This window comes from Silurus meridionalis, chromosome 10, assembly GCF_014805685.1.
Source record: "Silurus meridionalis isolate SWU-2019-XX chromosome 10, ASM1480568v1, whole genome shotgun sequence".
NCBI lineage: Eukaryota > Metazoa > Chordata > Actinopteri > Siluriformes > Siluridae > Silurus > Silurus meridionalis.
The window spans coordinates 3,524,421-3,649,515 of NC_060893.1; the positions used below are offsets into that span (position 1 = coordinate 3,524,421).

At 40.8% G+C, this 125,095-nt stretch overlaps 9 protein-coding genes across 13 annotated transcripts in view; 5 read left to right on the forward strand and 4 right to left on the reverse strand.

Annotated features, from left to right (window-relative positions):
- The window catches only part of dnajc2 (DnaJ (Hsp40) homolog, subfamily C, member 2), a 14,596-nt gene extending 3,636 nt beyond the window's left edge, over positions 1–10,960 (forward strand). Inside the window, exons 3-17 of the mRNA XM_046859891.1 lie at positions 586–661; positions 776–874; positions 971–1,112; positions 1,570–1,653; positions 2,826–2,891; positions 2,982–3,073; positions 3,549–3,670; positions 3,864–4,013; positions 7,481–7,569; positions 7,672–7,741; positions 9,025–9,203; positions 9,288–9,388; positions 9,474–9,584; positions 10,550–10,710; positions 10,780–10,960. Of these exons, the coding sequence (XP_046715847.1) occupies positions 586–661; positions 776–874; positions 971–1,112; positions 1,570–1,653; positions 2,826–2,891; positions 2,982–3,073; positions 3,549–3,670; positions 3,864–4,013; positions 7,481–7,569; positions 7,672–7,741; positions 9,025–9,203; positions 9,288–9,388; positions 9,474–9,584; positions 10,550–10,710; positions 10,780–10,848 (1,611 nt within the window). The 3' untranslated portion in view covers positions 10,849–10,960. The remainder of the gene's footprint in view (positions 1–585; positions 662–775; positions 875–970; positions 1,113–1,569; positions 1,654–2,825; positions 2,892–2,981; positions 3,074–3,548; positions 3,671–3,863; positions 4,014–7,480; positions 7,570–7,671; positions 7,742–9,024; positions 9,204–9,287; positions 9,389–9,473; positions 9,585–10,549; positions 10,711–10,779) is intronic.
- Positions 10,884–18,504, reverse strand: pmpcb (peptidase, mitochondrial processing subunit beta). The gene is made up of 13 exons (XM_046859892.1): positions 18,376–18,504; positions 17,346–17,471; positions 16,544–16,630; positions 15,363–15,492; positions 14,271–14,469; positions 14,094–14,173; positions 13,886–13,998; positions 13,034–13,177; positions 12,792–12,952; positions 12,629–12,714; positions 12,406–12,494; positions 12,238–12,313; positions 10,884–11,065 (listed from the first exon to the last, which is right to left on the reverse strand). Exons 1-13 carry the CDS (start codon positions 18,454–18,456, stop codon positions 11,001–11,003), a joined length of 1,437 nt encoding a protein of 478 aa, XP_046715848.1. The 5' UTR covers positions 18,457–18,504; the 3' UTR covers positions 10,884–11,000.
- Positions 18,505–21,148: 2,644 nt separating this feature from the next.
- On the reverse strand, positions 21,149–24,007 carry med21 (mediator complex subunit 21). The gene is made up of 4 exons (XM_046859605.1): positions 23,851–24,007; positions 22,157–22,271; positions 21,929–22,029; positions 21,149–21,809 (listed from the first exon to the last, which is right to left on the reverse strand). Exons 1-4 carry the CDS (start codon positions 23,890–23,892, stop codon positions 21,630–21,632), a joined length of 438 nt encoding a protein of 145 aa, XP_046715561.1. The 5' UTR covers positions 23,893–24,007; the 3' UTR covers positions 21,149–21,629.
- A 3,063-nt stretch (positions 24,008–27,070) lies between these two features.
- On the forward strand, positions 27,071–43,310 carry tm7sf3 (transmembrane 7 superfamily member 3). Its single transcript, XM_046859030.1, has 12 exons — positions 27,071–27,356; positions 33,986–34,140; positions 34,793–34,943; positions 35,226–35,346; positions 36,928–37,099; positions 37,289–37,466; positions 39,146–39,232; positions 39,903–39,995; positions 41,201–41,353; positions 41,437–41,534; positions 41,999–42,161; positions 42,660–43,310. The coding sequence occupies exons 1-12, from the start codon at positions 27,281–27,283 to the stop codon at positions 42,911–42,913; spliced, it is 1,701 nt and encodes a 566-aa protein (XP_046714986.1). The 5' UTR covers positions 27,071–27,280; the 3' UTR covers positions 42,914–43,310.
- Positions 43,311–44,693: 1,383 nt separating this feature from the next.
- On the reverse strand, positions 44,694–48,784 carry fgfr1op2 (FGFR1 oncogene partner 2). The gene is made up of 6 exons (XM_046859031.1): positions 48,641–48,784; positions 48,315–48,451; positions 47,493–47,610; positions 47,245–47,387; positions 46,800–46,913; positions 44,694–45,236 (listed from the first exon to the last, which is right to left on the reverse strand). Exons 2-6 carry the CDS (start codon positions 48,447–48,449, stop codon positions 45,090–45,092), a joined length of 657 nt encoding a protein of 218 aa, XP_046714987.1. The 5' UTR covers positions 48,450–48,451; positions 48,641–48,784; the 3' UTR covers positions 44,694–45,089.
- A 2,952-nt stretch (positions 48,785–51,736) lies between these two features.
- LOC124392595 (mucin-7-like) lies at positions 51,737–53,875 on the forward strand. The gene is made up of 3 exons (XM_046859739.1): positions 51,737–51,860; positions 52,309–52,894; positions 53,791–53,875. The coding sequence occupies exons 1-3, from the start codon at positions 51,737–51,739 to the stop codon at positions 53,873–53,875; spliced, it is 795 nt and encodes a 264-aa protein (XP_046715695.1).
- gas2l3 (growth arrest-specific 2 like 3) lies at positions 51,813–73,566 on the forward strand. Of its 2 annotated transcripts, none has more exons than XM_046859028.1 (9): positions 51,813–51,970; positions 59,126–59,181; positions 64,649–64,826; positions 67,027–67,145; positions 67,237–67,375; positions 68,066–68,129; positions 69,526–69,664; positions 69,904–70,008; positions 71,363–73,566. In XM_046859028.1, exons 2-9 carry the CDS (start codon positions 59,158–59,160, stop codon positions 72,548–72,550), a joined length of 1,956 nt encoding a protein of 651 aa, XP_046714984.1. In that variant the 5' UTR covers positions 51,813–51,970; positions 59,126–59,157; the 3' UTR covers positions 72,551–73,566. The 2 variants fall into 2 exon arrangements, with proteins under 2 accessions (XP_046714984.1, XP_046714985.1); XM_046859029.1 differs by lacking the exon at positions 51,813–51,970 and adding an exon at positions 58,056–58,233.
- Positions 73,567–80,293: 6,727 nt separating this feature from the next.
- Positions 80,294–105,187, forward strand: arid2 (AT rich interactive domain 2 (ARID, RFX-like)). Of its 4 annotated transcripts, none has more exons than XM_046859025.1 (22): positions 80,294–80,439; positions 81,802–81,995; positions 82,106–82,199; positions 82,945–83,042; positions 86,948–87,081; positions 90,670–90,888; positions 90,996–91,063; positions 91,144–91,213; positions 92,564–92,817; positions 92,956–93,052; positions 93,394–93,603; positions 93,776–93,940; positions 94,260–94,335; positions 95,418–95,552; positions 95,640–95,833; positions 95,916–98,320; positions 99,708–99,871; positions 100,663–100,801; positions 100,908–100,987; positions 102,713–102,839; positions 102,913–103,004; positions 103,531–105,187. In XM_046859025.1, exons 2-22 carry the CDS (start codon positions 81,904–81,906, stop codon positions 103,640–103,642), a joined length of 5,025 nt encoding a protein of 1,674 aa, XP_046714981.1. In that variant the 5' UTR covers positions 80,294–80,439; positions 81,802–81,903; the 3' UTR covers positions 103,643–105,187. The 4 variants fall into 4 exon arrangements, with proteins under 4 accessions (XP_046714981.1, XP_046714982.1, XP_046714983.1 ...); XM_046859026.1 differs by lacking the exon at positions 80,294–80,439 and adding an exon at positions 81,167–81,185; XM_046859027.1 differs by lacking the exon at positions 80,294–80,439 and adding an exon at positions 81,475–81,660 and having other exon boundaries at positions 99,711–99,871.
- Positions 105,188–105,516: 329 nt separating this feature from the next.
- On the reverse strand, positions 105,517–120,874 carry scaf11 (SR-related CTD-associated factor 11). The gene is given in 16 exon segments (XM_046859032.1): positions 105,517–106,097; positions 107,391–107,510; positions 107,599–107,754; positions 107,848–108,164; positions 110,056–112,206; positions 112,341–112,426; positions 112,510–112,635; positions 115,052–115,152; positions 115,516–115,539; positions 115,542–115,544; positions 115,639–115,705; positions 115,808–115,878; positions 116,020–116,097; positions 116,942–117,093; positions 117,945–118,007; positions 120,642–120,874. Coding segments are annotated over 15 exon segments (3,585 nt in total). The 5' UTR covers positions 117,967–118,007; positions 120,642–120,874; the 3' UTR covers positions 105,517–105,986.
- Between the last annotated feature and the right edge of the window lie 4,221 nt (positions 120,875–125,095).

Sequence of the window (125,095 nt, forward strand, 5' to 3'; positions counted from 1 at the left end):
AGGGCTCATGATACAAAGCATACTGTGCCTATCAAACATGGAGGCAGCGTAATGGCATGTGTGTGTTCAGCTGCCGGTGGAACTGGGTTACTGGTGTTTTTTAATGGTGTGACTGCTGATAGAAAAAAGCAGGATGAACACAAGTGCATACAGCGATCTCTGATCAGATTCAGTCAATTGCTGCAGAAATGATGTGCAAAAACAAAAGACGTGATCGTAAATGACAAGTCACTCACACTCGCTACAGTAAAGACCTGGTGGACATGGTGACATCACTGAGTTCCAGAGGACAGGAAGCATTTGTAAAGGATTTAAATTAAATCAAAATGTTCATATTTATAATTGTCAGTGTGTTCAATTAATTTTGAGCCTGTGGAAATGTGTTATGCATCAAATACTGCAATATTTGTTGTTAAAGCAAATAACAGCTGAATCTGAATCTATTGGTTTGTTGGTCAACCAGGCAAAATTATAGAAGCTGTCCAGATACTTATGGATTTGGCTGTGTTTATGTATTTGTATGTTTTTTTGTAGTAAATGTGGACACGTCCATGATCAGGTTTATTCTTTCTTCCTGTCTGACAGAATCAGGATCATTATGCTGTACTGGGTTTAGCTCATATGAGGTACAAGGCAACTCAGAAACAGATTAAAGCTGCTCGTAAGTTCTCACACAAACACGCACAATAATTCTCATCATTCTGAAGTTCTTTCTGCTGGTTTATGAAGTGAACGATTGTGTCCTGATGTACATGGTTGTTTTTTTTTGGACCAGATAAAGCGATGGTGCTGAAACATCACCCTGACAAGAGGAAAGCAGCTGGAGAGCAGATTGTGAAGGGAGATAACGATTATTTCACCTGCATAACTAAAGGTTGGTTTTCCACTCGCTCTTGTTCCGAACTGCTCCGCCTGTCATTGTGTTGCCATGGTAACGAGATTGTACATTGTTTTGTCGCTGTAATCGCAGCAATAGAGATTCTGTCGGATCCTGTGAAGAGACGAGCGTTCGACAGCGTGGACCCCACTTTCGACAACACCGTGCCCTCCAAGGCAGAAGGCAAAGAGAAGTTCTTTGAGGTGTTCGCTCCAGTGTTCGAACGCAACACCAGGTCTGTATCGTCTCCTCTCCTGTATAGAGCTAAAATACTAACGCTAGCAGGAGCATCTGATCTGATCGATATCGTGATCAATAATGTAACAACATGCTTTTAATCAGACATTGTTTATTACTGTACCGTTTGTTTGTCTGTCTGGCTGTATATCAGTCTGTCTATCTATTTGTGTCCGTCTGACTTTCTGTCTACCTATTTACATAACCAAATTTTTATTTTCTCGCTCTCTTTCTCTCTCTCTCTCTCTCTCTCTCTCTCTCTCTCTCTCTACACCTCTCAATTTATTTATTTTTACATTTTATTACAAATTGGCAAGAATTTTTGTGTTCTGGTGGGGGGAAAAAAGTTTTTTTTTATTAAAATTTTTTTTGCATTGTTATTTCTTTATTGTTTATAAATTAGTAAAAAAAAAAAAGTGCCCCTGGCAGGTTATTTATGTGATTGTGATTTACAGGTGGTCTGTCACTAAAAAGCACGTCCCCCACTTCGGGACCCTGGACTCGACTTTTGAGGAAGTGGATAATTTCTATTCATTTTGGTAAATCTTTTTTCTTTTTTCCTTCCCCTCCTGTATAGTGTCGAGACACTGCAGAATTGTTTATAAAAGATTACAAATAATTGAAAACAATTGATTTGGAATATTAATTTCAGCATCATAAATAAGTCCCTATAATATTGTACCTAATGAATGAGCCAGAAGTGGTGGGGGTGTGGGGGGCCCATCCTTATGATTTCCAAATGTAATCCTCCACAGCAACCTCATCTGTGGAACAATCTTCAGCTGCACCAAGTGGCCTGCAGTTACAGAGAACTATATATGTAGGGCATCAGGATAGAGTAGGCAGGTCAGGAGAGCAAAAAGAGACTAGATCAGTGGTATCTCAGGAGCATGTGTAGTCGAGGGAGATATGGATTTTTGGGTATCCTTAATCCTGTGTAACAGTATTTTGTGTAATATAAAATCATTTACAATTATATTAAAAATTTTTAGTGCTTTTTGATTAACGAATAACACGTGACCCCACCCCCACCCACCCAGAATGACAGAATGCAAAAATGTGCAAATCTCAACAAATATTTTATGCACAATAGAACATAAAAACAAATTAAATGTTTAAACTGAGGATTTTTCGTGCGTCTCAGAAGTAAAAATGGGCAGAGTTTCACCAATCTGTGACTGTGTCTACAAATCTGGGAACATTTTTTAGAATAATGTCCAACATAAAATTGCAGTTTAATATCTCATCATTTACAGTACATGATATATCAAAAGTTTCAAAGAATCTGGAGAAATCTCAAACGAACAATACAACAAAGAACACCCGGAACTGTCGAGGTGCTACAATCCTGTATCAGAAACATACGGGACGGCATTCCTCTCGCAAAACTTCCGCAACTGCTTTACTAAGCTCCCAGATGTATCCAGACCGAAGACGTGATGCTTCACAGTGGTACATATGGCACTGTCCCAACTTTTTGAGACGTGTTGAAGCCATCAAATTAAAAATGACCTTTTTTTATTTTTATGGTACATTATTCTAAGTTTAAATGCTAGATTTTTTTTATGTTCTATTTGGTGAAAATATGGGTTTTTTTTTTTTTTAAATTTTAGTAGTGTCTTAACTTTTTGGATTTGGGGCAGTACGTTAGGTTCTATTAAACACAGCTGACGTTGGCGCTGATGTCAATTTCTCATATTCTGTTCTTTAGGTACAACTTTGATTCCTGGAGAGAGTTTTCATACTTGGATGAAGAGGAGAAAGAAAAAGCTGAATGGTATTAAAAATTTTTTTTGCATTTCACAAGCTATAGATCTCGTAATGCAACGTGTTTAAGGACGTGTTTTTTTTTTTTTTTTTTAACCAGCCGAGATGAGCGCCGATGGATCGAGAAGCAGAACCGTGCGTCAAGAGCTCAAAGGAAGAAAGAAGAAATGAACAGGATACGAACCCTCGTAGGTACGACATTAAAATCCCCTGACAGGAAATCAGTAATTATCCAAAACATGAACTTCCTGAACAAATTGGCCATCACATGCCAATCAATTCCAGGGGGTGGAGTCTAATTTACACACATCCCCAGCACCTCATGAGCACTTACATGGATGGATAAAAAAAAAACTTGAAAGGATAAGATTACATCTGAATATCCTTCATGTCTCCGGCTCCATTATTACATCCTCAGTTGGAGTATGTGGTTTCCTTTCACTATTGTTTGTTTGAATTTAAACTTTGTCACATGATCACCTGAGAAGCCCCGCCCATTCTCACATGAGGATAAAGAGCCACTCGGCCAAGATGTGGATAGTTTATTTTTTTTTGCCACAGCGTCGCCATCATCATCATTGTGATCATATCAGCTCAGCCAAAACGCTCCTAACGTATTGATTACAGCGTCACTTACTGTTTATCGTTCTGATCGATGTTGTCGTAGATACGGCTTACAGCTGTGACCCAAGGATAAAAAAGTTTAAAGAGGAGGAGAAAGCCAGGAAGGAGTCGGAGAAGAAGGCCAAAGCTGAAGCCAAAATGAAGGAGCAGAAGGAAAAGGAACGGGTCAGTGAAAAACTTTTTTTTTTTTTTCATCAATCACATCTCAGGTGCCTAATTTAAAATCCATTGTTATGGTCTAAAGAGGCAAAAAAATCCTGTCCAAATACTTACGACTATATTATATTTATTATTCTAGATTATTAAAGATAATAATAAAAAAAGATTTATTTATTCATAAATATTTGCGTCACTGCAGGTTCGACAGGCGGAGATGGAAGCGGCTCGGTTGGCCAGAGAGAAGGAGGAAGAGGAGGCCAAACAGGTGGCGCAGCAGGCCAAGAAAGAGAAAGAGGCTCAGAAGAAAGCGATCAAGAAAGAGAGACAGAAACTCAGGACAACGTGCAAGGTTCGAGTCTGCACAAAAATCATGCTCAATCATTCAATAACTTGTCCTAATAAGCACCACAGATGCATTATTTGCTTTGAGAATGTTGATGAAGTATAGAGAAGGTCAGAAGGAGTTGCATTGTGTGTTTGTGGATTTAGAGAAAGCGTACGACAGGGTGGGGAGAGGAGTTGTGGTATTGTATGAGGAAGTCTGGTGTGTCAGAGAAGTATGTGAGGGTGGTGCAGGACATGTATGAGGACAGTGTGACAGCAGTGAAGTGTGCAGTAAGAATGACAGACTGGTTCAAGGTGGAGGTTGGACTGCATCAAGGATCGGCTCTGAGCCCTTTCCTGTTTGCAAAGGTGATGGACAGTTTGATTGATGAGGTCAGACAGGAGTCCTGTGGACAATGATGTTTGAGGATGATATTGTGATTAGTGGTGAGAGTAGTAAGCAGTTTGAGAAGAGCCTGGAGAGGTGGAGGTACATGCTGGAGAGAAGGGGAATGAAAGTCAGTAGGAGTAAGACAGAGTACATGTGTGTGAATGAGAGGGAGGGCAGTGGAGTGGTGGAGAAGGTGGAGGAGTTGAGGTACCTGGAGTAAACAGTGCAAAGTAATGGAGAGTGTGTTAGAGAAGTGAAGAAAAGAGAGCAGGCAGGGTGGAGTGGGTGGAGAAGAGTGACAGGAGTGATTTGTGATAGAAGAGTATCTGTGAGAGTGAAAGGGAAAGTTTATAGGACTGTGGTGAGACCTGAGATGTTGTATGGTTTAGAGACAGTGGCATTGAGAAAGACAGGAGGTGGAGCTGGAGGTAGCAGAGCTGAAGATGTTGAGGTTTTCGTTGGGAGTGATGAGGATGGACAGGATTTGAAATTAGTTTTTTAGAGGGACAGCCCATGTAGGACGTTTTGGAGACAAGGTAAGGGAGGCGAGATTGAGATGGTTTGGACATGTGCAGAACAGGTACATGGGGTATATCGGTAGGAGAATGCTGAGGATGGAGCCACCAGGCAGGAGGAAAAGAGGAAGGCCAAGGAGGAGGTTCATGGATGTGGTGAGGAAAGACATGCAGGTAGTTGGTTTGAAAGAGGCAGATGTAGAGGACAGGGGGGTAAGGAGACGGATGATCCGCTGTGGCGACCCCTAATCGGAGAAGCTTAAAGAAGATGATGGCGACGATCAATAAGTTGTCGTTTGTGATCAACATCAACAGTTTGAGTCCAAATAAATAAAAAAAAACCCCTCAAATTCCTGAAATTAAAGATTGGTTGGAAATTTGTTGTGTGGCCACACATGAGGGGTGGAGTTACAGTGAGGAAAATAAGTAATTAAACACCCTTCTATTCTGCAAGTTCTCCCACTTAGAAATCATGGAGGGGTCTGAAATTGTCATCGTAGGTGCATGTCCACTGTGAGAGACATAATCTAAAAAAAAAATCCAGAAATCACAATATATGATTTTTAAACTATTTATTTGTACGATACAGCTGCAAATAAGTATTTGAACACCTGTCTATCAGCTAGAATTCTGACCCTCAAAGACCTGTTAGTCTGCCTTTAAAATGTCCACCTCCACTACATTTATTATCCTAAATTAGATGCACCTGTTTGAGGTCGTTAGCTGCATAAAGACACCTGTCCACCCCATACAATCAGTAAGAATCCAACTACTAACATGGCCAAGACCAAAGAGCTGTCCAAAGACACTAGAGACAAAATTGTACACCTCCACAAGGCTGGAAAGGGCTACAGGAAATTGCCAAGCAGCTTGGTGAAAAAGGTCCACTGTTGGAGCAATCATTAGAAAATGGAAGAAGCTAAACATGACTGTCAATCTCCCTCGGACTGGGGCTCCATGCAAGATCTCACCTCGTGGGGTCTCAATGATCCTAAGGAAGGTGAGAAATCAGCCCAGAACTACAGGAGGAGCTGGTCAATGACCTGAAAAGAGCTGGGACCACCGTTTCCAAGGTTACTGTTGGTAATACACTAAGGCGTCATGGTTTGAAATCATGCATGGCACGGAAGGTTCCCCTGCTTAAACCAGCACATGTCCAGGCACGTCTTAAGTTTGCCAATGACCATTTGGATGATCCAGAGGAGTCATGGGAGAAAGTCATGTGGTCAGATGAGACCAAAATAGAACTTTTGGGTCATAATTCCACTAAGCGTGTTTGGAGGAAGAAGAATGATGAGTACCATCCAAGAACACCATCCCTACCGTGAAACATGGGGTGGTAACATCATGCTTTGGGGTGTTTTTCTGCACATGGGACAGGCGACTGCACTGTATTAAGGAGAGGATGACCGGGGCCATGTATTGCGAGATTTTGGGGAACAACCTCCTTCCCTCAGTTAGAGCATTGAAGATGGGTCGAGGCTGGGTCTTCCAACATGACAATGACCGAAGCACACAGCCAGGATAACCAAGGAGTGGCTCTGTAAGAAGCATATCAAGGTTCTGGCGTGGCCTAGCCAGTCTCAGACCTAAACCCAATAGAGAATCTTTGGAGGAGCTCAAACTCCGTGTTTCTCAGCGACAGGCCAGAAACCTGACTGATCTAGAGAAGATCTGTGTGGAGGAGTGGGCCAAAATCCCTCCTGCAGTGTGTGCAAACCTGGTGAAAAACTACAGGAAACGTTTGACCGCTGTAATTGCAAACAAAGGCTACTGTACCAAATATTAACATTGACTTTCTCAGGTGTTCAAATACTTATTTGCAGCTGTATCATACAAATAAATAGTTAAAAAATCATATATTGTGATTTCTGGAATTTTTTTTTTTTTTGATTGTCTCTCACAGTGGACATGCACCTACGATGACAATTTCAGACCCCTCCATGATTTCTAAGTGGGAGAACTTGCAAAATAGCAGGGTGTTCAAATACTTATTTTCCTCACTGTAAGTGTTAATCTGTTAATGGGTCTTTTGATGACCTGAATGCTGAAAAAATGTATTTCAAATGGCCTCCATCAACCAGGCATCTGACAGGCTGTATGAAATGTATAAAAAAAATCTTCTATACCATCGCCTTCAAAATAGTCCCCTTGTGCAGCAAAGCGGCGCTCCCAGCGTTCCTGCCACTTACAGAGCGCGTCAAGCAGCTTTTGCTATTCTCCGCAATGGTGTTAAAAGTGGCGACCTTTAGACTCAAAACCTTTTGATACCACCTTGTATATTGCATTCTCTTCATGAAATATGAGGCAAGTTCACTTGGAATCAGCCAGAAGAGGGCGCTGTTTAGGTTTTAGCACTTACAAGTCTTTACAGATTGTTTGCCCAAAACTATATAATTAAATTACAATCATTTACATAATATTTGTAACCCTACTTTCTAAAATCTTCCAGGAACTGTCTGAAGATTAAATTCTGTGTGCTGTATCACGATGCTATGTGACTGTGGTTATATCCACAAAAGGTGCTTGGACCCCTCAGATTGCCTCTTTATAGTAACATTACTGTGGGTTTTTTTTCCTTTCCAGAACTGTAACTACTTTGTGGATAGCGAGGTGGAAAGCGTGAAGATGATGGAAGACGTTGAGAAGTTATGCGATCGACTTGAACTTATAAGGTATCACTGCTTTCTAATATCGTATTATTGATGCAGAGCGTTTTTCTTTCATTCATAGTAAATGCACTGGTGATTTAAACAATGATGACTTTCTTTTTCTAGCTTACAGACATTAAATGAGCATTTAGCTTCGGGCAGTAAGGAGGAGAGCAGAGCCGCCATAGAAAAGCAGGTACGTGTGGAAACCCGAGGAGCAGCAACGCCGCAAGTGGCCTTTTAGAACCTTAAACAAAAAAAAGTTATGTAACATTAACGTTTCCGGGCAACTTTTCAGCATTATAGAAGATTTCAGACTGCACTCTGTGCTTCAGAGGCTGTGAATGTAAGAAAATTAATGGTGTGTGTTGATGCCTCAATGTCACCACTTCCACTTCCTAGTGTCGCCCTTGGGTTCAGTCGAACACGTCATTAATGATTAATGTGCATCTGTAACGCATCTGTAACACTGCAGTGTCTGTGCGGTTGTAAAATTGTTTCTATTTGCATACAGTTGTTTGTAGCAGTCGACCAATAGTGGATTTTATCGATGCTAATAGCCGGGTTGGATTGTACTTTCCATTAGCTGATAAATCCACCGGTAGTTTTTCAAATGGATACTGGATAAAAAAGAAAAGAAAAAACGAACACTCCATGTAAACTAGTACTAAGCTTTATTACAAAAATGAAAAATAATTGTAATTTTAATTTTCTGGTCTTTGGGAAGAGATTTAAAGAGGGCCATTTTAAGCATGACTGGATTTATGTGAAATGGTAACTCTTTAAAGTGAGTCCATTTGTAACATTAACTGAAGTTAATAAATGCTTTATATAATTTATGTATTGTTTGTTAATTGAAACATTTGCTAAAAAATTTGTTAACTTTAGTTAATGCACTATTAACTGACATGAATGAGGTACAGAGTTTCAAAACAATCAGCATCAGTGATTCGCCTCTAGAGGCCGCTCTCGTACTGTATAATGACAGTGAACCTCATCCATCACAAATGCAACCTGGAAAAACTATTGGTATTGTCTTTTATCGATAGTTCCATCAATCAAAATTAGTCTGCAAAACCGAAGAATCGGTCGACCTCTAATTGCTTAAAAATTGCTTTCAAATGAGAAGCTAGTGATGTGGTATCACTGCAAGAAGACACTGGCACAGTCTAAATACAAACGCACACAATCCAGCCACAAGTATACTGAAAAATCTGTTATATAAAATTGCCCAAACAAAAGCTTTTAGTCATGACATGAATTTCTGGAGTCATCCGGACTTTGGAGTTTATCAAAATGGATGTAAACCTTCACACAGCATTTCTGTGGTAACCGAAAGCTAAAACAAATCCATTTCTATGCCCTGATTGCCTTGTGTGGTAAAATGAAAGTACTTGTGGAAAAACTGAGATTGAACTTTGGCCGCAGCTCTACAGCTGCACGCGACTGGTGGTTTCATTTTAAATGTGTTTTGTGTAGGTGCAGGAAGTGAATGCGCAGCTGCAGCGCGAGCGAGAGGCTGAGGTCAAGACGCAGCAGGCGGCGCGCAGCTCGGAAAACAGCAACGCCGGAAGCGGTGTGAGCAAAGGCTGGAACGAGGAGGATCTGCAGCTACTTATCAAAGCCGTTAACCTGTTTCCTGCTGGAACCAACGCCAGGTTAGGTCCCACACACGCGCACACACAGGCACAGTCCCATTGTGATTGTGCTTCAGCTGAGTTCTGTCCTGTCTCCTTCTGTAGATGGGAAGTCATCGCCAACTACATGAACCTCCACTCAAGTAGTGGCATCAAAAGAACCGCCAAAGACGTCATCAATAAAGCCAAGACTTTACAAAAACTCGGTGAGTTCCTCTTCCACGAGTTGAAGTCTTCATTGTTTTGGAGAGCAGAACGTATTATCTGTAGGTTTCTTCTCTTTGCTTGTAGACCCTCACCAAAAGGAAGAAGTTAACAAGAAGGCTTTCGAGAAGTTTAAGAAGGAGCATTCTGCCGTTCCTCCGACTGTCGACAACGCAGTGCCTTCGGAGCGATTTGAAGGTCGGTTTCGTTCTTTTACACCATTTATTCAGAGCGATACGTGAGTGCATGCAAGTCTAGTAGGTTAGACTTGTGTGCATGATTCTGTCTATTAAAATGCATTTAAAATGATCACCAAAATGAAGATATGGGCCAGAAAATATATATTTATCATTAATCACACTAAAAGTGCTGTTTCTTTCCCTCTAAAAATCAGCACGAATCCAAATGCGATATCTATTTTAGAAATCGAAGTTAATATTAGACCCCACCAAAAAAAAAAAAAGCACTGTTTTGCAACATGATGGAGTTTCGTTCTTGAATGAATCACTCGTTTAAATGATTCGCAAATGACTCTTATTAACAGTGACTCAATTACTTAATTTCGCATTTAAAGAGTCATCTTTATTTAAAAGAAAATCTTAAATATTAGTATTCAACACTTCATCTTTAAAATATCAAAACATTATTAATGTGCTTGTAACTGCAGGTTAAACCATCACGTCCCTCTGAGCTTCAATAAACAGTGCGTTAATACATCTAAATGCAGCTTCTGTTCCCTCTGGATTGCACGGATGAATTTTTTTATTCTGATTTCATTTGCTTGGTTACAGTCAAAATGTCTCATTCTAATTGATTAAATTTAACAATTTGATTAAAATCATGACAAAAAATGGCTCTGTAAAGGAAAAAAAGGCCTATTAAGGTAAAAATTTAATTTACAATAATTGTTTCCAATAAGTTTGTCACTGATGTAAACTGACCACCACAAAGTATGAAGAGTAAAATATTTTGAGGCTGCTGTCCGTGGTCCTTAAGGTACCAACACAATAGCACACTGAGCAAAATATTGACTAAGTCTGTATCCAATCCAAAAACTTTTTTTGTCAATATTGCACACCCCTAAATCACACATCCACATCGCTCTTCACCACCTTCCTGTGCTGATGCGATTAAATCTAATCATCTTTTCTGGATCTGGTCAGGATCAGCAAGCGACACTAATCCTGCACCCTGGACTACGGAGGAGCAAAAGCTCCTGGAGCAGGCCCTGAAGACCTACCCCGTGAACACACCTGAGCGGTGGGACAAAATCGCTGCTACAGTACCTGGCCGTACCAAGAAAGACTGCATGAAGAGATATAAAGTAAGTGCTCCAGATCAGAGTGAGATAAAACTGTAAGCGCTCAAATCCTAACGATTCTGTCTTTCGTAGGAACTCGTGGAAATGATTAAAGCGAAGAAAGCAGCCCAGGAACAAGTTGCTGCTAAGAGTAAAAAATGACAAGCACAAAAAGAAGAAAAAAACAGAAAAACATGTCCATACTCAACCTCATGTTCTTTTAATGTTATTGTGTTCTTTATTTTATAATAAAAGAGAAAAAAAGAGCAAATCATCCTGGTTTGTGATTTTGCATGAACGTCTCCTTGTTTCGCTCAGGTCCTCATCCAGCACATCCCACTTCTGATCTGGTTGTAGTCTGCAAGCTGATCGATCGGCCCTGAAACGAATCAGATTGCGATATTAATGCAAGATTGATGCTATAAAAACATCTTCACCATGCTCTATATAGATCTCCTGCTATAGAGCTCTGATCTCAACACCAGCCAGAACATGACAAGCTGCAGTGTAAGTCGCACAAGGTACTATGTGGGGTCAAAAGTTTTAGGACACAATGCTCTCAAAACCGTTTGCGCAGCGGTGTAGGACGCCCTTGGATGTGGTAGCAAACCATGACTATGCCCCTGTGCACAAAGCCAGTTCCATGAAATCAGGAAAGATGGGAATAGTTGCTACCGTATTTTCCGGACTATAATCCTCTACTTATTTCCCCACACTTTGAACCCTGCAGCTTAAACAATGAAGAAGCTAATTTATGGATTTTTCCTGGGTTTTTTCCCGGTTTCACAATCTTTAAGCCAAAAAACTGAGCCGAATAACATTAGACCAATGAAATTGCTGAACGTTTTCAGGTGAACCAATGAAACTCTGTATATTAAATCAGATGCGTTCCCACTGAATCGGCCGCACCACATCATAAATATAGATGCGGTTTCTCTGACGTTTGATCTGCCGCTCACTCGGACTGTCTACAGGAAATGCGGATCATTCGTCACGCTGAAAACAACCGGGCATAAAAAAACGCACTTCACCTGTGTTCTGAGCTGCACGGCATCAGGAAAAAGCTTCACCGATGATGATTTTTAAACGCACGACGATGCCAAAAGATAAACTCCCGAGAAAAATAGTTGTGAAAGGAAGGAGGAAGACAGTGAACAATGACTTTCTTGGTAGGCTACTGTTTAGATACAAGCCGTGTAACAGTCACTGTCTTCATTAAAGCCTGTGTAAAGTTCATTAGTTTCAGTGTAGGCACCTGCAGCTTATAGACAGGTGCAGCGTGTTTATGTTCAAAATAAAAATCTTGTAAAATTCAGTGGGTGCAGCTTATATTTTGGTGCGCTTAATAGTCTGGAAAGTACGGTAAATAGCTTCATCACCCACGGTTCTCCAGCCAGATGTTTGTGGTGGAATTGTAGGAGACAAAAGCAGTGGAAGTGTCGATGATTGGCTAGCGTTAACTCTAGGTGCTCTGTGGAATCATTACGATTAGCGATTCATTGACAAAACACCAAGGGATAAAAAAAAAAAAAAAAAAACAGTGGTACGTACCGACAGCTGCGATAGCTGGAGCTTTGTTGTAAATGTATTTAGTACATACTTCTTTGATTGTGTCTGCGTTGATGGCCTTGGTGTAGAAACAAACACGGGTGAGACAAGTCATGTTTCCAGTTCAGAATTCTTTAACAGCAGTGTTTATTTGTATAAGTATTGACTTACGTCTATTCTGGCCTCTAGTTCATGCAACGGAATTCTGCGTCCGTAGCACAACATCTGCCTCCCGATGTCTTCACAAATGGGTGTGGAACCTGACGGGCACAAGAGGGGTTCAATTTTATAGTCAGGTGTGAATATTGAATTGTGATTGGCTGGTGGTTGTTCATGTGAGTAGTAAATTGTGATTGGCTCGAAAGCTTGTACATATGACCAGAAACAGATTTACCATCTAAATGAAGCAGCATGTTGGTCTTCAGGAGATTCTTTGCTCTCGCTACTTCACTCTCGGTCACACTCGTGCACAGGGACGTCCTGCCAACACACACACAATGTTTAAACAAAGGCTATTAATAATGCTTTAAATACACACTGTAGTAGGAGTCACGGACCACTCGAGCTGTGTAAAGTGCAGCATGTCGCTGACGGTGTTCGGCTCACACACGGTGTAGATTCCCCACAGCCCTGTGTCCGTGTAGCAGGTGTTAAACGACTGGAAGCTGTGGCACAGGTTCCCCTGACATGCCATCTGCGCTAGTCTGCTCGACAGGTTCTGGGAGAGAACATTAGATCCGTTGAGAGAAAATATATTACATTTTCTGAATCCCGAACATCGCCTGGTTGGAATACTGACCACTCCGCCGCCGAACGAGCGGTCCCAGTTCCCGATAAGCGTGTTGGCCACCATGAGAGGGATGGTGTCTGGGTGGGACCAACCCACCGCCTCCACCGCGATCGCTATGTGAGCCAGCGGCATCTTGTTATCCCGGACTCGGATCTGTTTACAATAAATCAAAAGAAATATTGTTTGTTCATCAAAAGTTTTATTATTTCATCAACACATCCTAGTGTTCTAATATATAATAATATAGTGTTCTAAGTCTTTCACAGAAACGTTACTGCGTATCGTTTTGTCACTCCGGCTAGTACATGTTTGATCGATAACTGATTAATCAACCGATAGTTTGAAAATGGATATTTGATGAAACAAACAACACTCCATGTAAGATAGTTTTATTAGCTTTATTATATAAAGTTAAAAAGTACTGAATCATGAAAATGTGCTAAATATGAATATATCAATTATTTAGGAAAATAAGACATTCATTCAAACTGAAAAAAAAAAATATATAAATATATATTTATAAAAAAACATTAAATAAACAGCACAGGTCAGGTCAGAGGTCAGTAATTCGCCTCTAGAGGCTGCTCTTGTGCTGATTAATGCAACCAGGAAAAACTATCGCCATGGATTAACTGGCTACTATATTATTTATTACTGCTGCTGGCGGCTGATTATTCGGTCAACCTCTAGTAGTTTCTACTGTTTACTCAATTTAGCTCTGTTAACTTTACATAATGGACTTTTTGGGGGGCGTCACCGAATGCACCAATTAGCTCTGCATGAGAATGCGAGTCAGAAGACAATATGCCATTTCTAACGTGATGCAAATCTTTAAGAAAATAGTTTTTATTTTCTAATTACCTCACTTCCTGTGAATCTGCACGGTGGTAATGCTGGAGCCTCGTCTCTGTACCTGGCTGGAAGCTTTCCAAAGTGATACGTAGCCAAATCAATGAGTTCAGTGTGGGACACTCCTAGTGGCAAAAAAGCACAAACAAATCTACTGTCTTTATTTATTTATTTATTTATTTTATAAATACCACACTGTGTGTGTGTGTGTGTGGTTTACCTCCAGCGGCTGCAAGCACAATCCTTGGCCCCTTGTAGTGAGTTGTAATATACTCCACTAGGTCAGCCCTGTTTATAGTTCTGTCTCACACACACATGCAAACACACACACGCTTTGAATGTTACACGTGAGGATTCAACTCTCTCTACAAAACGTGTCCATACGGAACATACATACCTGATGTTCTCTGCAGGTCCAAGAATGGTTCTTCCCAAAGCTGTGTCCTGGTACGCTGTAGCATGCAGATAGTCGAAGACCACTTCCTGTAGGTTGGTCTCCACTTCCTGCATCTCTCGAAGAATGACTCCACGCTCTCGCTCGATCTCCGCTTCGCCCAGCATGCTGTTCTGGATGATGTCGGCAAGAATCTCCACGGCTGTGGGTCAACACGGACAAATGTCGTGCAGAATTTCAATAAAACGATCAGTATTATGATGTATTATGTTTAATAATGATTATTAGGGGGAACAGGCAACCCATGGTAGGATCTACATTTTCTTCTACAACACAAAAAAAAAAATGTGTTTGGCACACTGATCGAGCAGCATCTAAGGAACATTCTGACCGAATTAATGCCAAGTGCTGTCAACTCTCTAGAGCCGTCTCTGGGTCAATTGTGGAAATACATTTATGGTGCTTTGGTAAGTTTCGATGCTTGTGTCCAAAATCTATTCCCATTTAGGATTTTGTCAAATTGTGTTTTTTTTCACTTCACCTTCTACAAACTTGCATCTTGATCATCATCATAATCCTGAGTAAACCTCACAAAAGAATAAAATAAAAAAAAAAAGCCAAAAGTGTAATGGGACAAGTGAGGCTGTATCTCAGCATGACTATTTATTAATCATAAGAGGTCGACCAATTTCTCCTTTTTGCTGATTAATATTCACTATTAGTTTTAGTTGGATCACTGGAACTATCAGCAAAAATCCATACTGATAGTTTTTCAGGGTTGCGCTATACAGTACAAGTGCGGCCTCTAGAGGCGAATCACTGACACCACCTGCTGTTTTGTTTTTACACAAGACTGCACGCTGCACAGAAAGCGATATATGATTTATATATTATATGATTTATATATTAATTTATTATTTATTCATTATTTAATTATGTTTATTAATTAACATTCATATTTATTCATTTGACACATCTTCATTATTAAGTAGGTTTTTTTTCCCTAATAAAGATCAGCGCTATAAAGTACGATCAAACCTAGCTATCGGTATCAGTCGACTTCTAATATTATTTACAATAAAATAATTAATATACCTCTGGGAAGATCTTTAGAAAAGGCTTTGGCGTAATACACTGTCTGCTCTCGGGAGGTGTAAGCATTCAAGTGCGCTCCCATGTTCTCGATCTCAAGCTCCAGGTCCAGCTGTGAACGCTTCCTCGTGCCCTAGAAAACAAAACAAAGCTAGAGACTTAAGCAGTGACAAATAACACACCTGAACTGAGCTGATCCTGGCTATTCTGCCTTCAGCTGAAGCTCCTGCTCTATGCATGTGCATCCTGATCACTCAGTGACAAATGTTTTATTTTACAGATGGATTTTAGTTCAAATCCCTGAGCTGTCACTTCGGATTAAACAGGGTACAACAGGGTACATGTATAAAGAATGCAGCAGGCTTGAGATATTTGCTGATTTTAAACTCCCACTCTCCAAGATCACACTCTTACACTATGTTTAAGGGATTTTCTGTACAGTGTCCAGGTGAGATTAAACCCAGGTGGACACCTGATTGGTGAAAATTGGTATATGCTTCTTTTTGAACATCCCATTTAAAATTTAGTTCCAATTTGCTCTTATATCCTCCACTTTTCTGGGAAGATGTTCCATTAGATTTTTTGTGGACATTCATTCAGCCATTAGGGTGTTGGTAAAGTCAGGTACTGATGTAGGTGAGGTGAGGAGGCCTGGAGAACTCTATAGCAGGAGATCGTCCAACAGGGTTTGTTGGTCTCCTGAAAATAAATTGGTGTATTTATCACCAGCTTTAAAAACATGCTTCAATTCCTGCTCTACGCTGCCACTGAGGAGGGACTTTCTGACCGCACTGTATAATAAATAAAAATATAAACATAAATTTTCTAAATACTTTAAAACCGCACTGTACCGAGTTTATGTTTTAGTTTCAAATAAACAGCCTGAATCTTCTCCACGCCCCATGCATACTGACTTTTAGAAGAGAAATGGCACTGCACATCATCGGAAAAACACCATACCGACAGTGAAGTTTAGAGGTGGGAACATCATAGTGTGGGGCTTATTTTCCCGCTGTGTGTGTATATATTTATATTTATATAAATTATTATTGTCCATCATGGTCTTCTCATGTGTCTCACGCAAATACGTGCAAATAAAACCCTAAATAAAATTAGCAGATTTCTCAAATTAAAACAACAAAAATATCAATTATAATTAAAACTCATTAAAAAGGTTTCCTCACCTTGAAGGCCATGTGCTCCAGGAAGTGGGCCGTGCCATTGTTCCTGTCGTTCTCGTACCGACTCCCAGCATCGATCCACAGACCGACCTGCAGCAACATTCAACACATTCAACATTCAAAAAAGTACAGCAGCAGCACATACGATATGTCAAAAGCAAACTTGTCGCACAGAATTTTACGTTTAAACTATGTTCTACCTCATGATTAAATCACAGACGTGGTAACGCACATAGTCGGATTAGCACTGGTTGCGCAGCTCCTGATCTATGCAGGACGATGTCTTTTGGCACACTGACTCAAAGTTCGGTGCTCCCTATGACTGTGCGTGCAGCCTTGTGCTGCCACCTGTTGGCATGTTACAAAACTATTCTCAAACCTTTCTTATACCACCTTGTAGATTGTCTCTGTATGCTATAGTACTATAATTTCCCTTCACTGGAGCAATGAGGATCAGTGTTCCAGCATGATGATGCAACACAAAGGGAGCTCCATGAAGACATGTTCAGTGAGGTTGAGGAGGAAAATTAGGTTCTTCTAATCCAACCTTTACACACCGTCTTAGGAATGAACTGGAACACCGACTGAACTCCAGACCTCATCACATACATTAGTGTCTGATCTTATTAATACTCTCAAAGGTGATTGATCACTAATCCCCACAAACACACCCCATAATTTAGTGGAAAGCCTCCACAGAAAAGTGGAGATTAATGTAAAAAGGGAATACATCTAGAGAGGGTAATGTGATGGTCATGTGTCCGCACATCCCATAATGAAACAGTGTTTGTGGTGCAGTGTTTACCGTGCAGGTTGGAAGTCCAGAATCCTCAGACGTCACTCGGAGGCCGTTGGACAGCGTGGTTAACTTTGTCTCCGGGACATTGAGCGCTACCTGAGCTGCAGCTTGTGAGGCCCGCTGGCGGAAATGCTAAAACAAGAGAGAAAGACTTCAAATTACAAACACCATTACACACATCAGCTGTTAACTGTTAAATCTATCACCACATGGTTTCCATTGAAATGTGTTCTTCCATCATTAAATCATCCTCATCCTCAAACCAAAGATGGATTCCTGCATGTGATCTACAAGCCACCCGAGGTGTTCTGCTGCTCCTTAATGGGAACGAGGTGGTATCCAAAACGTTTGAGACGAGTTTTGCAACACGCTAACAGATGGCAGCACAGGGCTGCACGCACAGTCACAGGGAGCACCGAGTCATTCATAAGAAAACGACTGATGCCACCTGCATTCATATCAACTAGTTTCTAACTGATTAATCATTTGATTGTAAATCATAAATATAATAATATATTGTGTCAATAGTCATTCATGTAATGGTAATAAAATCACGATCCTACTAAACTACTTTACTATAAGGTACAGTATTCAGTAAACAAATATTTATTTATCAATTATTGGATGCCTATTTAAAAGCTGCCAGCTGAACATTTTTTTTACCTTCACCACCTTCTACCATAAGGATCACTTTTCTGTTCTGATCTTAACAAGTCTGAACTAAATACTGAGTATGCACCAATCAGAGGTCGCATTTTTATGATGTCATCATGTAGATTTCATGTAGATAAAGCCATGTTTATCAACCCTATCAAATACAAAATTACCAAACTCCCATTATAACATTTACAAGGTGTGTAAGTGTTTAATGAAGCTGGTTTTCAGCATAGATAATGATGATGATGAAGGTGATGAGGATGAGAACATTTCAACCAGGAACATTTACAACAAATTTTATGTCGAATATACAGTGTCACCCCCCACTCCTCTCCTCCCCGTGTCCCACACTTGTCCTTCTCCCTTGTCCCAATGGTACCTGTGTAACTGGACCTGTCTTCAGCAGGTTCTTTAACAGATGTCCTCCCGCTACACCGAACAGCCGCACAGGCGCCGCCATTTTGTTTACATGTGTTCGTGCGTCATCGCCGCCGGAAATGACGTCGGAACAAATAGCGGAACTTGTAATTCACTTGTAATTTTCACGCAGGACAAATACAAAGAAAACACATCCTCACCTAGGAATTCCTATTTAGGAACTCCTGGTGGGTTTTTTTATTTATTTATTTATTTATTTATTTAATTTTGTTTATTTGACTTGTGGTGTGTACTATTTATTTTCCTTCTTTCTTAAATCGGGGTGGTTAATATTGATTTATTTATTCATTCGTTTGTTTATTTATGTGTTTGTTTGTTTGTTTGTTTGTTTGTTTGTTTGTTTAACTCGTGATGGTTATTATTTCTTTCTTTTTTTTCTTCTTAAACTATGATGGTTAACTTTTATTTATTTATTTATTTGTTTTCTTGTTTGTTATTTGTTACAAATTCAAATTTTAATTTAAACCATCCTGTTTTAAAAATGTGAACAAATTAATTCCAAATAAATGTATTTAGATAAATTTGGATAAATTTAAATAAACCAATCAATCAATAAAATAAATTGATGTTTTATTATTTATTCATTTGTCAGATTTGTGTTTGTTACTATTTATTTGTTTGTTTGTTTGATACATGGTGGTTACTGTTTCTTTCCTAATTAATTCCAGTTGGTTACTTATTTGTTTGTTTATTTGTTTTAAGCTCAGGATTTATTTATTTGATTGTTTGTTTGTTTGTTTAAATTGTGATGTTTACTATTTATTTATTAAACCAGGATGGTTAATTATTTATTTTTGTTTCTTTGCTTAACTTGTGATTGTTTATTTATTTATTAGTTTGACTTGTGGTAGTTACTATTATTTATTAAAGCGGGATGTTACTTCTTTATTTGTTTATTTGTTTATTTTGTTTTAGCTCAGGAATCTTTATTTGATTGTTTGTTTGTTTAACTCGTAATGGTCACTATTTATTTATTTCTTTCTTTGACTTATGATGGTCACTATTCCTTTCTTTCTTTCTTTCTTTCATTTTATGACTCGTGATGGTTACTATTCCTTTCTTTCTCTTCCATTCTTTCATTTTTTTGACTCGTGAAAGTTACTATTCCTTTCTTTCTTTATTTATTAAATCGTGACTAACTTTTATTTGTTTGTGTGTTTAACTCATGATGGTTACTCTTTCTTTCTCTTTTTAGTTTTTCATTAAATCGAGATGTTACCTTTTATTTGTTTGTTCATAACTGGGGCTAGATTTGTTTGTTTTTGTTAATAAATAGAAAACTCAGGACGATTTCTTCGACCCGAGTGTTTAGCAAAAGAGATGTTAAAATCCAAAAGGCGGCTCGCAGCACAGAGAAGAAACTCAGCAGCACTTTTAACTGTACATGAGTCTCTACTGTATACATGAGTATAAGATATCGATCTTGATGCAGCTGCAGGTGTATTTCATCTCTGCAGGTGGTGGGTTGTCTCTTATACCAGAGATCCCTCATGTCTGTGTTACCTCCTGGTTCTCCCTTTTAGTTATGCTGCTATAGCGAGTCTTGCCGGAGTCCAAACTGCACATACTTTTCATACACATACACATTAACTTTCATACAACAATAAGGACACTTAATAATCCATATCCTTCACTTCCTGTCACCCTCTTCTCTCTCTCTGTCAAGTTAAACATGCTCCTGAGGTTCCAGTGAACACTGTTCCTGCAGGATCCTTTTACCTTGTCCAGGCCTGCCTCTGGATAGTGTTCTCTTCGACTGGAGGCCACTCTGTGCAGCTGGAGACGGTTTCTCATCAACGCCTTGGGTACTTGAGTAAGAACGGGAGCTTTGAGGATGGATTTGGACTGTTGTTAATGTCAACAGTCTGCTGCACTGACTCAGGACTACAGTTTGCTTCTGATTACCATAACTGTATCCCACAACATTGTATATCTGCTATAAATGGACATTCGGTGCAACCCAGATAAGGATGGTGAAATCCCAGCCACACCAAGCTGCCACTCCTGGGCTCCTTAGTAAGGCCCATAGCTGCTAGATTGTATAAGTAAGAACAATTGTAACTCTGGATAATAAATTCTGCCAAATGCTGCAAATGTAAATCTTTTCTGAAAAGGTGTGCAACTTCAGGGCATGGTGTTCAACAACATGGTGGAGTTCATTCACAGAACATTGAAAGTAAACATATAAGGGTAGGAGCTCTTTAAAGCTCTGTGTTATTTGTAAAGAGGGCTCGGACCCCACTACAGCTCTGTTTTAGGGTTATATTTAGCAAAACTTATTGCAATTTAACAGTATAGCGGTGGTGCATAAGTGAGGTCCATAATTTCTTATGTTTTATGGAAATCTCAAATTTTTTTTTAATCACTTTTTTTTTTTTTTTTTAAAGTAAAACAAAATCTAACCTGCTGATGGAAAGTTCAGGAATTAAAAAGCTCAGATAAATACACACAATAATACCACATAGAGTACATTTAAATATCTACATACAAAACACATGTACAGAGAAGGTCTTCAACTGCAAAAAGAAAAAAAAAAAAACAATTGGAGAACCGCTGTTATAGTGAACAGAACAATGCACGTTTCAGAAGAAAGCCACCGGAAATATCAGAAATCAGAAACCTTCAGGTTATAGACTTCCTCTGTAAACCCAAAGCACTCACTATTTATAAAGCACAGGGTTTCTGGAGGTTCCACAAGGATTTTTTTTGGACCATTTTAAAACCATTAAGTATGAAATGTATTGTTTACATCACGACATCAAAAACACACAAATACCTTGTTAGCAATTTCCTAAACCAAGTGCTAAATTCGCTTTTTCAAACCAAGTAGCGGTAAACCTGCACTTCCACACAGCTGAAAAATAAAATCCATTTTTGGAGGAAATCCAAGCACTTATCCATCGTATTTAAGACTCCGAAGCTTGGACAACGATTCTGCAAACGATTTTTTTTTATTTTATGAAAACAAAAATGCACCATTTGTGACCTTTTTTTACATTTCTGAATATACATTATTAAAAAAAAAAAACACTTGCAACTTAACTTGGGAAAAAAAACGTCCAGAAGACATTAACACCTCAAAGTTCAGATTCAGATTAATCCATGTGGTGGTTTCCATACTGCGATCTCACACATGGAGCAGGAACGTCCCTGTTGTGAACTTCATTTTGTCTGTATCCATTTAAGTGCTGCAATTCAGGGTTCAGGGGCAGCCGGTTGGCTGGACGTCCCGCTGCGTGTGCGTAGTTGCGATTGCGCGATGTCGGCCAGAGCGCTCTGTATCTTCTCCAGCAGTAAATCTCCTCTGTACACCACCTCCTCCAGACGAGATGCGGCTTCATGGTTCTCCTCCTCCAGCTGCCTCAGACTAGCGGCCTGGTGAATGAACGGAGGAGGAAGACGCGGTTCAGTAAAGCTAACAGAAAACAGTCATTTGTTTCCCTGCATGTTAAATTAATTGTGATATGTTTACATGTGAAGTGTAAATGTGATACCTGCAGGGCGGCTGTGGATTCCTCACTGGGCAAAGAGTCGATCAAGACGTCGACATCTTTCGCCGTTCTTGCGATCAGTGCGGCGAAAAGCTGAGCGTACTCTGTAACACGAGACACGGTGCAACGTAGTTTTAACACAGAGGACATCCTCAATATGAATTAATATATACTGACACTGATGCCCTGCGGGGGGGTGATGGGGACCACATGAATCACAGGTGTGTTTACCTTCTGTGGGGTTTGACGGTTGGTCCTTGTTGATGACAGTCTGGATGTTGCTGAAGGAGGCGGGCGGGGCGCACTGCTGCAGCACTCCGATGGCATTACAGAACTGATCAGCCAACTACAATATACACATATACAACAGTACACACTCATTATAAAGCTTTATACAAGCATACGGACCGGGTATAACGCTATATACGGGCGTAGGGACCGGGTATAACGCCACATACGGGCGTAGGGACCGGGTATAACGCCACATACGGGCGTAGGGACCGGGTATAACGCTATATACGGGCGTAGGGACCGTAGGGACCGGGTATAACGCCACATACGGGCGCAGGGACCGGGTATAACGCTGTATACTGGCGCAGGGACCGGGTATAACGCTGTATACTGGTGTAGGGATCGGGTATAACGCTGTATACTGGCGCAGGGACCGGGTATAACGCCACATACGGGTGCAGGGACCGGGTATAACGCTATATACGGGCGTAGGGACCGGGTATAACGCCACATACGGGCGTAGGGACCGGGTATAACGCCACATACGGGCGTAGGGACCGGGTATAACGCCACATACGGGCGCAGGGACCGGGTATAACGCCACATCTGGCGTAGGGACCGGTATAACGCTATACTGGCGCAGGGACCGGGTATAACGCTATACTGGCGCAGGGACCGGGTATAACGCCACATACGGGCGCAGGGACCGGGTATAACGCTATATACAGGCGCAGGGACCGGGTATAACGCTATATACTGGCGCAGGGACCGGGTATAACGCTATATACAGGCGCAGGGACCGGGTATAACGCTATATACAGGTGTAGGGACCGGTATAACGCTATATACAGGTGCAGGGACCGGTATAACGCTATATACTGGTGCAGGGACCGGTATAACGCTATATACAGGCGTAGGGACCGGGTATAACGCTATATACTGGCGCACGGACCGGGTATAACGCTATATACTGGCGCACGGACCGGGTATAACGCTATATACTGGCGCAGGGACCGGGTATAACGCTATATACTGGTGTAGGGACCGGGTATAACGCTATATACTGGTGTAGGGACCGGGTATAACGCTATATACGGGTGTAGGGACCGGGTATAACGCTATATACTGGTGTAGGGACCGGGTATAACGCTATATACGGGCGTAGGGACCGGGTATAACGCTATATACAGGTGCAGGGACCGGGTATAACGCTATATACTGGTGCAGGGACCGGGTATAACGCTATATACTGGTGTAGGGACCGGGTATAACGCTATATACTGGTGTAGGGACCGGGTATAACGCTATATACGGGTGTAGGGACCGGGTATAACGCTATATACTGGTGTAGGGACCGGGTATAACGCTATATACGGGTGTAGGGACCGGGTATAACGCTATATACTGGTGTAGGGACCGGGTATAACGCTATATACGGGTGTAGGGACCGGGTATAACGCTATATACGGGTGTAGGGACCGGGTATAACGCTATATACAGTAACACATCCCGGTCATATCAGAGTCTCATTAGGAACCTATCACGTTTGTTTTGCCGGTAAAATTCGCCTCTGCTCGAATAAAACTCAGTTTAAAATAAATAAAATTTACAAAACTACTAAAACTTTAACTTTGTTCATCAAACCAGTTCCACTGAAACTGCATTCAACCATAAAATAGCATTTATTCTCTTACGGAGTTCACCGCGTCCTGCAGCTGCGTCAGCCTGTCCGCCATGTTGTCTTCATGTGCCGATCGCCCACGAGTCGACTCTCTGCTCTGGATCTTTTTGGAGTCGACTCATAATCCACATAGATAGAGTATAAGCAACCTTATCCTCAGTGTTATAGAGACAGAGGGTAACACAAATGGCTTTTGGGTGGCGTGGGGGTGTGATCGAGTGTATTTGGAGAGTAAATAAAAATGCAGTGCAGTTAAAGCATACATAAATCTACACACATGACTGTGTGACCACTTCCAACTCCACCTCCATTATCAAGTTTGCTGACGACACTGTCCTGATGGGCCTGATCGCCAACAACGACGAGATGGCCTACCTACTGAAAATGAAAAACCTGGACAGTTGGTGCCAGGAGAACAGTTTTCTCCTAAATGTCAGCAAAAGTAAGGAGTTAATAGTGGACTTCAGCACGAAGCATAAGTGGTCATACCAACCACTAAACATCAACGGACCTCAGTGGAGAGAGTGGACAGTTTTTGTTACCTAGGATGCTCATATCACCTTGGTGAAGAAGGCCCGGCAATGTCTGTACCATCTGAGACGACCCTTTTAGGTGCTAAAGACTTTTTATACCTGCACAAATAAGAGCGTCCTGATGGGTAGCATCACTTCCTGATTCTGGAACTGCACCATGCATGACCGATGAGGCCTCCAAAGAGTAGTGCAATCAGCTGAGCATCTACAGCAAGCGGTGCTGGACAAGGACCAAGAAGATTGTGAAGAACATCAGCAACTATTTTGTTATTGTTGTTGTGTTCAGGGAAGAACTTTTGCACCTAAAACACAGAGAGAGTATGAGGAGGAGCTTCTTCCAGCAGGCTATTCAGAGTTTAAACCAGGAGCACATAGCACTTAGACTTCTCTCTATGTCTCACTTTTTCTGGCACAGCACACCCGACCAGGCATAAATTAATAGACACTTATCAGATATAACATTATGGCCACCTGCCTAATATTGTGTTGGTCCCCTTTTTTGCTGCAAAAACAATTCTGACCCATCCAGCATTAACACCGTTAATTTCTTCAGCAGTTTGAGCTACAGGAGCTCGTCTGGTGTCTGGATGGACACATGGACCAGCTTTCGCTCCCGACGTGCATTGATGAGCCTCAGCTGCCCATGACACCGTCACTGGTTCACCACTATTCCTTTCTTGGAACACTTTTGATAGATACTGACTAATGCAGACCAAGAACAGCCCACAAGAGCTGCAGTTTTGGAGATGCTCTGAACCAGACGTCTAGACATCACAACTGTCCCTTTTCCTTACGCTTGCCTATTTTTCCTGCTTCGAACACATAAATTTTGAGTACAAAATGTTGACTTGCTGGCTAATATATCCACCCAGTAACAGGTGTCATGATGGAGAGATTCACGTCAACGCTCATAAAGTTTAAATGTCATAACGGTATGCATGATCGATGTGTGTATATATATATATATATATATATATATATATATATATATATATATATATATATATATATATATATATACAGTGGGGCAAAAAAGTATTTAGTCAGCCACCAATTGTGCAAGTTCTCCCACTTAAAAAGATGAGAGAGGCCTGTCATTATAGGTACAATTCAACTATGAGAGACAGAATGAGAAAAAAAAAATCACATTGATTTTTAATGTATTTATTTGCAAATTATGGTGGAAAATAAGTATTTGGTCAATAACAAAAGTTCATATCAATACTTTGTTATATACCTTTGTTGGCAATAACAGAGATTAAACTTTTTACACACTGTTGCTGGTAGTTTGGCCCATTCCTCCATGAAGATCTTCTCTAGAGCAGTGATGTTTTGGGCATGTCGCTGGGCAACACGGATGTTCAACTCCCTCCAAAGATTTTCTATGGGGTTGAGATATGGAGACTAGCTAGGCCATGCCAGGACCTTAAAATGCTTCTTACGAAGCCACTCCTTTGTTGGCCGGGTGGTGTGTTTGGGATCATTGTCATGCTGAAAGACCCAGCCACGTTTCATCTTCAATGCCCTTGCTGATGCAAGGAGGTTTTCACTCAAAATCTCACGATACATGGCCCCATTCATTCTTTCTTTTACACGGATCAGTCGTCTTGGTCCTTTGCAGAAAAACAGCCCCAAAGCATGATGTTTCCACCCCCATGCTTCACAGTAGGTATAGTGTTCTTTGGATGCAACTCATCATTCTTTCTCCTCCAAACTCGACAAGTTGTGATGCCTGGTGGCGTAGTGTGTTACTGATGGTAGCCTTTGTTACTTTGGTCCCAGCTCTTCTGTCCCCCGTGTGGTTCTGGGATTTTTGCTCACCGTTCTTGTGATCATTTTGACCCCACGGGGTGAGATCTTGCGTGGAGCCCCAGATCGAGGGAGATTATCAGTGGTCTTGTATGTCTTTCATTTTCTAATAATTGCTCCCACAGCTGATTTATTCACACCAAGCTGCAGATTCAGTCTTCCCAGCCTGGTGCAGGTCTACAATTTTGTTTCTGGTGTCCTTTGACAGCACTTTGCTCTTGGCCATAGTGGAGTTTGGAGTCTGACTGTTTGAGGTTGTGAAGTTCAAACAGATGCCATTATTACAGGTAACAAGTGGAGGACAGAGGAGCCTCTTAAAGAAGAAGTAACAGGTCTGTGAGAGCCAGACATTTAGCTTTTTTGTAGGTGGCCAAAAACTTATTTTCCACCATAATTTGCAAATAAATTCTTTAAAAATCAGACAATGTGATTTCCAGGATTTTTTCCCCCTCATTTTGTCTCTCATAGTTGAAGTGTACCTTTGATGAAAATAACAGGCCTCTCTCATCTGTTTAAGTGGGAGAACTGGAGAATTGGTGGCTAACTAAATACTTTTTTTGCCCCACTGTATATACTGCTCAGCAATTGCACATTTGCTGGGTGGTATTCAAGCTCATGGTATCAGTCCCCCTCCCAAAAAAGAGGAGTGAAAAGAAGAATAAATACACTACATGTAATGGTGCCCCCTCATATCCACTGAATATACTACATACCCATTTCTTCACATAGATAGAATTAGGGCAGAACAAAAGAAATCGGATCGAATGAGTAGATTTTTGGAGTCACACCGCCCCCTGTTGCCCGGGGATCAGTAACTACTCCTCACGTGATTCTTCGGGGCGGTGAGGCAAATGAAGTGACGTGAGAGCGCGAGGGTGATGTGCGCATGCGCGGTTCAGAGAGCGGCGCTGTGCTGTTGGCGGTTTGTGTGTGTGCGCGCGTGCGTGCGCGCGTGTGTGTGTGTGTGAGCGAGTGAGAGACCGCGCTGCAGCCGCGTGTGATGGCCGGGGTGTCAACAAATCAGTAGCGGTGTCTTGGTTACTACTTGGTCCGAATCTGTTCGGAGTTTAACACGTGAACACGTGAAGTGTTGGAGGAAAAATGTCTCGGCCCTGGATGCTTCATGTCGAGCTGCTGCTCGTGCTTTGGCTCGGGATGGTGCACGCGCAAAATGAAAGTAAGTTTGTTTTGTGTTTGTTTTGCAGGTTATTGAATATGTTTGAAGGTGTTCAGTAGAACACAAAAATCCATGACATGACACACAAATAAGGAAACACAATAAGAACCTGAACTTGCTTGGACAGTGTCCACCAGGATGTCTGTAAAGCATGCACGAGTGGATTTGTTTGTGTTTGTTTGTTTTTGTTTGTTTGTTTGTTTGTTTGTTTGTATTTGTTTGTGAACTAAAACAGTAGCTATTGTCCTTATTTTGTAAATCAGCAACCATTTGCTTTTGCTTTTTCACTCCCTGCATTTTAATATCTAGGTGGAACATCTGAAGAACCTTCTCAGTTGGTCTCACTTTTCTATCACACCTTGATTGAGAAGCACACATATCTTCACACAGTGCTGTAATTCTCACACACACATTGTTGTGGCTAGAAAAGCAAAGCATTATGCACACCGTTGGCAGCTCCAGCGAGGTGTCTCTCTCTCTCTCTCTCTCTCTCTCTCTCTCTCTCTCTCTCTCTCTTACTTTCATAGGGGATGTAGAAAGTCAAATGTTTTCTGATGGAAAAAAAAAAACTGCCAGAAGGTCTGAAGCCGTGATGCTTCTGGGATTTTTTCATGTCATGGCTCATACACCAACATTGCAGTGTTGGTCGATATATTGGTGAGATCATAAACCTGCTTTTTCAATTTAGTTTTGTTTTTCACGAATCAGATAAATCCCAGACTCGACGAATTCTTGAAATCCGAAGAACTAGTATTTCTAGATTATCTAGGTGTCCTCCATAAAAATATCCATGCTGCTTTGTTAGCCTGCAGACACCTGACCATAAATTGGTATGTTTCTTTTTTGAACGTCTCATAACATAAGCTCACTCTTAGATTAGATGTTCTACTAGGTTTTTTTGGAGATGCTTGCTCCTTCAAATACATGGATGTCAGGCACTGATCTCGGTGAGAAGGTGAGGAGCTCTAGAGCAGGAGATCTTCCACATCCTCCAACTTATGGAAAGCAGAGCTTCATGGAGTTGCACAGAGACATTGTAATGATGGAAAAGGTTTGGGTTCAAGTTTAAGGGAAAAACAATTGAAAGTTAAACCCGTTCCCTTGCAGGAAAGTGGAGAAACATGAGGAGTAACGTGAGAGAGAAAGCGTTCGTGTAGTTTTAACTAGAACACTACTTCTTCTTCTTTCGGCTTCTCCCATTATGGGTCACCACAGCGGATCATCCGTCTCCACACCCCCCTGACCTCTACATCTTTACATTCCCTCACCAGATCCATAAACCTTGGTTCCTCCTTCCTGGTGGCTCCATCCTCAGCATTCTCCTACCGATATACCCCATGTCCCTCCTCTGCACATGTCCAAACCATCTCAATCACACCTCCCTCACCTTGTCTCCAAAACGTCCTACATGCGCTGTCCCTCTAATAAACTCATTTCTAATCCTGTCCATCGTTGTCACTCCCAACTACAGCCTCAACATCTTCAGCTCTGCTACCTCCAGCTCCGCCTCCTGTCTTTTACTCAATGTCCAAGGTCCATTTTTCAAACAACGTGATTCTTCAGGTTTTAATGATTCTGTTCACACTGTAGCTCCAGGTGTCTGTTCAGGATTGGAACCCGAGTGAAATCTTTTCCCAGTGTGGATCTCGTCATTTTCTGTTTCATTTGTCTTGAGATTTTCTTTTTTTTTTGGCGTGTGTGTGTGTGTGTGTGTGTGTGTGTGTTATGCAAAAATCACGTGCACATTAAACACGTCATGTGTGAATACAGTCAGAGCTACAGGTAACCTTCGGACCACTGCGGCTACTAACCTCTAACCACACCGTTTGTACTTGAGTGGTTGCACACCGCTAGCCAGTGGACCATTACAATGAACAATGAACAGATTAGTGTCTGAAACATTGGAATACTGAGGCAAGTGAGCCTTCATTTCTATACTGAAATATGAGAGGACATCTTCCCTAAAGTTTCCCTAGAAGAAGGGGTCTTCACCCTGTGGTGCACCACAGACTATTTTTGGTTTGAAAATATTTTTGTCTGACTGAATGAATGTATGACTGACTGAATGATGGAGTTTGTGTGTGTGTGTGTGTGTTTGAGTGTGTGTGGTTAAAAGGGGTCATCCATCTCCATAACTGAGGCAGATGCGGTGCGAATCTCGATGCATAGCCAACGATATGATCAAAGATACATATAAAGCAGCTTCTTTGTATACTTTGTGTGTGTGTGTATATGTGTATATGTGTGTGTGTGTGTGTGTATATACTGTATGTATGTGTCTCAAATTGGTACTGGTACTGGGTCCCAGCTCTTTTTTTATTTTTTTTCCGTCTGCACTAAACGTTGTATTTATTGGAGTTGTATGTAGAATACATGGTTAATTTCCTTCCTATGAAGAACCTGAATAATTTGGCTTGAGGTTGATGGATAGGACTTTGTAAGAATTCTTGCATATTCAACGCATTCAGTCTTCAGCAGCTCTCGTAAAATACTACCGTTGTAAATTAACTGGGCGTGCGATAAGTCTATAGTTGAGTTAATAGTTATAAATAGTGCAGTGTGTAGCCCACAGTAGGGTCTGGTCATTTACAAGTTTCGTTACATGGCACATCAGCGACTGCGCAGTCGCTGCTCGCTTACGAGCTGCTAGTTTCAAGTTCCTGTTTTGCCTTTTTTTTTTTATTTTTAATAATCAAGGACTTGACTTTGAGGTAAGGTTGATCTCCCTTGCTACATCATGCACGGTTCTCAGTTTAGTCTGCAGAAATTGCAGTTAACACACAGATTCAGGGCTCCAATTGTTTTTTTTTTCCCCTACAAATAACGTACTTTCGCAATGTACAGAGTGGTTTAGTGAACTGTGCCAAGGAGATAAGCCACAGGAAGCTCAATATGAAGAACAGCTATGTGGTCATTGACCAAATTGAGGAAGCAGCTTCTGTTGTGTGAGACACGGCATATGATAAAGCTACAAGTATGCTAGGAGTGACAGCAGAACTTCAGGAATATTGAAAATGTCAGCACCTTACAGGATTATCATGAGTCATTGTTAAACCATAACAACCCTGTTTAGGAGCGGACATGACTCATCCAAAAATCAGTAATCCAGGAGCTCCTGCTGTAAATTTATAGGCTAGGGTCTTCCACCCTTCCAAATCAATGATCAGTTACCTTCCCTGTTCGTCATTAAAGGGGCGGGTTTATGTCCAAAGTGACCTGTGCTGATAATGATCCTGCATCTGAACCTCCGTCTTCAACTCCAGCCACTGGAACAGAAGTCTGGATCAGCGGTTTTAAACTTGCCATAGTATTCTTTTTTTTTTAAAACTTCAAACCTTGGACTTGAACCATATTTGGATGCTCGTCTATATCTAACTGTCCACCAAAGAACACTTTGGCCTCATGGTGAACTCGATCATTATTGTGGTTTGAGGGTAATAGGGGCACTCTTTGCCCAAAAGGTCATAAAGTAACATCAGCTAGCTTTGCTGAGAATATACTCCATTGAGAGGTTTCAACTGATGAACGTGCTGATGGTTTTTTCCCTGGTTGCAATAAATTTTGAGATACTGCTCTACAGCAACAAACACTACGATACTCCAAGAGCCTGGTCATTTATTCTTATACGCTTATGCAGGATGTGAAATGGTGCTCATTATCAAGAAGAAAAAAAAAGCAGGAAATCCACACTTCCTGCTGATGTGATGGTTAAATGACCGTGGTGACTTTTCTATATCCTTGTGAATCTTTGGTTATGTCCTTATCAGAGGTGTTAAGAGGACCTGAAAATCCTCCTTGAGTAAAAGTATAGCTTCCTTACTGTAAAACTTTGTTACCAATTCCGATATGGCTTCAGTAAAGTGATTTGAGTATCTGATTTGAGCAGTACTTGAGCATTTGACTCATGTGGACCCAAACATGCACTAATCCTCAACACTAAGACACGTGAGGTTTTACTTCCCAAAATACAAATCAGGTTGAACACCTCAACACTGCATTAACCATCAACTCGACGGCCTCTCCAACATGCCAGGATCGAACAAAGATCAAACAAAAAGACAAAGTAGTAAAGAGATCTTAAAAAAATGGATCTTCAAAAGATCAAAGATCAAACAAAAAGACAAAGTAGTAAAGAGATCTTAAAAAAAAAATGGATCTTCAATTAGCAAATTGAATGACAGTCATAAAGTAGAAGAACTATTAATATTCAATGAACAAATAAAATTAATCATTTTAGATAAAGTAAAACCACATATTCAGAGCTGATTGGGATTTGATGCACCGCTCGGTCTCAAATTTTTATTTATATTTATATATATTCTTTACTAACACCCTCGTAGATGAATGAATGGGACGTTTTGCCCGTATAGGGTATGAACTTAATCTTTCCTACTCAACTGAAGTTCTAAGTGAGCATTCAAGGAGATGCTTAACAGAAAAACCTTAAGCAGGTTGTGCATTTATTTCTGTATAAACACTTTCATTGTTTAGGAGAGAAAAACGGAGGAATACAGGAGTGCTCATGTTTAGTTAATGGACAGCTGTGAGTGTAAGAGAAAAAAATTCAGGTCTAATGTAATTGTCTTGGTGATTTAGGTCAAGAATCGTCTGGGTGGACAGATTTCCGTAATCCAGCACATTCTTGGACTGAGTTGAACTTCCTTTTAGCTTGCAAGAACATTTTGTTTTGTAATTGCGTGTCAACTTCGACCAAACGCCGATTGCAAAAAGCGAAATTCATTCGAGTTGTAAAAAACTACACTCCTGAACATCTGAAAAACGCTTTTGTCCCTGTACTGCGTGTGAGCAAAACTACTGATGGACGGTAAGGAAGTTATCGCAATTTGTGAAGTAGCTTTTTTCACGTAGCTGTACTTCACTGCAGTGTTTCTATTCGAGGAGACTTTTACTTCAAAACACTACATTTTAAAGTCAAATATCGTACTCGTTCGTTTGTTTTTTATTTACGAGCGAAAAAAAAAACGTAACTGGTCAATCACGCCGCAAACCACCAATCAGGTTCGAGCTCTGTTTTTAACTTGTTTTGATTGGCGCTTGGTGTATCTACTTATCACCAAAATACAGTTCAGCATCAGTTCAACTGCAAGCACAACATTTAGAGAGGAATCAATGTTGAAGAAACTCCTGACACACGTGACCTCATTTGCGCAAATGTTTTTTTTTGTAGTTGAAAATAAGGTTTTGTGCTCATGATAATTTGAATAGAAATCAGTGTTTGACTTATTAATCTCATTCTATCATTAGATCGTTGTGCTGAGAGTCACATTTGAGTCTTTTGACTAAATAAATTGAGTTGATTAAACATATTCTTGATAAATGATAATAGGGACGTTAATAGCCATAATAAATCATAGTACTTTGTTTATGTATTTTTCTGGCTCTTTGAAACATTGCGCCGATAACGGAAAACGCATCACCGTTGTTGTGGCAACGGCGTTTCCAAATGTATCCACATTGGAGAGCGTTTTCAGGAAGCAACGTTTTTGTTCGTTTCTCGGTGAACTGCACATGAACAATCCTTCTGTTGTTGTACGATTGAAGGTTTACAGTTTAATTACATTTATAAATGATTAACATTGCACTTGTTTTAGAACAATAATAATCAATAAAACGCCCTGCATTGAACGTGGTTTGGTGTAAATTTTTTATTTGACTATTAAAATTGATTTATTAGCGTTCCGATTCTGACATACATGAGAGATTTGTCATTTAGAATCATTATTTCAGATGTTAAATATGGTGGCATGTAACCCTGTTAATTTGTAAAGGTGTTCCTTTAATTAAAAACAACTCGTTCAAGATTTATATCCTCTTGCCCTTTTTGAACTACACCAGAAAACCCCCCCACCCCCCTCTGTTAAAAAAGTAGTACATTTGTGAATTTTTTAATTTTTACTTTAATATATTTTTAGACTGTTAACTTCACCTGTACTTAAATAAAATGTCATTCAAGTAACAGAACCTTTACTTAAATAGAATCTTTTATTACTCTTTTCACCTCTGCCTGAATGACAAGTCCGATAAGGAAATTCCCGACTCTACCGATAATCATCTCGAATCCCATGCCAGTGTAGATGATGCTATTAAAAAGTTTGGCACGTCCCATATGATATGGTCTAATCTGATTAGCCAGTCATGAGGCAGCATTAGAGTGCAGAAATTCATGCAGATAACAGGTCAAGCTCTTCAGTTAATGATCAAACTTTAGAATGAAGAGCAAGTGCGATCTTTAACCTGATTGTTTGTACCAGATGGTATAGTTTGCCATTTTTTTGAAAGATCTGATCTGGTGTCTATACATGAAACTATTATTTTTTTTATGTATTTAAAAAAAAAAAAGAGTTTACACACTGGTGCGAAAAACAAAAAACATTACAGAGTGATGGCTCTTTCGCCGTTGATGCGTGTTTTTCAAGCTGCCATTAAGTCTCTAATAAGGTAAATAATCACTCTTTACAACCGTGCTGAGCAGAAAAGCATCAACATGGCTTGACGAGGATTACCGACAGTGTTTGGGGAGACTCTGTATAAAGTGGTTCATAAATGTTTTTGAAACTTGTATATCATGATGATAAATATACTTAAGGTACATTATGTGCATTTCCTAGATCTAGTGGTGTTTACCCTGGGAACGTTCCAGAATGTAAGTATCCCTGTGAATGGAAGCGTGGAAGTGAACCTGTCCCGGATCCCAGCTGAAGTGGCCTTCGTCATACTTCAGTTTCACACTCAGCACCTCAATGCCACCATCTCATACACAAGAGTAAGAGGCTCTGTTTCACACACTAGCACCATTATTACGTACCATTATGTCCATGTAAACACAATGATTTTGTAGTTAGCTGATCACTGGAACACAACCGGAAACAAAATCCGCTATGACGCCCACATTTAAAACCGTCCGTGTGGAAACAGCAAAATTCTGTTCGATGTCGCTTTTACATAATTTAAAACGACATAATTACTTTAAAACGTTCACAAGAGTATTTTTAACGAGCTGCCCTGTCATCTGAAAATGTAAACAGGCTTGTCCGTCTCTTAAGTAATTGGGAACCTGGTATTTCTATTTTATTTATTTTTTTATTATTCCCATGTGTCTAATAGACATGAACAATTTCTTTGAAAAACATTTGTGACCTTTGAAATGTCAAGAGTTCATGCTCTATGTTGAGTTCGATTTGAGTAATAATGAACATAAATTTGCATAATGTGTCGTATTTGTCTATGCTAACGTTGATTAGAGGATTAAAAACTTAAAATGTATTATTTAAGGTACATTTAGAACAGGAAAAAAGCAATTGAGTTGCTATTAAATATTTTAATCGATTGACCACCCTAATGTGTGTGTGTGTGTGTGTGTGTGTGTGTGTGTGTGTGTGTGTGTGTGTGTGTGTGTGTGTGTGTATTTTGTTCAGGTTCCAGCATACGGAACTTCAGTCACCACCTCCGATTCTGGGCTGCTGTTTCCTCTGTTGCCATCTCAGTTGTCCCTCTCGTGCTTCCTGTTGGCTCCTAACGATGAATCCGTCGCGGGAATAGGCGTCATCCTGCCCTACTCACTCACTGGTATCTCATCATCATCATCAAATCTCATCTTCTTTCTGTTAGGGCATGCACAGAGCAGTGTGTTAACATCAAACGGCATTGTGTAACATTATGTAAGTGCCGGTTTCACAGCCTTGGGGGTGTGAATACTTCTGCAAACACAACCTTCATAGATGTATTTATCGCTACATCTGATTGCATGGGGGGGTGAATATTTATGCACACCACTGTGAATAGCAGTTTTTCAGCATATTAAAGTGTAAATGCTGATTAGTTTTGGATCTGAGGTGTTGTCTTGTGCAGATCCGGTCCCTGGGGCCTGCAATCAGGAGTTCCCACTGGAGATCGATCCAAACATCTACTTGCTCTACAACCTTTACGAGACCACCATTCGCTTTGCTCCGGCGAACATCGGATACGCAAGGTATCTTAGCTTGTTTTGTACATTTCTCCTAAAAGTTCACAAGATCTCATTGTACATTTTATAAACAATCCAGTTTTTATTTAAACCAATTACTGCTTCAATATTTTGCAAAAAATTTGTGGACACCTTTCCATTTTCTCTGGGATGATGTTCCACTAGATTGTGGAGTGCAGCGTTAACCCGAGAGTGTTTCAGGAATTTGCAAATAAAGCACAGGCTGTTCCACAAAAACCTCATGATGCACATACCAATTCAGCTTAAAAAAAAAAAAACTAGACCGGGCCTGTAAAAAAAAAAAAAAAAAAAAAAAAAATTATTTACACAATTTATAATTATAAATATTTGTCATCATCAACATTTGAACAGTTTACATTATTAAAACAGTTTCAAATAAAATGTCTGCTTAGTTAAATAATATATAAAATATTACTTTATAATATTTTATAAATATAGAATAAATCTAATTAATGAGACACTTTATTATATTGATTAAATTGAGTAATCAATTAAATTAGCACAAAATTTAATTGATTAAATAAAAAAATACATAAAAATAATGTACAGTAATATAAATAGTGTACAATTATTAGACCCAATTTCAGTAATTCAGGTGTGTGTGTGTGTGTGTTTTACATTTAATATTTAACATTTTCTAAAGATATGATCTTCTTAACTGTTCTACTTATTTCAGCATTTCCTTTAACAAATGTCTGAATTCCTTCCATCCTTCATTCATTCACTCTCTTCGATATGTGGATTTGTCAAGATTTTCTCTTTTTTTCCAGAAGCTGGACAACACGCAAAAGAATCAATAGCACTAGCGTTAGCTGCGAACCAGGAAGTGGCTAGGCCTATGGATTCAGGATTCAAGATTTTTTAATTTCACTACAAATTGTATTCTGCATATAACCATGTTTGTGACCAATAAAAAAAATCTTGAATCCATAGTGCTAGCGTTAGCCGCTAGCCACTTGCTGTTCAAGTAAAAACTATATATATATATATATATATATATATATATATATATATATATATATATATATATATATATATATATATATATATATATAGAGGAGAGAGATAGAGAGAGCATGAAGACAAAATATACTTGTAAATGTTTTAAAGTAATTGTGGTTTAAATTCCGTAAATCATCAGGACACCAAACAGAACTATTGCTTTGTTTCCACACGGACGGTTTTAATCGCTGGATTTGTGCATCATGGCGGTTTTTGGTGACTGATATCAGACTTGCCGACTCAGTAAAATGAATGTTTAGTGAATAAAAATTATTAGAATTTGCTTTTTTGTTTTCACATTTGAGTAAAGAAAAAGGGTGTCGTGAATAATTGTGAAAAATTGCCCCTTTTTATATTTATTAAAAATATTTTATGAAAATGGTCAAACAGAAATCCATCAGTCACGCGTTAATAAATTTAGTGGCATTAAAATGAAGTTGCGTTAACGTGTTATATGCGTTGTATGTATACAAATATAAAATGCCATCTGTTTCGCTCACATTTCTTCCTGTTCGTCCTGTTTTTTCTTCTCTACCTGATGTTATTGGCGCTTGCCGTTCTCAGAGGAACCTCTCCCCCGGCATGCGACGTGGAAACGGACCTGAGCAGCCGCTGGCGTTTAGAGTACGATGTGTATCAGTTCTTCCTTCCCGAGAGCGATCTTTCGGAGCGGATGATGATCAAAGGCATGGAGACTGTCGCCAGAGGGATGAACATGATGGAAAACGGTAGAAAGGTCAGCAGAGGAGAGAAACAAACGTTGTCACGTGCGCATGTCAGAAACGCTGTAAACGTCGAAATCTTTTTAGTTTCCACTGCAGTGATTATATATACACACACACACACACACACACATACATGTATAAAAAAAAAGTGTGATGATAAAATGTAGCTGTTTCCAAACTCTCTTCTCCCTGTCTCCTAGCTCATGACGTTGTCCTCCCAGGACAAAACTCTACTGTCCTTTAACTCCATCCCGGGACAGGGCGTGATCTACTCCATTATTGTGAGAGACCCTGTCTTCAACAGTTCATCCTCCTACGTCCCTGTGCACACGTACGCCTGCAGCTTCACCTCCGCTGTAGACGGCTGCACCACGCTAGGTCATTATTCATCAGCTATTATTTTTTTACTCTGTGATGTTTCTCATGCCGATTTACTGCTCCAGTAGGGGAAATGAATCTACGAAGAAGAAGAGCCTGATTTATATATGATGATGATGTGAGATCAGCACCGATAAATCACCTGTGTATATTTCATATATAAAATCTCTCTCTGTCTGGTTTCAGGGACAAACTGTTTAATGAACTTAAAGGAACTCCATCCTGATTGTTGTCATTAACTGAATCTGAAAAAACTATGAACATTAACAACATTTAAACTCATTATAGACTTTTCAGTAGAGTTCATCAAATACGCACTTTAACTGTGATACGTCTTTACTCACTACTGGTCTAGGGTAGCACAAGCCCACTTCCAAAAAAAAGTTGGGACGCTGTGTAAAATGTAGATAATGAAAGAACGCACTGATTTGCAAATCTCATAAACCCATATTTGATTCACAATAAAACATAACAAACATACCAAATGTTTAAACTGAGGAAATGCACCATTTTAGGGAAAATAATTGAATTTGATGGTTGCAACACATCTCAAAAATGTTCCTCAGCATCACCAACAAACTAATTAAACAGTTGGAGAAACAACTAATGAGATTAATTCACAGCAGGTCAGTAAGATGATTGGGTATAAATACGTGTCTCTTAGATGGGCAGAGTCTCTAAGAATGGAAGATGGGCAGAACTCGGTATTGGATAGCCGTGATCTTTGGTTCCTCAGGCAGCACCCAATTTACAAACACGATTCTGTGATGATAAATCAGTGTATGGGCTCGGAAACATCTCCAGAAATCATTGTCTGTAAACACAGTTTGCCATGTCATACACAAATGCAGGTTAAGTCTCTATTATGTGAAGAAGGCATGCGTGAACATGTTCCAGAAACGCTTCCATCCTCTCTGGGCTAAAGCTCATTTAAAATGTACTGAGGCAAAGAGGAAAACTGTTCTGTGGTCAAAAATTTAATTTCTTTTTTGAAACCTTTGGACAAAAGAGGAGAGGGACCATCTGGCATGACTTCGTATTGTAAGAGTCCAGGTGCTGAACTGGCCTGTCTGCTGTCTAGACCATTTACCTTTTGAAAATATTTGGTGCGTAATGAATAAATAAAATCATAAAACAACAAAAAACACAACAAAGAACACCCAGAACTACTGAGCAGCTAGAATTCTTCAGCAGACAAATATGGGACAACATTCCTCTCCTAAAACTTCAGCAACTGGTCCCCTCCTCTATCCACGTGTATATACGGATAAAACACGTGATGGTACACAGTGGGAAACATTCAAAATGACCTTATTTCTTCCTTAAAATGGTACATATTCTCAGTTTAAACTGAGGCTGTTTTCAGTTTTTTTGTGAATAAAATCTGGGTTTATGAGATTTGCAAATCATTGCGTTCTCTTTTTATTTACATTTTACTACTTTTCTTTTTTTTTTGCATGTTTGCTCGGTGTTGGTAGATTGAGTGGAAATTCATATATTTTTCCACATCACACAAAATCAGTCTTCATTGTTGCCGATATAAATTTGTAGATCGTACGTTTCTCCTTCGTTGGGTGTCGACCGGCAGACTGGAAACTTCTAACTGACTAAAATATATGCGGAATTTCCAATACACCAGCTTCATTGTAATGCATTTTCCTTTTTTTTTTCCCCTCCAGGGAGACCTTCAACCAAAGTTTTTTTCACAATCGCGGGTCTTGCAGGACTTCTTGTATGTTTCTTAGGGCATCGGTTTTTCAAATGTGGTAAGTGCAGACCTTAAATCAGTTACTGTAACTTTTTTTGGTCTCAATATCATTTGTGGATAAGTATCAATAGAGACACATAAAAACACAAATGCATATATCAAGGGTGGTGGAAGCTCATTGGTTAAGGCTCTGGGTTTGTGTTTTTAGAAGGTTGATGGTACCACTAATCTTCCACTGTTAGGCCTTTAAGTAGGGCCCTTCACCCTCTCTTCTCCAGGGGTGATCATATCTGACCCTGTGCTCTGACCCCAACTTCTTAACAAGCTAGGATATACAGTGGTGTGAAAAAGTGTTTGCCCCCTTCCTGATGTCTTATTTCTTTGCATGTTTGTCACACTTTAATGTTTCAGATGATCAAACTAATTTAAATATTAGTAAAAAATAACACAAGTGAACACAACATGCAGTTTTTAAATGAAGATTTTTTTCATGATTTATTTCTGAAAGTATGAAATGTTACAACCAAGAACTCTCCGTCTTAAGCCAGAAATAAAACTAGCTGGTTTGTGGTACACCATGACCTCTGTAATCATGTGGAACTTCCTTCACGCACATGTTCAGGAATCACATTTTTTATTGCATGGGAAAACTCTAACACTTGACCTAGAAGACTTAAATCTTAATGTGCTTGAATTATTGTTCCACCCCGTCTCTTTTTTTCTCTAAGAGCTCTTCTGTCTGGGCTTTGGATTTGGCGCTTTCTTCTTCTTTGTGCTGATCACGAGAACCACCACAGGAACCACCACGCTGGATTATGACCGTAAGTTCATGAAGTACGGCTTTGAGATTTCACATCGCTTTCTGGAAAGGTTTCGGTGTACATATCGGAATGAAGTTCCTGCTGTCCCTATATTTATGACTTTAAATCAATTCCTCACTTGAACTTTGTAGATTCTAATATTAAAAACAAGTTTGAACAACTATGTGGTTGTGTAAGCAGCTAATCATGTGCTGTGGTGACTGTGGGGAAAGTCGGCTATGTCTGCTATGAGCAGTGATTTATTTTTTGTGTGGAATGGGCACGGCTTCAATCACATGAGTGTGTGTGTGTGTGTGTGTGTGTGTGTGTGTGTGTGTGTGTGTGTGTGTGTGTGTGTGTGTGTGAGTGATTGAGGAAAAACAAAACACTCAAGTACTTTAAAATTCTATCTCCGTCCAAGAGAAAGGATTGCTTCTTCAAATATTATTGTAACTTTCCAATGAAATGAAAACTGAAACATTTCAGGTCCTGTATTTATTGTTTGCTGTTCTGTTTCCGTTCTGGAGTCAGTCGATTCATGAATCAGTCGAGTCATGAGTCAGATGAGTCACTCATTTCACAGGCATGAGTGCAGGTCAAAAAAGGTTGCTGATGTGTTATGTCCTGCTGCTTTCCTTTTTTCTTAAGAGGTGGTATCAAAAACGTATAAGACTAATGGTGTAACTGGTGATATTCTAATCACGTGCGTTACCACGTCTGCGATTTCATCTTGGACAGCAAGCTAGAACAAAGGGCCAATGTACAATTCAGTTTGAAACCGGACAAATCTGCCACAGAGACATGACATATGTTTGACATACGGCAACAATCGTTCGAGATGTTTTGAGTGGCACGTTTGCTACAACCTCAGAAAATTTTGAAAATCATTCAGCAACTTGTGCATGATGATCGTCGGAGAACAATCCACATTATCGCCCTTTTCCTGAAGGTGAAGATCCAGCTCAAAGGTCACCGTTTTTTTACACCATTGAGGCGATCCTATGCGAATCGCAGAAGGTGCTTGACACGTTTCTTTTTGCTATATGGTGACACAAGGGAGAGAAAGATGAACACGTGATGATCTACACAAATTGATACATTTACCTCCTGATATTTACATCCAGCAGGTTAAATGTTGGACTTCAGATCAGAGGTGATCCCCTGATGAAGTTTGTTGTACCCTTGATAGTATTTGGTGTACCCTTTATGACGTTCTTTCTTTGCAGTCCGATTGGCTCTGACAGCTCTGATGGGCATTGTATGGGGTGTGGCCCTGGTGATGAGTTGGTGGAGGTTCGGCTCGGTGATGGCCTGCGTCGTCGTCGCCGGCCTCGTCCTCGGCTTTCTCGTTTCATCCATTGTCTTTTTTACACCGCTCGGTAAGAAGAAGAGCAACGACAGAACCTACAGTCGATTTACGAGCTTTATATATGAGCTTGTTCCTCTGTTTTTCCTCCTGTAGGTGACGTCTCTGTGTTTCATAACGACGTGGTGTTCTGGGTGACGTTCAGCTGCATCATGCTGGTCGTGCCTCTGTTCTTCATCAGGTGGCCCAGAGAGGTAACGATCAGCTTCCTACTGATCACTGAAACACTAAGTTCAGATCAGTAATGTAGTAGTTTTTATTAGTGATGAGTCGTTTTAAACGATTCGTCTGTAATGTGACTCACAAGAACCAGTCGTCTCATAGAATGATTCCTTCATTTTTCAAAGCAAAGCATCGCAAAATCTCCGTAGGATACGTACAGAAAACAAAATTGAGTATTTTATCTCTTAACTCTTCTAACCTGAGTGGTTTGTTCTTTTGTCATGTGACCGTCATAGATTTATCGCAACTTAAATGCACAAAAATGTACAATTTTATGGTTAGGTTTTCATAGATGTTTGTCCATACAGTGTTCATTTGACTTTTATAAGATATTTTTACTTGATGTGAATTTTTATTTTTACTTCAAAAAAGCCATAATAATACAGTATTTGGAATTAGCTGATTGTGTTTTGTGTGTGTGTGTGTGTGTGTTTAGGGGAATATATTAACATGTGGAGTGGTGGGAGCGTACATGGTGGTGCTGGCTGTGAACTCCTACACCTACACCAGCCTGTCCTACATCACTCTGGACGTCCTTAAACGCTTCCTCAACGACGACTTCAGCAGAGCGTTCATATCCGTCCCTCTACAGAACATCGGTGAGATGATTTCCTGACACCTGTCACTAGAAACAAACTTTGTTCTATAGTATTTACACCCTCCCTATATATAAATTAATGCAATACACTTTTTTATTATATTGATCAAATTGAGTAATCGATTAAAGTGCCACAAATTAAATGATATTAAATAAACAGAAAATGTTTATTAAATAGTTTACATTTGTTAGATCCCATTCAGTAATACAGATGTGGAAGTGTGTGTGTGTGTGTGTGTGTGTGTGTGTGTGTGTGTGTGTGTGTGTGTGTGTGTTTTACATTTAATATTGAATTTTCTAAAGATATGATCTACTTAACTGTTCTACTTATTTCAGCATTTACTTTAACAAACCCTGTACCAGTATGAATACCCCTTTTGTGTGTGTGTTTTGTGTAATATATATATATATATATATATATATATATATATATATATATATATATATATATATATATATATATATATATATATAATATAAAATCTCTTTTTGGTTTTAGACTTCATCCTGATCAGTGTGTGGGCGATCCTGGCAGTATCGGGCGTGGTCCTGCAGCTGTACAGAGAGCGCTCGCGGCCGTTCTTTCCCCCGAGCCCGTACGTCCTGTGGTGTCAGGAGCGCGAGCGGCGTAAGACGAACGTTTTGGACCCGAGCCATCACACGCCGTCGCTCCCCGCCCGCCTGCTCGCACGTATCCGTCAGCTCACTCGCCACCCAGAACCTGCAGGAGAACGTACACCTCTGCTCCTCTAGATATGTGGAGCTCTGAGCGGCGTGTGACGAGGATACTGTCAGCCTCAGGGCCCACTTTTACAGTGACGCACATCAGGGTCTGACTCGGGTCCTGGCTCTTGAATGTAGAAGATATTGATCACATGATGTGATGAATGAATAATTACACACAGTAACGGGGTCACACGTGAGCCTGACCTTTTTAACAAAGTCTGAGCAAAGTGATCAGTGACATCGTCGCTCCGCCCTCCTTGGAGTCGAACCTTACTGTTTTAAAGAGCCAAAAAAAACTGAAATCCATTTTATAAATATTTTCTTTTTCTTTTTCTGATTCATTACAATTTCCTCGTAATGTGACGAGCGGTTTTTAAACTTGTGAAGGAAAAAAATGCAACATTTATTAAACCTTTTTAAAGCATTACTTTTTTTTTACTCATCTGAGAGTCGAAAAGCACAAACCCCCGTGTGAGAAAATGAACGAACGAGGGATCGTTTCTTTATGAAGTCGATGAATTACGAAAAGCCTGGAGCAACTCCATGGAGGTGAACGTAAACCTTCATACTTTCCTTTTTCTGTGGATTTTGATTCACGTCCATCACAGCGTTGTCTTGGGGTAATCTAATGATCTAAAGGGTTTTTGTGTGTAAGCCACGTGCACTGTTGCATTCTTCTTTTCTGTTTTTACTTGACTTCCAGGAGCAAAACGCTGCCATATAAAAGACTGAGCAAAAGAAAGATGTAGGATTTTACTCTTAACGTGTTTGGGGCAAATGAAGAGTATGGGGGTTTTATTTGATGGGTTTGCACCCGGCGTCTGGGTGCAGTGTGTCCGGGCGCATTGTGTCTGTCGTCTGGGTGCAGAGGATCCGGTAGCAGAGTGCCCGGCGTCTGGGTGCAGTGTGTTTGGGCGCATTGTGTCTGTCATCTGGGTGCAGAGGGTCCGGTAGCAGAGTGCCCGGCGTCTGGGTGCAGTGTGTCCGGGCGCATTGTGTCTGTCGTCTGGGTGCAGAGGGTCCGGTAGCAGAGTGCCCGGCGTCTGGGTGCAGTGTGTTTGGGCGCATTGTGTCTGTCATCTGGGTGCAGAGGGTCCGGTAGCAGAGTGCCCGGCGTCTGGGTGCAGTGTGTTTGGGCGCATTGTGTCTGTCATCTGGGTGCAGAGGTCCGGTAGCAGAGTGCCCGGCGTCTGGGTGCAGTGTGTTTGGGCGCATTGTGTCTGTCGTCTGGGTGCAGAGGGTCCGGTAGCAGAGTGCCCGGCGTCTGGGTGCAGAGTGTCTGGTGCCATGTACCAGACACTCAGCACCCAGGCACAAGAGTGTCTGGGTGCGAGAGGAGTTTTCTTGTCTCAGGGCTTGTGTATTGACGCCGTTTGAGTGAGGTGGTCCTCCGCCTGAAGTTGTAATAATATCTCGAATAATATTTTAAGTCCGCTTGCACAATACGGCTGTTATTTATGTATTTTCTGCAAAATGTTCGATTTATTTTGTAATAGCTGAACAGATAATAAAGTTGTTTTCAGTAATAATTCTGTGTGATTTGTGATGGTTTTTGATTGGTCACTTCCTGTGATAGAGGGTGGCGGCAGATTAGTGGTTATTGGGTTACTGATTGGAAGATCATGTCCCAATATCACCAAGCTGCCACTTTTGGGCTCTTGAGTTAAGGCCCTTACTTGTACAGAACACACTATTTAAACCTGTTAGTTATTCATCTTATTCCTAATTGCTTTCGGATTAAATCTAATCGCTTCAAATACTAAACCCACAAAGTCTGTTATGGAATAAAAGAAAGTTCACACGTGTGTAAATGTCATTTTTATTATTTATTTCTACGAACACGTCTGTCGCACGTTTCAAGGCAGCACTAAAAGCAAGCGGGACTTTAAAATGAATTTTACATCATCGTACGCGACGTGCAGCCGTGGATTTATTTACAGTGTGTGGACCAGAATTAGACATTCATATGTACACTTTATGATGCTCCAACCCTGGTGTTTTTACACACACACACACACTCGCGCTGTACAGCAGTTCTGGGTGAAGCAACGAAGCCTGACGTCCACGAGACTATGAAACGAGCTGTACAGAACTGAGATACGCAGGAGATTCGGACAATGTTCTCCTCTTCAATGTGGGTGTGGGTGTGTGTTTGAAATCTGTATGAGGTTAGTCTTTTGTTCAGGTGAAGCAGAAATCCACTCTAGCTCTTCCTCAAGCTCAGGTCACTGCTGGTCACGAGGGGAGACAGAGAGGTGCTCTCGGACGCCTCTTCTCGCTCTTCCCTCCTCAGCACCAGGAACGCCTCTCGACTAATCCCCAGCAGCTCTCGCAGGCCTCGGTTCTCCAACTGCACACAGAGAAATGAGCAATGTTTGGGTTTTCATGATATGAAAGGAATAAACCATGTTGGGAGCTATGGAGAAGAAATCGACCTGTGAGCATGTACAAACGCATCGGTCCAAAAAGCGAGCCGCTACAGAATACGATTTATTATTTTTTTATTTCAACTATTTTGATGACCCTTATATGGACAAGTTTGTGGACACCTGACTAAAATTTCAGTATTTACTCCCCGCTTTCTGTTATAATAAGCTCTACTCTTCTGGTCTCTTGTTCCACTAGATTTTTGCGGAGATTCCTTCAGCTAAGTGTGTGTTAGAAAAAGAAAGAAAAAAAAGGCCTGGGGGTGCAGTCAGCGCTCACGTTCATTGTTTAATAGGGTTGGTGAGCAATAGCATTAGATCATCCACATCTGGCTTTGTGCACAGGGGGAATTGTCATGCTGGAACAAGTTTGGATCTCCTGGTTCAAGTGGAGGGTTACATTTTCATGCAACAGTTTGGGAAAGAAGAAGCACCTATGGGTGGAAAAGTCGGGTGGCCAATACATTTGGCTGCACTTCACATTGTGGGTGAGACTTCAATATATTTGAAATGAAAAGAGTGTTTCAAACCCTGAGATGGAGAAGCTCCATCGTCAGAAGACCACATCAGGTTCCACAACTGTCAGCCAAGAACAGGGATCTGAACCGGACATGGGTTTCTGGAGTGGAACCTGATGTGCTGTAGCTCATCCACCTCAAGGTTGTGTGTTGAGAAATGTCCTGAGATTCTTTTCGGATCTCTGTCTCGGTGTTTGAGCCTGCAGATTCTTCACTCGCAGCATGGTTATAAAGGTCTGATGTGTAGGAGGATCTGCATCAATCGAGTTCTAATAAGTCACAATTTTACTTCTCATATTTAACTGCGTTCTGAACTTTAAAAGGAGGAGTCAAGTTCAAGCAGGAGATTAGTACATTTACACAACTACGGGATACGTGTGTGTGTGTGTGAACTATTGATAGGAAAATCAGTTCGAGTGACTTGGTTCTCGTTTCTAAGCAGATCCCCCACACGTCTACATACACCTACTTTAACTATAGTTCTGATCATTTATAAACGTGTATATATAACTGCACAGTGTTTCCTGTACATAACCTATGGAGATGATGCGCCGCATTCAGTATAAAATAAACGAATCGCTCTTTGAGACGAATCGTCCTTTAGAGTCACATTAAAGATTAGTTCAAACGAACGAATCGTTCATTAAACGACTCGTCACTAAGAAACACCTTACGAATCTGAACTTTAGTTCAGTTTCAGTGTTCAGTAGGAAGCTGATTAAAGACTCATTCTTAATTAACAGATCGGTCTGAGACGACTCGTTCTTCTGAATCACATTAAAGACTTGCTCGAAATGAACAAATCACTCCGAGACGACTCGTTTGTTTGAGTCACATTAAAGACTCGTTCGAAATGAACAAGTCACCTAGATGACTTGTTCTTCTGAATCACATTAAAGACTTGTTCAAAATGAATGACCCCTCACTAGTGTGTGTGTGTGATACATATTTATGAATGAGAAGTGCAACCTCCAGCTGCTTGATGCGTTCCTCATCTTCACACGCACGCCCTTCGTCTACCTCAATGGCCTTCTTCATCACTGTGGCCATCTCGTTGATTTTGTCTATGTGCGCCTGCATCTGCTACACACACACACACACACACACACACCATGTTGAAACACTGCTGACACACAGAATATCCTTTATATATACACTTATACACTACACGGCCAAAAGTATGTGGGCACCTTGGGGCCCCCATCACACCCTCATGTGCTTGTTGAACACGACAGCTCCATTTTAGTGGGAAGGCTTTCCATTAGATTCTGGGGCATGATGTAGATTAAGTGGTTGTAAAAGAGCTTTAGTCTTCAGTAGGGTTTGGAAAAAAAGCACATGTGGGTGGCGTGATAGCCAGGGGTGTACATTCTTTTGAGCGAAACCTCTATGGGGAAACGAAAGCAATTCTCACGCTAGTGTGCTGCTCTTTGAGCTGAGAGACGATAGTCGGGTCGTCCTTCTTGCTGGCCATGAGGAGGCGGAACACCTGCTCCCGGTACTTGCTCATGATCAGCTCCATTGCTGACTGATGCTCTTCTAAAGATATCCGTAGCTCTGAGAACATGGTGAGAAGGATACGGTTTAACAGGGAGGATTTCGAGCGAAATGATAGTTTCATCATACTTGTGCTCCACAGACGTCACGTCACATCATACACACCTTTGTTCTCCTGCTGCAACTCGCGTATTTGCCGGTTCTCCTGCTGAATGCCCAATACCAGGGTAGATCGTGGACGATGCCTCGCCACCTGGTTGAGTGCCTCGATCTCTTCCTGATACTGAAGAACACACAGCGAGGTTAAAACGAGCAGAGCGAGGTCAATTTCCATGACAACATCGTCTGGTGAATTCTTTGAAAGTTGGAAAAAATTTATGAGCATTAATTAGAAATTTTGGGAACGTAAACATTTGGTTTGGTCCGAAGCTGAAATGCACGCAAACACAGATTTTTTAGTTGCGCAATAGTTTCCACACATCACAAGGAGGTTTTACATAACATTTATGTTTAATGTTTCTGTAGTTTAAGTCAATATTCGGCAAGATAGACATTTTTTTTGACAAACTACTGTCAGGTACCCTGTTAAACTGCAGTTTCGTACATCTTAGTTTATTCTTCTAATGTTCCTGTTCATTCCCATGAAACGTTTACAGTCTTGAAAATGCCTGGAATTTTGCAACCCTTGTGGAAACTGTTCGGTGAAGAACCACATACGAGTGACGTGATGGTCAAATGTCTACTGAGCTCTGATCATGCATAGATGTCTAGTTCCAGGTACAGTATATCAATTCCTGGATACCCAGTTCCAGGATCTGAACTTCACATCTATGGCCAAGGGTACATTATAAGTACCCTTGGCCATAGATGTGAAATACATTATAAATATAAAGAGTACATGATACATATTCAGGACTGCAGATGAATGAACAGTGCTATAGGAGGGTGCTATAGAAGGTGGGTAGGTAGGTTGAGGTGTGTGTTCACCTGCTTCATGGCCTCCACGCGTTTGTTCAGCACGGTGGTCTGCTCGATCAGGATCTCAGCAGCATTGTCGTGATCCCGAAGCCGCTCCACCAGAGACCTGGCGTCTGTCAGCACCTTCTCCAGCAGGCAACTCATCTCTAACCAATTACATTACGTCATTATTATTATTCTTATTCATTATTATTATTATTATTAAACCTCTGCCTTGCTGGTGTTTATATTTTAAAAAGCAGATCGTATAAATGTAGATTGTTTAGCTTGTAGCTTCTAAAAAACTCTAGCGCGCAATTCGAACCAACGCTGTATAAAAATGAGTAAACACTCACCTCGAAAACAAAATTCACCCAAATAGTGTTAGTGCGAAGAAGTTTACACTTCCTGTTCCGGGATGAGTGACGCTGATGCGCAAGCATTATGGGTAACGTAGGAAGACTATATACGCAATACTGTCGAGTTCCACATGATGGAGACACCGAGCAGGACAAGTATCTGTACATGTTAGTCATAATGAAGAGTATGTTTATTTTCTCCACCTCAAAATGATTTAATGGGTGAATTATTTAACAAGTGTATGTGTCTGTGTTTTTTATTTTTTTAGCTCTAAAGCAGACACTTATTAATTACCGCATACAAAGTAATTTAAAAGTAAACATGTGCCGTTGTGGATGGGAGCGGCCATGTTGGTTTGACGTCACTAGCGCCCAGGGCTGATTTCTCAGTGCACACAAAATCAGTACAATTAAACAATAAAATCAGTAATTAAAGTTATTCTGTTTCGTTATCGAGCTCATCGAAGTTTAAGAAATCGATAAAAACATCCTTTTTAATTTAAATTCCGATAAGTGATTGATATGTTTGTAATTAAATGTGTAACGTTTTTTTTTTAGAAAGATTCTGAATCGTAGATTCTTAAAATCAAATCTAAATAAGGCATCAAAAAGTTTTCTGGACTGGTTTTGTAACACGCCAACAGATGGGAGCACAAGGCACCACGCACAGTCACAGGGGGCACTGAACTTCATAAAAGTATCTAATTGGTTGAAGATTATGGTGGCGGATGTTGGACAATAAAAAGGATGAGTGTTATCTAGTTTAGGGGTCTTCAAAGTTTTTCAGGTCAAGGGCCCCTTAGCCTGCTCGGCACCCATCTCTCTGCCACTGATTTCAGGCTGTCCAGCTCTAAGCCCTCAACCAAGCCTGCCTTCCTCACCCGCTTGTCCATACATGAGGCATCCTTCTTCTTAATGCTGTCTCCCCAACACACCACTGCATAGAAGAGGGCACTCGCCACAACAGTCTGATAGAACATCTGCAGCAACTGAGGAAGTACAGCCGGCTCCTTCCTCTCCTGCACAGACCGTCTCTGTTGGCAGTCCAGTCCATTCTACCATCCAGCTAGGTCCAGTAGGTCTTCATGGCTGGATGGTATTGAAATCACTGGAGAAGTCCAGAGGTATAAATTTCACAGCCCTGCTGGCACTGTCCAGGTGAGAGAGGGATCAGTGAAACATGTAGATAATGGCGTCCTCCACTCTCAACTTCTCCAGGTAGGCAAACTGAAGAGGATCGAGGGCATGGTGGACCTGTGGCCTTATGTGGTATAGCAGCACCCGATCCATGGTCTTTATTATGTGAAACATCAGGGCGACTGGCCTGAAGTCATTCATCTCTCCAGGGTGTGGTTTGTTCTGGAACTGGGATGATGCAGGATGTTTTCCATAGCCGCTCCTTTGCCTCCCTGAACTGGACTTTGAGTTCCCTCCGCACACTTTTAAGCTTCTGCTGATCACCGCCCTTAAAGGCCCTCTTCTTCTGGTTCAAAAGACCATTGATGTCACTCGTGATCCAGTTTTTACTGGAACAACAGCATCCATACAGAAGTTGATGTAGTCAGTAGTGCAGTTAACAACCTTCTTAATGTTCCCACTGTCCGCCTTTACATACATTATTGTCTATATATTTTTAAATCTTTCAAAAAGATTTATGCATCATAACAAACATATACGTATTTTGCAATTAAAATCACAATTTATTTAGTTGTTCACAGCTGTCTTTTATTTAAATAGATTTGCAGTTTCATACATTTTCCTTTTACAATCAGGTGGATTATTATACATTTACATGAACATCAGCTTCAGGGTTAATAGACTTTTCAGGGATGGAAGTATTTATGATAAATGTATTTTGATACATATTCTAAATATAAAATAGGATTTAATATGTTTGATAAAAATGACTTCATATTGTGTTTTGTATTTTTGTCGTTTTAAAACACTAAAATACTTTGTAAGAAATCTACATGATGACATCATAAAAATGTGGCCTCTGATTGGTGCACACTCAGTATTTTGTTCAGACTTGTTAAAATCAGAACGGAAAATTGATCCATATGGTAGAAGGTGGTAAAGGTAATAAATGTTCAGCTGAATATTTGATCTGTTAACTGGTTGTATGTCAGATTTATTGTGTATTGTGTATATTTTTAAAATACAAAAATACAAGAGTTTATTTTGATACATGGTGTTGCCACTGTATTTTGTAGTTTATTTTAATAGACTTAAAATTAAGGTATTTGATAGATTATTTTAAAATACATTTTGATGTATTTTTGCCCAACCCTGAGAACTTTAATAATTATAATATTTTTGAAATTAAATTATTTAATTTATCTTTATTAATTTTGATACTTTAAAGACAAAATAAAAAAGAACATGATTACAATAATACAAGTAAATAATAATAATAAATTATATATTATATATAATAAATTAAATTATAAATTATATAAATATTATATATATATATATATATATATATATATATATATATATATATATATATATATATATATAATATATATATATATATAAATTAAATTATAAATTATATAAATATTTTATATATATATATATATATATATATATATATATATATATATATATATATATATATATATATATATATATATATATATATATATATATATATATATATATATATATATATATATTAATTACAGTCCAAATCCATCCTAATGGTTCTTGAGTTAACCTTCCAAAGGAACCTTATGGATCTCCAGACTGTTCGTGTGGCGATCATTTTCAGCTTCCCAGGGTGGGCTCCTGAAAAAACTCCAAAGGTACAACATTAGGATAAATCCTGCAGGTCTGGAAAGACAAAAGGGACAGGATCACTGGTATCTCAGAGAGAGAGAGAGAGTGCAGTGGGGATTAGAACCTCTTATGGGTGTCGTGGTCAGGAGGACAGCCTTCAAACCAACAAACTTTTGGACAGGTTGTGTGTGTGTGTGTGTAAGTGTGTCTTGGTGTACATTAATGAACATCGTCACTTAGAGCTCAGACCGACGTGTTGTGACGCCGCGCTCCAGACTGTCTGCGCGCGCTCGCCTGCACGTGCACGCCATGGCCCCGCCCTCTTTTCGAACTCCGCGCTGTGATTGGCCGTTTCGAACAACACTTCCTCCTGAAAGATTGAATGTTCCAGGCACGCGGATTGCAAACGTTCTCCCGAAGATGCCCAGCAGCAGTGAGTGTGTGAGTGTGTGTATTCACTTGGATCTATGAGTACAGCAGCTTTCGGAGTTACGACACATTTAAAGTATTTATTTTGACAGTCTGCTTGATGTTACAGCACTGGTAAGTTTGTTTGTTTGTTTGTTTGTTTGTTTGTTTGTGTGTGTGTGTGTGTGTGTGTGTGTGTGTGTGTGTGTGTGTGTGTGTGTGTGTGTGTGTTTCCATTTCAGTCTGAGTCATGTGTGTGTGAAAGCCATTCCTTTTCTTTTTCTCTTTAGTTACTAGAACACACACACACACACACACACACACACACACACACAGAGAACTGAATTATAAGGTTTCTATAAGGTTTTCTGTTTATTTTATAAGGTGTACAGATGGACATTTTTATCAAGCTGTTAATGAAAATAATTAACCAATTAACCAACCCTTCTACCTTGCTACCCTGCGCCCCACAGCTCTGTCACCCTGCGCCCCACAGCTCTGTCACCCTCGCCCCACAGCTCTGTCACCCTCGCCCCACAGCTCTGTCACCCTGCGCCCCACAGCTCTGTCACCCTGCGCCCCACAGCTCTGTCACCCTGCGCCCCACAGCTCTGTCACCCTGCGCCCCACAGCTCTGTCACCCTCGCCCCACAGCTCTGTCACCCTCGCCCCACAGCTCTGTCACCCTCGCCCCACAGCTCTGTCACCCTCGCCCCACAGCTCTGTCACCCTGCGCCCCACAGCTCTGTCACCCTGCGCCCCACAGCTCTGTCACCCTGCGCCCCACAGCTCTGTCACCCTGCCCCACAGCTCTGTCACCCTCGCCCCACAGCTCTGTCACCCTCGCCCCACAGCTCTGTCACCCTCGCCCCACAGCTCTGTCACCCTGCGCCCCACAGCTCTGTCCCACAGCTCTGTCACCCTGCGCCCCACAGCTCTGTCCCACAGCTCTGTCACCCTGCGCCCCACAGCTCTGTCCCACAGCTCTGTCACCCTGCCCCACAGCCCTGCTACACACAGTCTCACCAACAACCCTATTACCCTTAAACCATCTACACTGTTACCCCCAACCCTGCCAATGCCAGACTTTTTAATTTCACACTTCTGTATTTGTGTGTGTGTGTGTGTGTGTGTGTGTGTGTGAGAGAGAGCGAGACTCGGTAAACCGAATTGTCCGGGTTTTATGTCTCCAGTTGTGTAGAATGTAATTCTATAGTGGTTTTTGTTTTCAAATAAATAAAATATCTAGGAAGTCTGTATTACAAAATGCTCGTAGCCTACATTGTGTGTGCTACATCCATCTTCTTCACACTTATGCCATCAAAACCATCTGTACATGTGAGCAGAAGTGGACAAAACTTTGAGTTCATACTCTATCTTATTATTTTTAAGTAAAAGGCCGAGGTTGTTCGGTTCCTACTTCCTGTCCCACAGGAGGACACGAGAGCAGGTGTTTCCTTTGACACTGCTGTCGCACTACATATTTATTAGAGCTAAAATGTTTTTGAAGGTATCTTCATGGCTTTGTTTTTTTTTTAAGGAGAGTTTTGCTGTTAATGTGCTTTTGATAATTGTTCGAATTGTTAGAAACATCTCCAGGATCTAAAAAAAAAAAAAAAAAGGTAGGGTTATCTGTGTTCTTAATGAGAGTGTGAACAAGGCACATGGGAGACATGTTAGATGAAGGAGAAGCCTTTCATGAATGAAAGGAAGCCTTGATGATCCCATATGTGACTCTGCCGCCTGCACGCTGCTCTGGTGCTCGTGATCAATCTCTGATTACGGTTTGTTTATTAACGATGCAGCAGCTGATGACTGGTGGAGCGAGAGAGACAACAACAATAGGAAAGAGGTTTATCGAGGAGATCGTTTTTCTTCTGTGGCAGAGAAAAAACAAACCGTCACCAAGGAGAAGGTTTCTGTGTGCTTTTGGTGTGTATTCTCCTGTCCTAAAGATCTCTGTGGGATTTGTTCCTGGAACAGAGAAGCAGGAAGAACAATAACCCCAACCCTGATGATCCTCATGATCCTGAACTTTGACCTCGTTCCTTGTTTTACTCTTTGTCTTGTCTTCTTGATGGTTGGTGTAAACCCTTTGGGAAGGGAGAAAAAAAAAGTTACACTGCAGTTTATATGAGAAAGAATCTGAATAATTAATCTTTATCTATATAAATATTAGATCTTTATACACCTATATGGTCAAAAGTTTGTGGACACCTGACCATAAAATTGCTTTGTGCTTCTTTTTTCACCTCCTATTCGCCATCGTCATGCTGGAGTTCAAGTGAAGGTGAAATTTCATCCAACAGCATCCAAAGACGTCCTACAAATCTTTGTGTCTAATTTTTGTGCGCAGTTTGAAGAAGCAGCACACGTGGGTGGAAAATTCAGGTGTCCCAATACTTTTGGGTATATCTCTATCTTTAAAAAAAACCCCAAACAAACATGGTGGATCATTTTACCCTGAGACCCGGGAAACTTGATCATCTCTTGATCTCGAACCTACAGATTATTTCTAACGTGTATGACTTTCATTCAGAGAGCTACCATATAAGTCGAGGTTCCTACATAAAATGCCTGGTGTGTGTGAGTGTGGTTCAGGTGTTCAGTAAGGATGATCATTAATGAGCTTGAGGTTCTCGGAGCAGCAGCTGAGTCCCCTCTTTAATTGCCCTGTACACAGTGGGGTTTTCCTGGAGGAAACAAGGTGGAGGGGGTTCTCCTGGAGGACACTATTCAACATTGATCTCATACACACTAATTATGGGTGTGTGTGTGTGTGTTGGGAGACGCTAATAAAAGTAGCTGGTGGGTTAATTAAACACACACACACACACACACACACACACACACATCAATCAACAACAGACTACACTGAGAGAGGCGGACGTGTCCCGTTCGTGGATCAGTGAAGTGAGGGTAAGGGTGGGGGTAGGATTGGGTGTGTGTGGGGGGTTGTTTCTGGACCCGTGTTTGATCCAGTGGTACGCGTGTGCACGTGTACCATGTCTTGCCTGGGTGACGTGAAAGACGCTGATCCTCTTAGGCGATTATGGAGATGATCTGCATGAGGAGCATGTGGATGATGTCCTACGCTCATACCCCCCTCCGCTCCCCTCCTCCCTCTGTGTTTACCCCTGCCCTGGTGTCTGCACATCTAATTGCAATCCTAAATCTGGACAGGAAGTCGTTCATGATGATTATTATAGGATTCCGGTAATAAACGTTCGTTAAATGGCGGGATTCGGTGTAGAATATATAAATAAGTTAAGTAAAATTTTATTCGTCCCACAGTGGAGAAATTTCCTGGTTTAAGCCAGAAAAATGTATATAAATGCAAAATAAGAAAAAAACAACAATGATGGTAACGGTGTAGCCGAAACGTGTACCGAATGTGGTCCTTTTTATGTGCAAAACAGTTCAAATCTGAGTTCTCTCAGAAACATATTAAGTGGCGGATCAGAAGTATGTTATTCTCGCCTCGAACTTGGAGTGCATTTTTAATTTTTTAATTATTTTTTAATTATTTTTTTTATTTAGTATTATAAAACATTAAACAAAACAACATCAGGGGTAGGAAAAAAAAAAAGAATAGTTAGTGCAGTGCCACTGTGGCGATTCACCCTGTCACTGAAAATACGATTTGTTTTGCGCAAGCATGAAAATGCTAAGGAATTAATAGCGCTAGCGCTAACCAGGAAGTAGCTAATGGCAAATGCTAGTGCTGTTGATTCTTTAGCGTTTTAATGTCCAACTTCAAGATTTTCTCTTAAAAGTAGAAAATTCTGCATATTGAATGAATGAATGAAGGATGAAAGGAAGGAAAGAAGACATTTGTTAAAGTACACTGAAATTAGTAGAACAGTTATAGATCATATATTTAGAAAATTAAATGTAAAACACACACACACACACACTTACACATCTGTATTACCCAAATTTTGTCTAACAAGCGCAAACAATTTAATAAAAATGTTCCATATATTGAATTTTATTTAATCAGTTTAATTCATAGCAATTTCATTAATTACTCAATTTAATCAATATAATAAGTGTATTGCATGGATTTGATATTTTATTTTTTAGAAAATATTATAAAAATTATTTTATATATAATTTTAACCAACCATGCATTTTATTAAAAAAATCTTTGAAAAATGCACAATTTTCACGAATGTTGATAATAATAAACTTTTAACTTTAAAATTTAAAATCTTTAAACCGAGATATGCACCGAACTGTGAATTTTGTGTACCGTTACACCCCTAAATGATAGAAGTTACACCATCAAACAAACAAACACATTGCACAGTTTAAATGTAATAATATTGTATATACGAGCGTTACTCCAGACCACATCTCGGCATCGCTCTTGGTGTGGTTGTGAGGGACAGGAATGTGTCCGAACCCTGTGCAGAATGTGGCATTGATCTGCCCAAAGCACCAGGTCAAGGCCTGGCCTTTGTTTTATAATGCCCTTCTATCATCTGGGATATAAAACACCATTTAGTTCTCTTCCCTCTGTTTTTTCCTTTTCTTTCTCTCCATTCTGTTGCTGCTTGACATTTAGTGGGCTTGGAGCTCAACGCCAACCCAGAAGCACGAAGAGTCAGGGCTTTTGTACTTTTATTTCGCCCCCTCAGTCACAAAACGAGTCTCTTGTTCCTTTTCTCGCTCTCCTATCTGTCCATTTTGTTGAATCCCTTTATGATTCTTTAATAGTACACAAAATTCACTGTTCTCAGTTACATATCTCGGTCTTTAAGTCATGGTTCTGTTCAATTTCGGTACAGTTAGGGGGGGAAGAAATGCAAAACATAAAATTGCTTGTCGTTTTTTTTTTTTTTTTTTTTTTAACGCAATTTATGATTTGAACAATTGAACAAATGAACAATTTAAAAAATATTTTTAATAAAATGCCTGCTGTTCAAAATAAAAAATAAAAATAGAATAAATCTAATTAATGCAAATACACTTTATTATATTGATTAAATTGAGTAATCGATTAAATAGGCCTAATTTAAATTAATTAAATAAAATAAGATTTGTGTGTTTGTGTGAAATATAGTATTTAATTTTCGAACGATATGATCTTATTTCAGCGTACTTTAACAAATGTCTTCATTCCTTCCATCTGTCATTCGTTCACTCCCTCGATATGGAGAATTGTCAGGATTTTTTGCTTTTAAGAAAAACTCATAAAACGTAATAGATTCTATATCGCTAGATTGCCGTAAAAAGCTTTGGCGATGACAGAAAATGGCATGCACAGAACAAAACCGTGTTTTCGGTTCGGAGTAAGTTGCCACAGTGACACTGCGCTAACTCTAGTTCCTTTTTTTTTTTGTTTTTTATGCCTCTGACATTGTTTGTTTTTAAGCTTAATAATAAAAATATTATTTTGATCCGCAACTTAATGCGTTTCCGTGAAAGCTGATTAATTCTATGCTATGTACTATGTTCCGTACGTAAAAAGGATTGCGTTTGGTACACGTGTGCACCAAACTGAAAGCTACGGTACGAATACGTGTACCGTTACACCACTAATTCTTTATAATTCGTGTAATTTCTCTACCTGAGAAGTGTGGAGAAGAAAAACATGGAAGTTTTTGCATTCTCGAAAAAAGCCCACTAACTGTGACAAAATAACATATCTCTATTGTAAATCATTTCAAAATCTTTCATGCGATGAGTATGCGAAATTGTACAGGATTTGTGTGACCAGTTTTGTGCTAACAGTTTGCACAAATAGGTGGATTGATCAGGTGTCCCAATACTTATGCAGATATCGTTCAATCAATAAATATAAAAAACCATGGCTGATCATTTCAAGAAACTAGAAAAGCATAAAGGTCTCTTGACCTCGAATATATAGATTTTGTGTAGGAATTTATTTTAGAGATCTACGTCGAGGTTCCTACGTAAAAATGCGTCCATTTTTTGTTTGTCACTTTCTGAATTCAGAGTTAGGAGTATGAATTACAGATTATTTTCATGTTGAAAATAGGTTGTTTTTCCCTGGTTTGAGTTACAGGATTAGTTCAGTAGAGAGTCAACCTTTCCTTGTGTGTGGGAGAGAGGGGAAAAAAAGAGAGAGAGGAAAAGAAAGAGAAAGAGGGGGGTGTAACAATGAGATTTTTGTACACGCCTGGCCAGCATCTGTGGTTTAGTTCAGAGCCGAGGCACTTCATTAGCCAGTCCCCAAGCTTCTTACCCCTCCTTCTCTACTACCCTCACAGCCCTCCGTCGCTCTGTTCATTCACAGGATTACCCTGTAACCGTGTGTTTGAGATCTGGCTCTCAAAGCTCTCGATCTCCGGATCTTTAAACGATCCACTGGATCTGTATTTGTCTTTACTCTGACTGGAGACGGGACTCTTTTTGTTCGTGTCCCTCAGGTGAGACTCTGTTTGGTTGTCATGCTGTGTTATTGTTTCTCTAATGATTGTATTTTTTTTTCTCATTCGTGTGGGAGAACTTTATCAGAATTTAACGTGTAAATGTAAATTTGCTGATTCATGCCATGACTGTAGTATTAGATATATAGCATTTCACCAGTTCCCTCGTCCTGTAAGAGAGGAGGTGTGTGTGTGTGTGTGTGTGTGTGTGTGTGTGTGTGTGTGAGAAAGCGAGTACACATGTCCTGCTTTGTTTCCTCAGCTGTGCTGATGTTGACTGAGCTGTCTTAATCCACCAGGAAGACCAAAACGTAGTTTTTGCTCTTTATCTCGTGCAGCACGTGCTTTTCACGTTTCGTAACGTAAAAGAGTTTACTATTTATTCAGACTCCAAACTGATTCAAGGAGGAGAGAAGATCTCCAGGTAACAAACACCTTGGAGTGGTTAAGTGTGATTGGTGATGCAGGATACTGGACTGTGTCACTAGTAAAAGAAATGCAGAGAAAGGCAGAATGAAGGAAAGGAAAAAAAGAAAAATGCTTTAAATTTCTAATGTATTGTACAGTGCAGTGAAATTCTTTCTTTGTACATCCAAGAGATGTTAGAAGGCTGGGGTCAGCCATTAAACAGCACCCCTGGAGCACAGAGGGTTAAGGGCCTTGCTCAAGGGCCCCAAGAGTCGCAGCTTGGCGATACTGGGGCTTAAACCCCCAACCTTCTGATTAGTAATGCAGAGCCTTAACCAGAAGTGTGTATGAACAGATGTGGTACACATGAGGGGGGTTTGGTGGATGGGTGGGAGCACTGAACTCTCTTCTGGTCTCTCTCTATAACTAACACACACACACACACACACACACACACACTTATGACTCCTATACTGTGTTTTAGAATGAAGCATTGAAGCAGTCCTGATCACAGCGATGGCAGTGCAAGCGAGCCTGCAGGTAAGAACTTCAACTATTATTATTACAATATTAAAAAGGCCATTAAATGTTTATGAATGTTTTATGATAATAGATTAAAAGAACACCATGCATGCTGTACAGTGCATCCATATTCACATTGCTTCACTTTCTCCACGCCTTATTCCTAAATGCATTAAACTCAATATTTTCCTAAAATTCTACAAACAATACCCCATAATGACAACGTGAAAGAAGCTTGTTTGCAATCTTTGCAAATTTATTTTTAAAAATGGGAAAAAAAATCACGTACATAAATATGCACAGCCTTCGCTCTATACTTTGTTGAAGCATCTTTGGCACCAATTACAGCCTCAAGTCTTTTTAAATATGATGCTACAAGCTTGGCAAACCTATTTCTTTGCGGAACCTCTCAAGTACCATCAGATTGGATTGGGAGCATCGGTGCACAGCCATTTTCAGATCTTTACAGAGATGTTCAATCGGGTTCAAGTCTGGGCTCTGGCTGAACCACTCAAACACATTCATAGAGTCGTCCCGTAGCCACTCCTTTTGGCTAAGGGTCGTTGTCCTGTTGAAAGATGAACCGCTCTGAAACAGATTTTCATCAAAGATGTCTTGCTGCGTTCATCTTTTCCTCGATCCTGACTAGTCTCCCATTTCTTGCCACTGAAAACCATCCCCACAGCATGATACTGCCACCACCATGCTTCACTGTAGGGATTGTATTGGCCAGGTGATGAGTGGTGCCTGGTTTCCTCCAGACATGACGGTTGGCATTCAGGATAACGAGAGTCCTTTATGTGTCTTTTAGCAAACTCCTGGCGGGTTGTTATATGCTTTTTACTGAGGAGTGGCTTCCGTCTGGCCAGTCTGTGCCTCAATACAATCCTGTCTACAGACAATTCCTTGGACTTCATGGCTTGGTTTGTGCTCTGACATGCACTGTTAACTGTGGGACCTTCTAAAGACAGATATCATGTCTATATCATGTCCTTCCAAATCTTGTACAGTTAACTGAATTACCACAGGTGGACTCCAAACAAGTTGTAGAAACATCTCAAGGATTATCAGTGGAATCAGGATGCAATTGTCGTGTGTCATGGCAAAGGCTATAAATACTGTAATATATTTTTCTTTTCTTTTTTTTTTTTTTATACATTTGCATAGATTTCAAACTTCTTTCATGTTGCTATTATTGTAATAAGCTCCACTTTTCTGGGAAGATGTTGGACTAGATTATTTTGGAGAGTTGTGCTTATTCAGCGACAAGGGTGTTAGTAAAGTCATGTACTGATGTAGGTAAGATGAGGAGGACTGAGGTACAACAGTGTTCATATTCATTCATGTTTCAGAGGGTTGAAACTCTATAGCAGGAGATCTTCCACTCCAACCCATGTAAAGCAGATTTTCATGGAGCTGGCTTTGTGCATTGTCCTGCTGGAACAGATTTGGGTCTCCTAGTTCAAGTAAAGGTGAAATTTAATGCGCCTGCATCCAAAGACCTCCGATACGATCGTGTAACTTCAAAAGGGTTGCAAATTTCCGGAAACTTTCAATGGGAATAAACTGGGAATTTCTACCCTGCGCAATTATCACATTCACAACGCAAACTTACTGCAGGGTTATTGAGGCCACACCCACTACATGCACTGTGCATTCCTTTAAAACATACATCATTTCATGTAAAAAAAAAAAAATAATAATTATTTGCGTAAATTAAAAATTCCTGGTAAGTTTTCAGCTTGGAATATTTCTAAATTCCCAAGATGAAGTCGAAATCAGAAATTCAATTCAATTCGTTTTTATTTTTATATCGCTTTTAACAATTTGTCTCAAAGCAGCTTTACACAGATAATGTGGTGTTTGAAACTTACCGGAAATTGTCCGCAGCAGCACAATGACATCACTGGAACAACTTCATGGCTTTATGGTGTTGCACAACTACAGACTATTCCTGTTACAGGATTATTCTGCAGATCGGGTTGCTTTTGTTGGGAAATAACAACCAGAGCAGATTAATTTATTTGAATGTATTTACTGCTAATGGTCCAGCTTTTTGAAAGACGAGAAGATGGATGTCAACGGTATAAATGAAATAAAAAAAATATCAAATGTGCTACATAATGAACCTCCTTGATGGTTGATAGTTTTCCCTTGTTAGAGATACAGCGGCCAAATGTATTGGGCCACCCGCCTTTTCCACCCACATGTGCTTCTTCCTCAAATTTCATCCAGACTTGGAGGCACACGATTGATGTCTTTGGAACCAGGAGCATGAAATTTCAATTTCACTTGAACCAGGAGATTCAAACCTGTTTCAGCATGACGATGCACAAAACCAGCTTCATCAAACTCTGCTTTACATGGGTTTTGAAGATGTGGACTTTACTAACACCCTTGTAGCTGAATGAGCCCAAATATCCACAAAATTGAGTGGAACATCTTCATAATAGAGTGGACCATATTATAACAGCAAATGGAGACTAAATTTCTTTCCTTATGGTTTTTTCTTCTCACTGGTTCTTTTTTTTGTTTTTTTTCGATCGCTAGCTCACTCCACTACATGCACCTGATTTGGAAGGCATTTGAATCCCTTGACAAAAGATTTGAGTCTCCTTTACAATCGAGCAAATGAGAATTACAGCAGCAGGTTTCGGCCGAAACTTTCAGAATGGGCCAAGTGATGTACGATACTCCAACCCCCCCCCAAAAAAAAAAATCCTGTGCGGTAAAAGATCCTCTGATTGATTGCACAGGACCAACGCCTTCCACCTGCCTCTGCATCTGCCTTGAGGGCCAAAATGTAAACTTTCTGAAAGCAGGTTCAGCTTCTTCTTTCTTCAGAGTTTGTCTGCTGAGCAAAACGTGTGTTGAAGTCGGAAATATGACCCCGAGTCATGAATGTGATGCAAACATAGGACATAAATAGTAGGGAAGTGTGTGTGTGTGTGTGTGTGTGTGTGTGTGTGTGTGTGTGTGTGTGTGTGTGTGTGTGTGTGTGTGTGTGTGTGTGTTTTTTTTTTTTTTTTTTTTAATAGTAAGAGTTTATTTTTAAGAAAATAAATAGTGAATGACTGTGAATGAAGCAGATGCTAAACCTATATATAAAATTAAATGCAACAATTGATTAGACATCTTTTCAATAATATAACAAAATAAATGTATATAGTGTGGGTTTTCTTTTTTTTTGAATAACCTGCGTATAATTTTTTTTTTTTTTTTTTTTTTTTGAATGTTCAATAAAATTGGTTGAATTAAGTGGTATCCTATAGAAATACAGAAGTGACATGCAGACGCTAATCATCGATGAGACCCACATAATCTGGTCTTATTAAAGTTCTAAGAAAACAACAGTCCTACTCCCCAAAACCAGAATCGGGGCAGATGACGGTGGATGGCCTTGGGGACGTGGTAGATCGGTGGTTAAGCTAAGCATGTGTTTGACATCTTATTAGAAAACCTGAGTTCAAATCCCAGCACCAAGAGCAAGACCCTCAACTGCTCAGTGTATATCAGATAACTGTAAGTTGCTCTGGATAGGCGTCTGCCCTGGCGTCTGAGTGATGTCTGGCGTCTGAGTGACATTCAGGCACCTGGGCATCTGAGTGACGTCCAGTAGAACTGGATTTGGAAAAAGAAACCTGCTGAGTGTATAAATGATAACTGTAAGTTGCTCTGAATAAGGGAGTCTGCCCTGGCGTCTGAGTGACATCCAGGATCCAGCGTCTGCCCTGGCGTCTGAGCGGCTTCCAGTGGAAATGGATTTGGGAAAGAAAATCCGAGTGTATAAATGCGATAACTATAAGTCGCGTCTGCCCTGGCGTCCGAGCGGCGGCCGGCGTCTGCCCTGGCATCTGAGCGTTTTAGAATGGAAATGGATCTGATATCGGAGGACACTGGGTGGTATGTGGTCCTAAGGGGGAAAAGTCCGAATTTTGCAAATGAAACTTCGTTTTGTGAGTTTCTTTCTTTTTTTTCCTTTATTTATGATTCAAGTGGTTTGTGTGTGTAAGAGTTTGACAAGTTCAGGGTTCAGTCCAGCATCGACTTGGGAAAGCAGTGCGATCTTTGATATCGGAGGATTCGTATCCGTAAAATGTGAGGGTCTTTTTAAAAAAACGATTGAGTGCGGTATCACTAGTGTCATGGACGTGCCATTTTGAAATGGTCCATACTATAGAAATGATTTGGTTAGATTTATGAAATGGTAGAACAAGGAATTTAGAGAGCAGGTTAACTGTAAATGAATTAAATATTGCATTATTGTTTGAATGAACTTGCCCCCAACACACACACACACACAAATGGCCTTCATGCAGTTCAGCTCAGCATCTCTGCTGCATCTGATGTTCTTGAGACGCTTCCATAACATGTTACAACATAACCTGGTGCTGGTTTAGAGTGTGTGAGAGCATTCGGAGTGAGAGAATTGTGTTTCTCTTCTCTCTCTCCTTTCTCTTCCTCTTCATCGTGAGCTGGGATCAGATGAATTATGAAAGCTTGGAGAGGAAGCTCTGTCCCACGCATTGCTCAGCTTCAGCACAGTTTCCATTTGAGGCTTAACTCTGGGAATCCCCTGATTAGTGTCAGATTTCTGGCAAAAGCCTTTTTATTTTCTTCTTGCGTATGAATCATCGCGTTTTGCTGTGACTCGTGATGCCTTGTATTTTTGGCACATTCGTAACGGTCACCACTCAAGCAAGGAAAAGCCTTACAGAAGTGTGTGTGTGAGAGAGAGCGAGCGGGCTGTAAATTCCACTTCCAGTGTCCCAGTTCAGCCTCCTGACTCTATACTACACACTACAGGCTCTTTTTTTTTTTTTTTGTGCTATCGTGTGTAAGTGCTGAAGCAACACGTCATGTAAAGGATGAGAATGTTCTTATTAACGCTCACCGTTAAGACAAGACAAACTTCTCGCTGCATTTAAGCTTTTCTTGATGCATTATTCTTGGTACAGTTAGCATTGTGGTATTATTATTATTTATTTATTTATTTATTTATTTATTTATTTATTTATTTATTTTTTCCGTAAAATCTGAGGAGTAAATTAAATCTACACCTTTTTGTTTACTTTTCACAAAAAAATCTTGTCTCATGCAGAGTTTTGGGAAAAATCAGCTGAAAATGTCAATAGATCCAAAATCTGTCTAAAATCGTGTACCGTCACTACGACATTTGGCAGACACCCCATCCGGGGCCACTTACGTTTATCTCATTCGTGTATATATAGCTATAAGGTTAAGAGTCTTGCTCAGGGGCCCAAGTGTGGCAGCTTAGTGTGGCTGGGATTTGAACTCATGACCTTCTGATCCAAAGTCCAATTCCATAACCGCTACCTGCCACCTCCCTCCATTTGGGATTCGAATCTTGCCTACAATTTTTATATCCGATAACAAGTGATAGTTTTCGGGTTGCATCACTCTTTTTTTTTTTTTTTTTTTCTTCTTTTTAATTCTAAATTGTTTTTGTTTGTTTATTTACAAGGCTTGGTTTGGAGAGAAGTTTGAGTCGCCACTGCACAGCCCACGCTCGCCTCTAACACCACGCCATGGCCCGGGCCTCACAGACGTTTTCCAGTACGACCAGTGGCTTGCTGTACGCCATGAAGCCACTCTTTTTCCCATGCAAGAAGATCTTGCCATTTGGCTCACTGACCTTCTAGGTAAGTACAGACATGACCCGACTTATCTATTGTAAACAATCAATCAAAACTCTGTTCCTGACTTTACGCTTTTTCCTAAATAAATAAGTGATGATCCAGGTGCAGGTGTGAGGTGTTCCAGGGTGTTAGTGTAGATGTGGAGGTGAAGAGCATGATAATGACCTTACACCTAGCCATGGATGATCACCTTCTACCATTCTCCAATTTGAGGAGTTAAAGCTGTTATTGATGTTTGCAGAGCAAAAACTGACTGAATGGATCAAAATAGTGTCTCTTTTTAATTATGTATTTTATATACGCCTTGTTACATCTACAATTCTGCTGCCCAGAATCACACCCACACATAATGTAGTGCCGTAAGATTATAAAAGAGCACATGAGCCAATCAGAATTGAGTATTTGGGCTGATCGTGGTATCAAAAATGTTCAAGTCTAGTTTTGTAACACGCCAACAGATGGCAGCACAAGGCTGCACGCACAGTCACATGGGGCACCGACTTTCATAAGTCAGTGTGCCAAAGGACATCATCCTGTGTACATCTGGTGCAATTCTGACCATGTGCCAGAAGGAGTTAAACAAAAAGAAGACTTCCAGGAAACATTGCACTGGTAGAAACGCTGGGAGTGCTGTATTGCTGTGCAAGGGGACTATTTTGAAGGTAATAGTGTGTAAACACAGATAGATAAATAAATGAGTTTCTAGTAAATAGAGCTTGTCTCAACTTTCTGATACCACCTCATATGTGTATATTCGAGACTTTACGAGTATAGTATGTCTACATCCTTTAAGATATATTGTTGGGATGGCTCACATTTTGAACAATAGGGAAGCTGATCTGTGTCTCAGAGCTGTACTGAAGAAGGCTGAACATAATGGAGGGAGTTCCTGTTCAAGATAATCACCTTAACATGCCTTTCAGCAAAACCTCCAGACTTCTAAGAGAAAGCTGTTTCACTGAAGTCCTGCTGTATATGACGACATTTGTTATACTGGTAGGCAGTGTGTTACGATTGAATCGATTGAATTTTCATTTACTGTCAATGAAACCTAATGAATGTGAGATTAGGGAAAGAGGGCGGAGCTTCCAGGAAGTGTTTCTCCAAAAAAAAAAAAAAAAAAAAAAAACCTTGGCAGGTCCTAATACAAATTTCGACTGGCTTATGGCTCTTTTTTTTTTTTTTTTTTTTTTAGAAGAAAGAGAAGCTCATTGTATTTTCGACTCCTACGCACTTACACCAATGTTTCAATGCGCCATTCTTACTGGAGGTCAACCGATAGTGGATTTTACAGATAGCGATAGCTAGGTTGGATCATACTTGCTGATAACCAATTAATCAACTGATATTTTTGAAAATGGATACTGAAAAAAACCCCACAAAAATAGTACTGAACTTTATTACAGAAATTAAAAAACAGTACTGAATTGTGAAAATGTGCTAAATTATATAAATATGAATATATTCATTAATAAATATATTATATAAAATTATAATTAATAAATCGCTCTCCGTACGGCTCGCAGTCTTGTGCGTGAAAAATAAACAGCGTGTGATGTCATTGATTTACCTCTTGAGGCCGCTCTCGTAACGACAATGGACTGGAAGCCGGAAAAACTATCGGTATGGATTTATGCCGACCTTTTGAAGCTCAATCATTGTCTTCGGGAAGAGGAGCCAAATCTGGCGAGTAGAGTAGGTGTGGACGTGAGATCATGTTGTTTTCTGCGACAAACCCGCATGTAAGGAGAGCCCAGTCACAGGGTGCACACGTAGTCAGAATATCACCAGCTGCACAGCCCCTGATGTACACAGGACAATGTCTTTTGGCACACTGACTTATGAAATCCGGTGCGCCCTGTGATTGCGCGTACTACCATCTGTCGCCGTGTTACAAAGCTAGTCCTGAACTTTTTTGATACTGTGTGATACTACGCAGGAGAAAAGCGTGTCCTGTTACTGTGTCCGTCTTCACGGGTCTTAGAGGGACCCTCAGAGGAAGTTCTGCGTGGGAATTGGCTAACAACCAAAATTGGGGGTTAAAAAAAGAAACAAATACTTGCATGCTCACTTACAAGTATGATGTTGGACCACGTGACCTGGCTGCTCTTTAAATGTGGATTAAAGTGTATCAGTATTTATTAAATGTGTATGTGTCTCTCTCGCTCTCTCTCTCTCTCTCTCTCCCCTCTCCCCCCACCAGGTGAAGAGATAAGAGCTGAGCACTTCATGGACGAGTTGAATAACGGAGTGAAGTTGTGTCGACTTGCTGAAATTCTGCAAAGCAAAATTCCCCAGAGCTGCCTCCTGGACAAAAAGCGGGTCAGTGGAAGGAGGAGTGTGACTCGAACACTGCTTTTTTTTCTTGCTTTTTTTTTTTCTAATTTTTGACTGGTGTTCGTTTTATCGTCAGTTTCCGATGAAGAAAGTGGCGTTCAAGAAAACCGCTTCTCCGGGGTCGTTCTTCGCCCGGGACAACACGGCAAACTTCCTGTCATGGTGCCGTCAAATCGGAGTAGATGAAGCGTATCTGTTTGAGTCAGAGGGCTTGGGTAAGGGTGCGAAGAAGGGTGGAAAAAAAAGCTATTTGCATGTAGGAATATGTATACACTGGCCAAACGTTTGTTGACACCTGAGCAGAAGATTGGTATCTTGCTCTCCATTTATTCTGTTACAAAAACTCTACTCTTCTGGGAATATGTTCCACTAGATTTTTGTGGAAATTTGTGTGGAGATTCATTCAATCACAAGGGTGTTAGTCAGATACTGATGTAGGTGAGGTGAGGAGGCCTGAAGAGCTCTACAGCAAGAGATCTTCCACTCCATCCAATGTAAAGCAGATTTTCAAAGACCTGGCTTGGTGCATGGGGACATTTTCATGCTGGAACAGGTTTGGGTCTCATAGTTCAAGTGAACAAGTATCCATTTATTACAGATAAACAAGTTTGAGATGCAGTGATGGTAATCAGATGCAAACTGTAGTCCTGAGTCAGTGTAGCAGACTGTTGACATTAACTACAGTCCAAATCCATCCTCAAAGCTCCTGCTCTTACTCCGGAATTTCATGGATCCCCAGGCAGTTGATAAGAAACCGTCCCCAGCTGCACAGAGTGGTTCACATCTGGAGGAATTATAGCGCACTTTGTTATGGAAAATATCATGTAAATAATGACCGTATAAATAATATACGTGATGTGCTTATATCTATGACTGGCTGGACCAAATCTGTGTTCTCCTTTCAGTTCTACACAAGAATCCTCGTCAGGTGTGTCTGTGTCTGTTGGAGCTCGGACGCATAATCTCCAAGTGAGTTAATGTATTAAATGTCCAACTAAATTATTTATAGTCGTCTTCACTTAAAGAAATCACTCTATATGTTTACCTTTATAAAAAATAAAAAACATGCAGTGATCTGTTCTTAAACATTATGTTGTATGTAGAAATGCCTTATAACTTCCTGTTCACTGAATTGGCTAGAAATAAACTTCTGTCTCACCTTCTCCACGGCTGGACATGATTGTGACTTCAACTTCAGACTCGATTTTAATACTTTTACCAACAAATTACAACAAAATGTTAAATAGGGAGCTGGTTAGCGACCTTACGCTTCCATTGTTCTTCTGAAAGGATAGAAATATTCCACCGTAGAATAAAAATACAGTAAAACCCCATTGGACGAGTATAATTCGTTCGTGAAAATTGCTCGTAGGTCCCTTTGCTCGTACGTTCGAACTGATTTTCCCCATAAGAATGAATGTAAAAGCGATTTAATACGTTCCGAGATCTCATTCGATCGCTTATTTTTGCACTTAAAAAGTTTGTGTAGCCTATTTTAACAAACACACACTGCAAATTACCGTAATGTAAAATCATTTAACACTTACCCAGGTGATAGTGGTTAATTGTGAGTGTGAGACGCGCACCACGCTCATAACCTTCTCGGTTTCCATGGTAATTCTATTTACTTTAGTTTTCCCAGCACTATCACTGATTTTCTTGGGAGACATTTTTCTAATTTTTCAATAAGTTTTTGCTGCACTGAACAACGAGAGCGTCCGAGTGACATGAGATGAACTAAGCGAATGATGCTACCCTAAGCGAGGAACCGGCAGCGTGGGTTTGCTTGTGCCTTCGAAATTTGCTCGAGAAATAGGGTAAAATTTTGCGAGCAAAGTTCCTCGTCTCTTTGTTTGCACGTACTATTAGTTGCTCGTACAACAGGGTTTTACTGTATGATCATCTGGATTATGGCAAATCCATAGAAAGTTGAAGTGAACATGGAAAGTGCAAAACAAAACGCCTCCTACGACATCGCACAGCCCACGGTTTTCCCCTCGTTGGGTTCTTTTACAGTTTAAAGGCCAAAAATGTTAATCTGTGTACTTCTGACATGTTGATCTGTGTTCTATTCTATTCGTATTCAATCTACATATCAAATATCGGTCACAAATTATCAGTCACTTTCGAAATAATGAAAGTATAGCGCATCTACTGCTAATTATATAGGATTTTTTTGTTCTTTTCTTTACCGTTGCAAATATGTTAAAACGGCGCATTGTTAACTTTGATGCTGATGCACGGTTACTCAGCTGAACGAATTCCTGTTTTCGTTCTAGACGCTCAGAAAATACAAGTTACAGCCTTTACTGTAACGCAGCCCTGCGCTTTACTATGATCCATTTCTTTAATTGCGGTTTGTAAGGTATGGAGTCGAACCGCCGGTGTTGGTGAAACTGGAGAAGGAGATCGAGTTGGAAGAATCTCTGCTAATGGCAGGCGATCATGTGCCTCCGATCAAAACCTTCACTGTGTGCTGCCAACATGGAGGCCTCCATCATGCTGTGAGTAGTCCACGCCGAAGGAGCTAGTGTTTTAACGCCTCGCAAGCCTGAGGAACATTCAACGAAGCCTTTGACACCCGAGTCATAGAAAAGTTGATTTGTGGTTGTATTTTGTATGTCAAGTTCACAATGCAACCCCCTAACACAAGCTACATCTCAGAAGTTTTGCTATTATTCTGTGTTTGTGTGTAAAAACATTCTCTTGGTACGTTCTGCCTCTTGACACTTTCTTTCTCCAGGACTCTGACTCAGACGATCCTCCTTGTAATTGCTCACAGAGGTTTTCTATCGAGTATCTGGCAGAGGGACGTTACAGACTCGGGGAAAAGATCCTCTTCATTAGGGTGAGTTACTCAGTGGATTGATTTTGTGTCTGTTTTAGGACATTCCTGAATTTCTTTTTTTTAAATAATCCATGCCACGGATTGGGAGTGTTACAGAGAGGCGATGTGCAATAGATCTTTCTTTCAGAAGAACTAGGACAAGTATGAATTCTCCACCACTTCAACCTAATCAGTGTTCAATAAGAAAAAGGTTCCAGACCTAATGTAAGTGTATTTTGAAGATCAACACACACTGCCTGTTCATGGGTTGGTCCAAAATCTTCTGAGAAGGTTCAAATCCCTGTGTCGCCATCTTGGTCGGGGAGTCACGATCTTCATCTTATCTCTGGAACACGAAGCCCAAATGCACCTCAAACACTTTTTAAGTTAGTAAGGGGCAATGTTCTCTGAAACATGAATTTGAAAGGTAATCAGAGAACCTGAAGAAAACCTACATGCACATGTGGAGAGCATGTAAAAGCATATGAAACTCACGTTTTGCCTGGTGCAAGTACCCCAATTTTCTGATACTGAACCAAAAAAAAAAAGATTTACAGGTTGTGGGTGGACCACTCGGCTTTCTATGGGAACTTCATGTGGAGAAGTTTTGGAAATATTTGGAGAAATTTATATAAATGATACCATTTATATCATGTACAAATAGAAATATAAACATTTTGTTTGGTCATAAGCTGATTTTAAAAAATGTAAAAAAATTTCACTGATTTAATTGGTATAATTCTCTTTACTCGTATCAAAAAAGTGAAATTTTTCTGGGATTTTGCAGCCCATGTGTATGAGCCTTGATTCTGACAAACCTTCTAGTCCCTGCTGCTGGGAAACGTCCACAAAGCATGATGCTGCCACCACCTTCCTTCACTGTAAGGATGTTAGCCTGTTGTTAAATGTGTCTGTTTCCCTCCATTCAGGTCAAAGAATTCACTCTTGAAGTCTTCAGACCATCGAATCTTGTTTTTACCGTAATCCCTGAAAGTGCTTTAGCATTAAACCTTAAATTAAAATCCTAGCCTAGACATTATATGTCTTGTGCACAACACCTGCTTCTGTCTGGAGGTTGTCCTGATCGTGGATTTTTCAGGTCTCCACCCAGGACCCCATTTACTTTGTTTGGTTCGGCTCAAGTTCTAGGAGTCTCTCAAACTACTTGATGTCTTCAGGACTTTCAAGAAACCTTGCCCCAGATCTATGTCTGAATAAAATCCTGTATCAAAACATTGCGGATATTGTATATAGACAGAGCTGTGGTTTAGGTCAAGTTAGATTTTCTCACACAGATGTACTTAAATTAAATAACATGATTATACAGCTTTTTAATTCTCCTGCTCACGCCTTTTTTTTTTTTTTTTTTTAACAGATGCTGCATGGAAAGCATGTGATGGTGCGTGTGGGCGGTGGATGGGACACGCTTAAGGGTTTTCTGATGAAGTATGACCCTGATCGTGTTCTGCAGTTCACCACACTCGAGCAGAAGATTCTGGCGTTTCAGAAAGGCTCATCTGTCCCAGACTCTGTCCTTAGTACCCAGACTTCCCAGCCGCCCAACATGGACCCTCTCTCTGCCGTCAACCTCCTCCCATCCTCCTCCTCCACATCTTCCTCATCAGGCTCTTCCTCCTCAACTTCTATTCCACCAACCAAACCTGGTACGCTTGCCTCTGGCGTGGGTACGCCACGAGGCGCTTTCCAGTCCCCGGTTTCCACCCCCCTTCTTCCAAGGAAAGCAGCAGCTCCTAAAAAGAAACTTCAAGTGCCCAGTGTCTCTCCCAAGACCACTCCACTGTCTTCGAATGCTACGAAAAAGAGCCCTTCGCTCGAACCTTCCCAGAAAGTCCCAGCGCTTTTCGATCGGAAACAGCGCCCACGTGTTACTCCTTCTCAACCGCGTAGTCCTGTGTGCCCAGAACCCAGCTGCAAACAAGCCAAGCCGGCTCATGCCATCCCGGTAGGAGGCATTTCTCAGCGAGACGGCCGGCCACCTCGAGCGCCTCTTCGCACTCGTCTCGCCACCAGACGCCCTTCCTCTCCCGCTGCCACACGTCTGCAAGTGGATACCAGAAAGGGTCTTCCTGTTTCCCCTCGACCACCGTGCACGGCAAAGATTCCCAAAGACACTGGTAGCAAGACAGTTGTAGCGAAAGTGCCCCCGAAACCGCCCCAAAGTTTTCCCAAACCTCCCGTACGAGATGTCAAACCTTCCTCTGCAAACGTCAAATCCAGAGTCCAAATCCAGACCTCCACTCCCTCTTTACAAGCCACCAAAACTTCCCACCCCTCCAGGACCAACCAGAAAAACCCAGGAGGACAATCTGCCGCGAGGACCGGAGCGCCACGGACTGCACAGACCCCCAGCACAAAATCCACCCAAACGACAGACAGAAAAGCTCAAAGCAGCAATAACAGGCCTCTCAAAACGAACCCTGCTCAGGTCCGTGCAGTTAAACCTACCCCCAGCACCACCCAAAAGCAACAAAGCACCCGGACTGTGGCCTGCAAAAAAACCGAGGAGCCCTACTTCGAAATGAACAGTAGGAAGAAGAGATGAGCGTAATGGGAGCTGGAACGACGAGGTTTTTTGGTGGTGGTTTTTGACTTGTTTCACTTGGTGTTGCACTTTAAGGTAGTCCGCCTCACGTTATTGATCACGGTTAGTCTAAGAACGATATTTCCTTCCTCGATTATGTTTAAGTTTTTACATATTTTATAATTTATTGGGTTTTATTTGTGTCATAAAGACATTTAAGGAGGGAAAAAGATGGATTCTGGTCTATTAAACACTAAATATTAATTTTACATTAATGGCATTTGGCAGATCCAGAGCGACTTTTATTGCATTAATACACCTGAGCAGATCTAGGGTAAAGGGCCTTGCCCAGGGGCCCAGGAGAGGCATCTTGGTGTATCAAGGATTTGAACCTTCAGATCCAAAGTCCTTAAACACTAAGCTACCACCTCCCTATCCTTTAAACATTCCCTTTCCAGACAGAGGTATGGTTGTTGTGTAAATTTTACGTTACAGTTGTTCACCTCCATAAGCAAGGCATTACCTGGAACTGAGAACTGCACCGATTAAGCTAGCCAGATTTTTCACACCAGAGGAAGATCTGGGTATTGGTACATATTAAGAGCAATAACGGTTAAAGATACGAGTTAATTCCATGTGTGATTTTGTATTCTCTCTGAAATTGTCATTCCAGTCTAATGGCTTTTTAACATGCTCTCAGAGAGCTCTCGCAGGTAGCATGGTCATCCTTTAAAAACGTAGGAACTACCTCCAGATGTTCCGATGTGGAAATTATATTTGCCGTCACGATTACTGTTTTATTTTATTTGTTATTCAAAGCACAAACCAAACATGAATGTTTTTTTTGTTTTGTTTTGATATCTTTATATATGTTTTGTCTTGTGTCCAGGTGTGAATGTTTGTTAGATGATTTTGATGGACCTGTATATTTTTACAGCACTTTCCTTTTTTTTATTGTAGACCGTTTTAACTGTCCTGTAAATTGTGACTGTAAAATGTTTGTGTCTAATAAATGGTGTCCTTGAGTAACATATGAACTTACTGATGATGACCGGAAGGTTTTGTCTGTAAATATATTGTAGTCCTGTGACTTGGAGTGCATGTCGAGGTTGCGGAGGAAGTCAGTACGTCTAGAGGATTCAGACACTGGATGCTCAAGTCTCGTAGTGGAACGTGGTTAATCTTTCAGGTAAACTAAACAGTGCCATGTGCAATGTTCCTCAAAATGCCACCATGAATCTCTTTCCAGAATCAGAAATAGCTTTTTTTTTTTTTTTTTTTTTTTTTTTAAAAACAATTATGCTTACAACACAAGGAATTTGACTTGGCATCAGGATCTTCCAGTGCAGGAGAAGTAGAGACATAATGTAACAGAATAGTAAACCCGACAATAATGCACTATATACGAAATATAGTAAAAATATTTTTTCAATGAATGTACATGTTATTTACAAGTGTGCAGTTTACAAATGGACCATTGGATTCTATGTACAAATGTGTCAGTTATGATGGACAATGTGTAGTTCTGAATATTTGTATTGTTCAGGCTGAGTATAGCCTGCGTTTCTGACTGTTGGCTGGCTGTTCTGGTGCTCTGTAGCGCCCCGACCAGAAGGCAACAGTTCGACGAGAGAGTGGGATCAATGTGTGGGGTCCAAAGTGATTTTCTTAGCCATTTTCTCCACTCTGGAGGAGTGAAGATTGGGCAGTGGGGCACCTTTTAATCCTCTCAGCAGTCCTGACCGTCCACTGTAGCCTCTTGATGTCTGATTTGGTAGCTGAACCAAACCAGCTGAGTTCAGCAGCTCCTGTGGCAGATTACATTTCCTCAGTTGGTGAAGGAAGTACAACCTCTGCTGGGACTTATGAGGCCTTGTGCTATTGTATCTCATCGGTCAAGGTCCACAATAAGGTGCTCTTTTTCTCACCATGATTTCAAAGAGAGTTTATTTGAGTTGCTGTAAAAAAAACATGCAGTATCTGGTGTTTTAAAATAACTCCAATTAAATGTCTTATTTTATCTTTAGTGGTGGACGAAGTACACAAACCATGTAGTTGAGTGAAAAGTAGAGTATTTGCCTTCAAATGTACTTAAGGATCCAAAGTACTATGATTGTATTATGGCTATAATGTTCCTATTAGCATTTTTATATTATCAATTTATATAATCAACTCAGTTCATGTGAAAATACTGTTACTTTTAACACAATGTTAAGTTCTTTATCTATTAATAGAATGATATTAATGATTTAATTCAATTCATTTTTATTTGTATAGCGCTTTTAACAATGAACATTGTCTCAAAGCAGCTTTACACAGATAATGTGGTGATTAAACGTAAATATGTTCTTTGTAAATGAGTCAAACACTAATATCTGTTCAAATGATCATGAGCCCCAATACTTTTTCAACTACTTAAAAGAAAGAATGAGGTCGTGTGTGTTGTGTCGAGTTCGAGTCTGGAGTTTCTTTCATCATTTATTTCTCTTTAAGTGTTCTGCTTGCTGTTGAACTGATTCTGAACTGTATATTGGTGATCACTAGTACACCAAGCGCTAATCATAAGTTCAAAACCGAGAGCGTGCTCGACCCTGATTGGTTGCTTGCTGCGTCTTTGACCAGTTAAGTTTTTATCCTCATAAATAAAAAGGAATGACTGATTTCACAAAATGTAGTTGAGTTAAAAATATATATATATATTTTACTTTGAGATGTAAAAGTATTTTAAAGTAAAAGTCTCCTCAAATGGAAATACTTCAGTAAAGTACAAATACATGAAAAAGCAACCCAAGTACAGTAACTAATAACATTTACTTCATTACTGTCAATCACTGATTATCTCTACTTCACCAAGCTAGCAGTAATTCTATTTATATTTATATACACTGACTATCCATAACAGAATTTTTGGTTATAATGGGACCTTTTGAGGGCTGGGATTTATCAGTCAGCAAGTAATCTGTCTACTCCTGAAGATGATGTGCTGGAAGCAGGATGAGTGGGCAAGTGTAGGGATCTGAGCGACTTTGACCAGGGCCAAACTGTGATAGCTAAAACACTGGGTTGGAGAATCTTCAAATTTTGCTAATTTTGAGAGTTAAGGGCCTAGTTGTGGCTCATGGTGGTGCTGGAAATCGAACTTGTGATCTGCTTAACCATCTTATCCATTGAGCTAGCCTTCTAGCGTGTTTAGAACTTACCAAATGTGGTTCAAGGAAGGACAATTGGTTACAGAGTTGTGGGGAGAGAAGGTTAGCACATATTATCTAATTGCACACACAAGATCTGACTCAATGTTAGAGAGCACATGTACACCATATTATTATCAGGGTCGGGTAAAGATGCATAAAATTGCATTTTTAAATAAAATACCAAATGCCTTAACTTTAAGTGTATCAAAATAATCTGGAAAAAACAGCGGTGACACCATGTATCAAAATAAACTACTGTACTTTTTTTTTTTTAAATACTTAAAAATACTTTTAGAAGGAGCATGAAATTTCTTCCTAAACCTTCCATCAATTGGTCTATTTGATCTGTTCCTTTACCATTAGACACCGACTCGCATATATAATCCCAGTGATCTCCCAGATGAAGGATAGTTTTAAAGTAACCAACAGTTTAATGTTTAACAGTGTTTAACGAATGACTTATTATTGTACCCTAATATAGTTACTTGGTGTTTGGTAACGAAAGGCGACTTTACATCAGAAACACGGATGAATGACAAATAAGTCATTCATGAGAAGACGACTGATGCCACCTGCATTCATAGCAACTAGTTTCTAACTGATTAATCATTTGATTGTTAATCATAAATATAATAATATATCATGTGTCAATAGTCATTCATGTAATGGTAAGTAAAATCATGATCCTACTAAACAGCTACTTTAATTAGGGTACAATATTGCCAAACAAATATTTATTTATCAGTCATATTACTTTTCTTATCTTCACCACCTTCTTCCATATGGATCAATGTTCTGTTCTGATCTCAACAAATCTGGCCAAAATACCCACCCAAGAGTGGGCACCAATCAGAGGCCGCATTTTTTATGTCATCATGTAGATTTCTTACAAAGTATTTTACAGGTTTTTTTCCAGAAGTTTTTCGATACAAAATATTAGACATTTTTCATCAACCTTATCAAATACAAATTACCAAATCCTATTTTATATTGTAAATACGTATTAGAAATACATGTATCATAAATACTGGCAATCTCTGATTATTATATTATATTTCAAGTTATATTATACCACCTCAGAGTGTGGATAAATATTATTGCACTGGATGTGACAGAGACTGGGAGGCAACTTTGCCGTTAACATTTTTAGAACTCGGTATTTTTGTTGTACAATCACAAGGCTTTGCATACACAATTCTCAAATAATGAAAGTGCATCCCAACATATTTTTAAGGTTATACTGTCACCTAGTGGCCAAGTGTGTAACTGCTTCTTTCAGTCGCAGACCTACAGTATGAAAATGAATGTGACTGATGATGGTTGCATGAATTACTTCATAAAATATAATTAAAGTTTCCTTATTTATGATTTATTTATTTGAACAGTAATATACAGAATGTACTGCAATCTAAAAAACAGCAATAATAGATCAGACCAGTGAAATTCTTTCTTTGCATATCTCAATGATGTTAAAAAGCTGGGGTCAGAGCGCAGGGTCAGCCATCATACTGGAGCACTGAGGTTCAAGGGCCTTGCTCAGGGACCCCAAGAGGGGCAGTTTAGCGATACCAGGGCTTGAAACCCTGACCTTTGATCAGGAGCCCAGGACAGTGGCCTTCAGCTCATGTGCATTTTTTTTGGTCTCTTGTTTCTCATTTTCTTCTTGACAATAACCCAAAGATTCTCTATGGGGTTCGGGTCTGGTGAGTTTGCTGGCCAGTCAAGTACACTAACACCATGGTCATTTAACCAACTTATGGTGCTTTAGGCTTTTTAGTGTGAGCAGCTGCCAAATCCTGCAGAAAAAATAAATCAGCATCTCAATAAAGCTGGTCAGAAGAGGGAAGCATGAAGTGCTCTAAAATGTCATGGGTAAAGGGTGCAGTGACTGTGGTTTTCAACAAACACTGTGGACCAACACCAGCAGATGACATTGCACCCCAAATCATCACAGACTGTGGAAACTTAACACTGGACTTCAAGCAACTTGGGCTATGAGCCTATACCCTTTCTCCAGACTCTAGGAACTTGGTTTTCAAATAAAATATAAAACTTGCTTTTATCTGAAAAGTGGACTTTGGACCACTAGGCAACAATGCAGTTCTTCTACTCTTTAGCCCAGGTGATGCGCCTCTGACGTTGTCTGTGGTTCAGGAGTGGCTTAACAATAAGAATATGACAACTGTAGCCAAATTCCTTGACACGTCTGTGTGTGGTGGCTCTTAATGCCTTGACCCCAGCTTCAGTCCATTCTTTTTGAAGTTCACCCAAATTTTAGAATAGATTTTGGTTGACAAGCCTCTCAAGGCTTGGGTTCTCTTTGTTGGTTGTGCATCTTTTTCTTTCACACTTTTTCCATCCACTCAACTTTCTGTTAACATGCTTGGATACAGCACTCTGTGAACAGCCAGTTTCTTTGGCAATGAATGAATTGTGGCTTCCCCTCCTTGTGAAGGGTGTCAATGATTGTCTTCTGGACAACTGTCAGATCAGTAGTCTTCCCCATATTTGTGTAGCCTAGTGAACCAAACTGAGAGACCATATTGAAGGCTCAGGAAACCTTTGCTGGTGTTTTGAGTTGATTAGCTGATTGGCATATCTCCATATTTACATTTTTGTGAAATACTCACAATTAAAAGAACCAAAAACTTAAACTACTTAAGTCTGTGTGCATTGAATTTATTAAATACACCAGTTTTACAATTTGAGTTGAATTACTGAAATAAATGAACTTTTCCATGACATTCTAATTTATTGAGATGCACCAGTACAGATGTTATATAAATATAAGGATAATCTACGATATACAATGAATACATAATTATATACAGTTATAATTATCCAGAGATGATACAAAATGTACAGTGTGGAACAGACCTGCATGATGATTACTGCAGTTGAATCAGTAAAGCATCAAGGTCCTCGTGGTGTAGTTTGGAGTTCCTTAGAATGATGGTAGATTGGAAAAAAATGGCCCTGTATGTTCCTGTAGCTCCTTCTTGGGTGGAAGGAGGTTAAACAGTTTGTGACTGGGATGTGATAGAGTCCCTGATGATAATGTGTGCTGTGCTCAGTGAAGGTGCTCAATGAGAAGTAGTTTAGTTTCAACCATATGCAAAGTTTTCGGTTTGCACAACGTGTTGCTGAAAATACCACAATGTGATAAAAAAGTAATAAAGACTTGAGGTGAAAATACACATAACTCAATACTAATATTGTATAAAAATCACACAGACATGTATATATTTATTCAGTTTTCAAGTGTATTAATTGATTTCAAACTTCAACATTGGGCATGTAATTATAAATATTTGTAGCTATAATTCAATGACTTATCAAGCAAACAGTTTGCATAATGAATCATTAGGAATGTGAACAATTTATCCCTAATGTCTCTCCAGTTATTCAGGAATCATTTTATTTAAAAAATGTTGCTCGTGGAATGTGCATGCAATTTGTATTTTATTTTAAGAAATATAATATTTTAGTTAGTTTACATGATGTAATGGTAAAAAGGTAAGGCTGCTTTATACTTGTCAAATGTACATTACAGCACAGCAGAGGTGGGAAGTAATAAGTACAAATACTTTGTTACTGTACTTAGATATTTTTTGATATCAGGACTTTCGATCAATGTTTTCACTTTGCCATTACATTTTTACACAAATATCTGTACTTTCTACTTTTTACATTTTAAACCAGGCTTGTTTATTTAATTTTATTCCATTCGGTGACATGATCAATGTTTTTTTATGCCATGATACAGCACAAAGAGTTAAGGACTTAGCTCAAGGGCCCAAAAAGTGTTAGCTTGCCAATTTTTGGGGCTTGAACCACTGACCAGTAACCTAGAGCCTTAACCACTTCCTTAATACACTATGGAAAGTGCTATCTACCCTCTTCTGCATACATGAACTCACAGGTGCCTGTGATTGGCTAGCATCGGTGTGATTGACAGGGGACGGGAGCGACATGCCCCTAATCAGGGATGGAGGAAAGTGAGTTGTTTATTAGGCTTAGTAGCTGCAAGCGGCGTTGGGCTCGACTCTATTCTCTTATCGCTTTTCTCATAATCTTTTTTTTTTTTACGTGGCACTAAAACGCCGTCTTATACTTGAACGTGTTATTTGCTTTAGAAAAGGCGCACCTTTAAGCCTAATTTTATCATCAGTATATGAAGTGTTAAAACACTTGGCTCTTTGGCGACCCCTACAGGAAGGAATATCTGTACAATATTTGCAGTGAGATATTAAGAATGAGAAATGAGAATTTTGTTTGCAAATGAGGGTTAACGTGTCAGAATTTGGGATTAAAACACGGATTCACAGAAAAATATGCGTGTATGCATGCAGGTATAAGTCTGAATGGGGTTAAATATCGGCGTTTCAGCAAAAAAAAACAACAACCCAGGTTTTACTTGGACACATTATAGTAAACATTAAAAGCGCACTATTCTCAGTAACTCGGTGGAGCCCGTGTCATTGGTTTTTTTTATTAGTATTATTATTAGTATTATTGTTGTTATAAAAAAAAAACAACCACGGTCGCGTGAGCTAATAAATTATGAGTGAGCGCGCGCGGGCTGCAACCGAACTCGCGCCCTTCAAACCGAAGCGCGCGCGCGCGTGCGTGTGTTTTCTCACTCGTTTCTCGTCTTCGACGTGACGCTCGTCAACACGTCGCCCGGTGATCATTCCCGGAGCAGAAAGTCGTTTCCGAGTGAGTAGCGGTGTAAAACGTCAGCGTGACAAAATGGGGGTCTTTTTTTTTTTTTTTTTATGTTGCTCTCCGCCATTTTGTGAGAGCGCTCACAGGGGTTCAGCCGTGTAATGGTTGAAACTGTAATAACCCCAGCTAGTGGAGAGAAGATCCGCCTGATGTTAGGGATCAGGGGCAAATAGCTCATCTCATCTCATTCCCGTACACACTTATAGACTGTAAAATACACACAAGACAGAACTTTATACCAATTAATGATCAATACATTGTTAAACAACAGGTGGAAGTATAACAGGGCACACATCAGGAGTTGACCTCATTCATACAACTAAGCAGCTATGAAGTTAAGGGCCATGCTCAGGGGCCATGCGTGGCACATTGCTGTGGCTGGGATTTGAACTCATGCCCTTCAGATCCAAAGTCACACAGTGCACAGTTGAGCATCAGTTCAACAGCAAGCAGAACATTTAGAGAGGAATACATGATGACGAAACTCCTCACTCGAACTCGCCACAAGCCCTGTGACGTCATTTGCACGTTTTTATTTTGAGCAGTAGAAGTATTTCAGTCATCGGTGTTTGACTCGCTATCATTACTATCATATCAACTCCTAATAGAAACATTATGACCATAACTTTGGATACTTAAGTACATTTGGAGGCAACTCGTTTTGTACTTTTTCTCAAGTGCAAGTTTAAAGGGACACATTTTACCGAGTGCATCTTTACTTTTAACTCAACTTCAAGGTTTGTGTACTTCATCCACCATTTGTTTTTACCGCAACCTGGTTTTCACTTTTATTTTATTTTTCAGTTTTTAGCAGATGTTGTAACTTTATACAGGAGCCCCTACAGGGGAAAAAAAGCGCACACTCTATTGTTTAGATGAAGCGCGGTGGCGGTTGGTCGGAGCTGCACTTCTTCGCGTGGCCTGTAGATGCCGCTGCCGTGCGACCGAAGCACTTTTTTTTTGTCTGTGAGCGGCCGCCGTTTCTCTCACACACACACACACACACACACACACACAGCGTGTGTGTATGTATGTATGCACGTGTGCGTGCGCGCGCGCGAGCGATTCGCGCACACACACACACACACACACTGTCAGATCTACTCCAAAGCCCCGAACACACGGCCGTTTGAAATCGATCGTCTTTGGAGCATGACGGTTTCAGAGCGCCGTTAGATCCTGGTTGTTTGGGTGAACTTGGGATTGAGATCGGTGTGTTTTTTTTTTTTTTTTTCTCCCCCCTTGCTTAGTACCCGTGCGTGTGTGTGCGCGCGCGCGTGTGTGTGTGTGTAACAGACCTTATTAGCGAGCTGGCGCTCTTCTCCCCATCTGCCATTTCTTTAACTTTTTTAGACGCCCCAGCGCGGTGAGGGACCGGGCGCCGCCGGACTATGGGCTCTTAGGCAGGCGGAGAGCGTTGGATTTTTGGGCCGGTGGTTCTGCGGGATCGACACGATGGCGAATTCGACGGGGAAGAATGCACCCGAGCAGCGGAGGAAAGGACTAGCTTTCCTGGACGAGCTGCGGCAGTTTCACCAAAGCAGAGGGTGAGGAAAAAAAATATAAAATATAAAATACACACACACACACAAGTTTCCCCGCCGCGCTTGACCACATGTACCGGGTAACTCATTGTGCCGTTTCTTGTCCTCCGCAGATCACCGTTCAGGAAGCTCCCGGTGGTCGGGGGGAAGGAGCTGGATCTCAGCGCGCTCTACGCCAGAGTCGTCTCTTTAGGCGGCTTCGCGAAGGTGAGCCGCTCCGCCACACACTCACCGACGGTTCACACGGTACCGGCACCGCGCTCTGGGGAACAACCGTGTCGATATTCTCCGCTGCGAGCTTGTGAGAGCGATCATGGCCTCTCGCTCGGCCGGCAGTGTGCTAATGCTTTATGTGTGTAGAGCGAGAGAACCCCGGACGTTAGCAGTGAGTGTGTGTGAGAGTGTGTGAGTGCAGTTTGTAGAGCGGCTCGAGCGCGGTTTTACCGCCGGCTCTGGTCCTTTCCGCCGGGCCGCGGGGCTTCTGTTCCGCCATGCCGTTTCTGCCGCGCTCTCCTCGCTGGGAAGTTCGGGGGAATTGGCTGTAATCAAGGCTGGGGCTTCGTGGCTAAAGGCTGGCGTGTAGGCCTCACTCATACACACACACACACACACACACACACACTCCATACACACACACTCACAGGCCCGCTCACCGAATAATACTCTACAGAACTGGGTAAATGTTCCCGGCGCTGCGCTGCGCCGCCGGCCCGGTGCTCTGCTCGCCTCTGCCCGCGGACTAGGAGCTTCTCTACGGCTCGCACCGCACTTTCACGGGAAACATGTATCGGTGTAGCATTAGCCTTCAGTGCTAACAAGGGGTTAGCAAAGCTACCTGATTTAGACTGGGAACCGGCTACCGAGTACACACACACACACACACACACTCAAAACACAGAGATGTAACTTTATTTGATGATAGTTATTCATGGAGTGTGTGTGTGTGTTTCAGGTCTCAGACAGGAATCAGTGGAGTGATCTGGGTGAAGAGTTTTCTCTCCCCCGCAGCTGCTCCAACGCCGCTTTTGTTCTCAAGCAGTTCTACCTGCGGTAAGTTTCCTCCAACATCCCGGAACGCACGCGCCTTCTGTTTACATCCCCGCTCGCGCTCTGCCCGGGACATGGGCACTACACGACATCTACACAACAGCTACACAATACGCACCAACTATTTACTGTGCAACAGCTACACTTGTCTTACACACTACAGCACCTACAATTAAACTACACAACATCTGCACATGCACACAACTACACTCGTCCTACACACTACACATCTGTACTTGTACAGACCTACACAAAAACTACACACATTTACACTTGTACACATTTACACAACTACACAGAATTTATACAATGCACATCTACACTTACACTACACACTAACATCTACCATTTACTCTACACATTTGCACTTGTACACAAAAACTACACATCGACACTATACAACTACATCTGCACGAAAACTACACACCTACACTTATACTACACATTGATGCAACATTTACACAATGTTTACACAATACATGTATTCTGCACAATAACACCTGCACAACAACTATTCTACAAGTTTAGATGTGTAGTACTAGTGTAAATGTTGTGTAGTTGTGTGTAGTATGTGTCAAAATGTAAATGTTGTACTACACAATACACATCTACATAATATCTACACTTATACTGCACAATGCACAAAATGTACATTATTACAATACACACCCGCATCTACACAATACACAACTGCGCTTGTGCTACAAAACATCTGCACTGATGCACATTTACGCAGTATACATCTGCACTTATGCTACATAAAATCTACACACTACACATCTGCACTTGTACTACATGCTACACAACAGATGTGCATCTGCTCATATCCGACGATGCACAACTACACTTATACCGCACATCTGCACTCACAATACACAACAGAATTTGTACTGCTTAATACACAACATCTGCACTTATACTACACAATAGACAAGAACTGCAATTATAGTACACAATACACAACTGCACTTATACTACACGTCTACACAATACATAACAAGCGTGATGCTCTCATACTGTACTCCTGCAGCTTCACCTGTCCGCTTGTCTTTCGTGTATCGCGGACACGTTTGTGTTGTGTAGCGTGACGTTAATAAGAACACAAAAATGCACGTTTGGCTTCTTGCCATCATCACAGCATTCTTTCTGCTCTCCAGTCGAGTGTGTGACGGTGAGGCGAGACTCGGGGCTATAACTGGTGGGAGTTTTGTATGCACCTGTTGCTTTGGTGGGGTATTAGATTTTAATTACCCTTCTGCCCCTGCTCCACCTGGGCTTCTGCTTCTGCCCCTGCTCCACCTGGGCTTCTGCCCCTGCTCCACCTGGGTGACTCCTTCATGGCTCTGAACTCTTACATAACACACAATTACAAAAGTAAAGCATGTTCCATCTGATTCTCTGGTGATGCAGTGGTCGCTGTTGTGTGTGTGTGTGTTTGTGTGTGTGTGTGTGTGTGTGTGTGTGTGTGTGTTTAGGTTATAATCAGGTCAGACCTCAACGAGAGGACGTTCAGACGCTCTTATCTTGTTTTGAGCGTACGAATTGATCAGAAATGGGCTTTAGAAAAATGACTGAGGAAATAACTGTGTGTGTGTGTGTGTGTGTGTGTGTGTGTGTGTGTGTGTGTGGTGCCGGTAAAAAAAAATAAATCGAGTCGAGGTGTGTGTTCAGAGTTGTATACGATTCCATGTCACAGTGAGGCTTCAGTAGTTCAGATGTTGGATCATGATGAGTTTAGATCTCTACACCACCAAACCGGGCCCCTAAGGAAGGCCCTTCATTCTCACTTGCGCTGTCGGATGCATAAGATATACAGCTCAGTCTCTCAGGATCGGGGTTTCATGCAAAGTAATATTGATGTGCTGTGAAGTGTAAATGCTACATTTTTGTGTCCTGTCTGGAATTTTTCACTGTCTGGATTTAAAATGCATTATTTTATTTACAATTTCTTTAATATTTGGAGAACAACAACACTGATTGAACCTAGACCTGAATTTATAAGCAATACTCAAATATAATGTGAAGGTCGACCCTTCTAGACAATTCACACTCTCCTGGTTGTTGTTGTTGTTGTTGTTTGCGTCCACATCATCTTCAGGATTCCCCGTGTTGGATGTTGCCAGTTTATTTCGGCGAGGTGGTAGCTCAGTGGTTAATACACTTTGGATCCGAAGGTCGTGAGTTCAAATCCCAGCCACACCAAGCTGCCACTCCCGGGGGCTCCCTCAGCAATGCCTCTCATAGCTGCTCAGTTGTACTAATTAGATGAACGTAAGTCTGAATAACGGGGTCGACCATAAATGTATAGGTTTTCCGACTTTCAGATCTGAAGCTTGTGCATTAATATTGTTGCGTAAATGATTTTCAGTAGACATGGCAACCGGAACAAGGCCAGCGCACTTTATGTCAGGGATAAGAGTTTTGTTCATCAGTATCACATGGTTTAGTAAAGGGCACAAAGCTCACACATACACACACATGCGAGTATGCCATGGCCGATTGGTTTGGATCCACCATTGGTTTGGTGTGTGTGTGTGTGTGTGTGTGTGTGTGTGTGTGTGTGTGTGTGTGTGTGTGTGTGAGTGAGATTTATTTCCTGTTGATTCAAGTGATTTGTAAGTTCATTTGGAGGGCGTGTCCACTAATGGCATTTCGGCCCCGACTGGAAATCGGTTCCGGACCTTTCGACCCAAAAATGGCTGGCGTGTGTGTGTGTGTGTGTGTGTGTGTGAGAGGGTTATCGGCGAGTTCCTGTTCTCTCAGGTACGTTCCTTAACAAAACAGACTGAAAGTTTCAGGATTTGCATACACTGCTTTCACGGTTGCCTGACGCGCTCACATGTATTCAGCCAGGAGGAGGAGGGTTCTCCATGGGAAGGGTTCGTTTCAGTTGGCTTTTGAGGACTTGTGTGTGTGTGTGTGTGTGTGTGTGTGTGTGTGTGTGTGTGTGTGTGTGTGAGTGAGAGAGAGAGAGAGAGAGAGAGAGATGTAAACCTGTAGAGGTGTAGTGTTAGTCAGTGTATGAGGGATTACCATTGCTGCACATACAAGGGGAAACCTCATTCAGGAGACTGCCTCGGTGAGTCACTTTCTCACACACACACACACACACACACACACAGGGTGATATTCTGTCCGTTAGTGGGTGTACCATTCCCATAACACTGACTTAAAATTTGCATGGACGTCTGATTGTTGGAACACAGACTCATGAGCGTTTGCCGAAAACATGTTCAAGCGTCGATCTGTAGTCGACGTCACGTGACCTGAGCCTGAACTCGGTTATGATCAGGATGATGTAATGCACACTCGTCCTACTCTTTAGGAATTCCTCCAGAAGCCTTGGTCGCCCTTAACACGCAATGCCGCCGCCACCAGAGTTAAACTAGGTAAAGAATTCAGATCAGGTGGAGCCTAAAAGCCCAAGCCTGACATGTGACTCAAAGTTTTCGCTCTGAAAGGAAGCAGTGTTGGAGTCAAAGTGGCACATGTGTGCACGAGGAAAATACTGGAGAGGCGTATGGGGGGTTAGAGCGGTTGAACGAACGCGTAATCGATGGTTTGTCTGAATCTCCGTGAACAATCTAGCGGTGCTGGCAGGTGTTACTGCTCCAAATAAACCACACGTTCGCACCGTTTGCCAAATGTAAATCTGCGCGCCTCGTTTCTCATTCAGCGCCCAGAGGAAAGCGTTCCCGTTCACGTAAGAACGTGTTTTCCAAACACGAGAATGTATTCAGTTTAACAGCTGAGGGCTAGAAGTTTGTTCTGAATGACACACTGCTGGCAGGAATACTTTGTATACACACACTCACACACACACTCACGCGCATGCCTGTGGCACATGGCAGTAGTACGCACTTAAGCAAAGTGTAAGCATTTCAATTCCATTTTTTCCCTCCTTTCAGCTATTTAGAGAAGTACGAGAAGGTCCATCACTTTGGAGAAGATGACGACGAGGTGCAACCCGGGAACCCCAAACAGTCGCTTCCGATCGGCGCCATCCCTTGCTCCTACAACTATCAGCAACACACTGTATCAGGTACCTGTTTATCCTAAACGCTTTTCTTCTTGCATCCGAAACAAAATATCGGTCCACGTGTGATCATCAGCGAGGAGATCCTTCAGAACGAATGTTCTCGTGTACAGCTAGGTAAAGAACTGGGGATCGACCCCGGGCCGCAGCGTTGAGAGCGCCGCATCCTAACCACTAGACCACCAGGGACCCACTGACTTTCCCAGTGTCATGTTTCATTTTTATTTTTGCTAAACTACATTGATACGAACGTAAAAAAAAAGGTGGAGAGAGCTTGGTGCAGTAGATCCTGGTTCACTGTGACATCTGTATTTTGTGTAGAAGAACAGTTGGCCTGGTGTGTGTTTTCTATAATTATGTATACATTTATTTAGTGCAGACTCCATGCATGCGCTTGACGTTATAGTTAAAGTGTTAAAGTGCACGTTTAGTAGGCGCACGCATCAAGTTACTTTGTTCATCATGGATAACTTGAAATTCTGCTTCGGTGCTGCTGGAAAACCTAATATCTAATATACGGCTGTTGTGTTTTTTAATTTGTGTCATGATTCTGCACACAGTATCTCACAAAAGTGAGTACACCCCTCACACCATTGTAGTAAATCTTCTAAGGGACAATATTATAGAAATGAAATTTGGATATTTTAGAGTAGTCAATGTGCAACTTGTATAGCAGAACAGATTTACTGTCTTCTGAAAGTGATAACAGCTGTACGTCATGTAAGCCTGCAAAGCCACACATCCTATTCATCATGTTTGTGTATTTGTTTGTATAACAGGACTATACAAATTTGTGTATCTTGTATTTGAGCAGTTAAAATTTGATTCCAATTCTCACATACTGAACACTGGATATTCAACATGGTAACATTCATGATAAAGAACTCCTTAAAGATTCCAAAAGGTCTGCTTGTTGTTATACCATCCCAGAAGGACGCCTCTTCTGAAACCGGCTCATTAGAAAGCAGTTTGCTGAAGACAAACCTGTCCGAGTGCATGAATTACTGGAACCATGTCCTGTGTTAACTTGCTTAACTCAGATGTTGTCCAGCATGTGTGGAGTAGTGTCACTGGTCCTGGTGAGCAGTACTAAGAAAATTGACTACAGTCAAGCATGGTGGTGGTAGCATCATGGTCTGGGGCTGCATGAGTGCTGCTGGTACTGGGGAGCTGCAGTTCATTGAGGGGGAAACATGGATTCTAACATGCTGTGACATTCTGAAGCAGAACATGATGCCCTCACTTCAGAAATTGGGCAGGATGGCAGTTTTCCAACATAATAACGACCCCAAACACAATGCCAAGATGACAACTGCTTTGCTGAGGAAGATGAAGGTGATTAAGTGGCCAGGTATGTTTCCAGACCTGAACCGTATTGAGTTTCTGTGGGGCATCATCAAGCATTGAAGTGCCATGTGTAACATCTAGCAGCTCTGTAATGTCATAATGGAGGAGTTGAAGAGGGTCCCATCAACAACCTGTGCAGCTCTGGTGAATTTCATGCACAGGGGGATGAAGGCAGTGCTGGATATAAATGGTGCTCACACAAACTATTGACACTTTGGACACAGTTTTGATATGTTTACTGAGGGTGTACTCATTTTTGTTGCCAGCTATTTGGACAATAATTGCTGTATGTTGAGTTATTTTTAGAGGACAGTAAATGTGTACTGCCATTTAAGCTGCATATTGACTACTTTAAAATATATCCGAGGTTAATTTCTATAATATTGTCCATTGAGAAGGTGTACTACAATGGTTGCTGAGATGTGAGGGGTGTACTCAATTTTTGTGAGATATTGTGTGTGTGTGTGTGTGTGTGTATATATATATATATATATATATATATATATATATATATATATATATATATATATATATATATATAATATATTATATTGTTATATGGCATCTTTCTGCTCCTCCTGCTTCAGTAAAATCATTTGTTATGATTAGTTGTAATTGGACGACACCTGATGAACAAGCGAGCTGCTCCGGTTGATAAAATAAATAAAATAAATCAGATAATCTCGTGAAAATGTGTTTGGACTGCGTTCAGACTGACCTCAGAGACTCGAACAGACTCTCAGAAAAAATGAGCATAAGCTTGCATGTTGCTTTCTAAACATCCTATTCCATATTTAGTCTTAATGCAGAATGCAGTCAGCATTCACATTCATTCCAAAGGTGTCCTATAGCTGGAGATCTTCCACTCCAAACCATGTAAAGTAGATCTTAACGGAGCTGGCATTGTTATGCTGGAACAGGTTTGGGTTTCCTAGTTTACATGAAGTGAAATGTTTATGCAGCTGCATTCGAAGAGGTCCGATATTGTATAGTATGTCTCCAGGTTTGTGCTAAAGGTTTGAGGAAGAACCAATTATAGGTGGAAAAGTCAGGTGTCCCCATACTTTTTGCCATAGTGTATAAGTGTTGTGGAGCAACCTGGCTTCAATTCAATTCTCTGGAGTTGTCTTACATGATCAGGTTTTCTTGTTAAGTATCAAACTTTCACACTTTCTCAGAAAGCAGCTTGTGATACTTTACCCTAAAAAAAAAAAAAAAAGAAAGCATCTATGCTCGATGAGTCGGCCGGATGAGGTCAAAATGTGAACAATTAGTCTATGAGACGTTTATTTATTTTCCCCCATCTCAAGATTAATCCTGAAGTTTGTGTATTGTGTGGTGTTTGGTGAGTTAAGGATTTACAACTAATAAAATCAATCCAAAGCTGATACTTAAAAAAAAAAAAAACAACAATATTCCATGTAAAACAGTACTGAAAATGTGCTAAATAAATTATTAAAAATATATATTAATATTATATACATTAATAAATAGTGAGGAGAATGACATGCATTAATGCTGAAACAAATAGTAATACAAAAAGTAAACTGTTTCATCTAAATAATAAATAAAAGGCACTTAAAGTATGTTGCATTAGTGATTCGCCTCTAGAGGCTGCTCTTGTAAATAACGAAACCCGGAAAAACTATCGCTATGAACTTTTTCCGATAGTTCCAGAAAATCAGCTATCGGTGCCGATTAATCTGCAAAACCGATGAAATCTACTTTTCATGAGATTCCTCTAAATGGAGACGAATGATGCCGTGACCCTGAAACCTTCAGATCTGTTTAAGACATATTACAAATGAAATGATAGCTATGTTGGATCGTACTTGCTAATAACCAATTAATCAACCGATAGTTTTTAAAATGGATTTTTTTCAATATGTAAAATAGTTCTGAACTTTATAATAAAAATAAAAAAAAACCCACTAGTGAATCATGAAAATGTGCTAAATGAAATATGAATATATTAATAAATAAATATAATTATTTAAAGAATAAATTATACATAATTGATATATCTCCATGTAAGTCTCACATGTAAGAATAAACACGTGACGTCCCTGATTTGCCTTTAGAGACGCAACCCGGAAAAACTCTGTATGGATTTTTGCTAATAGTTCCAGCAATCAACTATCGCTGCCGATTAATCGGTTCGACCTCTACCACGTGACTTTTACACTGAACTTTTCGTAGTCTTTTTTTTTTTTTTTTGTATTTATTTATTTACTTTTTGATCGACAGACTATCTCCGTCAGAGCTACGGGCTGTCGACGGATTTTGTCCCTCCATGCGACTATAACAAACTGGTGCTGTCCCTGCTGTCGGGGCTTCCTAATGAGGTGGACTTCGCCATCAATGTGTGTACGCTGATGTCCAACGAGAGCAAGCACACCATGCAGCTGGAGAAGGAGCCCAAACTCGTCACGCTGCTGCTGGCACATGCCGGAGTTTTCGACGACTGTACGAACGTTTTTCATTACTGTCGCACATTAGGACTCGCGTCTTATCATTCACAAATATACATATATACATTTTTTTTTGGTTTATTTTCTGTTTGTGTGTTACAGCATTAGGTAGCTTTTCTGCTGTATTTGGCATCGACTGGAGGGAGAAAACGTCCCGAGATTTTGTCAGGGTAAGATTTAGACACAAATATATTAAATCACCTGGATATTAGCGTGAATGTTAATTTACTTACCTGTGCTCTTTCTACAGTTTTGGAAGGATATCGTGGAAGACATTGAAGTAAAAGATCTCATCTCAGACAAGAGCTGCACACCACAAGGTGGGTGGACACACACACACGCACCCACACGTGTTCATTCATTATGGTTTTCAATTCCTTTGTTGTGGCACTGGTTGAATGGAAGGCATGGTTTGCCTCTTTGTTTCAGCTTATTTAAGGTATAGCCATAACCACTGGAGTCCTCATGAAGGACAGATTGTATAAAAAAGTGATTGGGGATTTTCCGTAATATCAAAGTTGAATGTTGTTGATTTTAACAGTACAAATCCCTCCTGCTTTAATATGACCCGAGTTCTCCTTTTCCATTTCGGCTTGAGTTCAAGTTCTCGAATAGAAGATGAAAAGTAAAAGTACTCATCTGCGTCAATTTCATTATTAAAGCGATTCAGTGTTTCGTCATTTTTTTACAATGAACTGAAGTGAACATACATTCATACTTTCTGCCTTGTTTCTGCTGTAATTACTGTCCGGACAGCTAGTCAGTTTTTTTTTTTTTTAATTTAATCATCTCTTCCAAACCCTTATCATACAGGATTCTTTTACTTTATGAGTTCATACACAGGTTTCGAAAAATCTGAATAGACCTGAAGAAGTGCACATCTCCATCTTAGTTCGATAGTTGATGGACAAACAACACCGTCACAAATATTTTTGTTTATTTTTAAGAATTGCCCACTTTTTCTACTCACTATTTACACTATGAAAGTATTGGAACCAATAAATTTTCCATTCACATGTGCATCTTCTCCAAACCTTTATTCCTCAATTTGGAGGTGCAACTGTGTCCTTAATTTGTACCAGAATGGCAACGCTCCTAATGAAGATGCTTTGGAACATCTCCGGCTATATAAGGCTCCAACCCTATTGAATGTGAATGAACCTTCAGGCCTCCTTACCGTCTCATCATAAGTACCTGACTTTACTAACACCCTTGTGGCTAAATGAATCTTCACAAAATCTAGTGGAACAACATCTCAGAAAAGTGGAGCTTGGTATGACAGCAAATTTAGACTAAATGTGGAATGTTTAGAAATAAGTACATAATAGCAGTCTTATGCTCAGGTGTCCACAATCAGTTGTCTGTATAGTGTATTTGGAATCATTGAGTAATGAAGAGAAAAAAGGTGGTGGATCGTTCACTCAGTGCTGTTTCTCAAACTTGATCCTAATGCTTTACTTCTGGTTCTCCATGGGCTTGACCTTATCCGGAGTTCTGTAAGCCTCACTTCATGCAAACGAGGCGTGTCTGAAAGTTAGTTTAACACAGCTGTCCTGAAAGACGGATAAATGAGTTTATGGAAATGTAGAAACCACGTAATGACGGAGCAAGCACTCCAGGTTGGGTTTATATGAGTGTGACTGAACAGAAACGTGGTGTTATGTTTGCAGGAGAAGGTCCGGAGCAGCGTGCTGAGCAGGTGGTGCTGTTTCACCCCCAGAGGAGCATGGGCATCTCCGACGTGGAGGGTCAGCGCGTACTGCAGGTCGCCATCATCCTGAGGAACCTGTCCTTCGAGGAGACCAACATCAAACAGCTGGCTGCGAACCGCACGTGTTTGCGCTTCCTCCTGCTCTGCGCACACTGCATGTTCATCTCGCTGCGGCAGCTGGGCCTCGACACGCTGGCCAACGTCACGGGCGAGGTCAGACTCCACCTGTCCTTATGTTCCTTTTAGTGACGATTTTTCTAAAAGCTGCGTTATTTATGGTTGGTGGTTTATACAGCGAGCTCTGTACTCGAGTTGGAAACGCTTTCTTTGTGGGTTTTTTTTTTTTAACAGCTTCAGCTGGATCCAGTAGACTTTCGAACAACACACCTGATGTTCCACACGATCACCAAATGCCTGATGTCGAGGGACCGTTTTTTAAAAATGAGAGGTAGGACCAATGCCAGATATATTGAGACAATTGGTTTAGACTAAGAAAAGAAAACTTAAGAAAAGGTGTATGAAACTTGCATAAGTATACTCACTCTGATACACACTTATACACCCTTTAATACATTCATACACCCTCACATATATCGTCTGTCTGTCTGTCTCTATCTATCCATCCATCCCTCCCCTTATAGTCATATACATATACCATGAGTATATATGTATATACTTATACACCCCAAACACACACTCTTCTATTATACCAAAGATGTCTTGTACAGTTGTGTGCCTTCAAGTATATTGTTTTTGATAAAAAAAATAAAAATTCTTCTTCTCCTGTAGCCATGGAGATCATGGCCAACCTGAGCAAGGTGGAGGACAACGGCGTTCTTATCTGCGAGTATGTGGACCAGGAATCATACCGGGAGGTGATCACGCTGCTAACCCTGCCAGACATTATGCTCGTTATCTCTTCCCTGGAGGTGCTTTATCAGTTGACAGAACTCGGGGAGATCACCTGCTCCAAAATTGCCTGCGTGGACAGAAGCATAGGTAACGCAGACAACAAACACAGACAACTTCGACAGTTAAAGAACGCACTTTACTATAAAAGCTGATCAATTACGCGCAATCACGGTCACGCATTAGATAGCAAGTGAAACGTAGAGCTGCACTACCTGCAATGATCAGAACTGGTGTGTATGTTTTTGTTATTTTTGGACAGATCTGCTGGTGCGTCTCGTCTCGGTTGATTTGCACACGTTTGGACCTGAAGCTCTGACGGCTATTAAACTGATCGAGCACCAGAGCACAAACAGCCAGGTGGCAGAGGTACGGCCACAGCTTGTCGAGAATGTACCTCCTCCGGTTCAAGGAGCACCCGTGACAGGTAAGAACTTCTGTTTCCTTTCATCATTTCAGACCTAAATACGGACATTAAGGTTAAACATGTTGCCTCAGGCTGCCAAATCACTGTTTCGGAGCACGTGCTTCTTTCTTTTCAAACAGGAAGCAATCGGCAGTAATAATTACCCTGGTGTGTGTTTATTTATTTTGCAGCTCAGCACTGCCCTCTAATGTTCACAGCATTTATTACACTTCTCTGCTTTAGACCAATCACAAAAAGATGAACAATGTAAAGTTGTAAAGCGCAACAATGCCTTTTTCCTGCTGCTACATTTGACCTCCTATGACCTCTGGTTTTATAGTGACAAGAGTTTCAGTCCAGACTAACCCTCCGCCTGGCATTGTAGAGATCGATGGAGAAAAGTTTGCATCTCAATGGTGAGTCTTTTTCTTTCTTTTTTTTTTTTTGAGCCCCACTTCAAATAGTCCTCAAGACCCAATCTTGCAACACGGGAATAGATCTAAACGGCAACTGAACTATTTCAGTTTGGATTTTTATATCTGATTTGTTTATCCATGTGAATTTGACCAGATATTCAAGTTTCAGGTTTGTGTGTAGCTGCACAGATTTATTAAATATAAATTATGCAAAACGTAAAATTGCTTGTAGTTTATCAACATTTGTGAACATCAACAGTTTGTTTTTTTTAAATAAAATGCCTGCTTGGTTAAATAGTATATTAGGTAATATTTTATCAAAATAAAATATATAAAAATTAAATAGAATAAATCTATTTTATTTGTTAGACCCCATTTGGGTAATACAGATGTGTGTGTGTGTGTGTGTGTGTGTGTGTATGTGTGTGACAATTTTTAATTGTCTAAAGATATGTTCTATTTAACTGACCTATGTATTTCATTCCTTCTACCCTTCATTCATTCATTCATTCACTCCCTTTGAATTGAATTGAATTGAATTGTCACAATTTTCTCCTTTTAAGAGAAATTCTTGAAGCTGTAAAATAAATTAAATAATCCGTATCACTTAGGTGTCGTAAAACCGAAGTGGTAGTGATTTCATGTCTGCGCAAAAAAGAATCGCACTTTTACAACAAATCGTTTTTACAAAAACGCTACAAATCGTATTTCTGGTAATGGAGTTTGTAGCCACATTGACAGTGTGCCAACTTTATACCTATGGCATCGTTTTGTATGTTTTAAAGTTAAATAATAAAAAAACGATGACACTGTGTGAGGCGGAGACTAAACAAACTTGTGGTCCGCCGCTTAATATGTTCCTGAGGAAACTCGGATTGTAAACTATGTTCCGCACGTAAATTCGGTTTACTGAACCGAAAGCCCTGTACCGAAACACTTCGGAAGCAATGCATGTAACGTTATATAATTTAATATTAAAGGGAAAAATTTGGGCATCAGTCAGTCTTTGGTATTTAATCACAATTTAGTTCAAAATGATTGTGTATTAAATCTCTCTCTCTACCACCTCCCTTCTTCTCCAGGCTGAATGCTCATTATGAGGTACATGCAGAAGGCTCTGTTTCACGCTCCGAGCTGTACTCTGACTACCTGGCAACATGCGGCAAGCTGTCACGTAGCGGTGTTCTCACGTCTAACTGTTTTTACAAATGTTTAAGGTGTGTATGTTTGTCTTTCTTAATGTCTTATACATATTTATCGGTGAAATAATGCCTCATACATTTTTAAATTTATTTTTTTAACAGGACAATATTCCCTAATCATACGATTAAACGCATGGAAGAGTCTAAGGTAAACTCTCAAGCTCAGATCCATGTAGTTGGTTTGAGGAAAAGGGCGATTCCTCTACACATTCAACTGTATTACCAGCAGCAGTCCTGTCCTGTACCAGGGCCCAAACCCGAAGCCTCCTTAGACCCTCCACATCACACCCAATCAGGTAAGCCAGTGTTCTGTTTGTTGCTGTTTGGGCTTTGCTGTTGTTTTTGTGTCTTTTACTAACGTCTGCTGATGTTTGCCAGCGTTGCCGCCTGGTGTGGGTGGGCAGTTTGTCCGGGCACCAGCACCAAGTCTTACTGCCAACCAAGCATCACCACCCGTTGCCTTCAACATGCATGGAGCTCCCAATCCTCATCCTCATGTTCCAGCACCAGCTCCACGGCTCCCAGCGAACCCACTGGTACAAACTCCACCGCCTTCCTCGACAGCAGCTTCACCGATGCTTCCACGACCTAACGACATTCTAAAGACCGCCATGATCCAGAGCTCCATTCCCACCACTCCCCTTGCCTCCACCCAGACTTTCGTTCCACATGCTCCAGTAACACTGATGCAGAAGGCACTACCACAGGGACATATCCTCACAGGAAGAGTACAGGCAGCCTGCCCTCCCCTGGAGCAACAACGGCTTCCGACCCCACTGAGCCAGCAAGTTGCCTCTTCCCAGGATTCGTTGGTGGTACCAGCCAACCCTCCTCAGTACTCGAGCACTCCTTGTACACCATTGGTGGCAGAAGGGCAGGTGTTTACCGTAGCAGGTGTACAGAGCACCCAAGGATCACGTGTGACTTTCCAGAATATTGCCCCAAAGCCTGCCCCGCAGGCACAGCATGCGCTACACCACCAGCCACACCTCCAGCAGCAGCAGAGCTTGGTTATAGTCAGCCCTAATCCACAGCCCAATCCTGCCTTTGCCCCAGCCATCCACCACATTGTCCTGGCCAACCCCTCAACCATGCAAAATGCCCAGACTATCCAGATTTCAGGGCCTCCCGCCACCTCTCCTCAACCGGCCTCTTCCCAACTCAACTCTTGCTCCAGTCCATCCTCAAATCCCACCCCGGGCCAGGGGCCACCTCCTACTGTCAGCCAGATGCTGTCTGTTAAAAGGCAGCAGTTACAGATTCACACATCACCTACACCACCACCACCACCCCCTCCACCAACCCCTCCCATGGCCCCACCCATATCCCCTGCCCAGACTACCTCTACAGAATCTAGCTTGATCAAACAATTGCTGCTTCCAAAGCGTGGCCCCACGACACCAGGAGGCAAGCTTATTCTGCCAGCACCACAAGTTCCTCCTCCTGCCAGCACCAGGGCACCGAGCCCACAGGTAGTTTACCAGGTAACCAACAGCAGCCAGGGAACTCCACAAACTCCACAGCTAAATGTACAGCTCATGCAGAGCTCGCTGCAAGCTCCAGGTGCTGTACAGACCGTCCCCATTTCAATCCTACCCGGGCAGATCCTTTCCACCTCCAACTCTGCCACCATCTTACAGGCCACGCCTAACAATCAGGTCACGTTCACGGTAGTGCCAAACTCTAGTTTCCCTAATGCCGCAGTGAGCAGCCAGGGGGCACCGTCTCCTATGGTTTCACAGACGGGTCTAACCATCAACACATCACCCCCAACAATCGGTTTCCAACTGACCCCGCCCATCCCTCCTCCAGCATCCACACCTGTCCCGCCTTTCCGAGGTGACAAAATCATCTGCCAAAAGGAGGAGGAAGCCAGGGATGCTGCAGGACTTCATGTCCACGAGAGGAAGATCGAGGTAATGGAAAACTCCTTGGTGACCGAAGTCTCCACCAAAGCCAGCAACGGGCAGCCTATGGAGGTTGACAGACCTGGGGCCAAGCTGCTCAACGGTAGGAAGTTTGACTCGAGTCTACCTCCATACCACTCAGGGAACAGCCTGCCAGAGGCTCTGCAAGGTGCACAGGCCCTCAACGGTCCAACCATACAGGGCAACGATAGCACGGCCAAACAGACGTCAGGAAGCGCACCCTCTGAATCTATAAAACCCCTTGTAAACGGGGTGTGCGACTTTGAAAAAGTCGGGGAAGCCACGACCGGTACCCATCCAAGCAAAAACATTCCAAATCATAAAGCTTCCAAACACATGGGCAACGGGGAGGTGCTGATTCCTTCAAAAGTGCACGAGACTTTTACTGACTCAAACTCCCCCCAGCAAGGCACTGCAAAAGCAGAGCAGCTGGAACGTCTGGCCAATGGGCCGAAAAGCTCTGGTCACAGCGCTGAGATTTCCAACGGTCCCTCAGCCCAGAGCTTGGACACGTCAGGCTCGAGGCAACAGCATTCACCTCACAACCACGTCTCTCCTGCAGCACCACCTACTACCCAGAATCCCCCTGGAGCAGACCCGGCTACTAATGGCACGTCTGAGAGCAGGCCCCTAAAGAGACCAGCAGAAGACAGCGACCGGGGCGCTTCGGGAATCCCCAACAAGGTGGGAGTGCGGATTGTCACCATCAGCGACCCCAACAATGCTGGCAACAGTTCTACCATGGTGGCAGTCCCGGCAGGTGTTGACCCAAGCACAGTAGCAAAAGTAGCAATAGAAAATGTAGCGCAGCAGAGACCCGGTGTGCCTGCTCCGCTTCCTGAAACGACCATTCAGGTAAGACTTCTACACTTTCGGAGTAAAATATGTTTGCCTGGGGGTTCGATACTGGTGTAGTCCTTTATTCTATTTGATCATTTAGCCTGTATTATGAGGGAAAAATCCAGTTTCGTCAAGGGTATAACTCGCACTCCTGGGAGAGTGGGGGAAGGATATTTCTGTATGATGGATATCAGCGGTGCAAAAAACTATTTTTGTGTTATGGCTTTCGGACTGCTTGCTAAAAGTATTTTTAATAAGTGTTTATCACTATCTAGGACTGTTTTAGGTATTTCTTCCTAGAGACAATGTGGGAAATGAGACATCCAACCCCCCAACTTTAATATTTTTCCAATTTTAGTTGCCATTTCTTCCTAATAAGGTATTTTAGAGCATTGCCCAAAAGCTGTGGAAGGAATTAGCCTATGAGGTTCCACATTGAAACCTTGCATTTTTGTTCGATGGGCGCCAGATTTTATACAACTGAATCCGCTCATATATACAAACACGTTCATCAACACATTAAGTTTTTGTTTACTGTACATATATCTGATATTGATAGATAAAGGAAGCGGAACAAATTCCTAACTTAAATTGTGCCTACTAATAATAATCCAAATACTAATAATCCAAATGTTTTTGCAAATAATATTTTTATATATACCTGTAGTTTATTAGTGACCCTTCACAGATTCTTCTATTAATGAAATAGAGCTCATTAGGCGGTTGAATCTGAATGTTGGCCCTGAGTCAGTAGGTTTTGGGGGAAAATAAATACACTAGTGTAATTTCATTGAGCTGAACGGTATGAAGGCTCATTTCGATCCATATACGGGTATAAGATGTGTATCGTCTGCTTTAATGTAATTGTTTTAACGATATATTGCAAAAACGCCACACCTTCAGAGTGCAAGCATACGTTTCAATCTATAAAAATGGATATAGAATGACCACAAAATTTAAGATATGATGGTTGAAAATGTGTGCATTTTATATTTTCATGTTTTAAATCAATATAGTCAATATATAATAATATATTGATAATAATAAGTATATAATATAATCAATCAAAATACTGATTTTATTTGCTTTGTTAACAGCCAAAATTTCTTATTTTTATTGAGTTATTAAATGTAAGAATTTTACTGAAAAGGTGAGACACACTCTTTTTTTTTTTCTTTAAAAATAGCTTTATAAAGGTAAAAAAAAATAATTCCTGTAAAAGGAAAAGATCAATGTGTAAAATAATTTGAGGCAGCTATCCATGGTCCTTAAGGTACCAGCATTATAACACACTAAGCTAAATGTCATCTAATTATAATTATTGGTCATATAATATATATATTTCTTTTGTCAATATTGCACAAACCTCTAATCCCAACCTTTTCACCCCCCCTCTGTGTAGCAGCCCGTGTCGGCTCAGTCTCCACCCCCGGTGGCTCAGACTGCACAAGCAGTCAGTCAGAGTTCGGTTCCTCCAGGTGATGGGCCTCAAGCCGCAGCTCTCCCTCTGGAGCAGACCCGCAAACCTGGACAGAACTTCAAATGTCTTTGGCAGGCCTGTAAAAGGTACGCGTGGATCCGCACTGCTAAGCCGTGCTTAGTTTTTTTGGTTCATTCATGACCAGACGTTTTTCATGTCGACAATGTGCTTCCCCACATTTCGCAAGAACTCCTGGGATGCTTAAATGGTTTGATTAATCATTGTTTAATTATCGCTGTGTGTCTCGTTTTTTTTAGTCCCGTCCAAATCTGTTGGGTCAGTATTCCTTTTTGCGTGCGCTTGGAATAATTATGCCTCGTTTTACCTTCTGTAAAATGACCAGTAGAGCAAATTTCCATGTAATATACATCCTGTCCTGATAAAGCATAAGTTATATACTATTATAAACATGAACCTACAAAGTTATTAAACATCGGCAGTGTTTAGAGTCCTACAGGCGTTGTATGTATACATTTGGTCATTGTCACGTGACCTCTGGTACATACACTGCGACTCTTTAAAATACGTTCTTACTCTGAGGGACGTCAAGAACTGCTGCCAAACAAATCCTTCTCTATTACATCATTTATTCCACAATACGAGGGGCGTTCGTCAAAGCGGGACTTAAATGTTACAGGTAAAAAAAAATTAAAGGATGCCATGCAGTGGTCTTAGACACAGTAACACTTGTCTAGCGTGTCATATTACTGCTATGTATGTCACGGGTCGGTCCAGAGATCGTTAATGTTCGTGTGTGCACTGACAAGTCTCGGTTTGACTTGAACGCCCCTCATATTATATAAGAATAAAAAAAATGTAAAAGAATATATGCATTACTTTATTGAATGGATTGTGCTTTGTGTGTGCGGTGATCCAGGTGGTTCGAGACGCCGTCGCAGGTCTTCTACCATGCGGCTACGCAACACGGCAATAAAGAGGCGTATCCCGGCCAGTGCATGTGGGAAGGCTGCGAACCCTTTTCACGCCAGAGACTCTCTTTCATTACACATCTACAGGTCAGACGATGACCAGATCCTTTTTTTACCTTTTTATATTTTAGGAACGAATTAATCAATTTGCTTCCTGGTTTACACAAAGTTAATAAACGATGCGCTTCCACAGGACAAGCATTGCTCTAGGGAAGCTCTTCTAGCCGCACTCAAGCTGGAGGAAACGCAAGGCAGCAGTTCCAACACTTCCAAGTGAGTAATCCTGCTTTTCAGCCCTCACGCTGTGTTTTTGAGTTTTGGATATTGTGGAACAACTAGATGTCGACAGACTTTCCAGATACCTATAGCCAGGTTGGATCGTACTTGTTGATTAATCAACCGCTATTTAAAATGGATACTGGATAAAAAAAAAAAAAAACAAACACACAAAGTAAAATAGTACTTATAAAAAAAATTATCATTTCAATTGCTCTGTATTTTTAATGGTAAATCTATAAACAGATTCCATTTAAAAGATCACCTTAAGTTTATAAAAGCTTTAGAAGTATTGTTTGTTTTTGTTAATTCCAATATTTACTTATACATTTTTAAATTGAGTTCATTTTAACTCTGGTTAATGCACCATGAACTAACACGAACAAGGTACAGCTCGTGGTCTCGCGTGTCAAAACAAACATCCCACGGCATCAGTGATTCCCCTCTAGAGGCCGCTCTTGTACCGTATTACTGATGCGACCCGGAAAAACTATCCGTATGGATTTTTGCAGATAGTTCTAGTATGCAACTATGGGCGCTTGATTATTAAGCAAAACCCATGAATGTGTTTACCTTTAGGTAGAGCGTCTAAATACCTTTTGAAGGCCTGCAGCAGGACAAACTTGAGCAGTTATTGTAATTTTGAGCTCTGGTTCTTCTTCGAAGAGCACAGGTTTCCTTCCATACTTTTTCAGATAAAATAGTGCATGTGCTGGGAGAACTGGGTGAACAGTGATATAAAGGGTTGCATTTTCCCATTCATTCCTAATTTTTCTCAAATACCTTTTTTTTTCTCTTCCCCCTTGCAAGCTCTTTGGTTTGTCATGGTTTTCTTGGTTTTTCACTTTTTTTGTTGTTGTTGCCGTAGTTCCTTCAGATATTAACGCAATAGTCAGCAATCAACACTGTTGTTTAGAGAACCGATGCTGCATTGCATCTCACCTCCCCGACATTACAGGGTTCCAGTGCAGCAAGTATTTGGAAAATATTAAACTTGAAACCAATTTTTCCATCCTGGAACACATGGAAAGGTTTAAAAAAACTGGCACAGGGCAAGAACTGCAACAAAAAGGATTATTTCCCTTGGTGATACCCTTCATTCAGATTCAGGTTTTTTTTTTTTTTAAACTTGTTGTCCTCTGGGAGTTCCTCCTCACCCTCACATCTGAACTTTTTTGGGGGGTAAAACCTGCTTAATATCTGATATCCGACGATTAAAGTGGACAATGTTCTGAGGTATGGCTGCAGCGCTTGAAGGACAGAGTCAGAATATTTTGAAGAGAGAGAAAACCAGCCATATTTCAAGGAAGTCGTGATCCATAAAAGGGAATAAAGCTTTCATTACCGATGGGGAAAAATATTAAACACGGTTTTGAGGAACGTTAAAGATTTGAAGGTCACTTTAAAGATGTCTGTGTGTGTGTGTGTGTGTGTGTGTAAGAGGAATGCCACATGTACTGTAGACTCACACCTTTGGTGATTGATGCAGTTGCATTGCATCAGTAGTTTCCTGGATTCAGAATAGTTTCGTTTTTCCAGCATTCGTATCTGATGACTCAAATAAAAGATTTCAGGGGTTTATAGTGAGTTCCTGATTGTTTTGAATCGGTATATTTATAACTAAAGCTCCATATGAAAGCTGACTGCTGTGAGTGTTGGATGTTCTATGTTATTGTATTTATTTCATTAATGTATTGATTGTGTGTGTGTGTGTGTGTTTAGGTCTCCCCCGCCGGCAGGCAGCAGTTCGGCTCCTTCCAGGCCACAGAAAGCGATCGTGAATCACCCGAGCGCGGCCCTCATGGCCCTGCGTCGCGGCTCCCGCAACCTGGTGTTCAGGGACTTCACTGTGAGTATCTCCCCACACTTCTCTCTCCACCACTCCGAATCCACCGCAACTTCTAACGCTCCTTTTCTCTCAGGATGATAAAGAGGGACCACTGACCAAACACATCAGACTAACTGCTGCCTTAACGTTAAAGAACATTGCCAAGTATTCAGACTGTGGACAAAAGTAAGTGGAAAAGCTTTACGTTAATGCTGGTTTGATGGGATGGGGGGTGTTAAGGGGTTTGGATTATTGTCAATTTGGATCTCATTCTTTTTGTGTGTGTTAAGGTTCACATATGGTGGATTTTACGCTTTCGTAGGCCAAAACAGAGAAAAATAAGCGTTTTCAAACGAAATCACATTAATGTGGACGAAAAAGTGTTTGTCAATATACTTTAGTTGCACATAAACGATCCTTTTGTTGCTGTAGGTTTAAAGATTAAAAGGTACATTTATAAATTAACATTGCACTGTGTTAGAACTGCAGTTATTATAAAAATGGATTGGAGTTCATTCGTAGAGTATACACAACCCACTGTCGAGTCCTTTGTGTAAAAAGTTGACTCTTGCAACGATCTGTTCTCCGTCACACCCCACGTACACACGATAAATGTCTTCAGTGGTCTTTTTTTTTTTTTTTTAAATAAGCTGACAGTATTGTGTAAATGATTGTGGTGCACCCATCCTAATCCTCGTTTTTGTGTGCGCAGACTGGTGAAGCGGCATGAGAATCACCTCTCGGTGCTGGCGCTCAGCAATATGGAGGTTTCCACCACGCTCGCCAAATGCCTTTACGAACTCACGCACACGCTGCAGGCTTGAGCCCTTGAGCTGAACCCAAAAAAAAAAAACATTCGGACAGGAATCGGATCCTGAGATGCCGGGCGTCAGCAGCACCTCTCTCTCTCCTCCTCCTCCTCTCCTCTCCCGTTCATTTTTCTCCCTCCATTCCGGTCCCCGTGCGTTGGGATTTGTGCATCATCACTTCACCTTATTATAAAAAATTTACAAAAAAACAAACAAAAAAAAAAAAACTGCCACGGGTCTTCCACCAGCCACACAGAAACCAGCGCACACGTTTCCAACAAGCCACCTTCTCCTCGTCCAGCACGGAACGAAGCTGCCTCTCCACTCGCAACCAAACGAGCACATTCTCCTCGGTCCATGGATGGATGTGGGGAGGAAGGGGGGGGTTGGGGCGGAAGTGGGTGGGCTCATTAGGTGCAGGGGCGGAGCAAAGGGCAGCAGAGGTGTGGCTAGATGGATGTTTGTGTTTTTCTTTTCCTTTAGAAGTTGATAGCTTTGGTTTTCTTACTTGAGCCGATTATATTTTCACTTATTTATTATTGAAATAAATACCAATATTAAATGAGAAAAAAAAAACACTTGTAAATATTTGTGAATAAATATAAAGTTAAAAAAAAAAATCTTTCATGCCGCTGCAGCCACGTCTGTGAGAGATAGAGATAGAGAGAGATATTGGTGGAGTGTCTGAAGCATTATCTTAGTAGGTTGGGATTTCATTTTTTATTTTTATTTTTTTTGTTTGGTTCCCTGGTGACTTGTACGAGATGTGATTCTATACTCAGCAGTGGATGAATGTACTTAAGAACCTGTAAATATTCTACAAAGGTACTGATGCTGTAAAGTTTAGGGAGGGGGGGGATGGGGAACAGGTTTCTTTCTTTCTTTTGTGGAACTGTGATTTATTTTTTTTCCCCCATTTTTGTACTAATATAACTTGTAGAACTCATTTTGCTGGCTGAAAGAGTATGGAATAATATATCTTGTTATTTTGTAGAAGAGCAAGAGAAAAATACACACAAAAAAAAAAAACCCTCCAACCACGAATATTGAAGGTATTTCCCTCCTCCTGGTTCTCCACTCGAAGCGTCACTGTACAGGCCCTCTCTCTGCCCGTACCCGATTCTTTTTGTATTTGTAAATTGGTTTAAATACATGGCGTTTTATACAGGTTTTCTCCTGTGTCCTTTTGCTTTCTGTGCATATATTTTCCTCCCCCTCCCCCTTTTTCTATCTTAATATAGTGTGGAATTTTATTGTACTATTTTTTCATTCTTAAGACCATGCCACATTCCGGCTCCCCGCCTCCTGGACAGTCCTTCCCTTCCCAGTGTGTTGTGTAACATTTATAAACTGCCTGTTGTGTTAGCATCCGAGTGAGCGGGGTGTTTTCTCCGCCCCCTCCCTCCCCAAGCCCCGCCCCCTCCTCCCCCCATTCTGCGGTGTCAGTAGGGTGTGTGATTATATATACATATACCTAAGTCTGTTCTAGGTTGGCTTACTTTACTGGGTGACTGTTTATAGTTTTTAAATAAAAGACTGAACATTTTTGCTATTGTTTGAGACGAGGGTTTCTTTTTGTCTGTGTGCACCTACACCCCCCTTCAACACCCCCATCACGACCCGATCGTCTGATCTTTATCCGTCTCAAAACCCGGATCCGAACACTTTTAAAGCAAAGGGAACAGAGAGCTTGTTTATTTCTTTCTGCTCTGGGAGGTAAATAAATACAATTGTGTGATACAGAAAGCACTACGAAGGGCAACTAAAAACAGCTCTGTTCATACTTTAATTGAAAATCTGTGCACAGGCTCCCTGCACCTAATGTCCAAGATTCACATAGAAATATCTCCAGATCTCCAGCTGCACTAATTCATAGGAAAAAAAAAAAATCACATTGTCAATGGACATTTATTGAAGATTAAGATAATGTTGAGTAGAAAAAAAGTAAATTTAAATGTTATAACATCATTAAAGTCCTTGACAAAAAAAGATAGAGCAATGGGACGGAGGGAGGATAAGCAAGATCAAGGGAGTACCACTCTTTTTTCATGTGATTAATCACTTCTACAGCACAGCATCGCCACAGACTGGACAAGTGTGTGACGAGTGTGTGTCGATCGATCTTCACCCCCTCGGTGAACGTTTGAAGCAGCCCCGCCAGAACAACAGAGATTAAAGCAATTAAAGGGAAGTTTGCACTCTTAGGAAATCGAAATGAAACAAAAATAACGCAATCTATAGAAAAATCTCTGTTACTGTTTCACCGATATGAAGAGGATCTCCGGACGTGGCGGCCGGCTGGAGTCTAGACGGGCTGCCGTGGTAGGAATTGCACTTGTGCGGCAGGGCGGCGTCTCCCTCAGTTCTTGTCGGATTTGTTCTTGCGGACGTGTTTGTACTTGTCCACGTACGCCTTCACGAGGTTGGCCACTTTGCTGGCGTCGACTTCTCCGCTCTTGCTGTGGCAGACCTGCAGAAGAGGAACACGGTCAGCAAGACTGGCCTCAGACTGAACCAATCACATTCAAACCTGGGTTTAGAAAAATTTAGGAAAAAAATTTCATTTATGGTATAGGTACAGTGAAATTGTATCTTCGCACACCCCAGAGATGCTCGAAAGGCAAATTGGTGATACCAGGACTTGAACCTTCTTATCAATAACCCAGAGCATTAACCACTGAGATACCACTTCCTTCAACTGTGCGATGGCCAGGAATCAAACCACACAAACTTAAAGAAAAGATCAACTGTTTCGCTCAAAACGCACTTTCATAGTTTCCTTCAACTGCAACCAGGAGAATGGTATAAAAGTGTTTCACGAGCATTAGATCAGCCTGGAAGACACGAAGGACATCAACAAAACGCAGGGCCAGGAATATGCCCGAAAACAGGACATCAGGAGCATTGAAGGAACATCTGTCAAGCAATCGGTCTCCACATCCCTGGACTACATCAAGCATGGTGCTGGAAGCATCATCAAACTACAGGGCTCTGGTGGGATTAATGTGTATTTGGAGCAGTCCGTGACTCGGAGACCTAAAACCGAGTGCTTCTGCAAATCGATAGTCACTAACAGGAGCGTTTTCAGAAAGGTTTTGGAACGTCGCAGTCAGAGCCCAGATCTAAATCCTACTAAAATATCGTAGAGATCCACGTGCCATTTAATAAATCCGGAGCGTTTCTAAAACTGAACAGTGCACGCTCTCTTCAACCCTCTCCATTTTTCATTTCCCACTTCCTGGTTGACCATGAAATATATAAAATGACTTTATATAGAATACCATACATCTGAATCAACACTTAAATTCTAACTCTTACTAAGTGGAAAGTGCAGTTTCAAGAGAAGAAGAATCTCAACATCAATCAATTCAAGCTCTATATATATATATATATATATATATATATATATATATATATATATATATATATATATATATATATATATATATATATATATATATATATATACACATACACACACAGAGCTTGAATGGACAGTCGTAAGATGTATTTCACTACATGTACTCTGTATGAATGTTTTTGTGAAATAAAATCTGATTTATTCGAGTTGAAATCTCAGCGCTGCCCATGCTGGGCCCTTTGAGCAGGGGCCCTTAACCCTTGAATGCTCAGTAGTATAAATGGAGAGGAGTCGTTCTGGATAAGGTTGAGTCCTAAATGCTATTAATTCACACTAAACTGCTTGTCCTTCATATTTGGACATTAAAATGTATGAATAATAACACAAAAGCAGCTTCCTCACCTTTTCTACAGCTTTGCGTACAATCTCCTTGTACTCCTCCTTGGTGATATCCTTCTTTTGGTAATATGGCTTGATGGCTGCTTTCACCTCAGTGACAGCTTTTTCCTGAATCTGTAATTTCTGAAAATAAAAATATATTTTTTTACAATTTTAGTTATTTGATTGCATTAGTAATTCCAGCATCAGCAATGGGGCACCCTTCTCTCACCTTCTCCTTCTTGGAGCTGTCTGCATGGGCTTTGCTGTGAGAGGAGGGCTGTGTGGTGGAGGAAGGCTGGGCGGTGTTGGGAAGATGGACCTGTGACGATGCAGCCTTGTTTGCCGACGCCTTCGCTACACCTTTTCCTTGCATGCTTGTAATCACCTGCTCGAAAACAGTAAACAGACGTGTGCCGCATTTCAATACAAAAAAATCACAATTTCTATCGTGAATCACAGAGCAATGTGGATGCCTAACCTGAGGGAGAGGGTCGGTGGGCAGGACAGTGTGGCCGCCCTGCTGGACAGGTGGAGGAGGTGGAGGAGGCGGGGGAAGACCCTGTACAGCCATAGCGTGCATCTGAAGAGGGGGTCCAGGCGGATGGAGATGAACAGGGATCTGGGTGGGAATGGCAAATGGGGCTGGCTGGACAGTCACAGAGGCACCTCGAGGTGCCATAGGAGCCACGGGGTAGCGCAGCACTCCAAGCATGTTAATCGGAGGGGGAAGTATGCTGGGAGGGGCAGGTACTGCTTCATTAGGTATATGCGTGTTTGGCTCACTCTGGGGGAGATCTGTAATAAAATACACATGTGAAAGAATTTAGCATTGCTGTCAAAACCTACTAAAATAATAATTACACACATTATATGCCCTAAAGTATGTGAACCTCTGACTATCATAACCATATAAAGGTCTTCCTCAAAACACACAATTGTACAGATTCGAGTGGAAGAATGGAGTTTATTATAAAAGGAAAATTAAAAATAAATATAGAAAGAAATGAGGCCACTCTGTGGAGCACCAGTAGCCTGGGAATCCATGACGCTGCTGAGAATTTTCACTGTGGTTAATGTCAACTGGTGGATAATGTCTGCTACAATTGCTCAGGACCACAGGTTGCATTTAATCATCTAATCACTGCACACCTTAACAACAATGGAACTAATGAATGGACATTCAGTGTTAAGGATGAGTTCACTTTTGAGTCTGGTTCCTCTCAAGTTTCTTCCTCATGCCACTGGCTCGCTTATTAAGGATAATCTTAAGACTATAAGGAACAAACGTATACAATTTTTTAACCGCTTTATCTCTGTAAAGCTGCTTTGAGACAATGTACATAGTTAAAAATGCACTGAATTGAATGTTCAACAAGTAAATATGGTAGTTCTGGTTAGGTGTCCTCATCATTTTGACAAAAGCTGGTCAGATCTTTTTGTCAATAAATTGTAAAACAAAGATATTACTTCGACAGTGAAAAAATAAAAACCTCAATGGCAATGCTGTGTTGTAAAACAGACCTTCTCTTAAAATCTCTCCAGCCAATATCAGTCCTGTGATCATAAAACTGACAACTGATGAATTATCCATTAGGCCTTCATTCTCAAGTCCTATTAAACTTTACTAACAAGGCATAGTGTATCTAATAAAGAAGCCATTAGCAACACGAATATCAAGGTCAGTGTAACTGCTGCGGTGCCGATGGTCCTGCAGTCAAACAATTTGTCTTAAGGAACTAATTCCGCAAATCTCTGGAACTGTACCAGAGACCTATGAATTACTTTAACAAAAGAACAGCCCTCTGAACAATGCCAGAGACACATTTTAAAAATGTAATTTCAAATATTAGACGTTTTACTCATATCATATCTGTATTTGATAATAAAGGTTGGCTTTTAAACTAGAATGTCCCTTTAACAGGTCGACACACTGAGTTAATCGCTGGAACTATCCGCAAATATTAAATAGTTTTTCCGGGCTGCCGTCATTACAAGAGCGACCTCTAGAGGCAAATCGCTGAAGCCACGTGTTATTTGTCTTCACACGAGAGACTGCGTGCTGCACAGAGTGTGCAATATTATATTTATTATTTATTAATTTTGCATATTTTTATGATTCAGTATTTTTTTTATATTAAAAGTATAGTACTTTTTTTATATGGAGTGTTGTGTTTTTTTATCCAGAATCTGTATAAAAAAAAAACCCCAACATTGATAGATTAATCGGTTATCGGCAAGTACGATCCAACCTAGCCATTGGTAAAAATCCACCATTGGTCAACCTCTAGTTATTAATGTAGCCTAATTATTTGTTAAATTTACAAACCAACCAAATGCATAAGTAAATGTTTTGATTTCAATAGCAATGAATAAAATACATTATATATACATATATATATATATATATATATATATAAAATTGATAGTAATAATACTCTTTTAATCTGCGATATCTCTTAAAAAAGTATCGCTCATTTGAGCATAACAAAAACAAATTGAGCATTAGGAGGCAAAATAAATACATTTACAATCATAAAATCTTTAAAATAATGCTGGTACCTGCCCATGACAGACTGACGCGCCCCCATTAAAGAAAGGAAAAATTGTGTCCCCCTCACAGAAAAAAGTTTGGGGACTACTGGTCTAAATGGTGCATGTGCTCAAAAATCTATGAAGTAGTACATACCAGGTTGTTTGGAGATTCCAGCTGCAGGCTGCTCATCCTCCTGTTTATTCCAGATGCTGCCACCAGATCCAGGTCCTCTTTCTCTTCGTGAGTAGTAGTTCTGTACATCAGCAGGTAGGGTTCTGCGCACTGCCCAGCTCGAGGCAGCAGACCATCCTGAACGGTCTAGTAGTGCATCACAGGTATCGAGATCTTTTCTCTTTCCTCCTGGTCTGTTCTCGTTGAACTGACTGTAGGAGTCACTCCCTGTGTTGTTGTTTGTTCCTGAGAAAGAGCTGCGCTGCTGCCGCCAGCTATCTGCCGACTCGCCAGACTGTCCGTAGGACCGACCCCGACCCCTACCTGCATTGCGTCCTTGATCAGAGCTCCAGCCCCCTCGAGACCAATAGTCTGTGGGTGCATCACCAGGTTTCTCCTCGGGAGGCTGATCTCGTTCCCTGCTGTCGGTACTGGCCCACAACCTGTCCTTTACCCATTGTGGGTCTTCAGCCTGACTTCTCTCTGGTGACACCTCCAGAGGATAGTGGCTGCCATTCCCCGAAGAGTTGAACTCCCTCGCTGGAAACGATCTATCTGGATTGCTTCTCCTGTTAGAGTTGTGAAAGGAACGCCCAGACCTCCAGCTATCTCCTCCCCGAGAATCTCTTTTCCATGGCGACTGTGCCCTTTGATCGCTGCGTTCGGAAGACCCACCTCTCTGACTTGGCCTGTTTCTGGATCTCGAGCGTGATCTGGATCGTGATCTGGAGCGAGACCTGGACCGACTTCGAGAGCGCCTCCGGCTCCGTCTGTCTCTGCTGCGGTTCCGTCTAAAGCCGCCTCGTTCCTCTTCGTGCTCGCGGCCTCGACTCCTGCGTGGTGAACTGGCATTTCGACTACGGTCCCTGGATCGCGACCTCCGCGACCCTTCGCTCCTGGATTCGGTTTTAGGGGACCAGGTGGTCGTGGGCGAGTGGAACCGAGACTTGCGTTGCCGACCTTCTCGTTTGTCTGAAGACGCCTGGTCTTTGGAGGGCTCGATTTTATCTTGTACCTCAATCTTCTGCTCTCGGTCAGCAGATAAGATCTGGGGTTCGGCAACAGCACTGTTGATCTCCAAGACCATCTCGGCAGCGAGGGACGTGTTCTCTGAAGCAGGGGAGTCACAGTCCATGGGTACAGACTCAGTGTTGTCCTGCTGACTAATAATATCGAGAGACGGCTCTTGATTTGTATCTGTAGTTGCCGATGTGTCTTCATTTTGTAAACAGTCTCCAGCTGTTTCGGGAGTGGAGATGCTGTCAGACACAGGAAGCGGACATGCTTCACTGCTTACATTTTTATCCTCAACCAGCTCTTCTTTAGCTTCAGATTCTGGATTATGCTCAGTTACCTCTGAAGAGCTCTCAGGCCCAGTAGTCAAATGATCATTGCTCAGTAAGGAGTCAGGAGTGTTGCTAGCTTCGTCTTGCATCGCCTGCTCAGCAAAGGACTGGTGGTAATCATTTTCGAGGGATGCTTCTGGTTCACTCTCGGTTGTGTCCTGTGTAGAATGATCCTCCTGAGATGATGTCTGATTATCCGTTGCCTCGTCTGCATTCTCTTCTTCTTCGTTATACTGTTTTAAGGCGAGAGGCGAAACATTATCAGTCTCCGCTGAACAACACTCAATGTTCCTTTCTTGTTCCTCTTCATCCTGATCAACAGAATCCGAACATTCATCTTCATCCTCCTGACAGGAACTCTGGCCTTCTTCTGTCTCCTCGGGCGTCTCCTCCCTCTTTAGCTCCTCCTCATCGGCGTCAGGTTCCTCTTGACTCGTCTGCTCATCCTCCTCGCTATGTTCCTCATTTTGGACCGCTGCTTGTCGAGTTGCTGCTTTCTTTCTGCCTCCTTTCCTCTTTGTGGTCGGTTTCTGTTTGCCAGCAAGTTTTTGCTTACTTGTAGAAGCTGGCATGTCGTTTGAAGCACTACCAGCAGGAGAAGAGGAGCCAGAGTCAGACTGGGAAGACTCTCCGGATAAAGTATCCTCATTCCCAGTTTTGCGTTTTCGAGCTGAGCGTGTTGTATGATTCTCAGCTGGTTTGACTGAGCTCTTCGATCCGGATCCTCGTTTACCGTTTCTCCCTCCGCCTTTGGGACACGTGACTGCACAAACCTTTCCATAAAGAACTGAGAAACACAAAGAATTTTGCTGAACGTCGAACAAAGAAAAACCAGATTCAGCATACAATACATTCTACTTCTACTGCAATGCGCTGATTGAAGACTCAGTGTTGCATAACAACCAAATCCATGGTACTTACCACGGAAACCAGATCCTGGTAAACATGGAGATGAGCGTATTATGGGCTGCTGGAAAAGAGCCCGAGGGCAATGCCTGGACAGCATGCTGACAGAAAAAAGAACCAGTCAGTGGCCATCAAACAAACAATTACAATGTGTGTAGAGAGAGTGAGAGAGTATGAAACACACCTCGGGATACATGTGAAGGGAGGTGGTACAGGAACAGCCAGCCAATGGTGTTCTGATGTATCTCTCAGGCACACTGTCCATTCCTCGATCATCATCTCGTCCTCAGGAATCACAGATGCGTTTGTACTGCACAGAAACCGGAGGTTCAGTTTTATGCAAACAACTTTATAAAAGTCAGTACATATAATCAACAGACAATTAAAACAATTCATTAGTCATAAATGCTTATATTTTTGAACATCATCCATCAGAAATTTCCAGAAGCCGAAATCAAAGGCCATGGGAAGAATTATTTTTTTAATCGTATTAAAGGAAATATTTCCTTTATCAAAAGTGTACGTACTGATCCATGAAAACTAAAATTGCTCCATAGTCCTCTACATCAGACCGTCTATAGTTACAGACACAAAGTAAAAGTACTCCAGACACACGCTCATTCAGAACCATGCTTTTGCCACATTCCTGCTGGGAAGCAACTGATTACAAACAATTTTCTGCGATGGTTCAGTGGTCTGATAATACAGTATCTCACAAAAGTGAGTACACCCCTCACATGTACAGCTTGTATAGCAGTAAAGATTTACTGTCCTCTAAAAAGAACTCAAAATACAGCCATTGTTGTCTAAATAACTGCTAACACAAATGACACCCTAAATGAACATGTCAAAACTGTGTTCAGAGTGTCAATATTTTGTGTGAGCACCATTTATATATCCAGCACTGCCTTCATCCTCCTGGGCATGGAATTCACCAGAGCTGCACAGGTTGCTGCTGGGATCCTCTTTCACTTCTCCATAATGACATCACAGAGCTGCTGGATGTTAGAAACATGGCGCTTCTCCACCTTCCGCTTGAGGATGCTCCACAGGTGCTTAATAGGGTTTAGGTCTGGAGACATACGGCTGATGATCTGAGCATTGACAAGAGGACCTTCAGTTTTTGCAACCTCTAAAGCAATGCTGCAGCGCTCGTGTGTCTGTTTTTTTGAAGCAGCTTCTGATCCTGAAGCACAGCACGAGAACTTTTTTGATGGACCAGTGGAACCAGTCTTGTAAAACCTCTGTATGACCATGGCCTGTAACTCAGTTTCAGGGTGTTACCGATCTTCTCATAGCCTCAGCATCTTTGTGGAAAGCAAGAATTCTAATTCTCAAATCCTCAGAGTTTCTTTGCCATGAGGTGTCATGTTGAACATCCAGTGGTCAGTATGAGAGAATTGTACTTAAAGCACCAAATTGTAACTGCCCTAATATAAAGATTCACAATTTCTATGGTCCTGTCAAGCAGACATAACATGAACATGCTGAACAGGACGTTTTATGGTCACACAATGTACAACAATGTACTCACTTTTGTTGGCAGGTATTTATACAATAATAGCTGCATGTTCAGTTATTTTCAGAGGACAGTAAATCTGTACTTCTATACAAGTTGCACAATAACTACTAAAATATATGTCCCTTTGTCTCTTATTGAGAAGATCTAATAAAATAGTTGCTGAAATGTGAGGGGTGTACTCACTTTTGTGAGATACTGTATAATCAGACCATAAATCTAAGTGTTGATGGTCAGAGCAAAGTTCAATCAATACAAGTGTCTATATAGCTAAACCCGCGGGCCGTATTTAGGACGATGTCAGGCTGATCGCTGAAAAATAAAAAGATTGCTCTCATATTAAGATGCAATTCTACAACCAGGAGGGGGCACTAGTTTCTGCCGGTCACCATAGAAATTAAAACATAGTAGGATATGCGTGCTGTTAAAATGTTTACCAAATTTAGTAAAAAATAAAAGAAATATTAACCGGTAAAACAACATTTTCCAAACTAGATGTGAAACCAGTTTAAGGGGGCTCTTGACACTGAATCAATTGATCACCAGGGTATTTGGCAAATGTCTTAAATCAATAAATGTATGCATTTATTATGTATTAAACAACACGTGGAATAACAAATTTTAAAAACCGTGCAATGTTGCCTGTGTGCAATATGTCTGTTAGCGTAACTAATTACTAGTGTGTCTCTTTTTTTAATTTGTATTTACACATTGTGTTGTGTGTATATACTGTATACTATAGTATGTCAATTCTTTTATATATTTGCATTTATTTTTTCTTTGCTGATGTAACACAGAAATTTTCCCATTGTGGGACGAATAAAGGTGTCTCATCTTAATTTGGGGAAGTTTGTGCAATGAATTGTTCTTATATTCAGTATTTTATTACTATTTAATTTTTTTTTTAAAGGGACAGTTCACCCAAAAATTTAAATTGTCACATTTTTTCACCCATATATTGTTCCAAACCTGTATGTGCTTAGTTTACAGGTTTGGAACAACATAAGTGTGAGTAAATGTTTGAGAACTGTTTATAGTTGAGAAACTCACTGCATTAATTGTACATTGAGTTCCCTCAATGAAGAGTAAATAGAGAAATTATGTAAAATGTGTTAATCTGGCAGCCTGGTATGAAAGTTGCATATCCCTGGTCTATTTTAAAACATTCCCTCTGCCCCCACCCCTACACTGCCTGGGAAATATTTACGTGACTTGGGTGAGTAAGCCGAGTGTCTCCCCCTGCTGGGCTGGAGGTCCAGGCTCACTGTGCTGAGTAAGAAGCTGTGAACGGCACGTCTCGCCTTTAACCTGTTCAGGGATTTAAAAACACACTGATTAATAATAATAATTAAAAAATCTAAAATAATGTGGATAAAAAAACAAAATCGGGGGCTGTGATGTTATGTACAGTGTAACTGTGGCTGAATCTCGAGTAATTCGATTACAAAAATTTAATTGAGGCAAATTAATTTGTAAGAATAGATTTTTTCCCCCAGATGTAAACATTATACATTCAGATTCATCAGATTTCTTTTCAAAAGTACTGAAAGTCTATTGACATTTAAAACTATAAGTTAAAAATTAAAACACCAACAACAAAAAAGGCAGATTATGAATTATCTCCAATCGGGGCTATTTAGTTCAAAACTTTTGGCACAGTGTGTTTAATACCTTTTTTAGTGCAGGGGAAGTGACATCACCTGTTGAGAACAAACATGCAAAGGTGACAGGTAAGTTTTTTTTTTTGGGGGGTTTTTTTATGTATTGAAATTATTGGGAATGTTGTTTACATACATATCTGACATGTCCGTTCAGCACAGGCTCTTTTCTCCCCTTTCCACGCTTTTTGTTTTTCCCCTCCCTACAAATCAACACCATTAGTCAGTAAACAGTACACTCATTACCCAGTCACAATGAATGGAGGGGAAAACCAACAAAAAACAAAACAAAAAAAACCACCTACAGTGAACAGCTTTCAAGCTTTTCCTCATCTTTAGAGTTGCATACACAATTGGTGGATGATTTTACAGGAATCTGTAGACACAGTAAACATCCATTAGGTCATGAAAAGCAGTTAAAAGAAAAATATTTTAAATCCTGAGTTTGATAAAAGATGGATAGCATGAGCGAAAGAAAAAAAAAACCTAAAAAAAGAAGAAGGAAAAATATCTCAACCTCGATGTATCCCAAAACAGGATCCTGTGTACAGATTGAGCTGAATGGTCTGCGATCCACCGGACAGATCTGCAGCAGCTAAATCATAGAAAACACACAACAGGTGCATTCAGTGATGTGTAATTAACACTGTAACGATCAATACAAACCAACAAACAATTACAAGAATCACATAAAGATGAACATCAAGAACTTTAGTCTGGGGTTTAATTTGGAAAATCTCAGAGCACTGGTGTCCCAATACTTTTGACTACAAAGGGTTTTGCGCTATGGCTAAAAAAGGGGCGTGGGTCACTAAAATATCCTTTCAAAAGTTTTCAGCAAAAGTATCGTTTTGATGCAATTTGTTATCCTTGTCTTCGTCCTGTTTCACTTGTTTACAACATCCGAGTTCACGAATCAATAAAGGGGGGGGTGTTGGGGACGAACAGAAAAGCTGATAAGGATTTGGACTGTAATCGTTTTTCTGATACTGAAGTTTAAACACACATTTAACATTTAACTTTTAACTGGTGCATTTTCCTCTTTAATCATTATGGTTATGCTTTGTAATAAATGCCATATAGGGCTGACCTTGAGCTAAAAAATTAAAAAAATAAATAAAGACCAAACAAAACAAAACAAAAAAAAAAAAAATCAGGGGACCTTTGTACAAAAGGTCATATTTCCCCCCTCACGTCTAATCTCTTCTGCTGAAGCTTGAGATCAGAGAATGCTGTTGGGTTTGAGCTAAAATGGATCGTAGGGTTTTACACAACTCTAACGCTGTGTGAGCAGTACATTTACTGACGTGAAATCAGTGCTGTGGGGTCGGTGATCTACATGCTAACGTGTAATAAAGCCATGAATTCCTTGCTATTTGTGTGTGTGTGTGTGTGTGTGTGTGTGTGTGAGAGAGTGTGTGTGATGGTGAGCAGCAGACCTGAGCCCATCGCAGGATGCAGCTAAGGCAGTAGCCGTGGTTGCAGGTGTCAGGAACAGCGCGCTCTAGAGGCCTAAGGGGGTTCAGGCAGATCGGGCAGAGCTGGTTTTCCTCATCCTCAGATGCATCCTCTACACTCTGCGCACCTACACACACACACACACACACACACACACACACACACACACACACACACACTTATAGTCCTGACCTCTCTTTCTCTCAAAAAATTTTATCAGGTTTCCACTTCCTGCTTGTACTTGTTGCATTCTGTCTTCAGAAAGTGAATATAGCTTGATTGTATTTAGGTCATGCGATCGACCCCGCTATTGCTGAACATTTCTTTGACTTGACAACTAAGAGATGGTTTTAAAACAGGTTTGCTTACAAGAAAGTATTTATCTTCGTTTACACATTATCGCGTCCTGGAAGTCTTTTTTTCTAAGCGTGTCAAGCACCTTCCGTGATTCGCGCTGGATTTCCGCAATGGTGTCAAAACGGCTGACCCTTGAGCTTCATCTTCGGGAAGAGGGCAAAGTCAACCTGAGCCACATCAGGCGAGTAGGGTGGGTGCGGAAGTGAGATTGTGATGTACACAGAGCAACGTCTTAGCACACTGACCAAGTTCGGTGCTCCCTGTGCCTGTGTGCAGCCTTGTGCTGCCCTCTGTGGGCATGTTACAAAACTAGTCTGAAAACATTCTGATTCCACCTACAACAGGAGGAATACCCTCAGCTGAATGTCTGCACTTTGAGCACAAATTCATCGACTTTTTCAGACCAGACCTCATAAACAGCTCATTTTGTGATCGTCCATGAGTATTCTTCTCATTTTACTATCTTAATATTTTTTTTTAATAATGTTCCTTTACTTATCGTTACCATTTTGTTGTCTTCAGGGTCATGGCAAGTCTGGTGACTGTTATCCCAGAAACGCTATCAGGAGTCCAAACCATTACAAAATAAATAAATTACATTAACACACACAGATGCAACACACTCACCATTTCTGGAACCTGTAGGCATCTTTGGATCTGTGTGTCCACCACTACCAATCTCAGATAAGTCTGTAAGAACAACAAATCAATGACAGACGTGAAAAGAGCTGTATTAAGCAGTCAGGCTGTATTATCAGATATGCACAGAGCATTCCAATACAAATAAAACGCAAGTTTTGCTCCCAAAGTCGTCGTCACGGCAGTACAAGAACGTGTGGACCAATAAAACGAAAGTGTGAACCCGGAGCGTTTATGAATTCATCCGGATTCATGTAGGCATTGCCTGAGGAAGCAAATATACACTATACTGACAAATGTTTGTGGACACCCAAACACAAGATTGGTATGTGCTTCTTTTTTGAAGATCCCATCCCACATTTGGCCTCCATTTGCTGCTCCACTCTTCTGAGATGATGTTCCACTAGTTGGTTGTTTTCGGAGATTTGTGCCCAATCAGCCACAAGGGTGTTAGTAGGTAGTGATGTAGGTGAGGTGAGAAGTTTTGGGGTGCAGTCAGCATTCACATTTTTTCCAAAGGTATTCAATAGAGTTTGGAGCTCTTCAGAAGGAGATCTTCCACTCCAACCCATGAAAAGCAGATCTTTGTGGGTCTTCTAGGTCAAGTAAAGGGACAAATTGCATGCTCCTTTGTCCAAAGACGCCCGATACAATTGTGCGAGTCCAACTTTGTGAAACAGTTTGGGGGGGAAAAAATCACATATGGATGACAAACGCTGCAACTTTTTCGAATAATCGTTAGAATACTCGATTTGAAGAATAATCGATTGCAGCAGATTTTTTCTCTCCATTTTGGCCTTCAGTCCACAGCGAGACAACACTTTCAGTCAATGAAAATTGAGCTTTTGGGGAAAAACACTCTCTGAAGCGGACACAAAGTCAGAAAGTAAATAACACCTGGCGCAAATGACGTGGGTCGAAGTGCCTCACGTTATGCTCATGCACAGTACAGGGATCTGAGCGTTTTCAGACGTTTTGGTGGGAATGAGCAATTTTTGGGAATCGACCAAAAACGAAAGTGTGGCCGCAAAGCGTTTTTAGACGAAACTGCTGTTTTCAAATTTCGCCTTTTGGTTTATAATGAAAATATTTTTTTTTTTTTACAAATTCTTATTTTTATATTTTGGAAAACTGAACAGAATGAAAAATATTTTTCAACTATCAGTGTTCTATTGACAAACATGATCCAAGCGAGAACAACTCGGTGATCTCGAAAGTAAACGCTGGTTCTTGCAGAAAGAATTTAGTACATCATCAGTGATTGCCGCATATGAAGCTGCAGAGCTCTGCACTCAAAGAGACCATGCTGGCTCCTGTACACCACCTGAAGATCACAGACCACAGAGCAAAGGAAAAAGGTGGCCTGTGAGGGGCTGATGTTTTGCTGAAAAACCGTGGGTTCTGGTATACATTTGGATTTTACAAGAACCTTCATGGGAACGGTGTCCTGTTACAGTAGGCTGAAGCAGTCGTAAGGAAAAGAGAGGTCACGTGATCCTTGCATCGTAATTGTCCCACGTCTCTCTCAGAAAGCGGGTGCAGAAACAGAGGTTCGTTCTGGGGCTCAGATCGGAACAGAGTTAGCATCACATGACTCCTTTCATTCGTGGGCATCCAGGAAGCGTTTTATACTGCGTTAAGAAGAAAATCTGAGTTTCAGGAAGAACCCTGGTCCATTTCTGATGCTGCGCTCACACACACACAGAGAGGCTCAGCACTGGCGTTCCTTTTGATCGGGAGATGGCGACGTGAGCGACAGGGTCAGGTGTGGGAACGCTGACTGGAGACATGAGAAAATTAAATCCTTCCACGTGTGAACGCAGACGCCGGAAACCCAGGAAATCCGAAATTCCCGTAGTTCAGGTCTGGTATTCAACTCTGCCCTGCGAATTCTCATCACGTGAGCACGTGTGACCAAAAGAAGGCAGACGTGTCGTGGCATGACGTGAATTTGGCAGACAGCTAGAGATGCACGTGATGACGTGTTTGTCTGTATGTATTTACATTAAGAAATCTGGAAGGTGGAGTGGAGATCTAGAAATGTTTAGGTTTATATCTGTCTCTGTGTGTGTGTGTGTGTGTGTGTGTGTGTGTGTAACAAAACTCACACACATCACTCACATACACATGCTCTCATACACACATATACTGTATATACACATACATACAAACACATTCTTACACACACTCTGGCGTGTTGATCACGTGACCAGCTGCTTGTAAGACACAAACACGACACGCGTCTCTTCGGTTTTGCACGCCACCAACGTGACCTTTCACCTCCAATCGTAAACGTAGGCCCAAATCCTGTGAGTTAGTCGACACCGGTTCACTTTCTCACATACACATACACTCGAATCTTGATTATATCCTGGTGTTACCGGAAGTCGGGTGACCGTGTGTGTATGTGTTAGCCTAGCTTAGCCACACTGAGTTGTGTCCGCTGTAAACTTGTCGGTGAGATTAGCCTGGAAGCTAACGATCGTCACAGAGAGGTTTCGGCTACAGCGCGCGAACTTTCAGACTGACTTTCTTTCTTTCATTCTTTCATCTCTATCTTTCTCTCACACGCACACACTCACTCACTCCGTGTTTAGCACGCGCGTTAGCAAACAGCGCTGCTCACCGCAGCGATACAACGAGCGCCGTTTTTAATTTATTTAATTAATTTATTTTATTTTTTACCTCAGCCGAAGCTCCGGCTTTAGCCGCGGGTGAACTCCGCTCCAACCTGCGCGCGGAGACTCCGACACCGAGCTGTGCGTCCGGCCCGAACGCGTACGAAGTGCACGAACGGCGGCCACATGTAGAGCGGCTCAGGGTTCTTGTAGGTGTCTCCTCTCCTGGCCGCGCGGTGGCGCTGCTGCACGCGGAAAGAAGGGGAAATGGTGGCGGACGGGATGCGTGCGTCATCTCACACCCCGGAAAAAGATATGCTGCATTCAAGAGCGCGCGAAGTAACGCCGCGTTCGCGCCCGTGACTAGGGAAGCGTGGTGCGTTCAAGTGCTTCCGTAATAATCCTTTATTTATTTGTTTATCCCATAAAACAATCAAACAATAAACAACAGAATTATGTACATAATTATGACTCACATTTCACAATCCGTCCAGTTTATAATATCGTCTTAACGACAACAGTGAAGTCGGGTATTTTTGAATGAATATCAATTCGAGTTTTTTATCTCCCAAAACGAGCGCCGCCATCTTGCAGTGACGTCACGGTAAATCCGCCAATATGAAGAGTCGGATTCAAGATTTAAAAACAACTCCGAAGTTCCGAGTAGGAATTACGAGTTGGGGAGCCGTTTACGATGATTGCGCAAGCGCAAACACACACACACACACACACACACACACACACTCGAACCTTGGAGTCCTCTCTAAAGTAAAAATAAGTTCAATTTTTTGAAACTTTTGCTTCTATTTATGTATTTCGTTTGCATCCTTTAATTTTGCTTAACTGAAAGAACTCTCACTATATAATAATGCACTTTTATCATTTATTTACATCATCCAAAAATAATTTCATCAATAATTTCATCTATAATCATTTCTGTTAGTAATAGGAAAATCGGATCATTTTAGTGAATCGGTTCTTTGAATCATGTTTGTTTTGTCATTTGATTCATTTTGTTTCTTTGATCAGAAATTAAATAAAATGTAAAATTTCTAACAAGCAGATCCCCCGTCACGTCTACACACACCAACTTGAACTATAGTTCCAATAAATTATAAATATATATATAACTGCTAGAAGAGTTGAGAGGTGAATTATTCAATTCTGTTTCCTGAACATAACCTAGTGAGATTTTGCAATGCTTTGCTCATGCACTTCCAGTAAAAAAATTTTTACAAATCGCTTTTTGAGACGACTCGTTCTTCTGAGTCGCATTAAAGACTCGTTCGAAATGAGCAAATCGTTCATGAACGACCATCACAAATCTCTGCATTTTTGAGAAACTCCAATCCAGAGTGCTCATGTGTGCCTCCAATGTAGTTCTTTCACTGTCAATCCGGCCATTTCCCATTGAGACCGAATAGGCCCCTGATGTCACATTCGTTATTGGCATATTTACACGGAAACCAGAAGATCCATTGGTAATCGGGCTGATCACTTAAACACCCAAAAGATCAGCTAGAGACCAAAAGGAAAAAAAAAATCCATTCTAACTTTACCTTTACAGATGTTTTGTGTCTCATGTCCACATGGACAATGTAGAGCAAATGTAAAGGAATATCTGTAGTTTTGAAATCCACAATCGAGTTTGAAATCATTTGGAATGATGGAAATGGGCACGTGTAAACATCCATGATGACTTTTCATTAGTCAACAAGCCCCAGCTTGGAAAGTTCGGAGCTCATAGAAAAGTTCTCTGTATATTTAAAACATTATTGTGGCGTTAAATTCGTAATTCATCTCATAATTATGATTTTTCTGACAGAAACATATGCTGTATGCTGCATTCCACTGAAGGTCATAACTCATATTCACAACTTCTCATTTTCTAATGATATTGGCACTTGCTAAGCTTGACAGGGTTCTATATTATTCCAAGTCTAATCTCTCTGGAAGCCATGGTCGAACCCCAGCAACATGTGTGCTGCTTCAGCATTGACCATATTAGAGAAATGATCCTGAGTTCAGATGTCTCCTGTACTAATTACATAGCAATGCCAAAGCAACACCAGCTGCTATAAGTAGATCTTGATTCTGAGCCAAGAGAACGATCAAAGTGTCTCCAGAAGCATGCTGTCTGGCCTCATCTAGGAGACGTTTCCCAGCTGACAGTTGACCGACAGTTGAAACGCTCAGGCTTGAGTCCTGTCTGGAATCTGACTTACCAGCTCACATGTTCTGTTGACAGGCTCCAAACACCATCACCCTCAAAAGACGAATGATGCAGATTGGGTTGATGATCAGCAGAATACTGAACCTGATGTTCTGAATGACTCTGGAGACAGAGAATGTTGCCGTGCTTCAATTTAAGACCCATATGCAGAGCACTAGAGAAGGTTTCTGAGGGTGTCTGGTCCAACACACCTGAGTTTACATGTGCTTTAGTGAACAGGAGGAATTGTAAGAAGGTCAGCCTGGGGCAAATAGCAGATGAACGCTATACTCAGGAATGTAACAGTCAAACACTGAATGCAGAGACACTTTTGACATTAAGACATGATGAAGTTTTATGAAGGTTTATGCCCTGTGCCAGGTGTAGTTGGCACACGGCTGGAAAGATGTAATCAATCCTGCAAAGCCGGCAGTCAAAGACACCATCCAGAGAAGAGCACAGCAATGAGATCAACCGATTTAATGAATCAGCCAGATGGCACCTTCACGTTTCTTCAAACCGTTCATGGCTCATGGGCTGGTCTGCCACATATGTTCCCCTGAAGTGAAGTTAGAACTTTGATAAAAACATCACACACAGACATGAATCCTTATTCCACCTTATCTCACTGAAAGGGGCTTCCAGAACTTTCTGGATCATTAAGTCAGTTTAAAAATAAAATACAAAGTCAAATAAGCACTAAATGTTGCTGAATATACTATACTATAGTATACTATACTATACTATACTATACTATACTATACTATAATATAATATAATATAATATATAATAATATAACCATTTAATTATAATCTCAAATATATTTTTTTCATTTTTGAACTTCTTAAATATGTTTTTCCTTTAATTTTATCTAAAATTGGTTATAACTCGTACATGGTTAAAAGACTATACAATAAAATGCAATACAATACAATATATCATATAAAATAGGCATTTAATTATAATCTCTAATATATAAAATAAATAATGTTTTAATTGAATTTAAAATTGGTTATTACTCATACATAATTAAAATATTATACAATATAATATGATACAATATAATATAATAAAATACAATATTATATAATATAATTTAAACATTTAATTATAATCTAATTTTTCTCATTTGGGAACTTTTTAATATGGTTTTAATTTGATTTAATTCAAAACTGGTTATAACTAATACATAATTCAAGTATAATATAATATAATATAATATGATTTAGCAATTTAATTATAATCTTAAATAATATATTTTCTGAACTTTCTTAATACAAATTAAATTTTATTTAAAATTGGTTATAACTTAACCATAATACTCAACAAAAAAAATTATAATAGTTAGTAGTTACATCAAACCCACCTTAACCCTTACATCTATAGGCAAATTACACTTTTTAATAAATATATAATAAATAAAAAAAATTATAATTATTTATTCATTTATTTCATTTTTGAGGTTGAGGTTTGTCCGAGTTGTGTTGTACTCACCAGCAGAGGGCGCTTTTGTCCAGCCTAATGAAGCTCAGTTTACCTGAAAATGGGAATGGCCCATTTTGACTTTTTTAAGAGACTCAGACTTTTTGTTGCCTTTCATACTTCACACACACACACACACACACACACACACACACACACACACACACACACACACACTGACATTACATAGTAATGTCTGACATTACATAGCAAATGTTCATATTAATGCTATATGATGATATTGTGTATGTTCTGCTTGTTCTTGTGTACTTTTGGGAACCCTTGTGAGGGCAGACCAGAAAAACTGAGAAAACTATCACATTTATGCAGAAACAGTACGACCTTTCCCCCCAGATAATGTGGTAAATTTTTAATCCAGAGCAACGTGCAGAGGTCTTTCATTTACACCACATTCAAAACATTTTTTTCGTGAGGAGAAAGCTCAGATCACTACAGCCAATTTTATAATCTCATTAATAAACTATCATCAACTTAGAAAATCACAAAAAAAAAAGAGAAGACAGAAAGCGGAAGCATGTGTAAAAGGTTTCCTGTGAAGGAGGAACTGCTAAATGTAGATAATTGTCAACTCTCTGAAAGGGTAATAAAAGTTTGCAGGCCGCCTTTTTTGATCGGAAGCGATGCTCAAGTTCTTGGAACATCCTCCGACTTCACACTACTGTGGTTTAGAACTGTTGTGAGCAGATACACTAGTCTGCTTGAATAGAACGAAAAACAAAACCGTTGCAAACCCTTGTACCAAGCAGCTCTCGAACGTTCTTCCTTCTCCTGTTTATGCAAATCAATGTGATGGCCATTGTAAAGT

What these genes read in the sequence shown, in the direction of transcription:
- pmpcb (XM_046859892.1), bottom strand. Translation starts at nt 18,456, where the DNA reads ATGGCGGCGCCTGTGCGGCTGTTCGGTGTAGCGGGAGGACATCTGTTA. An exon ending in TGGAGCACATGGCCTTCAAG is followed by an intron (nt 15,493 to 16,543) that starts GTGAGGAAACCT and finishes TTTGTTTTCTAG; the next exon opens with GGCACGAGGAAGCGTTCACA. An exon ending in AACTAGAGGCCAGAATAGAC is followed by an intron (nt 12,314 to 12,405) that starts GTAAGTCAATAC and finishes TTCTACACCAAG; the next exon opens with GCCATCAACGCAGACACAAT.
- med21 (XM_046859605.1), bottom strand. Translation starts at nt 23,892, where the DNA reads ATGGCGGACAGGCTGACGCAGCTGCAGGACGCGGTGAACTCC. An exon ending in TGCAGGACGCGGTGAACTCC is followed by an intron (nt 22,272 to 23,850) that starts GTAAGAGAATAA and finishes TGTATATTGTAG; the next exon opens with TTGGCTGATCAGTTCTGTAA. An exon ending in AATCCACAGCCGCCCTGCAG is followed by an intron (nt 21,810 to 21,928) that starts GTATCACATTTA and finishes TTCATTCACCAG; the next exon opens with GCCGCTAGTCTGAGGCAGCT.
- tm7sf3 (XM_046859030.1), top strand. Translation starts at nt 27,281, where the DNA reads ATGTCTCGGCCCTGGATGCTTCATGTCGAGCTGCTGCTCGTGCTTTGG. An exon ending in GCGAACATCGGATACGCAAG is followed by an intron (nt 35,347 to 36,927) that starts GTATCTTAGCTT and finishes TGCCGTTCTCAG; the next exon opens with AGGAACCTCTCCCCCGGCAT. An exon ending in TGATGGAAAACGGTAGAAAG is followed by an intron (nt 37,100 to 37,288) that starts GTCAGCAGAGGA and finishes CCTGTCTCCTAG; the next exon opens with CTCATGACGTTGTCCTCCCA.
- fgfr1op2 (XM_046859031.1), bottom strand. Translation starts at nt 48,449, where the DNA reads ATGAGTTGCCTGCTGGAGAAGGTGCTGACAGACGCCAGGTCTCTGGTG. An exon ending in GCGTGGAGGCCATGAAGCAG is followed by an intron (nt 47,611 to 48,314) that starts GTGAACACACAC and finishes TGTGTTCTTCAG; the next exon opens with TATCAGGAAGAGATCGAGGC. An exon ending in AACGCATCAAGCAGCTGGAG is followed by an intron (nt 45,237 to 46,799) that starts GTTGCACTTCTC and finishes CTCTGTGTGCAG; the next exon opens with TTGGAGAACCGAGGCCTGCG.
- LOC124392595 (XM_046859739.1), top strand. Translation starts at nt 51,737, where the DNA reads ATGGCCCCGCCCTCTTTTCGAACTCCGCGCTGTGATTGGCCGTTTCGA. An exon ending in CCCGAAGATGCCCAGCAGCA is followed by an intron (nt 51,861 to 52,308) that starts GTGAGTGTGTGA and finishes TGCGCCCCACAG; the next exon opens with CTCTGTCACCCTGCGCCCCA. An exon ending in ACCCTTAAACCATCTACACT is followed by an intron (nt 52,895 to 53,790) that starts GTTACCCCCAAC and finishes CCTGTCCTAAAG; the next exon opens with ATCTCTGTGGGATTTGTTCC.
- gas2l3 (XM_046859028.1), top strand. Translation starts at nt 59,158, where the DNA reads ATGGCAGTGCAAGCGAGCCTGCAG. An exon ending in TTGGCTCACTGACCTTCTAG is followed by an intron (nt 64,827 to 67,026) that starts GTAAGTACAGAC and finishes TCCCCCCACCAG; the next exon opens with GTGAAGAGATAAGAGCTGAG. An exon ending in AAAAGATCCTCTTCATTAGG is followed by an intron (nt 70,009 to 71,362) that starts GTGAGTTACTCA and finishes TTTTTTTAACAG; the next exon opens with ATGCTGCATGGAAAGCATGT.
- arid2 (XM_046859025.1), top strand. Translation starts at nt 81,904, where the DNA reads ATGGCGAATTCGACGGGGAAGAATGCACCCGAGCAGCGGAGGAAAGGA. An exon ending in GAAAAGTTTGCATCTCAATG is followed by an intron (nt 94,336 to 95,417) that starts GTGAGTCTTTTT and finishes CTTCTTCTCCAG; the next exon opens with GCTGAATGCTCATTATGAGG. An exon ending in CTTTCATTACACATCTACAG is followed by an intron (nt 100,802 to 100,907) that starts GTCAGACGATGA and finishes GCGCTTCCACAG; the next exon opens with GACAAGCATTGCTCTAGGGA.